The following is a 144,179-nucleotide window of genomic DNA, read 5'->3' as shown; positions in this document are numbered from 1 at the left end:
AAGTTAGGGAAATCCAATTGTCCCTTTCTTTAAGGGGCTCTGCATTCTACACATAAGGGCATCACCAGTGGCTGGCATTGAGCCTATGCAGGATAAGGATTCCCAGTGGACACTACACATTTTATGCCAGCATAGTTTTTTGTTAGTTTGAGAACTTTAACTTAGTTTGAGGAAGAACCCTTTGATTGAGAGACACTGAATTATTCATGTGATTAAACAGGAAATCTGTTAATCAGTTGGCTCAATTCTTCTCCCTTCCACCCAACATACTCACCATCCAAGTATTTTATAAAGTAAAACATACTTCTTTTTTACACCCTCTCTTTCTACAATATTATGAGGTATCACTTGTAAAACCTTCCTAATTCAATCCACTTCATTTCACAGGGATTCTTCTTTGTTTCACAGAGCCGAAGATCTGAAACAGCCCACAATCTCTTAATATTCAGGGTTTAGCAAAATCTAGTCCTAAGCCTTAAAAACTCAAGTGTAGAAATTCTCCTGTTTGTTTTATTATCTTAATTCAAGAAGGCCCCATTCTCTTAGCAAATAGGAAAAGGAAGAGAAAATTCTGGATTAAGGAGTGTAATTTTCCACAGGTGACAGTTAAACAGAACGTATGACCCAATTGTTTTGTACAGAGTAAATTTAACATAACTTCTCCACCCAAAAGCAATATCTAAGAAAGTTAATGATCTCCTCTGCAACATTTCATTGTGCTGTTCCACAGGGTTATTTGTTCCTCTAGACTAAAGTAATATTAGAGATAATATTGAAACATAACACGAATATGGAGGGGAAAAAATTGACGTTCAGTCATGGCATCATACATTGGAAGGGACCCTGGAGATTACTTAATCCAACCTTTTGTCCAGTTTCAGAATTAATTACTACAGCAACTATATGCATATCAAGACCAGGAGCATTTTCCTGATGAGATTAAATTGTAGATTGAGATATTGGACTAGCACAAATCTTCATTTGACTACAGAGTTTACAGAGTCAATTTGAGCCTATTACTCTCAGATCAGTTTCCCTCAGGGTGTTTTTATAGGACAAAATGAGGAGGAAAAACCCCATGTAAGTGAGCTAGAGTTGTCTGAGGAAAAGCAGGTCATACATGCAACAAAAATTGAATTCTGAAGAAGAGTTTGCTTATGAAAACATGGGGGAAATCATGCAATGTCAAAAGTGTTAGCCATCTGTGGATTCCAATGAAGATTCTTAATCTTATATCATGATACATCTGATGTAGAAAGTGGATTCTTCCTCAGACAAGGCAAGTGAATAAGTTGAATTTATAGCCACAAGAATGCTAAACAATTTTTAAAAACCCAGCCCAATATTCTAAAAATATAAGCCCAGCCAAACAAAAGCCCTAATTTATAGCATTCACTAATTTTTCAAGGTAAACCATATCACTTGGTCATCTTAATGAGGAATTAAATATTTAGTTTCTGGACCCTTAAGATGTATGGCTTACCTGGTGGATCATAGCTCTAGGACCTAAAATGAAGAGGCCTCTTTATGTGAATCAGACTTGTAGATTTAGGCTTATTAAGATGAGGAAGAACTGTAGATAAACTGGTAGTAAATAACATGAGACAGATAATTGGGATTGGGATGTGGTAGTGAAACCACAGCTTTCATTCAGATTTTCTACAAATGCTATTGAAGGAGAGATAAGTCGGTAACTAGGTATGCCGTATGTGTTTATAGCCAAAACTTCCTTAAAACTCTATTAAAGCAGGATAATGTTATGACTTAGATTGAATCACACAACATTTCTAATTAACCAGAATCTTAGTTAAAGACACATGTTATAAGCTAGTATCAGACATTTCTAAGTCACAACAGCAACCATAAGTGAACATGGATGGATTTACATAACCGAATTGCTTGTAACTTTTTGCTCACCACAAAGTAAAATAGTGAGTCACTTAGATCAGTGGTTCTTAACCTTTTTGAAAGAATCACCCCTTTGAGCCATTGAGGAAGTTATCATTGCCCCCCTCCCCCAACATAACCTCTCAATCACAACACAGGGAAATAATTCTTCAATTTATGCAAACACGTTTTTTGTTTTCTTTAAAATTGTCATCAGGACATATCGGTGCAAATAATTTATTTCCAGTATTTTTCCCATATCTCAACTGTGTGAAAAATTCTGATGCCACCCATCTCTTTACTCCCAAACTTCGAGATACATGTATTTCATTATTATCTTATTTATTCAAGACACTTAAATGCAATGACCACTGAAAACAAAATTCAATTGCAAGAAAATGAAATGCCCGAAAAAAACAGTAACATTTAATGATTTAATTACAAGTGAATTTTAAGACGCAAAAAGAAATATAAAACGGGCATAAGAACAAACCGCAATGCAGGAACTAAGAATTTCAAGATGAAAACTCTGAAACTAAATTAAGATTTGAGGAAAATATATATTCATGCACACTGTTAAAAAGACACAAAGAAATTTTTTATAGAAGGAAAGCAACAAAAATCAGAGTGACAAATTTAATGGGTAGAGTGATAGAGGCTGCTGTGCAACGCACATGAAGATGAGTGATGCGTATTCACATATGTACGGCATTCTGTACTGAAGCTAGCTGGAGGAACATTTTAAAACACAGTTCAATGCACTAATACCGAGCGATCTGATGTTTTTGTACGACAGTTCACTGTATGAAAAAAGTCTCAAAAGTGTCCCCAAAACTTCTCGCTCCATCGCCCCCATATCACCCCCACATGATATGTTCCTTCACCCCCACGTCACCCCTTTTCATTCCATCGCCCCCCTGAAAAATGAAATCGCCCCCTGGGGGGGTGATATCGCTCAGGTTAAAAACCACTGACTTAGATGACAGGTATGGTATAGAAATTTAATAATAAATAAAATAAAATTCTTGGACTGGAGAGGATAAATAAATTCTAGGATGGTTGACTAAATTGGGAAATTGAGAAAAACAATTCCAGAACAAAGAAATGGCAAAGCATGTTTATGTCAATATTAGAAAAGAATATGTATGCATGGAGATTGACTTGAAGGTAATTTTCCTTTTACTAAAAGAAACTCTTTCAGTAAAAGAGGTGGTTTTTTTTGCTGTTCCATCTCCACCAACTCTTGAGGAGAAACTTCTAAAGTGTATTGCTGAACAAACAAACCAATTTTCTCGACACCCCAGAACATTTCAAAACATGGGAATTTTGAAGATTATTACATGCATATTTGCAAAAGATTAGAACAAAAATCTTTTAATCCCAGAAGCTCTGTTGATAGACAACCTACCTAATCCCAGGAAGTTTCAGAGAGTATATAACCACTGCCACTACACCTCGGAACATCACTCAGAGAGATCAGAGCAAAAGCAGCATTGCAAAGAAAAAGGTAAGTCAGAATATTTTTGTTTTGAAGCTTCCTTGGCAGCTATTTGGCAAGCAGAATTACCGACATGAAAAGCTGCATAAATATCAGACGGTGAATTTTGATTGCTTCGAGATATTTTGAAATTAGTGGGGGGATATAGACATAGCGACACATGCTTAACTATATCACTGGAATCAATTTATTTACAGCTACTTTGCACCCCAGGTCTTAATATAGAGGACATAACCACTGCCGCTACATCTCAGAACATCACTCAGTGAGAAAAGAACAAGCCTCTATCACCCCACCCCCCCAAAATGCTTTGGTTTTGATCCTTTTTATTTGGCAAACAGACTTACTGAAATGGAGAGCTGCATAAATGTAATCTTGTCAATTTTGATTGCTTTGAGATACTTTGAGTTTAGTGGGGGATATAGAAGCAGCAATACACGCTCAACTATATCACTGAAAACAATTTATTCATAGCTGCTTTGCACCTCAGTTCTTTATATTGCACTGCTTTTTCTAATACAATGGTCACTTCTTATAACAAAACACATTACTCTTCTTAATGCAATCAAATAGTCAGGTATGCTTTTAGAAGAACTGGGTCTTTGCCAGTGGTGGGATTCAATTTTTTTGTACTACTGGTTCTGTGGGCGTGGCTTGGTGGGTGTGGCAGGGGAAGGATACAGTAAAATCTCCAGTCCGAGGTGGTATTTGCTGGTTCTCCAAACTATTCAAAATTTCCACTACCGGTTCCCCAGAACTGATCAGAACCTGCTGAATACCACCTCTGGTCTTTGCCCTTCCCTGTTTTATTTCTCTCTTTTCTTGTCTTTTGTTTCCTTGCCTTTTCTTATTGTGCTGTTACAGAGCAAGTCAAAATCAAATTCATTCATTTTCTACTAAAACAAATGTTTACAATTTATGGGGAGGAGGTATTCCTTGAAATTAAGAAGGGCAGATTAAGAAGGTCAGCCTCATCATTCTAGGATTATAGGATTGTAGTTTTTATTTACACTTCAACTGCTAAATTCTTTTTACCACAATGAATAAGGTATTTATATAAAACAGCAATACTTTTATATACTTCCAATGTTCGTAGTCAGATAAAGTGGCTGACTGGACAACCATTTATCTGAAATGGTATACAGTCTCCTGCTTGAGCAGAGGTTTGGATTAGAAGACCTCCAAAGTCCCTTCCAACTCTATGATTTTATGTTCAATGTTCTAAAGCTTGGGTACAAAGAAATAAGAGAATTAGTCTCTGAGCTTCCCATGGTCTTCTCTGTCTGTTGGAAATTCAGGGCGTTTTTTCCCCCATGAAACAAGAAGGTCCACAGCCTGAATGCAGCCACTGAGAGGATTCCTGCCAAAGGAATCTTCTGTTCTTGGCAGCCTTTTACAACATTGAAAGGGCTTGCTTTTATCTCAGTTAGGTTTAAATGATTCTTGGCTGGGAATGCAAAGAATTCCGAGCGCCGCATTAAAAAATGTTTGCTTTTATACACAGTTTGTGTTTGTTTAATTTGAACAAGGCTTGGGTCAGAACAAAATCTAATAGATTTTACAGATAGAATGGAGATCACCAAGATTTTAGTCTCAGCATTTTTCTAATACTAGGCTGTTGTTATTTTTTAATGGCATTCTATCATTCTTACATGTTGAATGTTAAAGGATTGTTACTTTATTTCTGGACACAGAATAGGAAATTGGCAGGTATAGTTCTGAAATATATTGCTTATCAGATTTGAATTAAATACATGCAGAGTACTTTTGTTTGTTTATTTAAGAATAACCATTATTTTATAAAAAATAGTTAATTTCTGTAAAACAAATTGTAATGAATATTACCTACCTTTCTGTAGCTTCTGTATCATGACTTTCTTCAGAAGGTTCACGAGGATCCAACTTTGAATTAGATTAGTTCTGTTTCTTTTCAGAAGACCAAATTTCTTTTTTTCTGAAGCACAGGAATTAATTAGCATTCAGGATATGAAAGCTTACACGTGTGTAATTCAGTTTTTGCAATGAGAGTTTTAAAAAATAACTGATTACTCTTACAGATTAATCCAACAAAATGAAGATTGTGATTGTTCTTGCCTGTCTTTTGGCCATCATTGTTCCTTTTGAGGTAAACATTAAGGATTGTGATTGCATGATAGAAATATCTTGGATTCATTTAATGCTTGAAAAAACAACAACCCCACACACTTTTGAGGGTCAGGGGGTCATGTGGTGCTTACAATTGGGCAAAGCATTCATGTTCTCAAGATTCTTGTCTGAAGGTTCAATGTGGGAAGTCAGCATTATTATTCCATACTGTGAAAGGAGGCTAGGATGGAGGAATCAGGGAGACAAAGAGAGAGAGAGAGAAGGAATGTTGAATCCATACAGCAAATTCATCACTTGCAAAGACTTGAACTAGATACTCCTTTTCACTAGCACGGAGCAGTTTTTCTTAATTTGGCAACTGTAAAATGTGTGGCATGGCTGGCTGGGGAATTCTGGAAATTGAAGTTCACAGATCTTACAGCTGCCAGTGCTGAGAAACATGGTCTACTGTGCAGGTTTCAAAGTATTTCTTGTTAAAAAAAATTCCAAAGGTGAATCGGGGGATAATATCCTTGAAAGCTTGGAAGGTGATGACCTATTGGGAAGATCAACTTCTATAATCCCATGACCACCCAACCCAATTGAAAATTGGGATCCAGATTTTTTTTTATATTGTCTTTTGGATAAAGGCAACCAATATGCTTACTTGATCAGTCTTGTGATGGGCTGCAATCTTTGCTGATGGCTGGCTTCATTTGGCTTGGGCAATCAGTTCCGTAAATAGTACTACTTTTGATTTGATCAAAAACGATTATCACAAAAAAATGATTTTAAAAAAATAATTATAATTACAACGTTAAATACCCTTTCATTGCAGCATTAAAATATAATTGCAACATGACAATATAATTGCATTAAATATCGGTTTCAATCTCATGTATTCCTCATTCTTTTCCTTCTCTTCCAGGCCGGCAGGATTGAAAGTGGAAGAAATGAACAAGGGCCAGCCCAAATGCCATTTTCAAATTTTGCCCCTATAAACTATGGTGTGAAGTTATTTGAGGAGTTCAAGGATGTTGTAAAAGATGCCATATCACACCGTAAATAAAACCTGTTTTGTTGACTGGTAAGAAATATTTCACCACAGAAAAGACTATACAGTGGGCTGTTCCTACTATCATTTCATGATATTGTATCCTTTTAGCCTGTCTATTCCCACAAGCATTTAGCTAAGATGGGATTCAGTCAAGGAATTAGCAGTATGAATGGTTCTGGGATCTTGGTCTGTGTGCTTGAGGGAGAGGGAGTGTTGGTGGTTGCTATTATGGGTTGCTGTGAGCCACCTAGAATCACTCTGTGACAAATAAATGCTCGTATAAATTCCACCCTTTACCAATAGAATTAAAGCTCAAAATCAGGGCTGGGGAACTATGGCCTTTTAATGACCTGGGGACCAACTCCCAGAATGCTAACTCAGGAATTCTGGGAATTGAAGTCCACAGGTAATGAAGGGGCCACAGTTCCCTACCCCTATTCTAAATGAAGCCATCTTGCCCAAGAAGCACCAAAGAAATGTTTATCGAAGCCAGCTTGGTTGGTCTGTAGAAGTGGGGAGCTCAAAATTGCAGAACCTGTTATTTTAACACACACACACACACACACACAGAGAGAGAGAGAGAGAGAGAGAGAGAGAGAGAGAGAGAGAGAGAACCCCCAGTAAAGATAAAGGCCTAGCTTAGAATCAAAGAGCAGAACAGTTCTTATGGAGTTGTTGTGACAATTAACTAATAAAGTAGGCAGACAACACTTAGTCTATTCATGAAGAGAGGATTTCTGGAATAATACCTAATAATAATAATCAGGTGAGTTTTTTTACTGTTTGTTTTTACATTTCTGTTGTAGGTCCGGCTGAACTACTCTTTACAAGATACCCGGAAGACATCCTTTCGCTTCTGGCATAGCCTGACAAATGATTCTGCTTTACATCGACTTTTTAAACGCATGCATGCTTTTCTTTAAATAAATTTGACAGAATAACATTTCTTCTTAAAAAATATTTGTTTGTATTTGTGTGCTTTCGCTGTGGTATTCATGAATAAAATGGAAAACATTTCCCAAAGATTGGCCTTCGGAGCATATTTTGTCTCATCAGTTTAAAGGGCTGAAATAAAGTGTGCAGGCTTAAAAACAAAAATAAAAGAAAAAGGAATTGAAAACATTACTCTTCAAAAAAAAAAAAAAAAAAAAAGGCCAGTTATCAAATACTAAAAGTTTTATCAAAAAGAATTGTTTGGGCACTTGATTCAGTACTTTTGAAAGCATTTTTTCCCTTTCAGATCCTAGTTGGTGATGAGATTTAATTGAAAAAAAATTGAGATGCTGAAGTGGGACTGAGAAAATCAAGACCCCACTTGACCACAGAGCTTACAGCTTGATATTTTGGCCAGTTACTTTCGGATCAGTTTCCTTCAGTGTTGTAGCAGGACAAAATGAGGAGAAAACTCATGAGCTAGAGTTGTCCAAGGAAAAGCAGGTCATACATGCGACAAAAATTCAATTCTGAAGCAGAACTCACCTTATGAAAACATGGGGGAAATTATGCAGTGTAAAACATCTTGGCCAATTGTGGATTCCATTGAAGATGCTGAAACGTGATGATGATGCATCTGATTCAGAGGTCATATTCTTTCTAGAATCATAGAATCATGAGGCTAGAAGGGACCTCAGAGTCTGAGTAGAGCTTTAAAGATATTTGGTGTGTGTAGATGTGAGAGGAAGAATTCCAATTTACTTGAAGTTGATTGGATAGGAATTAACACCAGGTTTAAAGCTGCTTGACTGTAATGGGATATTTGATCACAAAGTTCAAGACGAGAACTTTGCTTGTACATTACACCTTAATAGGACAGCAATAGTGTTTACCCCACAAGGGAGCCAAATACCATAATATTGCCTATAAATGCCTAAATTAAATGGAATTATAATTCATATTTTTGTGACATTCTTGGAATTATCAACATGATAGTCAGAAGAAACCAAGAAAAAAGACGTTCAAGTGAATCTGAACTCCTAAGAACGACTTTGTAACAATATTCAAGTAAAACATATCAAGCAAATCAGGGAATGGGATCAAACCTTGAACTAAAAATTGATATACCCTCAGTGGAGAAAAGTTACCATGTCAGCTAACTGGAGAAATTAAACAGATAAAAGATAGAGTGGATTTTTTTGGAGTATAAATCAGTGAAGAAAGACATTCAATATGAAGCTGATCTGGATGAGAGGACCCTGTTGGTATTAAAGAGAACAGAAGTTTAACTAAGATTTCCAGTACTTCCAGAAAAGTCTGCAGAAAGATTCGAGATTGACATTGAGAATGATTAAATCCATGGCTCAATTAATAGGTTGGGAAGAAGAGAAAATCAAAACAGTAATAGACAAAATATATAGAATAGATTTCTTATTTGTCACCACATGAAAAGTACTAATTTTTTTAGTTCAATTTGTAATAAGAAAAGCAAGAGAATGTTTTGGATCAGAAGTGTCAAACTCAAGGCTTGTGGGCTAGATCCGGCCCATGAGGTGCTTAAACGCACAGGGCCAGCCTGGAAATATCAAAGGACTGGCCCGTGGTGCCTCTGCCGGGCAAAACAAGCAGTGTGGAGGTCTCATGAGGTCCCCGCACCAGAGGTGGTATTCAGAGGTTCTGACCAGTTCTGGAGAACCAGTAGCGGGCATTTTGAGTAGTTCGGAGAACCGGCAGACACCACCTCTGACTGGAGATTTTACGGTATCCTTCCCCTGCTACACCCACCAAGCCATATCCACAGAACCGGTAGTAGAAACATTTGAATCTCACCACTGCCCTGCACAGCCCATTTTTGGCCTCCCAAGCCTCCTGCAGCACTCTGCCAGCCAAAAACTGGCCACCCAGGTGCTGCAGGATACGTTGTCCTGCCCCCGCCCCCCGGCCCACAGAGGAGAACTACAAGGCTGATCTGGCTCGCGAAGAAATCCAGTTTGACACCTCTCTTAGATGATCACTTTAAATCTACAGTGAAACTTGACAGTGGATAACCTTCCTGGAGGAAATCCCTGTCAGAATTTTGAGGCAGAAAAAAAGCTTATACCTTCTTAACTGGCATCCTGAAGAAGAGCAAAATTCCATTTCACTGGGAATAATATTGACTTACCTAGAACAAAGATTTAGACTGAATTCCACAGGAGAAGCCAAGGAATTGTCGATTGAATATAAACTAATTTTGTACCTAATGCAAGAAATGGATACCAATAAGGAGTTGGATATGACTCAACCTCAAATTTTGGAATACAGAAGAACAGGAAGAGGCTGAGGGGGTGACTGTACAGAAATTTGATACACTGCTTATAGATACAGAATAAATATATAACATGGAATATTATTAGGAGAAAAGACCCCATCCAAGCAAGTCCAAGCAAGTCTACCTTCCTCTGAGACTTTAAGGGGGTTGCAGAATCAGAGTTCTAATGTACAGGTGAAACTCAAAAAATTAGAATATCATGCAAAAGTTCATTTATTTCAGTAATGCAACTTAAAAGGTGAAACTAATATATGAGATAGACTCATTACATGCAAAGCAAGATAGTTCAAGCTGTGATGTGTCATAATTGAGATGATTATGGCTTACAGCTCATGAAAACCCCAAATCCACAATCTCAGAAAATTAGAATATTACATGCAATCAATAAAACAAGGATTGTACAGAGAACAATATCGGATCTCTGAAAGGTATAAGCATGCATATGTACTCAGTACTTGGTTTGGGCCCCTTTTGCAGCAATTCCTGCCTCAATGCGGCATGGCATGGAAGCTATCAGCCTGTGGCACTGCTGAGGTGTTATGGAAGACCAGGATGCTTCAATAGCGGCCTTCAGCTCTTCTGCATTGTTCAGTCTCACGTCTCTCATCTTTCTCTTGGCAATGCCCCATAGATTCTCTATGGGGTTCAGGTCAGGCGAGTTTTCTGGCCAATCAAGCACAGTAATCCCACGGTCTTTGAACCAGGTTTTGGTGCTTTTGGCAGTGTGGGCAGGTGGCAAGTCCTGCTGGAAAATGAAGTCAGCATCCTCATAAAGCTCATCTGCGGAAGGAAGCATGAAGTGCTCCAAAATCTCCTGGTAGACGGCTGCGTTGACCCTGGACTTAATGAAGCACAGTGGACCAACACCAGCAGATGACATGGCTCCCCAAATCAACACAGACTGTGGAAACTTCACACTGGACTTCAAGCATCTTGCAGTGTGTGCCTCTCCATTCTTTCTCCAGACTCTGGGTCCTTGGTTTCCAAATGAGATGCAAAAGTTGCTCTCATCAGAAGAGAAGCAACAGATCAGTTTTGTTTTTCTTTAGCCCAGGTAAGACGCTTCTGACGTTGTTTGTTGTTCAGGAGCGGCTTGAAAAGAGGAATACGACATTTGAAGCCCATGTCCAGGATCCATCTGTGTGTGGTGGCTCTTGATGCACTGACTCCAGCCTCAGTCCACTCCTTGTGAAAGTCCCCAACACTTTTGAATGGCCTTTTCATGACAATCATCTCCAGGTTGCGATCATCCCTGCTGCTTGTGCATCTTTTTCTTCCACACTTTTCCCTTCCACATAACTTTCTATTAATGTGCATTGATACAGCATTTTGGGAACATCCAACTTCTTTTGCAATTAACTTTTGAGGCTTTCCCTCCTTATGGAGGGTGTCAATGATGGTTTTCTGCACAAATGTCAGGTCAGCAGTCTTTCCCATGATTGTGATTCCTACTGAACCAGACTGAGAGACCATTTAAGGGCTCAGGAACCCTTTGCAGTTGTTATGGCTTAATTAGCTGATTAGAGTGGGATACTTTGAGCCTATAATATTGAACCTTTTCACAATATTCTAATTTTCTGAGATTGTGGATTTGGGGTTTTCATGAGCTGCAAGCCATAATCATCTCAATTATGACACATCACAGCTTGAACTATCTTGCTTTGCATGTAATGAGTCTATCTCATATATTAGGTTCACCTTTTAAGTTGCATCACTGAAATAAATGAACTTTTGCACGGTATTCTAATTTTTCGAGTTTCATCTGTATATATAAAACAGCAAAATAGCTATAATTTCTAAATATTGTTCTCATTTATCTTTAACCCTCTCCATGGTTCATGACATCAATTTTACTTTGAAAATGTTCATTCTGATTCATTCTATTATTCTCTGACTTTTGCACTGCTGTCCCTTTTTCCCCCCAGCACAGAAAGGATAGAGTACGGCTATGCCATTTTGCTCAGTAACATCTAACCCTGGCTGGTATGAATAAGTCCTAGCAACTTTGGGAGAATCAGATTATTTCTTTAAAATGACAAGAGGAGTGTCACACTGTGAGTTTCACCCTTTTTGTGTTTGCATCATCATAGCACGTATTCAAAAGGGGCAGATTTTATGTGGGATAGCACAATACTACTTTCATTTCTTACTTCCTTTTGATTTCCTCTGTAGACATCTGTGGATGCAATCTGTCTACTTCATTGATCATTTTATTTCTTAGATTTTTTTTATCCCATTATTACTTTATACGTAACTCAAAGTGGCAGACATACATAGTACTCCTCCATCTATTTTCCCCACAACAACAACTCTGAGAGATGGATGGAACTAAGAAGAGGGACTGCCACAAACTCAGTCAGACCGGTTTGATTCCTAAGGGTGATGGTGGGGGACTAGAACTTAGAATCTCCTGGATCCTAGGCCAACATACCAAACTGGCTCTTTTTGATGTTGCAATCAGATGACCTCTAGTGAGTAGGATCAGCCCAGCATGCTTCCTCTGCTCTGTCTCCTTAGCACTTTCTTTCCAGCCATTCTGCTTTAACCAGCAGTGTGGTCCACTGCCTTGCCTCCTGTGCTATGATCTCAGAAATCATAGTACAGAAATGATGTCTTGCTAAAAAAAATAAATCAGAAAATAAAATACAAGCTGAATAGTCAAGACCTTGTTGATGATCCAAACTCTGTCAAGGACCTTGGAATACTCATCTCTAATGATCTAAGTGCTAGAGCACACTGTAACTACATAGCCAAAAAGGCGTTAAGAGTTGTTAACCTAATCCTGCGTAGCTTTTTCTCTGGTAATATCACACTATTAACTAGAGCATACAAAACATTTGCTAGACAATACTTGAATACAGCTCATCAGTCTGGAACCCACATTACGTATCTGATATTAACACAGTTGAGAAAGTCCAGAAATATTTCACAAGAAGAGTTCTCCACTTCTCTACTCGTGGCAGAATACCTTATGCCACCAGACTTGATATTCTAGACCTAGAAAATCTAGAACTACGCCGTCTTTGGTCCGATCTAAGTATAGTATATAAAATCAAACATTGCATTGTCCTACCTGTCAATGAATACTTCAGCTTCAACCATAACAATACAAGAGCACACAATAGATACAAACTCAAGGTTAACCACACCAAACTCGATTGCAGGAAATATGACTTCAGCAACAGAGTGGTCAATGTCTGGAATACTCTACCTGACTCTGTGGTTTCTTCCCCAAACCCCAAAAACTTTAACCTTAGACTGTCTACTATTGACCTCGCCCCTTTCCTAAGAGGTTCTGTAGGGGGCGTGCATAAGCGCACCAACGTGCCTACCGTCCCTGTCCTATGGTTTCTTTTTATTTTTCTTATATGTATCCATTTCATGTATTCATAACTATGTTTACTCTTAAGCGATTGACAAATCAAGTTAAAATAAAAAATAAAATAAAGATCTGGATCAATATGAATAATAGCTGAACTGTGGTGGCAGTAGATTGAGCACCAGTTCTTTATTAGTTCATAGCACATATAAGTTCATCCCCATGATTGTCAGTCATTTTTTGAGCTGTGTTTGAAAATGGGTTTATGCCAGGCAAGCAGATGAGATGAAGAGTAACTGGGCGGTGTGGGGTGGTTTGGGGTGGGGAGAGTGTGGCCAGCCAGAATTATTGCTACCAGTTTGTCTGAACCTGTCAGAACCAGCTAGATCCCACCATTGGGTTTAGCACTCTTTTGGAAGAGCACTAAATGTATACCCAAAAGAATCCAGAGGAATAACTCTGGTTCTGCCCAAATATTTTCTGCTGGTGCATTCAAAGAGAACCCAACAATCAGCTGGTGCTAGACTTCTTTTAACATAGGCTTAGTGCAGAATAGATCCATTTGAGGATTGCATTAAGGCTTTCTCCAAAAGAAGCCAACTACAAACTGAATATATCACATACAACATTGCTGCCAATCCAGCATGAATTCTGACAATGGACTAGAATCTGCCTATCTTGCCATCTGTCAAAATGATCTTTCTTTCTAGCCCCATCTCCATCCCATGACAAGGAGACTGGATGGTGGATGTTTTCTTACACCTGATGACATTTGGCTGGAGATTAAAAAATTAAAATTGTGGGAAACTACTAATCTCTTTCCTTAACGTGTCCTGCACTCCACACAGAAGGACATCACCAGTGGCTGGCATTGAGCCTATGCAGGGTAAGGATTCCCAGTGGACACTAACACATTTTATGACTGTGTAGTTTTTTTGTTATTTCAAGAACTTTAACTTGGCTATGAAGTTATGAGGAAGAACCCTTTGATTGAGAAACTCTGAATGATTCTGAATGAAACACTGAATGAAACACTGAATGTGATTAAATAATAAACCTGTTAATCAGTTGGCTAAATTCTTCTCCCTTCCACCCAACATACTCACCATCCAGGTATTTCATAAAGAAAAATATACCTCTTTTTTATGTCCTTTCTTTCTGCAATATTACCAAGTGGCACGTCGTTTGTAAATCTTTCCTGGTTCCACCTGCTCTGTTTTATAGGATTTATTCTTTGCCTCAGGGAGCCACAGATATAAACAAACTTATGTTCTCTTCATATTAAGGGTTTGGCAAAATCTAATCCTAAACCCTAAAACCGCAAGTGTAGAAAAAAATCTCTTGTTTTGTTAGTTTTATCATCTTAATTCAAGAAGGCCCCATTCTCTTAGCAAATAGAAAAGGAAGTCCAAACCCTGGATTAAGGAGTATAATCTTCCTAATTCTCCACAGGTGGTGGCTAAACAAATTTCTGAGGCAATTGTATCAAGTACAGAGTACATTTGATGTTACTTCTCCACCCAAAAGGAATATCTAAGAAAAGTGATAATCTATAACAGTTCACTGCATTTTTGCTCAAACCAGTCTTTTATCTAAGCTAGAGTAACATTAGAGATAGTACCAAAGTACAATATGGAGGGGGGAAAATTGAGATTCAGTCATACAATTATAGATCGGAAAGAATCCTGGAGACCAATTAATCTAGCCTTTTGCTCTATTGAAGAATTTACTACAACAGCATTTACAGGTAATCCTTGATTTACAACCACAACTGAGATCAAAATTTCTGAGATTAAGTGAGCTTTACAACCTTTTTTGCCACAATTGTTAAGTGAATCACTGCAGTTGATAAATTAGTAATCCTGATTGTTAACTGAATCTGGCTTTCCCCATTGATTTGGCTTGTCAGAAGGTCACAAAAGGTGATCACATGACCTTGGGACACAACAACCCTCATAAATATGAACCAGCTGCCAAGCATCTGAACTTTGATCACATGAACATGGGGATGCCGCAAAGGTCGTAACTGTAAGAAATGGTCATAAGTCACATTTTTCAGTGCTGTTGTAACTTTGAATGGTCACTAAACAAACTTGTTATTCAAGGGCTACCTATAGTTTAATTTAGTTTACTTTATTGTCATTGCACCTCATACAACGAAATCAAACACCATCTTCAGTGCACATCATGACCATGAAAATAAACACAAACACACATCCTTCACCCTCCACACATTGAACTGGAAACTCCCGACACCACACCAACACTGCACTATACAGCAGAATTCAAAAGAGCTACTGCCCTGGGATAGAAGCTGTTTTTCAGCCTATTTGTCCTTGTTTTTATTATCCTGTACCGTCTGCCAGATGGTAATAGTTCAAAAAAAGGGTTCCCAGGATGAGATGGATTTTTGAGAACGTTTTGAGCTTTCTTAAGGCACGGGGAGCTGTAAAGCTCTTCCAAAGAGGGGAGAGGGCAACCAATGATCTTCTGGGCAATGACATTAACCCTCTGGAGTACTTTTCTATCTGCCACTGTGCAATTGGCAAACCATACAGAGGTGCAGTAAGTTAAGATACTTTCTATGGCGCAGAGGTAGAAGGTCACCAGCAGTTTTTCATTCAGTTGTTGTTTTCCGAATATATATGCTAGATCAACTGAATATTGAGATAACAACAGCACTTAGACTTATATACCTCTTTATAGTGCTTTACAGACTTCTCTAAGCAGTTTACAGAGTCAGCCTATTGCCCCCAACAATTTGGGTCCTCATTTTACCCACCTTGGAAGGATGGAAGGTTGAGTCAACCTTGAGCCTGGTGGGATTTGAACTGCCAAATTGTAGGCAGTTGGCTGCAGAAGTAGCTTGCAGTACTGCACTCTAACCACTGCACCACAGACGCTCCTAATGAGAGGCTGGACAAGGACTCAAATTTCCACTTGACAGTACAATACATCTTACAGAGTTCATTCGAGCCAGATGTGAATACAGTTTAGAATTTGGGCCAGTTACTCTCAGCTCAGTTTCTCTCACAATGTTGTTGTGAGACACAATGCAGGGGGAAAAACATGAAAGTGAGCTAGAGTTTTCTGAAGAAAAGCAGGTCATACATGTGGCAAAAATTGAATTCTGAAGCGTAGCTCACCTTATGATAACATGGGGGAATTTACGCAATGTTAAAAAATATTGGCCAATGGTGGATTTCATTGAAGATGCTGAAACTTAGAAGATAATACAACTGACTCAGAGGCCGGATTTTTCCTAGGATAAGGCAAGTGAATAGAGAGAATTTATTACCACAAACATGCTGAACAATCCAGAAAAACAGCCTGATATTCTAAAGAAATAAGCCAAGCCAGGGACAAGCCTTAATATACAGCATTCATTTGTTTTTAAAGATATGTCCATACCACTTGGTCAGCTTAATGAGGAATTAAACCTTCAGCACCTGGCCCCTCAAGATTTTTGTCTTACCTGTTGAGTCACAGTTCCAGGACCTTAACTGAATATACTTCTTTATGTGAATCAGAGTTGCAGATTAAGGCTTATTAAAATATAGCATAACTTTGGATAAACTGATAATAAGGAATATAAGATAGATCAGGTGTGTCAAACTCTAGGCCCACGGGGTGCTTAGATCTGGTCTACAGGGCTGCCCTGGAAACAGCAAAGGATTGGCCCATGGTGCCTCTGCCAGTGAAAATGGAGGTTGGGAGGGCCCTCCCATGCGGCCCTCCCAGGCTCCATTTTTGTCTGTGACAGACTCCTGCAGCCCTCTGCCAGTGAAAATTGAGTTCAGGAGAGCTGCATGCACCGAGCTCCGTTTTCACTGGCAGAGGGCTAGCAAAACAAACTAAAAGCAAAACAAAACAAAAGGAGAAATGTTTCCCCTTTTGCATTTGAGCATCCAAGAAGGGACAAGAAAGGAGAAAGGGAAAGACGAAAGAAAAAGAAGGAAAGATGGGAAGAGAGCAAGGAAGGAAACAGAAGGAAAAAGAGGAAGGAAGAAGAAAGGAGAAGGAAGAAGAAAAGGAAGGAAGGAGATTATAATGAGAGTGAGTGAGGGTCTGAGGGAAGTTCTGCCTTAGCACTTGGCCACCAGCAGCTTTGCTGTCCTTTCGCCACCCCCTTGCCTTTTCCTCCTGACTTCTCCTGGTGGTCTCCCATCTTATCACTGTGAATGCTTTAATTAACAAAGCCAGATCTCCTTGCATGGAGAGGGAGTGGGCCTCCCTCTGACGCACACACTTTGCCCTCCTGTATACACCATAAGCAACCTGGCCAAGGAAAGTGAGAGCAGCAGCCTTGAGGAGGTAAGCACAGTTGGGCCTCAGGAAAGCGGGGCTGGGCTGAACTGGGCTGTGCCCTGGGAGCTCGAGGAAATTCTAGGATTGTGTATTAAATTGGGAAAATGAGAAAAAAGCATTCCAGAACAAAGAAATAGAAAATCACTTCCATGTCAATACTAGAAAATAATATGTATTTATAGAGTCATTCATTTGACTTGAAGGTAATTTTCCACTTGCTAAAAGAAGCTCTTCAGGTGTCTTGCTGGTTCACCACTATCAACTCCTGAGAAGAAATTTCTAAAGTAACTTGCTCAACTTTACCACAAAACAATCTTCTGGAAGATTCAAAATATTTCAAAACATGGGAAATTTGAAGATTATTACATGCGTATTTGTAAAAGATTAGAACAAAAATCTTCTAATCCCAGAAACTGTGTTGATAGACAACCTACCTAATCCCAGAAAGTTTCAGAGAGTATATAACCACTGCCACTACATCTCGGAACATCACTCAGAGAGAGCAGAGCAAAAGCAGCATTGCAAAGAAAAAGGTAAGTCAGAATATTTTTGTTCTGATGCTTCCTCGGCAGCTATTTGGCAAGCAGAATTACCGACATGAAAAGCTGCATAAATATCAGGTGGTGAATTTTGATTGCTTCGAGATATTTTGAAATTAGTGGGGGATATAGACTGTTATATATTTGAATGTTTGAATGTTCCATTCTGATTGGTTCGACCGACAGCGGGAAAATTGAATAGCCATCATTGGTCGCGAGCCGTGAGCAGCCGCTATAAAAGAGGCTGCCGTGGCTCCGTTGTTAGTTCAGTTACCGAGAAGAAAATTAAAAGCAACTAAAGATTAACTGGTCTCGAGTCGTCTTTCCCACAACCTAACATAGACATAGCAACACATGCTTAACTATATCACTGGAATCAATTTATTTACAGCTACTTTGCACTCCAGGTCTTAATATCGAACTGCTTCTTTAATATTATGGTCAACTGTTATCCAAAACACAGAAACCTCACAGTACAGTATAGAGGGTGCTCTATTTATTTTTAAGCAAGTCCTAACAGAAAAACAGAGTTGGAAGGCCTCTTGGAGGTCTTCTAGTCCAATGCCCTGCTCAGGTAGGAAACTCTGTACCATTTCAGATAAATGGTTGTCCAATTTCTTCTTAAAAATATCCAGCATTGGAACACCCACAACTTCTAGAGGCAAGTTATTCTAGTGATTAATTATTCTAACAGTCAGAAAACTTCTCTTTAGTTCTAGGTTGCTTCTCTCCATGATTAGTTTCCATTCATTGCTTCTTGTCCTGACCTCAGGTGCTTTGGAGAATAGGTTGACCCCACTCTTATATGCGGCAGCCCTTAAATATTGGAATAACACTATCATATCACTACTAGTCCTTCTTTTCATTAAACTAGCCATACCCAATTCCTGCAACCGTTCTTTGCATGTTTTAGCCTCCAGTCCCCAACCATCTTTGTCGCTCTCTTTCTAGAGTCTCAACAGCTTTTCTCACCATTGAATTTCATTTTGTGAGATAGGGCCCAAGGGTTCAAGTCTGTCAAGAACCCTCTGTATCATGAGCCTATCTTTTGGAGTATTGGCTATTCCTGCCAGTTTGGTGTCATCTCCATATTTGATGAGTTCTCCTTCTATCCCCTTGTTGAAATCATTGATGAAGATATTGAAGAGTATGGAGGCAGAGCCTTAGGGTACCCCATCCATGTAGATGTAGTTTCAGGAAGGACAGCACATTGAGTGCAGTTGGTCAGCCAGTTACAAATTCAGCTGGTAGTGATGCTGTCTAACCCACATTTTTCTATCTTGTCAAGTAGTAGGTTGTGGTCTACTTTATCAAATGCTTTACTAAAGCCCGAGTATATTGTATCCACAGCATTTTGTCAGTTTGTTGAAGAATGCAGTAAGACTTGTCTGGCATGATCTGTTTTGACAAACCCATGTTGGCTTCCAGTTATGCACTTTGTTTGCTTCTAGATGTTTGCAGATTCGTTGCTTGATTGTCTTTTTCAGAATCTTTCTAGATCCTGATATCAGGCTGATAGGTCTGTAATTTCCTAGATCCATTTTCCCCTTTTTTGAAGATAGGAACTACACCAGCTCTTTTCCATTCATCTGGTAGTTCCCCATTGCTCTAGGTTCTTTGAAAGATATGGTTCAGTGGTTCTGAGAGCTTGTCTGTCAATTCCTTCAGAACTTTGGTGTAATCCATCTGGTCCTGGTGATTTGATATTATTGACGTCATTCATTTTAAAGTGACCAAACAGTTAGAAGAACAGGCCCTTTGCCCTTCCCTGTTCCACTTTTCTTCTCCTGATTTGATAGAGCAAGTCAAAATCAAATTTATCTTTCATGTATGGGAAAAATACATTCCTTCAAATTTACATTTCTAATTCAGGACCCATCATCCTAGGTTTATAGGACTGTAGTGTCTATTTATATTGTAACTGTTGTATTCTTCTTACCATGATGAATAATGGAGAACATGAAAGTATTCATATAAAATAGTAATACTTTTTTCTATTAATAGTTTCCTTCCAATGTTCATAATCAGATAATGCTTAGATCCATAGGAATTAGAGAATTAGTTACCAAGGCTCCTATGGTCTTCCCTGTCTGTTAAAAATTCAGGTTCCCCATAAAGCAAGAGTTTCCATAGCATGAATGCCACCTACTGAGAGGATTCTGCCCAAAAGCTTTGGAAGAGAGTAATATCAAAAGTGAAAAGGATTCACATTGTTCAAGACCATTAATGTCTCTAATGGCTCTGTCTCTTAAATATAAATCAGAAGATTCAGTTCAGACTCTGATACAGCCAATGGGAGGGATAAAGGTTTAGATTTGTTTTTAAGATAATTAGGAAGTTTTCAAGATAATGTTGAAAGCTTTTTTTATCATTGATATTCATTAGAAATCAATACATGATTTATCACTTTCTTAAACACAATTGGGTAGAGCATGGAATCTGGGAAGAAAAATTCCAGATGTCTATCTCATGGTAGGACAGAGTTCTAATAAACATTTGGAGGTGGACAATTTTTTCTTGAGCAGCATGAATTAACTGGGCATTTAGTTAACTAATTGTTAATAACTAATAACTATTTGATCTTACAGATTTATCCAACAAAATGAAGATTGTAATTGTTCTTGCCTGTCTTTTTGCCCTCGTTGTTCCTTTAGAGGTACACATTATTTCATTGTGATTGCATGATAGAAATATTTTTAGGTTTTATTTAATGCCTGAAAAAAAAAATGACAGTAAGAATTTGATGGTCAGGGGGAAACGTGGTTTATAAAATGGGTTGGGCAGAATAATTGTTTTCTTAAGATTCTTGTTTGAAGGTTCAGTAAGGGAAGTCAGGATTATTATTGTCTGGTTTGGCTCTGCAACCCAACAAGACAGACATAGACTTTAATGGATAATTAGAACTGCAGAAAAAACGGTGGCTACCAACCTGCCTTCCATTAAGGACCTGCATACTGCACGAGTCAAAAAGGGGGCTGTAAAAATATCTACAGACCCCTCACATCCCGGACATAAACTGTTTCAACTCCTTCCCTCAAAACGACGCTATAGAGCACTGCACACCAGAACAACTAGACACAAGAACATTTTCCCCCCCGCATGCCATCACTTGCTAAACAACTAATTCCCACAACACTGTCAACTTACAGTATTTACTAAGACTGTATTACTACTATTCCTCTACTACTAGATTATAATAACACTTCATAGTACCTACCTCTTCCCTCTTATGATTATAACTGTGTTGCTTGTATTTTTACATTATATATTGTTTTATTTATTTCCTAGTATGATTTGATAGCTTATTAGTAACCTATGACTATCACTAAGTGTTGTATCTTCTGATTCTTGATGAATGTAGTTTTTCCTTTATGTACACTGAGAGCATATGCACCAAAGACAAATTCCTTGTGTGTCCAATCACACTTGGCCAATAAAGTATTCTCTTCTCTTCTCTTCTCTTCTCTTCTCTTCTCTTCTCTTCTCTTCTCTTCTCTTCTCTTCTCTCCTCTCCTCTCCTCTCCTCTCCTATTCTATTCTATTCTGCAAAAGGAGGCTGGGATAGAGGAATCAGGAATCAGGGAGAGAAAGGGAAAGAGAAAGAAGTGGGTCCATATAGCAAGTTCATCACTTGCAGAAACTTGAACCAGATTCTCCTTCTCATTGGCAACTTTAAAAGGTGCAGCATGGCTGGCTGTGGAATTCTGGGAGTTGAAGACCACACATCTTACAATTGCTAATGCCGACAAACACCGGCATGCTTTAGAAGAGGCTTCAAACAAAGTATTTCCTGTTACAAATTTTTTTTCCCAAGGTGGATTTGGGATGATGTCCCTTGGAAGGCAAACTCCTCATTTTGCATATGGTCTTCCAGATGCTTGGCTGAAGGCAACCAAAAACATTTGGTTGCCTTTATGATGAGCTGCAATTCTAGAGGATTGATTTGGCTTGGGGAATCAATCCCACAAGTAGCGCAGCTGATGAGCTGATTGAGTCAAAAACAGTTATCACAAAAAATGAAATGGTTTAAATTAATTATAATCACAACATTAAATCCATGTATCCATTTTCATGGGATGTTTTCATCATTCTTCTCCTTCTCTTCCAGGCCAGCAGTGAAAGTGGAAGCAATGAACGACGGAGATATCCATCTTACCCAGCTCCATATTATGACCCTTATCACTATCAAAATGCAATCAATGCTCTCTTAAAGAATGCTAGACCAGCCAATAGAGGTCCTGCCGGGCCACCAGGAGCTCCAGGGGTCAGAGGACCAGTGGGGCCTGCAGGGCCTCTGGGGCCCCCGGGGCCTGCTGGATCCCCAGGTGGCCCAGGTCCTGCAGGTCCCCCAGGTCCTGCAGGTCCCCCAGGTCCTCCAGGAGGTCCAGGACCCGCAGGTCCCCCAGGACCCGCAGCTCCTCCAGGACCCCCAGGACCCCCAGGCCCTCCAGGACCCCCAGGACCCCCAGGACCCCCCGGTCCTCCTGGAGGTTAAACCTGTCCTGTTGACTGGTAAGTCCTTCTGAGATATTTCACCTTAAAAGGGAATATGCTGTGGGCTATTTCTACTACCATTCCAATATTATTCAGCCTTTTAGCCTTCAGGGACAGGAAAGCTGTTGCCTGAATCATTGGGCTAGGATGGAATGGTTCTGAGAGCTTGATATGCGTGTTGGGTGGGGGAAATGGCTTTTTAAAAAATTATTAATTGGTTGCTGTGATCCATCTGGGGTCATTATGTGAAAAATAGATAGTAATATAAGTTCTGACCTTTACCAAGAGAATTAAAGCTTTGGATGAAATCTCCTTGCCCAAATACCACCAAACAGCTCTTTATTGCTTACCCAGCTTGGTTATTCTCTAGCACAGGTGCTTAAACTTCTCCAGGTTACTAAATCTGATTTTTATCTTTCATTTAAGAAATCTTATAATGATGAGAACTCCAATGAAGAGGTCTAATGATAGAAAAATGGTGGAAAAGTGATAGAAAACTAAAGTTTGTGTCATCCTTTATACTATAGTTTTACTTTATAACAAGAAGGCCTAAATTGTGGGTAATATCCTATATACTGGGTAACATTATATAGCAGGGATCCCCAACCTATGGCCCACTACTGGGCTTTGAACTGTTTGGAACTGGGCTGTGGAAGTGGCGGGCAAATGTGTGCGCACATCCCCACTTGTGTGAGTAGCGAACATTCACTTAAGGCAGCTGCTCCATCCATTCCTCTGGTAACATTGTCACTTGCAACTTTCCTGCTTTTCCTGGAAAATGACAAAAGAGCTTCACCTATGGAATGATTGGTAATCTTGCACATGGACAACCAGGCTCATTTTGAGAAAAAGAGACATTGTGTTAAGTTGTGGAGGACAGTTACTTACGTATCACTTTTATTCCCTGTCGTATCTCAGTTAAACCAAAGGATTTTCAAACAGCCTGTGGAAATGAAGTGCACTGCAGAGTGGAACCACTTCTCATAATGCATTTTGGGCTCTTGTTCCCTTGGCCCCTCACCCAACAAATTTTGTAGCTGGAAGACATTCGTGTGAATGAGCTTCAAAGAATGAAAAAATCTTGGAGGACCATCAGTTGCACAATGGCAGACCAAAGTGATAACTCTGATTCTGGCATTGGGTCCAACTTGATCTTCCCTTGTTGGTGAATAGCGAAGATGCTACAGAGCCACTGATCACTGTTCCTATGGCTGGGACCAGAGTGGGCTATTTCCCTAATCCTTAGTCCAGGGATGGGATTCTACCAGTTCGCACCTATTCGCTAGAACCAGTTGTTAACATTCTAAGCAGTTTGGAGAACCGGTTGTTAGAAGAAATTACTGGCCTAATCCTGTAAGGAAGGCAGGAAGGAAACATTCTGGTGTTGTTTACAGAAACTGCCTCTCCATTAACCCTTATTACATTCTTGGCAGGACTAGACTTCCTGTCTAAGGAACTTCTCTGGAGTTTTTTTCCCTTCCTTTGCTGGTACTTTGCTTGTGTGGAGTGACCATTCAAAGTTACAATGGCACTGAAAAAAGTGTCTGATGACCATTTTTCACACTTACGACTGTTGCAGCATCCCCACAGTCATGAGAGGCCAGGCGAGATGCGTGCCTCAATGTGAGTGATATTGAGTTGGCCATACCCAGCCAATAACATTAACACCAAGCCACGCCCACCAACTAAGCCACACCCACAGAACTGGTTGTTAAAAATTTGAATCCCACTCCTGCCTTAGTCCCTTGAAGTTCTATATCAAAGAGGAAAATGGAGAAAAAGAAATTAAGCCTATGCAGGAGTTACCCCTTGAGCGAGAGTCTAGATCTGCCTTCCCCAACAACATGACTTTCTGGCATGGAGATCCCATGAGGGATGCATCTGAATGGGTTCTTGAGAAAGGCTGCTTAGAGCAAAGAACATAACAGTTATTCTGGAGCTGTTGAGAACTAACTTATGAAGTAGGCAGGCAACACTTATTCTAGTTGTAAAGAGGGGGAGTTCTGAAATAATACCTGAAAATCTGTTTTCTTCCTGTTTTGTAGATCTTGCTGAGGTGCTCTTTGAAAGATATCTAGAAGACACACATTTCCTTCTGACATAACTGAACAAATGACTCTGATTTAGACGGACCCTTTTAAAACTTTGTAGTGTTTTCCTTTAAATAAATTTGACCAACATTACATTTCTTCTTCTAGATTTTTGTTTATATTTTTGTGTGTGTGTGTGTGTGTGTGTGTGTGTGTGTGTGTGTGTGTAGGTAACTGTTCTTATGAGTGAGATGGGAAACATTGTCCAAAGGGCACATGTTTATCCCAAACATGTTTAAACTCAGTAATAAATAATTGACCCACTACTCTGCTGGAAGTTGGTTCCAAGCTTCCATTACTACTTCTGTGAAGTAGTACTTTCTAACATAACTTTTGAAGTTCCCTTGTTATACACCCGTGTTCTTGATTTTTGCTTAATTTTGAAATTACTGCCTTCTAGAACTCTATATACACCCTAACGTCACTACTATAGATGTTAAGCTCACTACCCTATACCTTCCAGCTTCTTTCCTAGCTCCTGTCTTGTGAAAATTAGAGGTTTATTAGTCCAGACTCCAGGGCAACTCCATCTGTTAGAAGAGACTGGTTAAACAGATCAGTTAATGATCCAGTGAACACACCTAGAAGTTCCCTCAGAATTCTGGGATGAATACTTATCCAGACCCTTTGCTTATTTGAGATTTAAGTGGGCTAGCTCACCTGCCAATCTCAGAAAAGAACTTACACTGCTAGGACTAGTATGAACCCTATCCTATTTTTGTTACTGTCATCTACTTCTTAGAAGACCGAGCAGAAGTATTTGTTTAGAAGACAACGTACAATTTAAGAATTGCAACAACCACAATGTAGGACAAACAGGCAGAAGACTGGCAGAACGCATTCATGAACATCAACAGGCAGTCAGAAGACATGATGAAAATTCTTTAATTTCACAACATATAGGCAGATTTAACCATAGTTTCAGTTGAGAAAATGTGACAATCCTAGACTACCCATAAACACATAGACATTAACAACATCTATAGAGATAATCAACCAGCCCCAAAGGGGGAAAAAAAGGACTCCAGCACCTGTCCGCCAGTTATCAGCACTCAAATCAGCATAGATTAATTTCAAGGTTAATTTCAGACCAATAATCAAGTCAACAATACCCCAATCAGGAAACTGCCAAAGAGCCATCAGTAAACAGCCCAACCAAATAATTTCTAAGGCTGCCCCCACCCACACAGGTAAATTGGTTCAAACCAATTAAAGATGTGTATATGGTTACAATGGAAAAGTCTAAAATGTGTTAAAAACCAAAATTTCCTTAAACCTCCATCAAGGTAGGATAACAATATGACTTAGACTGATTCACACAGCATTTCTAAATAATCAGAATCTTAGACACATGTCATAAATGAGTACCAAAAGCTTCTAAAACAACACCAACCATAACGGAACAAGGAAGGATTTCCACAACTTGAATTGCTAATACTGTATCTTTTGACTCACCACAAGCTAAAATTGTGAATCACTTAGGTGAAGGGTGTAGTGGTGAAATTTAATAATTAGTAAAATAAAATTCTGGCAGATGTCAAACTACCAGGAAGGTATTCCCATGATTTTTAATGGATAGGAGGGTATATGGTGGTGGGAAACACTTTGTCAGACATTCAAATATTCTTAAATTGATCTCAGTAGCAATTGGAGGGCCACCAGTGGTGGGATTCAAATTTTTTTACTACTGGTTCTGTGGGTGCAGCTTGGTGGGCATGGCATGGCTTTGTGGGAGTGGCAGGGGAAGGATACTGCAAAATCCTATTCCCTCCCCACCCCACTAACCTGCTTTCCAGCTCTATTCTCCTGTGCAGGGCAACAAAAGAAGACCCAGCCAATCAGCTGGAACTCAGGAGGTAGAGAATAGATGGGGGCAGAGCCAGTCAAAGGTGGTATTTGCCACTTCTCCAAACCATTCAAAATTTCCACTACCAGTTCTCCAGAACTGGTCAGAACCTGCTGAATATTACCTCTGGGGGCAGCACAGGGTTTTCTGAACTGATAAATATCAGGTTTACAGTGGGCTGCATCTTTGGCAACCAAGTTCCTCTTGTATTTTGTACTACCGTAGCTATACAGCTGCCAAGGCCAACTCAATAGCAATCTCATCTAGGACACACTGCAGTAATTCAATCTGTATGTGGGGACTTTCTGTTTGTTCCTCGTTGGAGTTGGAGCGGAATCTGCGATCGTGCACAGTTTCACCCAAGCTCACTTGCTGGAGGGTCCCGATCGGGACCAGAACCACCCTGGTGGAGTGGTGAAGAAGGAGGAAATCGCCCTGACAGAAAACTCCCTCCCAAAGGCAAGCTGCAGCGGTGGTCCTAAAATGGCCACCACAAAGACAAAGAACACTCCGGGAAACTAAGTTTTGTGCTGGAGCAGAAAAGTAGTGAGTAGAGTGTGAACCAGGCAAAGGACATTGCTTTTGAGGTACCCTGGTATTAAAATAAAGGGCTATCTTGGAGGGAAGTGTGTGGAAGGGGTGACCAGAGAAAGTGAGAAAGAAATTGGATCTTATAAAACTTGGATTGTATTAATTTGGAGGAGAAAATTTAAAGGTAAATACTTTAACACAACAAAGGTTTAGAAATTAAACTGGATAACTATTGAATTATGGGCACTTAAAGGGCATAATTAAATGCTGAAATTGAGTGTGCTGAAAAAAAAATAATAATAGCTAATGATTGAAATTAGCGAACTTAATAAAAGTATTATATTCAATAAAGAAAGTTAAAGGTAAAAAGACATAATAGCATCACCTGATGGTACAGGAAAACTTCAGTACATTTTAAAAAGTGTCTGGTCTTTTCAAGAGTTTGGATTTTGGAACTTAAAAGAAAATAAAAGAAACTTTATTATTGTTATATTACGATCCGAACAAAGACACAAGAGTATGGATTGTTGAAAATAAATTCAAAAGATATTGGGTGAAATAATATACTGGACTCTGAGATTGAATATATCTATTAAAGAAGAGGATTTTAACTATTAAGGAAGAGGAAAGAAAAGGGAAAAAAGGAGAAGATATAATGGAGAAACTATTTGTTGATATAAGATTGGACTTACAAGAGTCAAGATTGGATTTGCAAGATATAAGGGACATGATAAAAATTAAACTTGAAATGTGCAATTACATTTCTACAGAAATTAAAAATGGTGACTCAGCATACACAAGAACAAAATAAACCAGAGGGGGGGGAGTTCTATAAAGAAGAAGTCAACCTTGAAGGACAAAATGAACAACAATTATTTAAGTGGTGGGGGGGAAAGGAATTAGAATTAAAAATTTGTGGTCTGATGGGATGATAAAAGGGAGAATGGTTTGGAAAAAGCAGAAAAAGGAAGGGCAAAAGAAAAATCAAAAGACGGAGAGAGAAAAATTTAATAACAGGAATGAGAAATGGAGGGGAATAAGAATGGGGAAAAAGGGAATTAAGAGAAAGGACCAGAAAACAAAGAGGAATAGGAAACAAACAAGGATGAAAAGAAAGTACGTTGTCCAAAGAGTGAGAGATAATGGGTGGGAAAAAAAAGGATAAGGAAGGAGATTCTGTAAGGTAATATGTTGTGATGTATAAGAATATATTGAAAATAGTATTTTATAATGTATAGATGATTCATAAGGTGTGTGAGAAAATATAATGTGGAATCTGAGAAAAATATATACAATATATTTGTGTTATATATTAGATAGGGAGATTGATATTAAGGTAGAACCTGGAAATAAGGAGAAACTTTCTGACAGTGAGAACAATCAACGAATGGAACAGATTGCCCTTGGAAGTTGTGGGAGCACCATCACTGAGACTTTCAAGAAGAGATTGGACTGCCATTTGTCAGAAATGGTGTAGGGTCTCCCGCTTGGGCGGGTGGTTGGACTAGATGACCTACAAGGTCCCTTCCAACTCTGATCATCTGTTATCTGTTATCTGTTAGAATGAAGGTGGCTACCTCGAATTATTAACCAGAGGGGACAATTATATTTACAGATAAGGATTGATAAAATGAGAAATGTGACAGAAAAAAATAATATGAGAAATGACAACAGAAATGAGATGAGAATTTTAGATAACATTGTAAAATAAGATATGAGAATGTATTAATATAACATGAATTGGAATTGGATAAGATAAGCTTAATATTTAACAATAATAAGGATTATGCAATATGAAACTAAACAAATATAATGAACAGGTAACTATGGTCATGTTTGTATTGAGATGTGAAACCTGGAACCACACTGCTTGCCAAATGAGAATTTTTTATTTTAAAAAATAAAATAAAAGCAGGGAGAAAATTGAATAATGGAATTACTAGGCATGTTTAACTGATATGGTGGTAGGCATTTGGAGAGAGTTTTGAAAGGTTGAAAATAAGTATTGAAGGATTATGAATTAATGTGAAATATATGCATTGAGAGATATGATTGATATTATTAATTTTGCCTATACTAAAATGTATGTTATATTGATGCCACACTATTAATGTATTGTTGTGCATATGCAGATTGGAATTAAAAAAAATTGGGAAAAAATCTGTATGTGGCTTACATGACCAGGAAGAGTTCTAGGTAGTTACCCAGCTGCTGTTCTCCTTGCTTGGCTGTTCACATAAGCAACTGAGGCACAGATAGATAACCTTTCTGAATATAAATATACACTTTGGGGGTTGAAGAATGTATTAGAAAAGCTGTTAAAAATTATGATCAATCACAAGACCTCATCCAAATCCCAAAAAGGTTTCTTCCTACCCTGCAGAGGTGGTATTCAGCAGGTTCTGACCAATTCTGAAGAACAGGTAGCGGAAATTTTGATTAGTTCGGAGAACCAGCAAATATCACCTCTGACTGGCCCCACCCCCATTTATTCTCTGCCTCCTGAGTCCCCGCTGATCAGCTGGGCTTTGTTTTATTGCACAGGAGAACGGAGCTGGAAAGCAGGTTAGTGGGGTGGGGAGGGAATGGGGATTTTACAGTAGCCTTCCCCTGCCATGCCCACCAAACCATGCCCACTAAGTCAAGGCACACCCACCAAGCCATGCCAACAGAACCGGTAATAAAATTTTTTGAATCCAACCATTGCTTCCCTAGTTTTGTCTTATTTCTGAATAGGTGGATATGCTTTTGAGTAAAATAATGGGCTACTCAATAATTCAGAATAGAGCTGGAAGAGACCTCAGAAGCCTTCTAGTCTTTAAAAAAACAAAAAAGTTTTATTGTTTTTTTAAGACAGACATGAACAAACACAACATAAAAACATCAAACCATCTTCCATATATGTACATACAGTGTGTCGGTTGGTTTACAAATTGTTTTGTGCTTCCACTTGGTAGTCTTCAATTAGAATTACATTGTATATGTTCTCATATTGTCAATCAAATATTCCTAAATACATTAATATCATTGTTAATCAATCATTTGACTTTACTATTATTAATTCATGTTTTACAAAATAATCCATATTTTACTTAATTTACTTTATGACAGTTCATATTTCCATCTCAAATCTATCCTATAATCATTTTGTAGATATAATAAAAAAATACATCTTTATATATTCATTATGTTCTAAAAATCTACATATTTCATTACCATTTTTATTGTCTAACCATTGATAGAATAGATCCCAAATTTTATAAAATTGTTTATCTTCTTGTTCTCTGATTTCAAATGTCAATCTACTGATTTCAGCACATTCCATTATTTTCTTAATAACTTCCTCCTGTGTTGGTATTTTCTCATTTTTCCAGTTTTTAGCAGATACGATCCTAGCCGCTGTTAATACATTTACAATCAAATATTTCAATTCTTTACTATACATTTCAGGTAAAATTCCCAATAAAAATAGCTCTGGTTTCAAGTCTATATGCTTTTTTGTCATTTTTTTCCAACCACGTGTGGAATTTAGTCCAATATTTTTTGGCATCCGCACAAGTCCACCACATATGGTAATATGAGCCAGAGCGGCCTTCTAGTCTAACCCATTGCTCAAGCAGGAGACTCTACCATTTCAGATAGTCTCTTCTTAAAACCTCCAGTGATAAAGCACCCACAACTTCTGAAGGCAAGCTGTTCCATTGGTTAATTGTTTTCACTGTTAGAAAGTTTCTCCTTAATTCTAGGTTGCTTTTCTTCTTGATTAGTTTCCATCCATTGTTTCTTGTTCTGCCCTCAGGTGCTTTGGAAAATAGGTTGACTGCCCCCCTTCTTTGTGGCAGCCCCTCAAATACTTGAATATTGCTTTCACGTCACCCCTAACCCTTCTTTTCTCTAGACTAGCCATACCTAGTTCCTGCCTGAGTATTCTTTGTTTTAAGTCTCCAGGCCCTTAATCATCTTAGTTGCTCTTCTCTGCACTTTTTCAAATATCTTTTTTCCCCCAACATCTTTTTGTAAGGTGGTGACCAAAACTGAATGCAGTATTCCAGATGTGGTCTTACTAAGATTTTAAAAAGCGGAACTAATACTTCATGTGATTTTGATTCGATGCCTCTGTTTATACAACCAAGCTTTGTATTAGTTTTTTTGGCTGCTGCCACACACTGCTGGTTCATATTTAAGTGGTAGTCCACAGTTACTGTTTTTGAGCCAGGCTTCACCTAATCTGTACTTGTTCCTTTGGTTTTTCCTGCCTAAGCGTAAAACCTTGCTTTTATCCACATTACATTTTGTTTTGTTTGTCTATTGTTCAAGTCGGCTAAGATCTTTTTGGATCCCGAGCTTATCTTCTGGAGTGTTGGCTATTCCTGCCAGTTTAGTGGCATCTGCAAATTTGATGAATTCCCCTTCTATTCCCTCATCTAAGTCATTTATGAAGATATTGAAGAGTACTGGTACCTTGTGATACCCCACTGTTTCCTTCCTTCCATGTAAATATAGTACCATTAAGGACTACTCATTGAGTATGGTTTGTTAGCCAGTTACAAATGCATCGGGTGGTGATGCTGTCTATCCTACATTTTTCTATCTTACCAAAAAGTAGGTTGTGGTCTACTTTGTCAAATGTCATACTGAAATACTATATATTGTATACTATGTCCAGAGCATTTTGTTAGTCTGCTAATTTAATCACTTTGTCAAAGAATGAAATAAGATTGGTTTGGCACGATCTGTTTGGCATGATCTGTTGCACAACCCTCTTTCTTTCTTTCTTTCTTTCTTTCTTTCTTTCTTTCTTTCTTTCTTTCTTTCTTTCTTTCTTTCTTTCTTTCTTTCTTCCTTCCTTCCTTCCTTCCTTCCTTCCTTCCTTCCTTCCTTCCTTCCTTCCTTCCTTCTTTTCCTTCCTTCCTTCCTTCCTTCCTTCCTTCCTTCCTTCCTTCCTTCCTTCCTTCCTTCCTTAATTAATTAATTAAATCTATTGAGCATACATGAGCCCAGAAGCAGTCTTGGGAATCATAAAGTTTCAGAGGTGGGTGCTATTTTTGAAGCTTTTATGTGAAATCTTGAAGAAAAAAGATAAGAGAAAGTGGTTAAGAATGGGAAGAGGAAGATATATTTGAAAAGAAGCAAAGGCACCTAAATTCTGATTGCAATAGATAAGACCCATTTTCAATCAGGAACCGAGATGGCATTTGTTCCCTCATCTCTATTGCATCTCCCCTAATGGGGGCAATTACCCACTATTTCTGATTGACAAATAATAGAAGATATATAGATCATTGTTGTGGCGAACAAAAATTCTCAATTTTTCTCAGACTGAAACAGCTGTTCAGCCATGAATGCCACCTAAAGAAGCCTGGTTCCCCCCCCCACCCCCCAGGTATTTGTCAAACTGCTGGTAAATATAGTATTACTCCATTTCATTTTACAGAATGCGGCTTGGCATACTGTTTGGCCCTTGAGGCCAATTCACAACGTTCCATGAACTTCAGGTGCCAGCTAATTTGTATCTTATCCTTTTATGTGCCGAAGAAACGTTTTCTATCAAGGGGTGCAATTGGCGCTTCCATTTTGTCATTGACCTGATTTTCTTTCTCTCTTTTTTTAATCCCTATCAAGACATATCTTTAGAAGATGAGTGTCATCGTACCATTACTGCTTTCTTTATTTTTCACTGTGGGTGTTTCTCATTTCCCTGTGAGTATAATACCTGTACCATTTTCACAAGCTAATTTACTTGCTTTGATCTAAATGTTTGAATGTTTGCTGTAGAAATACTGGTTCACAAAACATTGCATCAAGTGTGGCGGTGATATGTAGATACAAAGAGAAAATCGCCTTGATGCCTGTATTCCAACCTACACATCTTTTTTTTAACCAATGTATGAATTTTGCTAAATATATGAATGACTTTTGATAGATTAGAAGGGATGCTGGATGAGCTGATCAATGGCAGCAACTGTGGCAAGCAGGAATTGAGACAGAATTATAAATCTTCATAGGTAATGAAGTTGGGCATTTCATTTCAATGGATCTCAGATGGAACCATCCATATATCCATTCTTGGTGATTTCAATCTACCTCATATTGACTGGACCCTAAATGATTGTACAACTGAAATCATACACACAACCTTCTACAATGCTATTACAAATCTGGGACTGGAACAACTAGTAATCAACAACACTAGACTAAACAACTGCCTCGATCTCATCTTCTGCAACAGTTTGAACCTAATTTACGGAATACAAACTAAAGAACCCTTTTCCAGTAGTGACCACAATATGATTGACTTTTGTCTCAACATACATCCGCACAAAAATCACCACAATGATGTAATCCCCTATTGTAACTTCAAAAAAGGCAACTATGATCTTATAGACAACGATCTCTCATCCCTTGATTGGCAATCTCTATTCACTGGATGCAATACCGTTGAAGACCATTATAACATATTTTTACTTGAAGTCAAAAGAGAGTCATCAAACTATATGTTCCAACAACAACTCCCAAAACAAAACAAAAATGCAGATTACCCATATCAATAAGGAAACTTCAATCCAAAAAGAGATCACTCTGGCGGAAAAACAAATCTGGTCACGCTGCCAATTTCAAAACCGATACAAAAATTTATGCCACCAGATAAAGACTGAATGCACCAATTATCACATTAAACAAGAGGAAAACCTTCTAAGCACCAATTCCACCCGAGCTTTTTACAATTTTGTAAACAACAAACTAAAAGACTCAAGGTCCATCCCTCCCTTGATAGGACCTGATGGTAAAGACTGCAATGACGACACCATTAAAGCCAACATCTTTAACACATTTTTCGGCTCAGTATTTGTAAACAGCAATGGATCATGCCCAGTATTTCCTAGCCGTACCACAGATAACAACAATGATCTAATACATATCGATTTCACAGAAGACAATGTCGAAAAATCACTCCGCAATCTAAAACCATCTCTATCTATTGGACCTGATGGAATATGTGCCTATTTCTTAAGAAAGCTATCCACTGCCATAGCCAAACCTCTAAGCATAATCTTTGAAAAATCTTTCAGGACCAGCTCCTTGCCTAACCTATGGTCACAAGCCACAGTCATCCCCATCTTCAAAAAGGGAGACCCAAGCCTAGTTGAAAATTACAGGCCAATCTCCTTATAGGCCAGTCACCTGTAAAGTCATGGAATCAATTATTAACCAATCCATCATCCTCCACTTAGAGACAAACAACCTACTCTCCAATAAACAATTTGGTTTCAGAAAAAAACTATCCTGTAATCTGCAACCCTTACACTGCAAAAACATATGGACGACACAACTCGACCAGGGCAAAGCAATTGACGCAATCTACATAGACTTCTGTAAAGCCTTTGATTCAGTGGTACACGACAAACTACTCCTAAAAATAAAATCCTATGGTATCTCTGGACAACTGAATAACTGGATAGAAGCATTCCTGTCAAACAGACAACAAATGGTCAAAATCGGGAGCGTTCTATCAAATCCAGTACCTGTCAATAGTGGTGTCCCCCAGGGCAGTGTTCTAGGACCAACTCTCTTCATACTCTACATAAACGACCTCTGTGATCATATTAAGAGCAATTGCGTTCTCTTCGCTGATGATGTAAAGCTGTTCAATACCACAGACAATACTGCTACCCTACAAAAAGATCTTGACTATGTATCTGAATGGTCAAACAAATGGCAACTTCAAATCTCAACAAATAAATGCTCTGTCTTACATATTGGCAAAAAAAATCAGAAAATAAAATACAAGCTGAATAGTCAAGATCTTGTTGATGACCCAAGCTCTGTAAAGTACCTTGGAATACTCACCTCTAATGATCTAAGTGCTAGAGCCCACTGCAACTACATAGCCAAAAAGGCATTAAGAGTTGTTAACCTAATCCTACGTAGTTTTTCTCTGGTAATATCACACTACTAACCAGAGCATACAAAACATTTGCTAGACCAATACTCGAATACAGTTCATCAGTCTGGAACCCTCATTACGTATCTGATATTAGCACAATTGAGAAAGTCCAGAAATATTTCACAAGAAGAGTTCTCCACTCTTCTACTCGTTGTAGAATACCTTATGCCACCAGACTTGAAATTCTAAAACTAGAAAACCTTGAATTACGCCGTCTTCGGTCTGACTTAAGCATGGTATATAAAATCATACATTGCAATGTCCTACCTGTCAATGAATACTTCAGCTTCAACCATAACAACACAAGAGCACACAATAGATACAAACTCAAAGTAAACCGCACCAAACTTGATTGCAGGAAATACGACTTCAGCAATAGAGTGGTCAATGTCTGGAATACTCTACCCGACTCTGTAGTCTCTTCCCCAAACCCCAAAAACTTTAACCTTAGACTGTCTACTATTGACCTCACCCCTTTCCTAAGAGGTCTGTAGGGGCGTGCATAAGCGCACCATCGTGCCTACCGTCCCTGTCCTATTGTTTCTCTTATTCTTTTATTTTTCTTATATGTACCCATTTCATGTATTCACAACTATGTATACACTTATACTTATTATCTTGTAAACAATTGGCAAATCAAATAAATAAAAAATAAAATAAATATATTCCCCAGTATATTGCTGGAAAGAGGTTGCCATTGCCCTTGTTAAATATTTTGAGGTGATTGAAATGTCCCTTTTCCCCTTAACATTGAAAAAAACTGATATGCTTATTGCAATACTAGGCTCTTAGCTAAACAGAGGTTTCTAAGTGCTCCTTGGAACAGATTTATGATCACATAATGTTGTAACATCACATGGTCATTCCAAGAAGTCTTTTTTAAAAAGTCTTTCCTTATAAAAAATCTGTCATTGTTGTAAATATAGCAGGTTCTTAAATTATTTAGCAAAAAAATAGTATCATCTTTGAAAACTTGGAGAAGAATGACCATAAGAGCTGCGGTGGACCATAAGAGCTGCGGTGGTGGTTAGAGTGCAGTATTGCAGGCTATTTCTGCTGACTTCCTGCTGCCTGCAATTTGGCTTTTCGAATCTCACCAGGCTCAAGGTTGACTCAGCCTTCCATCCTTCCGAGGTCAGTAAAATGTGGACCCAGATTGTTGAGGGCAATGGGTTGACTCTGTAAAAATCACTTAGAGAGGGCTGTAAAGCACTGTGAAGCAGTATATAAGTGCTATTGCTATTGCTATCCTAGATCCAATTTGGTGAATTTCTGTCAATTTTAAAATCAAATCAGTAATAAGTGCATCAGAAATCTGATTATGAAGATTTGCCCTGGTCTGCTAAACTTGTCTGTCAGTTTCATAAAGAATATGAAACATGATTTTGGCATGATTCAGAAACTTTGAAACTTGATGGAAAATGTGATATCAATGGTCCAAACAGTCTTCAGGATTCTAAAGTGGCATCTTCAGAATCTGTTCTAGTCAGATAAGTATTTTAATCTGTGGTTTATATGGAAAGGAAATGATACAGTGGATTTTTTTCTATTTTCACAGGATCCTCAAATTCCATATGAGAACTATGAAAATTATGCAGATGCATATCTGAACTGGATAAAATACTTATATTCCAACTTGATTGGCTCAGGTGAAACAAAGCCGTATTATTTTGTTCCATTCAAAACAAAACTAGATGCATTGTTGCTTTTGCAGTTTAACGCGGTCAACCAAAACTTTCTCTTCTTATCTTCCTCCTGCACATTCTTTTCCGGTCAAGTTCTTCTTTGAGGTGGCCATTTCTGACCACCGCTGCAACCGCCTTTGGGAAAGGGAGTAATGGCCAGCTGAGGAGGAGAGATGCGGCTCTCCTCAACCCTGCTGGCAGTCTTCCCCCTCTTCACCACCTCTACAGGGTGGCTTAGCCCTGAAACCAGCTGGCTCGGGGCGCTCCGGCGGCGAGCATGGATTGAAACCATGCACGATCGCGGTTTTGGTCTGTCGGCGAAGGAACTCAAACTGGAAGGGTTAATTCAGCTTGTGTAGGTTTTCAGCTCTTTGTTTTGTTTAACCACACCTCATTTTATCTCCAATACTGCAAACAGTATTAAAAGATAACTCAGGACATCCAAAGAAATTATGCCAACTGAACCTGAGTTTGAATGTAATTATACATTGTTCCTGTTATAATCTGCTTTATGGAAAAATAAGAAGTGCTGATATTGTGCTCGCTTCTCTTTCTGTTTTCTTTTTGCCACAATTCATTAAATCAAAGATATTTAGGATTCTTGAATGGCTATTTTCTTCCTGCCTATGATAAATGACTTATGTAATCACTGGGAGTACATAAATGTTTAAATTAAAATGAATTTGAAAAACACACTTTGAAATTTATATTTTCTTTAGAAGCCAGGCCAGGTTTATTATATGGGGATCATGAGAAAAACTTTCGTATTACCTATGAGTCTTTAAGTATGTATCAACTTTAATTAGAACATATGTGAGAGTATCTATTTGCAGGATTAACTATAACCCCATTTTCCCATCTTAGGATCCATGATTGTCACCAAGTAAAATATAAACATCTCATCTGATAACTATTACTTCCTTCAGAACACTCCTATCACAGATAATGTAACCTTTGGCAATCATGCTGTATGTTATAATTTGGAGACACTGAGGACTGCAAACAAGGAGGTTAGGGGCCTCATCAATTCTATAGGTGAAACTCGAAAAATTAGAATATCGTGCAAAAGTTCATTTATTTCAGTAATGCAACTTAAAAGGTGAACCTAATATATGAGATAGACTCATTACATGCAAAGCAAGATAGTTCAAACCGTGATTTGTCACAATTGAGATGATTATGGCTTATAGCTCATGAAAACTCCAAATCCATAATCTCAGAAAATTAGTGTCAGTGTGTGCTCCCTTCAAAATCCAAGAAAGAAATACTCAGACTCCATGGGTTAGAGCAAAGTTATCCTTTTACTGGAAATCAAAGTGGAAGCTACAGATTTAATTCCGAATCTGAGAAATTGGCGCGCAGATCACATATACAAAGGAATGGAATTGTTCCCACCCTCCAAAGTCCAAATGATTCTTCCAATTAAAAGTTATGAATATGATCATGTGGCCATCTTCAGGTGGTGATGAGGTCTCTGTCCGTTGACCTTGACATATTTTGATGAAACTTCGCAGCTGCACAAAAGGGGATAGAAGCTAGCCAAGAAATGGAAAGTTAAAGACAAGAATTCATATACCCCCCTCCCCTTGCTACCCACAGCAAAGGAATGCAAAACACCTCCAGTTCTCTTCCCCTCCAAGTTGCCCCCTCCTCCCGTTGCTAATGACAGCCAAAAGAAATAGTATAGCATGGCAGCAGAGAAGATGCAATAGTTAGGATGCAAAAGGTATAAGTTATGGAAGATATCTTGAGGCTGACAATTAGAATATTACATGCAATCAATAAAACAAGGATTGTACAGAGAACAATATCGGAACTCTGAAAAGTAGAAGCATGCATATGTATTCAGTACTTGGTTTGGGCCCCTTTTGCAGCAATTACTGCCTCAGTGCAGCATGGCATGGAAGCTATCAGCCTGTGGCACTGCTGAGGTGTTATGGAAGACCAGGATGCTTCAATAACGGCCTTCAGCTCTTCTGCATTGTTTGGTCTCATGTCTCTCATCTTTCTCTTGGCAATGCCCCATAGATTCTCTATGGGGTTCAGGTCAGGCGAGTTTTCTGGCCAATCAAGCACAGTAATCCCATGGTCTTTGAACCAGGTTTTGATGGTTTTGGCAGTGTGGGCAGGTGCCAAGTCCTGCTGGAAAAGGAAGTCAGCATCCCCATAAAGCTCATCTACAGAAGGAAGCATGAAGTGCTCCAAAATCTCCTGGTAGACGGCTGCGTTAACCCTAGACTTAATGAAGCACAGTGGACCAACACCAGCAGATGACATGGCTCCCCAAATCAACACAGACTGTGGAAACTTCACACTGGACTTCAAGCATCTTGCAGTGTGTTCCTCTCCATTCTTCCTCCAGACTCTGGGTCCTTGGTTTCCAAATGAGATGCAAAAGTTTCTCTCATCAAAAAAGAGGACTTTGGACCACTGAGCAACAGACCAGTTCTGTTTTTCTTTAGCCCAGGTAAGACGCCTCTGACGTTGTTTGGTGTTCAGGAGCGGCTTGACAAGAGGAATACAACATTTGAAGCCCATGTTCAGGATCCGTCTGTGTGTGGTGGCTCTTGATGCACTGACTCCAGCCTCAGTCCACTCCTTGTGAAAGTCCCCAACACTTTTGAATGGCCTTTTCCTGACAATCCTCTCCAGGCTGCAGTCATCCCTGCTTCTGTGCACCTTTTTCTTCCACACTTTTCCCTTCCACAGAACTTTCTATTAATGTGCTTTGATACAGCACTTTGGGAACATCCAACTTCTTTTGCAATTACTTTTTGAGGCTTTCCCTCCTTATGGAGGGTGTCAATGATGGTTTTCTGCACAACTGTCAGTTCAGCAGTCTTTCCCATGATTGTGATTCCTACTGAACCAGACTGAGAGACCATTTAAAGGCTCAGGAACCCTTTGCAGTTGTTATGGCTTAATTAGCTGATTAGAGTGGGACACTTTGAGCCTAGAATATTGAATCTTTTCACAATATTCTAATTTTCTGAGATTGTGGATTTGGGGTTTTCATGAGCTGTACGCCATAATCATTACAATTATGGCAAATCACGGCTTGAACTATCTTGCTTTGCATGTAATGAGTCTATCTCATATATTAGATTCACCTTTTAAGTTGCATTACTGAAATAAATGAACTTTTGTGTGATATTCTAATTTTTCGAGTTTCACCTGTAGAATTAGAGGTTCGCACCAAAGTTTTAGTGCTTCCTCCACCTTCCAGACACAAAGTGTGAAACTTGCACAACGTTTAGATGGGTGGACTTCAACCTCCAAAATTCCCCAGCCACACATCTTAAGGCCACCAAGTTTGAGAAACAATCTTTCAGAGGATTAAAACCATTAGAAATTAGTTGGAAAATGTAGAGAGAATTAAAACTCAATGTTCAATTATAAAATTAAGTACTTCATATTGTAAGTCCAAAAAAGTGTGAGTTATGAGGCAAAAGGACATATTTCAAGCTCAGATCTTCTTGTTACCAATTACCAATTAATTGTTACAATTAACTAATTAAGAATTTGAGGAACTATTTCTTGAAGTTTTGCCGCTACCTTTAGTTTTTCCAGAAACTTTGTCTTTCATTCTGTTGCCCCAGTGATTCCAGTTTCTCCTCCTGTGGCCTCGGTGGGTTTTTAATCCCTCAGGTTTAGCCCTCAAACATCTTCTTCTTGCTGCCACAGAACATGAGCTTTTGTGAGATTTCAAAATGTGGTTTCATGAAAGGCCAGTGTGATTTTTTAAAAAAGCAACCACTGCCAATATCTCCTCTCTAGGCCAGGGGCAAGTGGGTGGAGCAGAAATGGTTTGGAATAGCACTTCTAGAACTTTCCAAGTTGGAGCCTCTATTTCTCAGTATCCCTGGTAGGAAGTGACAATGTTTGCATGAAAAGGAAGTCCTCAAGGATCTTAAGATAAAGGACAATAGTGGGGCCATGCGGGTGACAATTGCCCTAAGTTGCTTAGGAACATTCCTGCCAGGATACTTGTGGATTCTCACATCCATGGACCATGTGAATCCAATCATTATTATTACTTTTAATGCAGTGTAAAAGTGTGAACTCAACACTTCCACAAGGGTTCTGCAAATAGAGCAGCAGAGAAGAAGATAGTTTTTTTTTGCAGCACTCCCTTTGGCCCAGGCTGAGAAGTTAGTTAAGATTGAGAGAAAACCATCTCGTGCTTAAATTTGATGGGTGGAATTCATTCCAATCCAATCTAGAGAAAGGAAGAAATAAGAAATAAGACCAAGTATATAGCATACTCTGCCACACATCAGAAACATTTCGGAAGCAGTAGAACGCAGCTCTTGAGATCTGCAAGTAGGCATTGCACTTCGCCTAGAGGCTATCCTAAGAGGACAAATCAAGCATTGCAAATATCACTTGGAGGTGGGAGTTCTTCCAATGTAATCTACCGAACAGAGGTGGCATCCAGCAGGTTCTGACCAGTTCTAGAGAACCGGTAGTGGAAATTTTGAGTAGTTCGGAGAACTGGCAAATACCACCTTTGACTGGCTTTGCCCCCATCTATTCCCTGCCTCCCGAGTCCCAGCTGATTGTCTGGGTCTTCTTTTGTTGCCATGAACAGGAGAACGGAGCTGGAAAACAGGTTCGTGGGATGGGGAGGGAATGGGGTTTTGCAGTAACCTTCCCCCAGGAGTGGAGAGGGAATGGGGATTTTGCACTGTCCTTCCCCTGCCATGCCCACCATGCCATGCCCACCATGCCACACCCACCAAGCCATACCCACAGAACTGGTAGTAAAAAAATTTGAATCCCACCGCTGCTACCAGATCCCCTGAATGGATTGCCCTTGTGACTATGTAGAATAGACAGGGAGGAAGTTAACCACCAGACTGAAAGTGAGCAGCCGGATAAGGAGACCCGAACTTATTCACACATTCAATTTCACAGGTACTAAGATTGTTGGCCGAGCAGGTACAATGATATCCAGGAAAATGATTGAAGCCTGAGAAACAAGCCCTTGCCAGTCAACAGGAGTGCTGATTTTACACCAGCTTATCAGGTACTTAGAAACCAAGAACTTGGCAGCACAAGGAAACAACAGCCAATGACTTTAATAGCCAGCCATCAACACCCCAATCAAGAAAAAAAAAGCCACACACAATCAGCCACCACATAAATATTACACATAGAATAGCCCAAAGCACACATTTTGGTAGATAGAAGTTCCCTGAAGATGGGCTCCAGCACAAGTCCGAAAGCTTGGAAGACTAAGCTTCTGGTCCCGGTGATCGACCCAGATTGGATCCTTCAATCTAATCTAGTTGTAATTTATTCACCCTATGTTGAAAAGGTGGATAGAAATCTTCATAATCTCTATGGTAGTATATAGCTATTTGATAGAAAAAATATTTTATAATTTCACATTTATAGTAGTAACAAGTTGAGGAAACATTACTGTAAGAGAGAGATAGAAGATTCTGAAGCCACATTATAAAGTAAAATATAAGCAAGACTTTGTTGGAGTAACTGAGTCAAAAAGAGGGCTATGAAAATATTTATAGACCCCTCACATCCCGGAGATAAACTGTTTCAGCTCCTTCCCTCAAAACGACACTATAGAGCACTGCACAGCAGAACAACTAGACACAAGAACAGTTTTTTCCCTAATGCCATAACTCTGCTAAACAAATAATTCCCTCAATACTGTCCAACTATTTACAAAGTCTGCATTACTATTAATCTTCTCATCACTCCGTATCACCCATTCCCTCCCACTTGTGACTGTATGACTGTAACCTTGTCACTTGTATCCTTACGGTTTATATTGACTGTTTCCTGGTATGATTTGATTGCTTATTGTACCCTATGACTATCATTAAGTGTTGTACCATATGATTCTTGACTTTTGATGAATGTATCTTTTCTTTTATGTATACTGAGAGCATTTGCACCAAGACAAATCCCTTGTGTGTCCAATCACACTTGGCCAGTAAAGAATTCTATTCTATTCTAACTGCACTTCCTTAACATTACCATCAGAGGGAGAAATAACACAAGCTACTGAATGATCTTAGTTTAAAAAGGGTTTTAAAAAAACAAAACCTACTGTAGTTTTTCTTTTATTAAAAAAAAAAATCAGACATTTTCTTACTTCCCAACAGAATTCTTCGAGAATAATAAATGTAAGGGTATAAGATGAAATCAGGAAAAAAATCCTCTTCCAAACAACTATAAGAAAGGTAAATATTATATATAGTCTGAGCTGCAGTGGGACTAGCAATAGTTATGCTTTTAGCTTGTGCCTGTATATTGAGTTAAAATCAGAATCACCAAAGAGAAATAAATTATATTATCTTTTGTACCAAATCATAATGCTGATGACAAGATTACTCGTTTTTAAGCAGTCTCACAATTTAACTATGTAAGTTTATGTGTGTAAAGTGTGTGTGTGTGTGTATTCATATGCTTTCTTTACGGCTAACAAATCTGCTGCAGTCTGGATTAATTGCAGATTTCAAATAGTTGTTAAAGGCAACACTATGTAAAATACAGGTAGTCCTTGACTTACAACAGCTCATTTAGTGACCGTTCAAAGTTAGAACCGCACTGAAAAAAGTGACTTATGACCATTTTTCACACTTATGACACTTCAGCACCCCCATAGTCACATGATCAAATTCAGATGCTTGGCAACTGACTCATGTTTATGACAGTTGCAGTGTCCCGAGGTTATGTGATAAACGTCTGGCAAGTTAAAAAAAAGAAAAAGAAGAAGCTACATTCACTTAACCACCATGTTGCTAACTTAAAAACTGCAGTGACTCATTTAACAACGGTGGCAAGAAAAGCTGTGAAATGGGACAAAACTCACTTTACAATGTCTCACCCAGCCACAGACATTTTGGGCTCAATTGTGGTTGTAAGTCGAGGACTACATGCATGTTGAAATAGTCTGTCTGGGTGGTAATGAATGCATGAGCTCCTGTAACTCACCTCCTACACCAGGTAAGCTCATGATGCAAAACTGAAGCTGGGCAAAAGTCATTCTAACTCATTCAAGGAGAAGCTGTGAGTCCAGAAGTACCTGCAAATAACACTAGTGTTGATGGAGAATACCAAATACCATCCTCAGCTTGTTCTCTTTCATCTAGACCAGGGCTGTTAAACTCGCGGCTCACGGGCTGGATGCATCACCCACTGGCCACGCCCACTGCCCGGTTTAGCGAAGGGGGAAAAAGTCCCGATACATCATGTGACGCCGCTGTGAGGTCGTAAGTTTGACACCCCTGATCTAGACCGTTGCAGCCTTCCAGCATTGGGATAGGATGTTGATATCTTAGAAGATTAATACAAAGTTGGCATCATCAATCTAGTGATGATATCACAGCCAAAACTGTCAGTTGAATTCTCCCACTGATACAGATGCTAAAGAGCAGAGGAAAGAGAGAGAAAGTCAACCTCAGTGGGACTCCAAATTGCAAAGACTATCAAGCTGATCTCTCATTGGTACCATAGACTAAAACTACCGCATGAGGAAGGAATGGAACCACAGTGCCTTCAATCTCTAACCTTTCTGAACAACCCAATGTCTTCTATGCAATAAGGTTTTACTCGGGTACATTTGGCTTCCTAATCAGTGGTGGGATTCAATTTTTTTTTACCACTGGTTCTGTGAGTGTGGCTTGGTGGATGTGGCAGGGGAAGGCTACTGCAAAATCTCCATTCCCTCCCTACTCCCCCTAACCTGCTTTCCAGCTCCATTCTCTTTTGCAGGGCAACAAAAGAAGACCCAGCCGATCAGCTGGGACTCAGGAGGCAGAGAATAGATGGGAGCAGGGCCAACCAGAGGTGGTATTTGCTGGTTCTCTGAACTACTCAAAATTTCCACTACCGGTTCTCCAGAACTGGTCAGAACCTGCTGAATACCCCCTCTGCTCCTAATCCTGCAAAGAGCTGGGCATGCCTGGTGTTCTGACATCTTCTTTTTCCAAAGGGTGCTGGAAATTTGAACTATATTTTAATTGCATTATAACTTGAGCAGCAGCTACTGAGTGGCTAGTAATCTAAAGGAGTAAACAGATTGGCAATTTTATGAAATAATGAATAGGAACCAAGCTGAGGTTCAGACTGAAATTTTACACCAATTTACGTTCCTATATTTGAATTTTCAGTTGTGTGTATATATGTAAGTATGTACATATATACGTACATCTAAAGGGGGAAAGATTTTTTTTCCTATTCATGATTTTTTTGCATGTATTGGTTAGTTTGTCCTTGTATTGGTTAGCTTTGTCCTAGTATTTTTTTCTTTTATTTGTTTGCATTTTCTTATATTTTAAAGGTGTGAATAAAATAAAAAAAAACCATTGAAAAACAATTAAGCTGTGGAAGGCTCACAACACCCATCTTTTACAGAAAGTAATACACCATTTCTCTACAAATCCATCTCATGCAGGGGACTTTGTTTCCTGAAATAAAACACGATAATCCAGTATATTCTAAGCACCTTCCAAAACTCAACATAAATATTACATAGTCCATGTTTCTTAATCAATAACTTGTTGTCCAGTTGGGAAGACCTGGCCTGAGGATTGATAAGGATTCTGAACACAGTGAAAATGGCAGATAATCAGCTTTGTGGTTATGCATAGCTCTCAACGTCCTTTTTTAAAAAAAATAAAAAATAAAACATGTTTGGAGAAAGAGATTCATTGGTTCTGCACAAACATCTCTTCTTAAAATATATAATACGTTCCCCACTCATATTCTCTAAGAAACAACCCTTCCTGCATTCCATGTAGTAGAACTGTCAATAGCTCACATACAGCTAAGCCACAAGTCATAAACCTATTTCCTGAAATAACAACTACAGCAGCAACATCTCTCTTGCTTGGCAACATTCAAAGACTGGGTAGGCTAGAGCAAAATAGCTGTGATAGAAGAAGTAAAATGGATGAGGTCTGAGAAAAAGATATACATTCATTTTTAATCAATGGATGAATGTGAATATTCTACCTTTGGCAGTGGTCAGTTAGATACTTCTTAGAAATCCATAAGAATCATAAAAGTTTTAATAGACAGGAGAAAATATATAATATATTATTTGCTCATTATCTAATTTTGAAATCTAAACCAATCTAAAACTGTTCCAAGTTCATAAACATTCGCACATATATTTGACTGTTTCCTGCTATGATTTGATTGCTTATTGTACCCTATGACTATCATTAAGTGTTGTACCATATGATTCTTGACTCTTGACAAATATATCTTTTCTTTTATGTATACTGAGAGCATTTGCAGCAAGACAAATTCCTTGTGGGTCCAATCGCATTGGGCCAATAAAAGAATTCTAATACATACACAAATACATACATATGTACACACATATACACACACACATGCATACATACATACACACACTGACCACATTTTGAATCCATTTAAAAAAATAGAAAGCACAATTTAAAAGAGAAACGGATTAATACTATTAATACACTATTTATAAGTGTATTCTAAATTCTTAGATACAAATCATCTTAGCTGATTTGTTTTCATTCATCAGTTTCTTGGTTTGAAGAAAAAAATTGGTGGAAAATTAAGAAAGAAGTCTAAAGGCTAAAACTACTACTTGAGAATATAGCTAACTTGTATTCTTGAGGGAAATTGCTTACTCTTGTCCTACATAGATAGCATATGAAATCCCCCTTTTCACAAAAGTCATTTGAATAGTGCCTATAGAGCATTGTACAAAAAAAATAGATGCATAAACTAATGTAGCATTTCTACAGAGATTCTTAGTCATCCAGGTCATGGTTGTCCCAAAAGTGCCTTTTCAAAAGGCAACTGGATTTTGATTTTCCTTGAAGACGTTTTACTTCTCATCCAAGAAGCTTGTTCAGTTCTGTCTGAATGGTGGAGGATGGGAGGAGTTATATGCAATCATCTGGTCATTAGCCCTCTTTCTGAGAATTGTTGAAGCCATTTGGAGGTTTACCTGTGTCCAGACTCCACAAGCTCACCTGAATAGTGCAAATGGGTATGGAACCTTCTTACAACACAGTCATTTCAGCAGTTCAAAAAAGATTCCACACCCATTTGCACTATTCAAGTGACCCTGAGGGCACAGATAAACCTCCAAGTGGCCTCAACGACTCTCAGAAAGAATATTAGGGACCAGATGACTGCAAGGAATATAACCCCTTCATTCTCTACCATTCAGTCAGAACTGAAGGAGCTTTTTGGATGAGAAGCAAAACGTCCTCAAGGAAAAGTAAAATCAGCCATTTTGAAAAAGCATCTTTGGGACTAAAGGAAAATTCTATCTCACTTGCCCATCCTACTGTCAGGTTTCCAAGTGATGAAATCCATTTAAAAAGAAAAGTACATAGTCCATCTTTCAAAAAGATTTCTTTTATTTAGGAAAGCAACAAATTGGCAAAATCCATAGTAATTCTGGATCTGACCCAACCTGGAATTACCCTACAATATTAGAAGTTAGAAACAACCCCCAAAAGTCACATTCTCCAATAGAAGCAATTCAACATTGCTTGATGTCATAAATCTCCACCTCAAGGGGCCCAAGCACAGATAGCTCATTTTCCCATGGGAAGAAGAATCATCTAGCCTAAACAACTCTCTCTATCTCCTCTCCCCCCCCCCTTAGGAATGTCTCAAGACCAAAACCCTTTCCCCCATGACTGCCACAGAGAAAATAAGAAAAATAATATATACTAAGACAAACTAAAATGGCTACACTTATGTCAATTTCGGGCTTGACATCATGTGTGGTAGCTTAATCTACTGTGAGACTGAACATACTCTTTACCTAGATACAACACTTCCAAATCCCAGCTATTGAACAGCAGAATCACCTTAAGTGGAACAGAGGGTAAAATGAATTGGAAAAACTATGGATGGATATTGCCACAACATTATGCCATTCTTCTGGAGCAACCTGGCAAGAGGACAAGACTGTTATAGCCCCAAACAGTTCTAAACATTTTTTTCCTATTTGGGAGGGTAACATCTTCTTTTTTTCTCAATAAATGGTCTGTTCTCCTTAGGGCAATGGAAGGTTTCTTGATTTCAGACAGACTAATTTTTGATGACTGAGTCCTGCGTCAAGATGGATGTGGAGTTATTTTTGTAGTCATTAGACATACAGGAAAGGAAGCTCTTAACTGGCAAAACAGTACCAAAACTATTTTCAGAGATCAGTAGGGGATTAGGAGTACCTTGTGAATCAGATGTGTTGATTGGTTTTTGCCATTATATATAGTTACGCTAAGTCTGTTATGAATCGTGCTTTTGCTTACTATACAAATCTACAGAGTAATTCATTTATTGCATGCAGTTCTTAATGTAGAAGAGAAATATTTGTTTCTCTGTGCTCTACAGAACAGGTGGAGAAGTGAAATTATACACCATTAGTTGGAGCTGTCATTTTCCACTCTGTTATCACAAAAAAATTAACCCTGCTTTCTATGTTGCTGATGCTGCATTCATCTCTGTTACAATGTTGTTTTATAGTCTCAAAGACAATTTAGCTCTGCATAACCATTAATTTTAATGGGATGGCCACTTACCCAATTATCAGATTAGGTGTGGGATTGATACAAGAAAGAACTTGTAAAAACAGTCCTTTTGGAGCATGGATGGGGAGGTTCACTAAGATTAAGAAAGATGGAGCAGTAAAGGTGAGAAGGCAAGAAGAAGAAAAAATGAATAGCCTGGCCAAGACTCAATACTAAACTAGAAATCAGGTTTATTAGAAACCAACATACATGTTTGATTTCTCTGTTGCTACTGTTTTGTCCATCTTGCCAATGGATTGGAGAGCATATGTTGTTTTCAGTTACAAAAAGTATGGATGATGGTATCATAGCAATAGCACTTAGACTTATATGCTGCTTTACAGTGCTTTACAGCCCTCTCTAAGCAGTTTACAGAGTGAGCATATTGCCCCCAACAATTGAGATCCTCATTTTACCCACCTTGGAAGGATGGAAAGCTGAGCCAACCTTGAGCCTGGTGAGATTCAAACTGCCAAATTGCAGCAGCCGGAAGTCAGCAGAAGTAGCCTGCAATACTGCACTCTAACCAGTGTACCACCATGGCTCCTAGGGTCTAACCTGCTTTTCTCACCAGCCAGCTGATAAGTGGGGCAAAATATCTTTGGTTTCTATCAATGGAAGTAAGGAAAAAGCTTCACCAATTCATCTTTCCTGCCAATATTTACCCTCCTTTCCCCAACCTAATCAACTCATTAGCAAAAGAAAGTAGAAATCCTGAACAGAGGTGAGACAAGCTTAAAGTAAGTGAGATGTTTTCTTTTCATTCCCAGAGATTGTGATCAAAACTGTCAGTTTCCCACAGTGGGAAACCGGAAATGTATGAACAGGTTACTGAAGGGGAAGCTTCCTTGCTTCATTGCCCTACCACCACCCACCCACCAGTCTAGGTTTGCTGGAGAAGGTGAAGAACAGAAAAAATGTGGATGACTGTCACGCATATGATTCTCTTGTCCATGCCTGTCTTGTGACACAGACATATAGATAGCATACACAGCCTCTTCTCCAGCAAATAATGAAACAACTGGGCCAAAATATTTAGTCATTCCTTAGCTAAATAAACCAAATAGCCTGGGATCCTATTTACAAGCCAGAGATTTAAATAGAATTTAGTCCAAGTAAAGCAACAAAAGTTACTATTAAAAGACTGCAAGAAGGGCCAAAATAATAGTAGGATATAAAATGCTCCAGTAAAATGTTTATTGTGTTATTATAAAAACAACGTAATAATCACTATAGAACATTATATATAGGCCTGGTAAAAAGACCACACTTGAAGAATTAATGCAATTTCTTATCCAGCTAAAAATCCATGCTGTAGCTTCCTTGATGTAGAATAATCATCTATATTCGCTCCAAGAGCATAGTCAGGCAGCTGTGTTCACATACTATCTTCCTCCCCCATTATCAGGGGTAGATTCCCCTGGCTTCTCTCACTCTGAGTATTACTTGATGACAGGGAAAACATCCACCAGTCACTTACTTTAAAGTGATGGAGTCTATAAATAAACTGCCTGGGATAAACCATTTGGGCTAAGTTGCTCCATTAGTAATAGCACTTATATTTATATATCACTTCACAGTACTTTACAGCCTTGTCTAAGTGGTTTACAGAGTCAGCATATTGTCCCCCAACAATCTTGATCCTCATTTTACTGACCTTGGAAGGATGGAAGTCTGAGTCAACCTTGAGCTGCTCAGAGTCGAACTTCTGGCACTGAGCAGTGGGCTGCATTCTAACCACTGCACCGGTGGGGGGATTCAATTTTTTTTTTTTACTACCGGTTCTGTGGGCGTGGCTTGGTGTGCCTGGCAGGGGAAGGATACTGCAAAATCTTCAGTCAGAGGCAGTATTTGCAGGTTCTCCGAACTACTCAAAATTTCTGCTACCAGTTCTCCAGAACTGGTCAGAACCTGCTGAATACCACCTCTGCACTGCACGCCACCAATCACCTGGATTTCTTATTGAATATGAATTTAACACTCTTTTGAAAAGTGCTAAACTTATATTAAATGCAAAACTGACTGACTGATAGGTAACAGCAGGATAGGAGGGGTTGCAAGGAGCTGTTTCTTTGTTTACCCATACCTTTTCTTCACATCTGCAGCCTGTTAGCCTAGCAGGCATGAAGTAGGCATAAAGTCAACATGTTAGTCTAGCAGGCATGAAGTAAGGTAAAGCAAGAATAACCACCAATATTCAAGCTGTTATTTATTTGTTTAGTAGTATATGGCATATCATACATATCATACATACATATCATACAAAATATACATTAACTTTGTATCTAGATTAGTAGAACACAATAAAATATAAATGTTCAAATACCAATGTCTAGGGTGTCTAACCATTAACCAGATACTGAACCATATATGCCCATTTGGTCATGATGTGATCTACAATTTGACATGGTGCCATGCAGCAAGCTATATTTTTAGGTCTCCACTCTAAACAGAGTTCTACATAAGAGGTCGTTTCCCATTGCTTATGGTGAATTAGACCCGCACCAACTCTGAGGGTATATTGGAAAGTCATTAAGACCTGGTGATTCCCAAAGGTGGTTTTTCAAAAGGCAACAACTTTGTTTTTCCTTGAAGAAGTTTCATTTCTCATCCAAGATGCTTCTTCAGTTCTCCAGTCAGAGAACTGAAGAACTCCAAACATCTTTAAAAAGGTTACTAAGAACTGACCAGCACATTAGAAGAATCTGTCAATCATTATGTGGCCAGCTGCTTCTATAATCATGTGACATATCACAACTTTTTTCCCCTTCGCTAAACCTTTGGATGATAGCAGACCCCAGAATAAAAGAGACATGAACCAAAGTTTTAGAGAGGATGATTTCAAAATGTACCAGAACTATTTGTAATCCTGCTGAGCTGTTTTGTAGAATGTGATTTTGCAAAGTATGTAGTTTTGAAAACCATGAGAAATAGGGAACAGAAAGTAGGAGATGGATAGAGGTTTGAAATGTACACGGATATATGTGGAGGCTGTCTGTCAGTAAGAAAGAACAGATAAGTAAGTTGTGAAATGCGTGCAGAAAAGTATAAAAAGAATGTCTTGGGATGTGTTCAGGGCCACTGCCATGGCTCCTTCTTGTCAGACTCAGTCATGTTGGTGGACCTCATTGCAATGAGTTGTTGTTTGTAAGTATTATCTTACTGAAATGTTATTATGTTATGATGGCTTTTCATGTTCCAAATTGTTCATGAAATAAACCTCTGATCTCAAAGAAGGATTTATTGCTTGTGGTTTGTCTGTGTTCCTCTTTTATTGAGTTTATTTTATTGAATTTTATTTTATTGTTATTTTATTTTATTATTATTATATTATTTTATTGAGTTTATTGAGACACCCGTGCTTCGCTATGAAACTATGTGGTTGGGCTTAGTTTTGGGGGAGGAAAATAAGGGGGGGAAATTCTGCCTCTGCCTACCAGCATTCATCGGTATTCATCTGGCTAGCATCTTGTCAGTGTGTGAGGCTGTTTGGAAATTGAAACAGTATTTGCTGTGTGAACAAGAAGGAGACAGCAAGGAGCCGGGATGTGGCTTAGCTCAACTGTTCTGTACTAAAGCTGCTTGTGTGCTGTGAAACTAAAACTGAAACTCCACTCCTCTGCTTGTGTTTTGCATTTGGAACAGATTTCTTTTCAGGTGGGGAGGGGGAGTAGAACTCCTTAGCATCAGAGGGTGTTAATAATAATAATATAAGAAATACTAATAATCTGATGGTCATTTCGAAAAATCCCTTCTTAGTGAACACCTAGAAGCCAAGGGGAACATACACGCCAAATTTCAAGTTTTTAGGCTTTACGGTTCTGGATAGTTTGTGATGATGCATGAGTGGTATTTTGCTTTTATATACACTGCTCAAAAAAAATAAAGGGAACACTTAAACAACACAATGTAACTCCAAGTCAATCACACTTCTGTGAAATCAAACTGTCCACTTAAGTAGCAACACTGATTGACAATCAATTTCAGAAGCTGTTGTGCAAATGGAATAGACAACAGGTAGAAAACATAGGCAGTTAGCAAGACATCCCCAATAAAGGAGTGGTTCTGCAGGTGGTGACCACAGGCCACTTCTCAGTTCCTATGCTTTCTGGCTGATGGTTTGGTCACTTTTGAATGCTGGTGGTGCTTTCACTCTAATGGTAGCATGAGATAGAGTCTACAACCCGCACAAGTGGCTCAGGTAGTGCAGCTCATCCAGGATGGCACATCAATGCGGCAAGAAGGTTTGCTGTGTCTGTTAGCGTAGTGTCCAGAGCATGGAGGCGCTACCAGGAGACAGGCCAGTACATCAGGAGACGTGGAGGAGGCCGTAGGAGGGCAACAACCCAGAATCAGGACCGCTACCTCTGCCTTTGTGCAAGGAGGGACAGGAGGAGAACTGCCAGAGCCCTGCAAAATGACCTCCAGCGGGTCACAAAAGTGCATGTGGCTTCTCAAACGGTCAGAAACAGACTCCATGAGGGTGGTATGAGGGCCCGACGTCCACAGGTGGGGGTTGTGTTTACAGCCCAACACCGTGCAGGACATTTGGCATTTGCCAAAGAACACCAAGATTGGCAAATTCGCCACTGGTGCCCTGTGCTCTTCACAGATGAAAGCAGGTTCACACAGAGCACATGTGACAGACATGATAGGGTCTGGAGATGCCGTGGAGAATGTTCTGCTGCCTGCAATATCCTCCAGCATGACCATTTTGGCAGTGGGTCAGTAATGGTGTGGGGTGGCATTTCTTTAGTGGGCTGCAGAGCCTTCCATGTGCTCGCCAGAGGTAGCCTGACTGCCATTAGGTACCGAGATGAGATCCTCAGACCCCTTGTGAGACCATATGCTTGTGCGTTGGCCCTGGGTTCCTCCTAATGCACAACAATGCTAGACCTCATGTGGCTGGAGTGTGTCAACAGTTCCTGCAAGATGAAGGCATTGATGCTATGGACTGGCCCGCCCGTTCCCCAGACCTGAATCCAATTGAGCACATCTGGGATATCATGTCTCGCTCCATCCACCAATGCCACGTTGCACCACAGACTGTCCAGGAGTTGGGGGATGCTTTAGTCCAGGTGTGGGAGGAGATCCCTCAGGAGACCATCCGCCACCTCATCAGGAGCATGCCCAGGTGTTGTAGGGAGGTCATACAGGCACGTGGAGGCCACACACACTACTGAGCTTCATTTTGACTTGTTTTAAGGACATTACATCAAAATTGGATCAGCCTGTAGTGTTTTTTTTCCACTTTAATTTTAAGTATAACTCCAAATCCAGACCTCCATGGGTTGCTAAATTTGATTTCCATTGATAATTTTTGTGTGATTTTGTTGTCAGCACGTTCAATTATGTAATGAACAAAGTATTTAATAAGAATATTTCATTCATTCAGATCTAGGATGTCTTATTTTTGTGTTCCCTTTATTTTTTTGAGCAGTGTATGTACATGCAGTACAGGGGAAATCACACATTGGAGTATCTAAACAGTTAGCAGATGCCCATTTTTAAGTTGTTACCTTCTGTTCCTTTCTGACCTTGTCTGAGATCCTGGTATGTACAAGATGCTTTTAGACTACAAATCATGCTATTGTTCATCTATTCTGACCCTGAAAAAAGTGGGCCCAATTTTGTTTAGCCCATTCAATATATTATTCCATTCCTTCCCAGAAAGAAAAAAAAAAAAACCTCCATGACCACATTTGCGACATAATGATACTTACTGATAATAAGATGTTGGGTACTGAGTGATACACAAATTATCACCTGTGGGTTTTGCTCTGATGATTACCCATCTGAATAGGAGTTTAAATTCATTCGAGGGGGACAGATACCATTCAGAAGGGTTACAGCTACTGAGGGAAGAGCTTTAATGAAACTCTAGGCATCAAACTGTTGTTCTGTTTACATCTGCAAAAGAATTGTGGGGTAAGAGATGCTTGTAATGTCAAGGTTGATAATTGTGAATAATGATGCTTATAAGATACTAGAGGGAAAAAAAAACAAATTTCTGATTCCTTCATACAGGTACCAACTTGAAATATGAAGATTATAATTTTGCTTCTTTCTCTTTTGGGGCTGACATTCTCCACACCAGTAAGTTATCTTTAAATTTTTTTCATGTGTTTCTTTTGGTGGTGTGCCTTCTTAGCAAGCTGAAAGTGTGTTTTGTATTTCATAAAGCATAGAGCCAGGTTTCACCCTGCCTGATGCCAAACAAACCTCTTCTTTGTAAATCTAAGCTTGTGCAAGCACCAAATCCCTCCCCATCTTTCAAAATTGGAATTTTAATTGTGTAAAATAATTTGGTTCTTTATCTGATTAGCTAGCAAAATCTCATGTATTGATAACTGTAATTTCAAACATTTCTAAATGGAATTTCAGTTTTCTGAAGGCTATTCTGGAATATTTCTCTTCTCCACACATCCTAGGGAGATAAGTACAGATGTCTTTGTTTTACATTGTTGTAGGAAGGAGCACTGGGAGCAAGGCATGTGCTGAATTTTAAGCTTTTTCAAGATTTTGTGCTTTCTTAATGATGTTTGGAGGAGGAAGTTTGCCATTGTTTCTCTTTTAGTTTGTTTTTCAAATAGCTTGTCTGCAGGCAATATATATATGCCTTCTGGGCAGCCTGGAACAATCTTAACCACTGGCTTAAAATGTATAAAATCATCCCACACCTTCTTTTTGAAGGAGAGATGAGGAAATCACACTCTTATAGTCAACTACATCCCTTAGATTTCACATGTGAAAGGTCTGGTGCATTGGGAAATAGCTAAACAATGACAATACTCCATGTCTGTGCATGGGCTTATGTACATGTTCAGAGATAGAAAGTAATAAGATATTCTGCTTGCTGAATTGAAAATGAGAATACTATTTCAGTGTTCTAGGACTATACTTCTTCTTGCGTTTCTATTTTCCTGAAATAAAGTTAGAGGGGGGAAAAAGAGGAATAAAGAGAAGTTGAGAGGAAAAAAAGAGACTGAATCAGAGCCTCCCTGGAGACAAGTCTAAGAAATTGGGGAAAAATATTGGAAGGGTTGAGTTAAACTTATTTAACATCCTTTAAGGAAGGTTTTGTGTGTGTGTATACACACACACACACACACACACATCAAACAAAATACATGTGAAGCTGAACTATAAACAAGGGAGAGAGATACAGTAAAATAGAAAGAAGGTAAAAAGAAAAGAGAAAAGGAGAGACGCAGAGAGGGAGAGAAAATGGTTAGTGATAAAAGAAACCAATAGCAGACAATGTCGATATGCTGAGGAAACATCAAACATTTGAGTCCATATAAGATACCAGGAGTTGAGCAAAACTCAGTTGAACTCCCAGGTGACTTGACTTTCTTTATTCTCTATATATCAGTTTCCCCCAATTTTCTTTTCTCAAAGAAAAAAGTTAAAAGCTTTGTAGGATCACTTTAAGTTGGCCTCCAAGATGCCTCCCATCTCTGTGGCTATGTAACAAGGCAACAAGGAACAAAGTTGGGTCTCAGCAGCTGCTCTGATTAAATAGCAAAAGCTTATATAATGCTTTTATATAAATATATTTTATATATTTAGACATATATGGCTTCACAGTGCTTTATAACCCTCTCTAAGCAATTTACAGAGTCAGCCTATTGCCCCCAACAATCTGGGTCCTCATTTTACCCACCTTGGAAGGATGGAAGGTTGAGTCAACCTTGAGCCTGGTGAGATTCAAATTGCCAAAATCCAGGCAGCCAGCAGTCAGCAGAAGTAGCCTGCAATACTACAATCTAACCACTGCACCACCATGGCTCATCTAATGTTAACTATCAATGATGTTAAATGTTAAATGAAGCAAATGGATGAAAGGACAATTGGAAATGGCCTAGGGAAAGGACATTGATTTGGAAATTAACTTACCTCATACCTCACAGCAATTTACATCTTAGTACCTTTCCTGAGCAATATTGTAGGAAAATAATTTGAAAATTGGTGGGAGCAAATAATTGGCTATGACTATTGGATGTCTTTCAAACTGGTGATTGTCAGTGTAGGAAATCCCAGGAGAATTTCTCAGTACTATATTAAAATGTTTTGGTGATGTGTTGGTAATTTAACAGTTGATGACCCTGTATGATTCTGTTTTACTACTGTTCTTTTAAAGAACCATCAGAAAAGGAGTGGACACTAATTGAGAAATGAATCATATGTTATGTTAATGTTTCTCTGGCAACCAATACAATCTTAATATTGGCTGTGCGTAAATAACTCCCCAGAATATTTATCTGTATAAGGAAGTGCCTGGTAAACAATGTATATCATATATATTTTTTGCACTCAAAGAATGCAAGTAAGGTTTGACTTCTCTGCTTGATTTCATAAGAGTGGTTAATGGAAGGCTTATTTTTCTAGCTCCCTAGCCTTGGACATATCTGTGAGAATGGCGTCGAATTGTTCCTCATAGATGATATAGACCATGCTATACTGAAGTGTTAGGAGGATTCTTTGTAAGAGGCTACTGCAGCAAATCTTAGCCTGAATAATGACTTAGGTGGAAACTAAATTGCTTAAGATTAAGACATATTGGTATGCTTCATTTAGAATTTATGTTCTTTCTCCTCAGATCAACCACATTGGTGGGATTCTGGCTACAAGCAGCAGCAAAGAAGTAAATAACATGGGGGTGACAGTGGGGGAGGCTGTAGGCCTGTTTGTTGCCAAAGCAGTGTGTATTTGCATGTTCATCCATCACATGTTCTGAATTGTTTAATTATCTAGAAAATGTTGACATTATTATGATGTGTAGGTTCCTCTACTTTGGTCTGAACTGCTACCAGTAGTTTCCTTCACCTTGTCTCTTGTTATTGGCCAAACAACAGTCTCTAATGGAGACTCTCATCAGACCTGGTACCTTTTCTCTCAGATCAGAATTAAATCCATGCTCTGAAGGAAACAAGAGAATGATCCAATGTTACAAGATGAATTGGTAAAACCCTGCCAAAGATTTTCCCCACTGCTCCTTTGTGATTCTCTGCTTCCCTTGTCTTTGCAGTACACCATCTAAAGCAGATGAATCAGGAATGGAGGCAGCTGTATTAGTGCCATGGAGAAGGCAGAGCAGCAATAGCATAGCAATGAGACTTATATACCGCCTCACAGTGCTTTACAGCCCTAAGCAGTTTACAGAGTCAGCATATTGCCCCCAACAATTTGGGTTCTCATATTACCCACCTCGGAAGGATGGAAGGCTCAGTCAACCTTGAGCTTGGTGAGATTCGAACTGCCAAATTGCAGGCAGCTGGTAGTCTGGAGAAGTAGCCTGCAGTACTGCATTCTAACCCCCTGCGCCACCATGGCTCTTGAGTAGCCACAAAAAGGCCAAAACTAGTCCAGGACAATTTGGTGCCTAGGGCAGAATATTTCCATAGAATTTTTATCAACTTTCTCACAAATTACCCAAACATGTCATCCATTCAGAAGTTCAGGGTAATCTTGAAGTACATTAGAAGGGAGTATGTATCAGTGCAGGAAGACATTTATTTCAATGGAACTTACACCACATGAATATAAGTGCCTCATGGACCAGATCCTTCTATCTCCCACCAATTCACCAATTCATATAAAATCATGTCACTACTCACTGGTCCAATTTATTTTATGATAGAGCTGTCTCCAGATATGGCATTAGTTTCCATTATTTCCACCCTTCCCTTTCTAAGAATTCCTCTGTTCTATCCATGGAAGGAAAAGAGGAAAAAAGGTTTAAAAATAAATAATTGTGACTGCAACCTTGTAAATCAGCCTTCTCTAAGGTGGCAATCTCCAGATGTTGTGAACGGCAATTTTCCAAGCATGCAGTTAAATCAGTATTGCAATGAGCATTTTGGTTGGGAAGGTTTTGGAATTAGAGGCCCACACAGGTGGAGCATGTCATATTGGGAAAGACGGATGTACGGTGCTGTCTTTGGCATGTTTACTCAAAAGTAAATCTTTATATGTTCAATGAAGTAATTTTAGACTTCCAGCATTAATCCCATAGCTGTTCCTGGAATGTAAGCAGCTGGCTAGCAAAACTGCAGCCAGAATAAGCATATGCAGAACTTCAGGATTTTTTTTTTTCACTTCCTGGGGAAAATTTTTTAATTTATTTGTTTTAATTATTGTTGAAAATTCTGTATAATCAAAGGTACTGATCAAAACTATAGTCCTTTAAGAATCTATTTTAATCATGCTGTTTGTATTCTATTGTATTTATAATTCAATGAAGAATGTTCTAAAGTGAGAAGGTTAAAAAAATATATATTCCACTACTATTCTGCGAACATAATAGATAATTTTCCATCAAAAGGAGCTGTTTTCCAAGCTTAAGTATATACGTGCATAGTAAACAGCTCCAGCACAAGAAAATCTGCAAATAATTATATATCTTAGCAGGCAGCTAACTTACAGCAGTCTGATTATGATGAAATATTAAATCATTGTATGAAAAACTATCTGTGATTCATTTGCCAGATATTACGCCTGTTGCACAGATATATAGCCATCGGTAACACTCCACAGCAAGCTCAGGTATGGCCGTTTTTATTTCTCTTAATGGAAAAACATTGGTTAAAAAAGGTCACATTTTAGCTGTCTTGTGCTGCAATTGTTCTGATATACAGGGCTATAAAATAACAACAATTCTATTTATGATATGAAGCCAAATAACACATTCTGAATAAATAAAATAAGTAAATGCAATAAAAAAACCAAACAATGGGATAAAAACAACACAACAAATAAAAATGAGATAAAATTGGCAAGTAGCTACTGATTAATCTTCTTGCTGGCTTGAAGAAAATAAACTTATTATATGTTTGTTAGGTAATAACTTTTTAAAAAAAACCCAAAACTAATGGCAATCAATTTAGCCTAGAATAGGATGTTCAATCTTGGCAACTTTAAAACTTGTAGACTTCAACTTCCAGAATTCCTCAGCCAGCATGCTTTACTTCTAGAGACTCTTACAACTGAAAACCTTGTTGACTATTGAAAGTCTTATGTACAAAGATACTAAGAGTCTTAGACTAAGAGGGAGAGAATGAAAATACTCTTCGAAATCATGTTAGCAAAGGCAGTTGCTATGATGTATAATACTAATAAAAATTGGAAAATGGATCAGGACTTTGAGATGGAAGTATGCTTTTTATTCTCTGAGAGGACTCTTGTTCTAAAATGTAAATAATCACAAAATCTTAGCCTGATCCTTTCAATTAATTTAAATTAAATTTCAGTATCTAATTGAGTGTGGTATTGGTAGTTAAGACCTTGGATTAAGTTCAGGAAGATAAAAGTTCTAGTCCAGTTTTAGCCATGGAGTTTCCATCAGTAATTTTGGGACTTTCGCCAACTTTCCTGACAAGGTTATTGATGAGGGGATAAAATAAACGAGAAAAGGAAGTGCAACATATGTTGCTTTGGGTTCTGAAGACAAAATATAAATTTAACAAATAAAAGTATTCACCTTATTCCTTTCTAAATTGTAGTCCCGGCAAAGAGCTGTACTGCCTCCAGCAAAGCTGGTTCCAGATCTAAACTTACCAGTAAATCAGCCTCCAAATGTGGTAAGCTAAAAAACAAAATTAATATACCATCATTTTGTTCATTGACACTATCTTTTGAATAGCACTGAAAGGGAAAACCAAAACTCAGCATCCACCTGCTGCTATCTGGGCTCTGTCCAACTAAAATCCTCTTCTTAGTTAGAAGTGGGTTGAAATCTAGGAATTCAGAACTCCATTGACCATTGATGATGAATCTTTGGGGTTTGGCATGACAAAAATTCTCAAAATGCCTAATTTGATTTTGTTGGTGTGTCACATAGATCCTGCCAAATAAAAGAGAAACTTTTTTTTAAATTTCCCCAATCTAGGCTACCCTGCATTTGGCGGCAGTGTAGAGTCTGGAACTTATGTAGAGGCCTAGGTCTCATCTTCAGCCCTAGCACCACCACTGCCACTGGAAATTGTCCCTGTGGCTCAGGGACAATCCTTGCCCAGGATTAGCCATGCACTGCTTACCGCTCCAGGTTGTGTTCTTTTGCTGTTGACAGGCCCTTGTGGCCTACCCTAGGCTTCTCTGGGTCACACGAGGCCTTTGTTCTCGAAGGGCCTTGGAGAATGATCTTCCACAGCCTCTGCAAAAACACAGGCTGTTTTCATGTAGTTTTCAGAGATTCCAGAGGCTATATGAGAGCACACCACGTTCTCATACAGGCTCCAAAGTCCACAGCATCTAAAAATTGTGTGAGAACAGGCGATGCTTTCAAGAATAATTGTTGTATTAGTGAACGCAGGCGTGTCACCTAAAAGGTGGCATGTCACATTTGACACATGTGTTGTAGGTTGGCCACTGCCATTGATGTTTGGTTTGAAATAGAGAATGAAAAAAGATTAGCAGGAACAACTAGAGTATAGAAGGTTAGTTCTCTTCACTATTGCTATGTTTGAATGCATAGAGAGATTCAGAGAAGTTTTGTTAAATTGACAGCAGAAAAATGAACTGGACTAAAATACTGTTTACAAAACTGATCAAGTGTATCAGTTCTCTCCCTCTCTGCTATACAAAGGGGGGGCTACGAATATAAAAATGGTAATATAAAAATCAGTGTCAATTTTATTCGCCACCACAAGACTATGGTTGTCACACCAAATCAGAAGATGGTAGTTATAATTTAGTGGAGAATTTTCTAAAGTCAAAGGGTTTAAAAAATTTCTATCACTATTCTGCAAATATTATAGATAATTTTCTATTAAAAGATGCTGTCCTCCAAGCTAAAATGTATACATGTATGGTAAACAGCTCAAGCACAAATAATTATATATCTTAGTAGGCAGCTAATGTCTAGCCGTCTGATTATGATGAAGGGTTAAAATTATTTTGTGAAAAACTACCTGTGATTTATTACTCTGCAGATATGCTTTCTGTCCCTGAACATTAAAGTGCAAAGTGTGAAGAACTGTTGCTCTAATCCGGGTCTAGCAATTATTATTTTATGCCTTCTGGCTCAGGGTGCTAGAAGCGATTCCAATTGAATTGAATAGCCACGTACAGAATTGCATTAAAACTTTTGCAAGAGTCAGTTTTAAAAACCCATCCATTCTTTGTATTACAGAACTTTCCTGTCCTCAGCCTACCACAGAATCAGGTGTTCCCGATAGATATGAATTATGTAAGTTATTTTCTGCACTAAGCAAGTACAGTATTGTATATGCTTTGTTTTATCGATCAGATGACTGGCAGATCTGGGCTGCAAACATCCCAACAAGTGGATGACAGCAAAAGATAAATTTGAGCTGCTAATGGCCATATAGACTTTTGGAACCCAGATTTTATAGCCCTACATATAGGGCTTTCTTGGCAATGGTTCAGTCATTTTCATTTCTCCATGAGAATGTTACTTTCCCGTGCTATAGACTTGTTATATCAAGTTTGCCTGAATGGTACAGGCAGGTGGTTAGTGGAAGGGGAAAGGAAAGATTGCTGAGCATTCTGCGTTCGGTATCTGTTTTTAAAAAATCAGAATGTTTTTCTATCTTGTCAATGTTAGCAAAATTCTCCAAACTTAAATGAGAGGGGCCAGTTCTAAATTCACCCAGCTTCATGCAGCCACCTACTAGAGAAATTCATTTTGGAACCTTGCAGGATGCTGCTGTTTTCTTACCGCTTCTGCAAATCAAAGAACTAAAACCCTCTTGGCAAGAAAATCGGGATAGGATCACTTCTTGAAGAAAAAGAAGAACGCCACAAGCAGAGAAGAGTCTTTAGCAATATCTAACAGTAGATGCTCTGAGAAGTACTTAGCCAGCAATTGTGACTGCAGTACATGGCAATTACTACAAAATGATGGAGAATCTCTTCAGTATTTAAGAGAGCTCTGACAGTACGGATTGTGTAACCCACAGAGGTTTTTTTAAATAGGATCCTTCTTATAGGCACCATCCAGCATGTAATGGATTTTCAATAAAGAGGAGACGTTTGAATAAGGGAACTATTTTCCCCACTGTCATTTTTGGAAATCCAAGTAATATTGGGTTTCCACTCAGTGGAATGCAGGATTCTGTTTTGTATCTGCTCTGCTTCCCATGGACAATTGAAAGGATTATTATTTGCAAAAGTTTGAGATCAAGCTGCCTATAAACATTCTGTCTGTCTGTCTGTCTATCTGCCTATCATCTATATCATGTTTAAGAACTGCCCATTTCTGGGGGATATACTGTACAATAAAATATTAAAAGCATAACAATGGTAAATAATATTCAAAAGAGGCAAGAAACATTTTAATGTTTCTTCTCACATTAAGGCTCTTGCCTTCTTGGAGTCAAAACAGGAGCCCCCACACTCCTTTTTTAACACTTTTGAAGACAAAAGGATGCCTTTGTGATTATGCCCTATTTGTAAACTACATCTCGGATGGCATTCATGATGAATAGTTATGCAGTACTCTTCCTGTTCTATTGGTTTAGAATCTGTAAATTTCTTTTGTTTCATAATAATTTTAATAATTTTAAATTTAATAATGTAATATAATAATGATTATAATGCTCCTAAAAGGCCTGAAGTACCAGGTTGGGGGCAGATCTTCCAGGAAAAAAAAAATCTACTGACGTGGTTGCTAAGAGACAACACTGACTTGATGGCATGTAATCAGTCAATGAATAAGGGAGAAATCAATCAATAAATCCTGTAAACATAGATGGGGGGGATTCTGATATAAGAAAGGCGATAATAAAGATACAAGAAGGACACTGGAAGTGATACATTTCCACAGGAATTGGAAAAAGTAGATAAAAGAACAGCCATGATGGTAGAATACATAACTGGAATCATTCATCAGATTTCGGTGGATTAAAATAATTCCCTTGCAAGAGCAAAAGATGGACATTTTACAATGAACCAGCCAACTAAGAAAATATAAATGAATTCAGAGAGGCAGGCTTTTCTAGTTTCTCATTTAGTATCCAACTAAATCAGTACTAATAGCATTAAATGGCTCTTAAACAGCACTTTCATGCAAGTAGCATTTTTTTTCCAGCTGTACAACAGTCCCCATCTCCAACCACCAGGATTTATTGTCAGGGATGGTTAGAATGTGAATCCAGATGTGTAACATCTGGAAGGTCACAGGGTTCTTACCCTGTTTTGTTGGTAGAATATGAAGTTTTCAGACATTGCAGAACAACCAATCCTTAACTTCGGTGCCAAAATCCCGGTGCTTTGCCTGACAGTTGAAACATCAGTGATGTGTGAGTGGGAAACACTACATTTCTTGCTCAGGATCATGGTGGTAAAACTGTTGTCCTTCTCTTGTGCTATATTTGACATTAGAAAGAAACAAAAATATTATTTATGTTGAAGATTTTAATCATGTCACCCAACGCAAAGGGAATTGCTTTCTTTCTTTCTGTGATTTCTTTCTAATCATGTTCTAATCCACTTTCCATGCAGCTTTCTTCTCTCCTAGGAATATTATCCACATTGCCTATAGTTGGTGGGGGAATGACTGTACCACAGCAGCTACCTCCAGGGCAAGCAGTGAGTATTTTATAACTCCTCTAAAAATCCAGGTTGGCTAATATCCTTGTCTGTTTCCACTGTTCACCTTTCTCCATTTTGAAACCTAACTAAGTCAGCAATCATAGGAAGCAAATACTTTCCAGACGTAGACATTGGATAGTAAACATAAATAACTTTCTTAATTTCCTTAAATCAGTGTCTGTGATCATCTGTGTCTATATGCGGTGTATATTCACACCCTATTACTTTGCATGTCCCAAAGGTGGTTTTTCAAGATGCAACTGGACTTTCTTGGTTTTTCTTTGAAGACGTTTCACTTGTCACCCAAGAAGCTTCTTCAGCTCTGACAGAATAGCCATTCCATTCCCCACTATCCTGTCGGAGCTGAAGAAGCTTCTTGGATGAGAAGCGAAATATCTTCAAAGAAAAAACAGAAAGTGCCGTTGCCTCTTGAAAAAGCACCTTTGGGACTACCATGACCTGGATGACTGAGAATCTGCATAATGGTTTAATATTAAATGCAATACATTTTTTTTCAGAGAGTTAATAACTTACAGAAAGGCAAATAATGGTTGTAGGAGAGAAAAGCTAAAGGAAGAGAATAGGCAGTCTGTGATTTTCCAAAACAATTTGTCTAGTTTCCATCTGCTCCAGATATCAAAGGAATCAAAGGGTTATTTGGAGTGGTAGTTTAAATATTGAGAAGGTTGCACCTATGTAGCCTTCATTGCAATCTGATTTCCTATGGCTCATTTTCCCCCAATGTTGGCTGAAGCTGGTAGGAATTGGAGTCAAACTGATTGGAGAAAGTTGAGGTGCAAGAGAATGAGCATTATACTACCATTACGGGGGGTGGGGGGGTGGGGGGGAGGAAGTCCAAGCAGAATTGTCATACTGGCTACATTGATTTTGTTAACTTAAATATGTTTGTGGAAAGAGTAACTTAAAGTGAATCTAAAGAAAGGCTGACTAGTGATCCAAAGGATTACAAGGTTAGACTAGAAGCATGTTTTACAAATACTGAATAGCTGAATAACTAAAAGACAAACTACCCCAAAAGCCAATTCCTCCTTCAGTCTTACTGCAGTTAACTAAAGGTGTGACATACACACAGTTATTACTACTTGTCTTGCAGATGCTGCCAATTATAGTTACACAGATGGGACCACAGGTAAGAAGTGAGACAGAAAGTCTGCTTGAGAATTTCAGGCTCTTTTTTGTTGTTGTTGCATAATGAATAGTTTTGCTTTTTTGAAGTAGATGTCTGGCTTGTTTTTGCTGGAACAACAGTGCTTATTCAATCATTTATTGGAAATGTCCATAGCCTGAAGTGGATATGAATAAATTGTGAAATCATTTAATTTAACCCTTTTCCAATGGAGGAAAAATGGTCCAGTTGTGATCCTTATGACTGGCTATCCAGACATTCTTTGCCATGCCCAATATCTCAATTCCTAGCATCTGCAAGTGGGTCTAGAAAAGCAACCAGCTTTTCTCTGAAACATCTGGAGCAACCAGCTTTTTTTATCTTAATGGGACCGAATGAAATGGAACAGTGGCCTGGCTTAGTACGAAACAACTTTCTCCCACATTCCTACCATGTGTGAAACGCACATGGAAAGACAATGCAATGGACTTCTTTTCTTCAGCATCATATCTGACAGGGTATCTTTTTCCAGGGTGGTCAGGACTTTTAAAAAATGAGGAACTGGAGCATCATTTATGGTGTTGCTAACAGGCTTGACTGAAGTCCATTTCAGACCTTGATTTCACAAGAAATGGATTTATCTATCCTTCACTAATCCACTTCAAAGCAGTATTGAACTAAACATATTTGTGCTCTTTGGACTAATCTCATGAAATCACTGTGGTGACAACTATTTAGCATTAACAAAACCAATTCTTAATTTTTAAAAATAAATAAATAAGAGGATTTAGGTTCTTTTAGGAAAGGTATTTGGACTCAAGGGCCACAGAGCACTTCCAGAGGGTCCTTCAATTATGCAAATAATTTCCCATTTTGTGGGATGTCTGGCTTTAAGGGGTTTAATGGAAAAAGTGTTTTAGAAGTTTTGCTTTTGCTTAAGAGTTCTGGTGGTGCAATGGTAAGACTGCAGTATTGCAAGCTAATTCTGCTGGCTGCCAAGGGTTCAATGCTCACCAGGTCAAGGTGGACTCACACTTCTATCCTTCTGAGGTTGATAAAATGAAGTCCCAGATTGTTGAGGGCAATAGGCTGACTCTGCAAACTGCTTAGAGAGGATTGTAAAGCACCGTGAAGCATTGTTTAGGTCTTAGTGCTATTGCTATTGCTTTCTTAGAACAATCAGAATAAAGCAAAATCCAACAAAAGGGCCAAAAACCTTAGATGTTCTGTAGCATGTGGCTGTGGGAGGGTTGTGTGTAGCCCCAGATTGCTCTCCCACATATAACATCCATGGGGAAGGATGTGGAAAAGTACAGAGGTGGTCTTGGAGAAGGAAATATGAGCTTGTGGAATAGATAGCAAGGAGTGAGGAAATCAATCAAGGTTGCCCTGTCTTGATTATGTTTAGTATTAAAATGGAGAGAAACAAACTCTTAGGCTTTCAATATCCTGTTAATATACCATATGATACTAAAATTGTGCATTCTTGTAGAGTCTGATTCCAGACCTAGCCTATCACAAAGATCTTATTGAAGGTGTGTGTGTGTGAAAAGATCTACAGGATGGTGGGCCTGGTTTCATTATTAAAGGTGTGGAGCTTTGATTGCTATTCCATGCCCATAATCCTGTAGATTTTGGAACACCTATTTTGGACACCCCTGTATCTGCTGTAATAAGACTATGCATCATCATCATCATCATCATCATCGTCATCATCATCAGCAGCAGCAGCAGCAGCACCAGCAGCAGCAGCATTTTTATAAACTTTTTAGAAATCATTGTTCCATGCCCTTAATGTTTATTTATTCCATTCTGCTCCCTCAAACCCGCATTTTCTGATTGGTATTCTAGGGTGCAGTGCTCAGCTCTGAGGAAATGGTAAATAATTTACTAACATATTTCTATTTTCATGGGATCATTCAGAATCATCACCAGCCCAATTCCAAACCATCCAGACTGTGTGATAGATTTACAGTTTCTATGCCTTCTTCACAGGGTCAGACAAAATGCCAATAGGGGACCAAGGACCTCACCAATTCACGTTGGTGAGGCGAGGATATTTCATTTGGGTTCTTATCAAAACATTAGGCCTTCCTTCCTTCCTTCCTTCCTTCCTTCCTTCCTTCCTTCCTTCCTTCCTTCCTTCCTTCCCTCTTTCCTTTCCTTTTCTTCTCTTCCCTTCCCTTCCTTTCCCTTCCCTTCCTTCTTTCCTCCCTCTCCCTCCCTCCTTCCTTCTTCCTTCCTTCCTTCCCTTCCTTCTTTCTTTCCTCCCTCCCTCCCTCCCTCCCTCCTTCCTTCTTTCCTCGTCTGCTTTAGAGTTTATACTACAGTTTGAAGAGACAAAACAGGAAGACAAAAGATAGTACAGATTTGTATACAATTTTACAGAAGCTAATTTAGATATATGGGTGTAAATCTAGAAATAGTTGCTAAAACTTTGGCTGGTCATTTAAAAATAGTATACACGAACAAGGCTTGTTCTATACCTTTCAGGGTCTTGCTTTGTCCTTGAATGGTTCTCTTGAGAATTTGCATTTAGACTGGGAAGCCCTTTAAGTGGAGAATGTTTTCAATAGGATTGTTATCCTTTAACACAGGGCTCTCCAGCCTTGGCAACTTTAAGACTTGTGGACTTCAACTCTCAGAATTCCTCAGCCAGCTTTGCTGGCTGAGGAATTCTTGGAATTGAAGTCCACAAGTCTTAAAGTTATAGGGTGGGAGACCCCTGCTTTAACAAGTAGGGCTCAGGAATTCCTTGCATTTTTTAAATGGAGGAGTAATACTACTCTACATTCTCTGTCTTTTCATCCTTTTCTCCTCCGTCTTTCTCTATAATGTCCAAAGTACTCCATGAGATCTTTTAACTTCTTGATACATATTCTCTTTTTGCCTTGGCAGTCACCTTCACAGTTTTTCACTGGACTTCTCATTCCTGGCATGCAAGGCGCTATGTTCCCTTCAGGCCAAGCTGAACCCCCTCCTGAAGCTCAAGATGGATTTCTTCCAGTGGTCCAGGCCAATCCTGAAGGCACAGCAGCAGGCATCCAGAAGGTCTTCCCCACAGCCACTGATGGACTGAATGAGATTCCAGGGGAGTTGTACCCAACTCCCTCTGGCTTCAGACAGCCAGACACCGGGACAAGTGGCCTGTTTGTTGAACCAACTGCGGACATCAATATGGAACCAAGTGAGCTTCGGGAACCACCCACCTCTCTCGTAAAATTCGATATGAGTAATACGCAGAGCCCTCACAATCTCTCTCAACAACTTGTGAGAGGAGACAGACACATACCAATAAACACTGTGTCTAGTAAGCCCCTGAATTTGCCCTGACAGCAGCTTTTCAATTCGGGCTAGAAGTGGCGAGGAGCCCTTTTTATTTTGGGTTTAAGAAATAAAAGCATGATTTCTTCAAAAGATGTGGGCATTTCCAGATCAGACATTCAAAACAACTACAGCAGAATCTAATTCCAGTGTCAGATCTTAATAATCTGGAATTTTTTTATTTTATAAGAAAAAAAATAAAGCTTCATATTTATTCCTTAGCAACATATGTGGCCAGTTTAGTACTCTACATAACCATGGCTATAAACTAGTTTTCTCCAAACTCGCACCTTTTAGATAATATATACTAAGTGCCTGAACCTGCATGGTTTTTAAAAAGATTAAGTAGCACTCTATGCACAAAGGCAGAACTCTCTGCTCCAGACATGTGTGAAAGAGGAAGTGGAGTAATTTTTAAAAAATGAATAGCAAATAGCCCATGCTGCCCAACCCTTTTCCAGATCATATTGAGTATTAGAGTTCATATTAACATTTCAACATGTTTCTTCTTTGTGCCTTCCCACTACTGTTTTACTTTTACCTGACTCTTTTTTTGGTCTTTTTTTTTTTTGGTCTTCCATGCAAATTCCAAAGTAGGACAATTTCAATGTCAATGAGAGTGATTATATTCCCCTTCCCCTTAGCTGAGCTATATGATTATTTTTCCAACTGGATATATAACCTGGAACAAAACTTTATGTACCATAATGTCTTATTAAAAAAGAAAGAAAAGATTGCCATGTGAATGAATTCTATTAAGCCCATTCAAATAATTAGAGGGTGTTAATTAACCACTTAATTATATTCCATGGTTTGATCTGATGGGGGCATACCATGCCATCAATTTTCTGTTTTTTCCCCCTTGAGAATCTAATTGTGCCATGCTATATATTTTGCATTTTTGCTGACAATGCATTATGAACATTATATCAATAAACGTATTTTCCAATGCAATTACAATGTCTTTGAAATTTCTCTTTGAGTCCCATTTATGGCTACAATCATTATACTTTTCCCCTGAACTATTTATCTGATGATAGTACAGGACAGACAGTTGGCACCAAGGTCACTGTATGTATGTATGTATGTATGTATGTATGTATGTATGTATGTATGTATGTATGTATGTATTCGTTTACTTATTTATTCTGTTTATGGTTGCCCACCTAAATCAATGACTCTGGGTGGCTTAGAGTTCAAAAATATATTACATTTAAAGCTCTAAAACATTTTAAAAAAACAACACACAATAAAAACATCCACAATAAATCTACACAGTAGCTGAGATACATAATCAGTTAGCAATAAAGCTAGGAAACAGGGCCCTTGACATATTCAGCATCCCAGGTTGGGGGAACATAACCAGGTTTTGTTACAATATAATGATATTACATTATTACAATATAACAATACAACATGGCCACAGTTTTGTTACAACTTCTAACATGAAATTTGTGCCAATATCTGTGACAATGTCCACTGACCATTTTATCATAGCAAACATATCTGCTTGAGACACAGTCCGAATTTGAGCCACACCACTCACAGCCACAGGATGGCATAATATAAGTCAAGGCAGCACTTGGCCTGGGTAATTTCAAATAGCATTTAGACTTATATACCGTTTCCCACAGCCCTCTCTAAGCAGTTTACAGAGTCAGCATATTGCCCCCAACTCTTTGGGTTCTCATTTTACTGACCTCAGAAGGATGGAAGGTTGAGTCAACCTTGAGCCAGTGAAAATTGAACTGCTGGGCAGTCAGCAGAATTAGCCTGCAGTACTGCGTTCTAACCACTGTGCTATCACAGCTGATGATGGATTGGTCCATGATATTCTCTGTATGCTGACCTTGATCACAGAATTTCACATAGGCAATTACATCCTACGTTCTTCTCAGTAGAATCTTTGAATCAGTCTCCCTTTGATACTGCAGTTTCATTTGGGTAGTCCTAAATCAAACTCAGCTTCCTCAAGTAAAATTGGGTGGGTGCCATAAGCAATCTATAAGGCTTACATTTCTTCTTCCTTCTCCTTTCTCCCTCCCCTTCTCTCTCAATAGAAGGGCATCTTTCACAATGTTCTGGAATTCTTGGGCTCTTATAAGGTGAAAAGTCACTCTCTGCTAATATTAAGACTGTGGCTAGATTTACCTCACCATCATGTGCATCATGGAAGGCTTCCATCATAGCAACAACATCACAACTGTTCTTCCTATCAGCCTTAGCCCCTGGGTTTGTTCTGAGGAGGGGAGATCTCAATAAGGGGTTTCTTTCCTTTCCTGGAGTTATTTAGTAAATTGTCTACTCAGGACAAGCTCTTGCAGGGAATGGATTGAAGATATTAATCCTCTGAAGGGTTATCTGTTTCTGGATCATGTGAGCATTGTTTTAATGAGAAATTTCCCTTTACAATAATGCAGGCTTAGAAATAAACACATGAGAATAAGGTTATTTGGGAAAGATCTAAATAACCACTTGAATAACCACTCTGAATTTCAAATAAAACCAGCAAAATCACCTTAATTTTATTTGCAAGTTATGGGCTTCATCAGGTTCTTGAACCTAAGTTTATATATTCTAAATATTTGTTTAGATGTTATTACACAGTAGTCTTCTTTTGTCAAAGCAGAAAACCTGCTTCTTAGAGAAGATAATCTATTGTCTTGTCCAATTAAAGAGTACATTTTTCCCCTGATGTTGAAGACTTTGCTGGTTTTCTAGTGCATCTTATTTTGTGCATGGTTTAGTTTCTATAAGCTTTTTGTTTGGCCATAATTCAGCCATGTATAAAGGCTGTTCACCTAAGTATGTAATCATTACATTCTCATTTAAGACAAGCAGCTACCTTGTAGCATAAACTTTCTTAGAAGTATTGGATAGAGGGGTCCCAAGTATGCAGATCATATAAAGAATAATGGATGCCGATTGCCATCTTTGTTATACATTTCCCCATATAATACTATAAATCTGAACCACTAGTATCCATCAGGCCACATAAATTAGACCATGAATTTTGAAAGAGACACATACTTAATTCTTTTTCATTTTAACAGATAAGAGATAATGTGGGTATGCAGATGCCAGGATATTTGAATGGAAGTGTGTTATTCCTGGAGCTGCCCTAAGATGATGGGGATGTTGTAGTTGGTTCTGAAGGTGGAATCAGGTAGAATGTTACTTGGAAGAGTTATAAATTAATATTAAAGAGAAGACAATTTGTCCAGACTCCAGCTCAGGAGCACCTAGCTAACTTATTTTGAAGGGTGTCACTAAATTAAAGGAACAAGAGTCAGAAAAATATGGCGGCATTATTCCCGACCGACTAACCACTTCTACCAATCATCATTATCATTATAGGAAGGCTGAAACTTGCTTGTTAGGTGGATGTTTAAAGCATAAAGGACATGTTCCAATTGTTTGTTTGCTCACCCAACTGCCTTCCATTGTTGGGACTAGGAATGGAATGTATTATTCTCATGGCAGTAACTAAGCACATATGCATGTCAGTATTTCATTCTAGTAAGGATAGGTAGCTCTTGCTCTCAAGGTTACAGTCTACACTGATGCAGCACAGAAAGGAAACAGGAAGGAAAAAGAAAGCGAGCTTCAGCCTTCCTATTGTTGTGGTTCGCTGGCAATCTGTGCAGATGGCAGTGGAACCAGACAGTGGGGAACAACGAAGACCAGTCCGGGAGTCGGACGAGGGTCCTGCATCAGATGCAGAGAAGGGGCCAGGAGTGGGGTGCTGACTCCAGAGTCTGGCGGCAGCGAGGCAGAGGAACAAGGGGAGCCTGTTCCCAGTGTGCGTGTGTGCAGAGCTGCTAGAAGGCAAGAGCAGCTAAGACAAAAGGGCGACTTGGGAATAAGGCTTGGAAGTGATTGCCCCTCCCCTAAGGTATAAAGGAAGGGCAAAGGTAGAGAAAGCTTTGCAGGAAGCAAAGTCATTCATTCTGTTCAGATTAAACCTTGAAGCTCTGTGTGGACTTTGTACTTTGTTTGGGTTTTTTTGTTTGTTTGTTTTTTAATTTGGCACTTTAGTTGTTGGCAGCAATACAAAGAAGAGAAATGTGGGTGCTTAGGGAGCCTCTGTGGCACAGTGGTTAGAGTGCAGTACTGCAAGCTATTTCTGTTGCAGCCAGTTGCCTACAATTTGGCAGTTCAAATCCCATCAGGCTCAAGATTGACTCAGCCTTCCATCCTTCCAAGGTGGGTAAAATGAGGACCCAGATTGTTGGGGGCAATAGGCTGACGCTGTAAAACCTCTTAGAGAGGGCTGTAAAGCACTATAAAGCGGTATATAAGTCTAAGTGCTATTGCTATTATCTCAAGGCACATAACTCCCAGTGTTGAAATAAAACAAGAGTTATTTGGACTAAGCGTGTGCTTAATTATGTTCTCAGGAAGCCTTGGTAAGAACACCTATAATGATTTGTGGCACCAACGTGCCTACTGTCCCTGTCCTATTGTTTCTTGTTATTTTTCTTATATGTATCCATTTAATGTATTCATAACTATGTTTATACTTATAATCGCTTGACAAAACAATCAAACAAACAAACAAATAAATAAAGTGGATTGTTTAGATCAGGGATCCCCAAGCCCTGGGCCACAGACCAGTACCAGTCTGTGGCCTGTTAGGCCTGTTAGGAACCAGGCCACACAGTTGGAAATGAGCAGCAGGTGAACGAGCAAAGCTTAATCTGTATTTGCAGGTACTCTGCAGTTGCATCAACACCTCAGCTCCACTTCAGATAATCAGGCATTAGATTGTCATAGGAGTACAAACTTACTGTAAATTGTGGGCGTGAGGGATCTAGATTGTGGCCTTTTCCCTCCCCCTCCCCCATCCATGGAAAAATTGTCTTCCACTAAACTGGTTCCTGGTGCCAAAAAGTTTGGAGATCACTGTCTAAAGTCCAAATATTCTACCACATCCATAACCTGTTTTTCTGCTTCTCTTCTTCACAGGGAGGGAACCAGTAGACACAGTGAGGAGGCAGTAAAATCCTCAATCCAGTTGGTTTCATTTATGAGGGAGCTAGTACCATAGCTGCTCACTGGTATGCTTCTTTCTGACAAGCAATTCTGTGCTGTAATCATCCAGTCTGCCATCTCACCATCTGTCTCCTCCTGCATTCCATTTATTCTCCTCTGATTTCCCCCAATCTCACATTTATTCTACGAGTCACATTAACCCAGCTTTTAGCCATATGTTTCCAAAGGGACAATATAGTGTTTAGGTGAAGGAGAACAGCATAATTTAATAACAGACAACTTCTCATGGAAGCAGAAAATTCCCAAGCAACCAGGATAATTGCCAGGATTACCCCCCTCATTTTTGACTGATCCTTTAATTCTTTTCATTATTCTTTCCTAAACTCATTTTATGTGTGGAACCTATGAAATACTGGCAGATTATCGCGATTTATAAACTGCCTGCTTTGGAAATGTTTCCTGGCATTCAAATGCAAGTGATTCTAAGGTCTTTGTAATGCTAAATATGATTTCCAATTTGCTCCAATACTCCCATCTGGTCTGTCTGAGAATCATTTACATGTGTTGGGTACCCATGAGATATCTCCTGGGTAAGTGCTAATATTCTAACTTGTTAATAGCAGCTCTTCATCTTTAGAATCTTTGCTGTTTATAATTAATACTTGCTTCACCATGTCCCTTGGCTAATCAATATTGATTAGAAAAATCAAAGTGCAGCTGAATCTAGTATGATCTTTATTTATTTATTTTTAATTAAATTGCTCCTCTTTAGGAACTTGCTAACATGCTGTATCTAGCATGTCGAATTACAAGGAAATATGCAAATGAACTAATTTAGCGGTTAAATTATTTCCATTTCAAAGCCAAAATGAATGTTTCTGTGAATCCTATGTTGGTTGAGGATGAGACGTCTTACATAGTAATAGTAATGAGCATTTTAACTGCTAGCTGGAATTGTCTGATGATCCACTCATGCTTTTAACTAAGATTTGCCAATGGAAAGTTATGCATAGTGGGTATAAAGTGGACAAGGAGAAACTGTTTTCCCTTCCTCAAAATGTTAAATCAGATGTTACTCAATATAACTGAATATTGGAAGAATCAGAACAAATAAAAGGATTTTTTTACATGATGCATAATTCAATTTTGGAATCTGAAAATAATGTATTATTAGCAATAAAAGACAATTTTGTTGAGTATCTAATGTAAAATACTTTATTTGAATGTTAGAGGTTCAGAAAGTATCCAAGTATTTGTGACTATTCATTCCTTCATAAATAGATTAGAGAATTTGCTCATTTAGTTCTTCTCCCTCTCCTCCAAGGTCCATTTATTTGCCTGTTATTATGAATCCCTCATTGGTCATTTCAAAGTGGGCTGCCAAATAAGTGGAAGCTCAAATGAGAATCTGAATGAATGAATTCTATGGATTTGACATCATTGAATGACTGTCCACCAGGAAGAACTTTACAAATTCTTCCTTGGAGCTGTCTTGTAGGGGAGGTGGGCGGCACAATTTCATTTTAATAAAATAAATAAATTTACAAATATTAAAACATTTGAATGAAGCTGATACCTGGTCAGGATTCTGAGAGTTTTCCACGAACATGGCAAATGTGGAGGAACAACATATTAATGTGGAGTTGCTTACCATGAGATATTGGTTTCATCCAGATAATATAATCTGACTATTTGTGACTTTTGGAGTGACTGCTAAGATGAAAACATGAAAGGCCTCTGTTTTAGGCCAATTACTGTGATTTGGTAACATACAACAAAGTTGTATACTTAGGTTGGACACGATGAATGAATGTATTTAAATTGATTTATTACTCATCTACTATTTACTGTGAATGTTTTAATGATTTCTATGGTTGTGAACCATCAGGAATCTGTCTGAATTACACAGGTAGTCCTCAACTTACAACCACAATTGAGCACAAAATTTATGTTGCCAAGCAGAACAGTTAAGGCAGTTTTGTCCCATTTTACGACCTTTCTCGTCACAGTTGTTAAGTGAACCGCTGACATTTTACATTAGTTACACAGTTGTTAAGTGAATCTGGCTTCCCCATTGACTTTGCTTGCTGGAAGATCGCAAATATGAGTTTATGAGTTTATGTTAACTCATAAAACATTTTGTATACACGTTTTATAGTTGAGAGGGATCATGTGACTCTGGGACACAGTATAACCATCATAAATTTGAATCGCCAAGCATCTGAATTTTGATCACACGACCACAGGGATGCTGCAACAGTCATAAGGGTGAAAAAATGGTCATAAGTCATTTTTTTCGGTGCTGTTGCAACTTTAGGGGGGTCACTAAACAAACCATTGTAAGTTGAGGGCTATCTGTAATGGTGTATAAAGAAGAAGATATAAGACAAGGAAAGTACTAATAATTAAATAGTATGTTTGTGTGTTAGCGTGGCAAATGTCATATTCTGTTCCTAGTTTCCATTGAATTGAGGCCTCACAGGAATAAACTACACCTAGGATCATCAGAGGTGTGCATTGGCATCAGCTTTCCATCACTTTCCATTTCCACCTTGCCACTTTCCATCGAAATTTAGCTGGTGGGAACAGAGTTTCTTCCAAACTGAGTGAGAGAGCACTGGGGGCTGAAGCTTTTTTCTGAAAATCAATTGGAATACGTTTTATGCTTTCATCTCTCAGCCAGCATCTCACTTTATTTCTAGGGATTTTTCACCTGAAGCCAGACAGCCGCAAATGCCACAAGTCATTCAGAATTTTCCATTGTCTAGCCAGTCCTTTGCCTGACTTGCTGTGCTATATAGACAAACTGATAGTTTTCTAACCACCATAGATCATCCTTGTTTGTAACTGCAAGCTGTGCAACATCCATTACAAGCAATTTCACCTTGTGCTCCCTGTCTGCTCCCGTTTTAATTACAGTTGGTTGGATGAAATATTGCCCAAGCTGCAGAAATCTTTAGCTCATCATTCTGATCTGAGACACTACTTCAGTTTATATAGAATGTAGCCTTCTAAAAGCTACCCAGAGATTAAGACAAGCAGACGTTCTGTTCTAATTCAGATGTTCACACGGGTTCAGCAGTTTCTATAACTTCCATAATGACTTTAAGAGCCATTCAGATGGCAGAGAAACACAACCCAAAGCTTGTGATGGCCCATTTCCAGTGTGTGGAAGGCTGGCTTCTTTTGATAATTTTCAAAAAAATATCAAGTTGCCAGGACACTCTCAGCCAATTTGTTGTTGATTTCCTATAGAGTTGACACTTCCCTAGTCAAATAGTTTAGGATAAATCGTTTGTAGCTCATTTTGCATTCAAGATTAACTAGAAGCAAATTGATCAGATGTCGCTAGACTCTTCCCTCACCATTGCTTCTTCTTCAGTCACATAACTGGAGCCATAATAGGGATATTGTGCTCAACCAAGTATTTCAGCAGTATGTTTCCCACAGATGGGTGAGCTGCTATGGGAAACCACCCATTTATGAGGGCCTCGGGATGAAGTTGGGGAAGATAAAAACCAAATTTATTGATTTGTATCTCATCTGTTTTTATTTTTACAAAAAACCCAAGGCAGCAAACATATCCAACACACCTTCCTCCTCCTATTTTCCCCACAACAATAACCCTATGAGGTGTGGGTGGGTGGGTGGGAGAGAGATTGGACTAAGGTCAACCAGCTCTCTTTCACAGCTAAGGTAGGACTAGAACTCATAGGCTTCCAGTTTTTAGCCTCATGCCTTAACCACTAGACCAAACTTGCTCTCCACTAGAACAAACTAACCAGGTGGCACTAAAGATCACCAGAGTGAAACTTTGGAAGAAACTTTGGAATTCCTCCATGATCTTAAAGCTCTAAAGGTCTTAGCTTTTTTTAAGTGTATTTCTTAGAGCCTTTATAGTTTTTATCATCATAAATCTTTGTAAGTTACCCAAATAATTGTCACAATGTGATTGTCACAACTTCTACAAGCCCTTACTCATTTATGAGCACCATAATAGTTGGGTTGATAGGAAAATCTGAAGATTATGAGACTCACCATCCCAGATCTTCTAGATTTCAGTTTTCAAGTTTATTTGGCACTTTTGAGGTGTTCTTTGAGAATCTGGCTATAAGACAAAGTAATTGATACATTAACTCTTCAATAAAAATATGAAATATAAAAGCCAACCCAATCAAACCACATTGTAGGACAAAAATCTGATTGTTTGGTTGTCTCTGCTCATATATAGTGCAAAAGTTTAGGAAAAAAAAACAGTGCTGTAAAAGGAGCTTTATTTATTGCAATAGAATTATGTATCAGTCACAGTACTTATTGAAATCAAAATTATCTTTAAAAATTTCAAGCCATCAAAAGATTACATAGTAAGGCAGGTTCCTTTTAAAGTTTTAGTCATTTTTCTGCATGTATTTTTCAAACTTACTTGCCAAAAATATTCCTCTTTCATTTGGAGTACTATATTCTAGGAAAGAAAAAAATACATGCAGAAAAATGAATTTTTGAGGTACTTATCATCAGTAGTAATTTTTGAGGACTTATCATCTTACATCTTGACTTTAAAAGTATTTTGGTAAGAGTTTCAGATAAATAACATTTATACTTCTACAACTTATCTTTGGGCAGGAGGAATTAGAATGATCTTGGAATTTGTTCTTTGGAAGAACTGGATTGGAAATAGAGAGATATGGGAGCAATTTATCATATGCACATCACAGGGTTGAAGAATGATAACGATTAAAATGCGAGGACTCCCCAATATATACTGTGTTGACCCCTTAATGGAAAGGCAAGATATAAGTGCAGCAAAAAATTAATTATCAAACATAAGGTAAAAATTTTTTTTGAGGATTTTAGAAACAAAGTCATAATTGACTGTCTGGCTAGCACCACCTTTTAACAAATTTTTATCATAGCTTGCCTCTTTTAAATTTTATATACTGTTTTTATGTATTTAATATTTTATTGTACACTGCCCAGAGTCCCTCTATGAGGGAGATGGATGGTTTTAAAATAAATGAAATATATAAATAAAATAAATAAATAAAAATAAATAATACTGGGGCTATTTCACATAGCATAGTCAACACTGACTTATTGCTACATCAGGTGACAAACCATGATTGAGAAATAAGTGTCTTGATCATGGTATCTCTTTTGTCAGATAAGTATAGAAAAAAGTACAACCGCTAATTATTATAGTTAACTCTATTGTATCACTGGATATTGTTCAAATATGCCTTGATTTTGATATCTTGATATTCAAATCCACATTTCTCTTTGCATTATACAACCATCTATTACTTGCTCCAAATCATTCAAGCTCTTAGCCAACAGTGGAATATTCCCTGCACACAAGAGTACACAAATATTCACATCCCCAACACTTCTCTAATACCACTCCAAACTTTTACATTTATTCACAAAAACATCAAACAATAAAGTGAATATCACACATTTTTGTCTTATACCCTGCTCAGTGTTTAACCATTTGCTAGACATTTCATTTATTGTCACTCATGTTTTATTTCCATTGTACATTATTCTTGATGTGATGGAATGTGGTGAAGAGGTAGATTGCCAGGAGGGTGCATTCTTAGAGGCATAAGAGACATCTTCTCAGTCCAGAAATTGTGATTCCAGTGTGAAAGAAAAAGGATGAAGACAACACCACCCTATTTGTTCACAAAATATATTGTAGGTGCAGATAATAGAGTCTTCAGTCTGGTAAGATTTTGTCTATAGGAATCAAACAAAACGAAGTCAGCTTGGAAGAATTGCCACATGCCATTCTTAGTTTGGGGCATGACACTTACCATATATATTCAGCAACTAAACGTCACCATTTCTTGCTTTCTTTAATTACATTCTTTGCAATTATCCTTTCCTTTTTAGAAATACAATGCAGCCACCATTCAATTAATTAAGGCTGCCAGGCCAACCCCACCCCGCAACAGCCTCTCCATCTAGATCCCAACAGCTTTGAGATAAAATCTTGACTATATTGCTTGATTGACCCAGGCTCAAGAAGTACAACTTGGTAACATCAGCCTACCGATGGACCTGAAACGGTGTTGTCAGACGATCTCATGCAGCAGCTTCATTTAGATGTTAAATAGAAAAACCACAGAGACTGACCATGGAAAAAGAGGAACCGCTGCAGCACTGGGCCCACTGCTCCTAATCCTTGAAGTCAGTCCAGAAAGATACTATAATCATATAGTATAGTACTATAATTTATATAGTATCTATAGATACTATAGTATCCACTATCCAGCACTGTTGAGGTACAAAGATAGCTGTATCGTGTCCATCTCAGCTCCACCAAGACCATCTACAAGTACAATCAATGCAGTATCTTTGTTACAACCAGGCATGAAAGCAGACCAGAAAGGATATAAGGCTTCTTTCAGGACTCTCTGAAACCTGACCACCAGATTAGAGAATGATAAGAAATTGTTTAACATTGCTATAACAATTGATAGCTGAGGAGGGGGGGGGTACACCATTGCTTCTTTCAGAGCCACAGGACAACCCCTCATTCATATTTCTCCTGGCACAAGCTCTGTTACTGAACCATGACACGACAGGAAGTTATTTTACTGGCTAATTCTTCTGGAGATACTGGGCATGTGAAATTCTAGCCTTTTAGGGATTTATTTAAAATGTACCACCACTGTCAGCAGGTAGAGGACTATCTTGAGACATGGTGTCATAAACAGACTATCTCACCCTGTTGTTTTGTTGCACATTCTACTCTGATGCTCATGTTTTATCTGCTAGAAAATAGTTTCTCTAAATACAGGCCTAAGAATCCAATTATAAATAATAAGATGTTTCAGGTTTTGTGAGCACAGAAAGGATGGGTGGGATGAAGTGAGAAGCATGTAATTCCCTTGACCTCTTTCTTGATTTGATTGGCTAACCAGTCTTTTCAATCAGGTTTATATTCTAGAGTCAGAGAAAGAAGCTCTCGTGCCTGTGAAAGCTTTATTTTGTGAAGATTTCTTGAATTGCTCAACAAGTACTGGGAGGAAATTTCCAGACGCTTTGAAGGTAAAATTTATTTCAATATTCTGCATTGGTCAAACTTGGTTTTACGATGATCATATCTTGTCACAGATGGGGTTCTACCTCTTTAAAACCTCTCAGAAACAAGGATATTTCCTTTCTTCTCCTCACTGCAGTAATTGGAAACATGGCACTTCCAGGATTTTATTCTGCACAAGTTAAAAATGTACAGAAACAACCCAGGGATCTATGACAAAGCTGCAGTTAATATGATAATCTTTTAAAAGTTCCAAATAACTCTATTGTTTGCTGCAAAGATTATCATGATTACTGAAATGTGATCCATAAGAAAACTTGCTAGCATTAAAACTGAAGCCCAACAGTATATCAAAGAATTGACAATATTTTTTGGTTCTGCTGTTGGTGAATTTGGGGGTAATTTGGCTTTGTCTGGAAGCCCTCCAAATTGTGAAACATGGCAATTTTGCATGGGAGACTTTCGTTTGGTTAGATTAATCCATTCATATGAAAAACCTTGCACTCATCTGGATCATTGCAACACAACCATGGTATAGGCCTAATTGTTGTTATTATTGCTTCTTAAATTTGCAGCTTGTGAAACTCAAAACATTTTCCCCCTTTTTGCTGCTAGCCTAACAATATCTGATAGACGCTGCTACAAAGCAGGAAAAAAATCCTAGGATGAATATCACATGATTAGGTTGATTTTATCCAAAATATCATTCCTGCATCTTGAAGTCAATTACCTGTGTTAAAATGCCAGAAAAATGAACTAGAATTATTTTTTATAGCATAACTATGGTACAGAGGCAATAAGCTCAGCAGAAGCTGAGACAGTTGTCTGTTGGTGGGGGAAAGAAAGGAGAAATCTCCATGCTTGCTAATAGTAACTGAAAGGAAGTGACTATCAATTATGGAAGGAATTGTGCTGTCACCAAGATAAGCCTTGTGGCAGAAAACCAGGAGTCCATTTAGAAAAGGGACCACCAGTTTCAATAAAGATGCCACATCTCATTTTGTAGTTAAGTCATACACATTATCATTTAAAGAGCTTTTTCTTCCTACGCTGGTGGTAGGATTCAAACTTTTTTACTACCAGTTCTGTGGGTGTGGCTTGGCAGGCATGGCAGGAGAAGGATGCTGTAAAATCTCCATTCCCTCCCCACTCCTGGGGGAAGGATACTGCAAAATCCATATTCCCTTCCCACCCCACTAACCTGCTTTCCAGCTCCTTTCTCCAGTGCAGGGCAACAAAAGAACACCCAGTCGATCAGCTGGGACGCGGGAGGCAGAGAATAGATGGGGGTGGGGCCAGTCAGAGGTGGTATTTGTCGGTTTTCCGAACTACTCAAAATTTCTGCTACCAGTTCTCCAGAACTGGTCAGAACCTGCTGAATACCACCTCTGTCCTACATCAACTCGTTTAATGCCAAATCCTCCTGCCTTCATTAAGCTCCAGAACCATACTTGAAACCATCTTAAAGATATCCTGTATTCCTGTATCATCGTTAAACTAGTGCTTTCCTCCTTACTCCAATACAGATTTTGCTTCAGATAAAATCTGTCAATGATTCTGTTGATGATTCAGTCAGATGATTTTTGTGTGGTTGGATTAGCTCATCATGTACTTTAGCCTAGTGCTGATACAGTAGTCCCAGGCAATTCTGGTCTCAATCGTGGTCGTAAGTCGAGGACTACCTGTAATCCATATGTTGTGATATGTCCTACATCTATTGCCCTACAAAAAGGATATTACCGTATTTGCCGGCGTATAAGACGACCCGGCGTATAAGACGACCCCCACCACCACCGGAAACGCCCTCCAGAAATCCCCGGGCTGCAGCGGCAGGGCAGAGTGCCAGGGTCCGTGGGAAGAGCGGGAAGGCTGCAGCCTCGGGCGGAGCGAGGCGAGCGGGATGAAGCGGAAGCGACGCAGGGGATCCAGGAAGCTGAGGCGCCTTCGCTGCGTCCAACAAGCATCCGAAAGCCGGCAGTGGATATACCGCGTATAAGACGACCCCCCACTTGGAGGCATGTTTTTCGGGGCAAAAAGTCGTCTTATACGCCGGCAAATATGGTATATTATACAATATTAGTACATTAACTTCTGGGCAATACTGCATAAGATAAGGATAGCCTAATTTGCCAGCACTGTGGTTGTGGAGGGCAGTGATTGCCTGCAGAGCAGCCAATGTTATGCTGGTCTAGTTTTCTACCATCTTAAGGACTGGTGGATAACATTTGGTACTCAGCTTTGAGGAAGAAATCATTAAGAAGGGTTAGGGTTAGGGTTAGGGTTAGGGTTAGGGTTAGGGTTAGGGTTAGGGTTAGGGTTAGGGTTAGGGTTAGGGTTAAGGTTAGGGTTAGGGTTAGGGTTGGGGTTAGGGTTAGGGTTATCCGATTTCTGACTCCCTGGTTTTCCACATATGTTTTCATTACTGTATTTTTATATATCTAACTTATCTGTATTTTGTCTTGTTATATATTTACGTTATGTTATTGATAAGGTCTTATGACTATTCAATTAAATAAACAATACAATACATTAAGAAGGCCATTTTGGACTAGTGGTTAAGGCACCGGGCTAGAGACCTGAGTTCAAGTGCTATCTTTGCCATGAAAGCCAACTGGGTGACTTTAGGCCAGTCACTTTCTCTCTCAGCCCAAGTCAGGGTTAAGCAGTGGTGGGATTCAAATTTTTTACTACCAGTTCTGTGGGCGTGGCTTGTGGGCATGGCTTCCCACTCCGGGGGAAGGATACTGTAAAATCCCCATTCCCTCCCCACTCCTGGGGGAAGGTTACTGCAAAATCCCCATTCCCTCCCCATCTCACTAATCTGCTTTCCAGCTCTGTTCTCCTGTGCAGGGCAACAAAAGAAGACCTACCCAATCAGCTGGAACTCGGGAGGCAGAGAATAGATGGGGGTGGGCCAGTCAGAGGTGGTAATTGCCGGTTCTCCTAACTACTCAATGTTTTTGCTACTGGTTCTCCAGAACTGGTCAGAACCTGCTGCATACCACCTCTGGGATTAAGGACGGCATACAAATAAATAAAAATTAAGTTCAAAGGTGCACCCTAAGAAATAGCTTTGTACAATACAGATCCATGGCTGTGATTACACCAAGGTCAACTGGTAGCTGTGTGGTCGCATAGCCCTGCGTGATTTGATTTCCCTTCTCTGCCAGCTCCTATCACTTTCTGGCAGTGAGTCAAGGAGACCTTGGAAGCCTCTCCCCAAAGGCCTGGTGTGTTTGCATCAGTGTTGGAAGGAAGCATGCCCAAAGCAGGCCTGTCCTGGTTTAATTGTTTTTTTCCCCTTAAGGTCATGCCAACCATTTTATAACCAAGTTGAGATGACAACAAAAGACAAATCTTCCTCTGTAGAGGGCCTGCACTAAATACTAAATACTTGTCCTCCACTAAATACCTAAAACATTTTTGATGAACATCGGAAATGCACTAACTGAGCTACCCTGAACTTGCCATTCACATTAATTCTTAATGTGATAGAATTATTAATGCAGTTAAGAATTTTAATGTGGAAGAATAGTTGATGGGACAAATTTGTCTTCCATCTTTCTGTCAAACTAGCAGTAAGGATGGGAAAAATAATAATAGGATGTTTGTATATTGGTGATTTTACTGTTTCATTAAATATTGTCCTTTTTTTTTTTTTTTTTACTCCTTCCAGGATTTCATCACCCTCTACTGTTCCTTCTAGTCCCCTTTTATGGGCCACATCCCAATTATGAAACAATGGACATTTGTGTTATGCCTTTTAGGAGCATGTTCTGCTTTGCCGGTAATTCTTACAACTTTATCTCAAACTGTTACTTATAGCCAATAAAGTTAAAATGAACCCGTTTCTTAATAAAAACAGAAATAATGAATATTATGTGGTCACCTGTTTTGTGTTAGATTGTGTTTCTCAGCCTAGACAACTTTAAAAATTCCCTAGTCAGGATGCTGGTTGGGGAATTCTGAGAGTTAAAGTCAACATATCTTAAAATTGCCATGATTGAAAAATACTGTGCTAGATCTTTTTTTTTTTTAATCAAATCTAGTAATCTCCAGACATAGTTCCTAAATCCCAGCTTTGGGTTCTTTTTCATATCAAAATTACAGTATATTACCATGGTTCTATACGGCAGTGGTTTCTGCTCCTTTGTGCTTCTAGCATTAATTATGGTTTCTGTATTTCCTGTAATGAGGACTTTTGAACAACCATTGTACTTTAGAATAGTTTCCTTGAAATTTTCATCAATTGTTTTCAATAGGTAAACAAGTCCTCATTTTCTAAATCTGCCTTACCTTTCTAATTGTTTTAATTAAAGATCCACTAAGAAGGCTGAAGAAACTCTGATCTAAAATATTTCATCCCAGTCATGGAAACCTGAAGTCCTATACTTTAAAAATCCAGAGTTCATCTTGATGTTCAGTAATTTAAACCGAGCCAGTGGGTTGGTTGCCAGTTTTCCCTCTTTGGGCCCCATAAATTACTCTAGATTGCTGAAATATGACAGCAATTTCCTCTAATAACAGAGGAGGAGGAAGAATAACAAAGAAGAAATCATATTCAATGTCATACCTCAATCCTCCAATGAAATCATCATGTCACCACCCCAGCCCACCCCAGCAGTTCTCAGTAATATTATTCATATTCTTTGAAACAGTGTCACCTCTGGTCACATAAATTATTCTTAATCTTGCATATCTATAGATACTGCCTCATCATGCTGGGATTCCTGGAATGGGTAGTATAAGCCTTGAGGTATGTATTTGTGTGTTTATGGGTCTCTATCTGTGTCTGTGTATGCATGTGTTGTGAATCAATAAAAGTGAATAACCTAAATGCAAATTAGGGGTTGAAAACCTGCACACTTGATTGGTCCTTATACAACAACTTGGGATTGGGCCAGAACCAGTCCCTGATTGGTCACTTTTGGGACTGTCCTTATTGGTCAGTAGTTGGAACCTGTTGTACATTTTCATTGGTTAATAAGGCAGCAGCTAACCCTATAAAAGGGTTACTGCTGCCCATAGCATTGCTCTGTTCCATTCTGATTCCTGTATTATTAAAGAGTTGAAGTCACTGGTCAGATGTCTGGTCTCCTTATTCTCCAAACATAACAGCATGTATGTATATAAGTATGTGTGTAATCTCCAAAGATTTACACACACACACTCAAAACGTGTTTCTAAATTATTTTGTTTAAATGTTTCTATACCATTGACTAAGAATGAGTTAGTATAGTGCTTCAGGCACCTGGTTCCAAACCAAGAAGCTGCAAGTTCTAATCCTTTCTGGGTGACCTTGCACCCGTCCCTCTCTTTTAGCCCAAGGAGGCATGCAAGAGTAAACCCAGGGGTAGGCTGCCGGGGGCTCACAGGGGTTCAGGAGAGCCCCTAGCTAAGATTCTGTGCAGTTCAGAGAACCCCCAAATCCCACTCCTGGCTGGCCCTGCCCAACTTGCCCCTCCCCTCCACGTGGCCCATTTTGGATGCAGGTAAGTGCAGGGCTCACGTGGAGGCTCGGGGAGGGTGAAAAACGGGCCTCCTGGAAGTTCAGGAAGGCCAGAAATGAGCCCATTTCCGGCTTGCGGAGAGCCTTCAGAGCCTGGGGAAGGTGTTTTTGTCCTCCCAGAGGCTCAAGCAAAGCCTCTGGAGCTCGGGGAGGCCAAAAACAACCCCCCGCCATGGTTCAGGAAGCCACTAGGCCACACCTACAATGGCCATGCCCACCCAGCAACTGGGCAGAGAACCCTTTGCTAAAATTTTTGAAGCCCACCCCTGGGTAAACCCCTTCTGAAAATGTTGTCTAGAACAGTTGCCCCCAACTCTTGGGGTACCAGCGACCGGTTCCATGAAGAGAGGTTTTTCCATGGACTGGAGGAGTGGAAGGAAGGGAGGGAGGGAAGGCCACCAGTGAAATGAAAAAAAAAAAAAAAGAACAGATTTAGAGGATAAAGGGCAGGCAACCCGGCACCCAGCAGCCCAGGACCAAAAAGCTGTGGAGGGCAAACAGCCAATGATCAAGGAGAAGAGATATTTGCCTGCAGTGAAATGAAACATGACAGGCAAACTAGGCAGAGCTATTTTTGCTCAGGCATGGTGGAAAATATTACTTTCAATGCCTAGTAGTGTAGTGGAGAATGTCTTCACAGTTGGTTGGGGGCAGTTGAGGACAATGCCACAAATTCTTGCCCTAGAGAAATGGTTAAGGGGCCTTTATTTGCACTAGGACAATTTAGTTGTACATGTCCACCTTTGTTTTCTCAGAAGTAAACAATTTGGCAGTAATTTTCACATAGAAGGACAGATTGCATATGAACAACTCTGCTCCCTCAACACCCACCTTTTGAGTTAGTTTTTGTCCAACAGCTGAAAGAGTTTTTCCTTCCTCTTTTATACATGTAAAGGTAGGGGCACCCATACAAATGAGTTGGCATTAGATTCAGGACAGACAAAAGAAAATGCTTCTTCACACAGTCCATAATTAACCCCCTGTGACTGCAAAGAACTAAGATGCCTTGTAAAAAGGAGATGGGATGAATGTAATAGAATTTGTGTAGATGGGATTGTGATCAAACACGGCTGTTTCAGAGGCAATACAATTCTGAATACAAGCTGCATTAGCTGGAGGGTGAGTGGAGGCTATTGTTTTTAACTACTTTTTGTGAGCGCCTTGAAAAGACGTGTAAACATCACAAAATAGAAAATACTGATTACAATAACATTGAAGATTTTAAATATTGCTTTACAGGGAATGAGACAGCTGGGTGGACCAAGTATACCAAAGGTACTCCCACAGGTAATCACAGTTATGCCACATATCCTCTTTTCAGAAAAATATATTAATGGTTTTGAGAATAAGCTGGTGGTGCTGTTGCAGACTTTTTCTATTTATTGACTTACATCCAAAGCAAGGAACCTTTGACTTTAGAAAGAATTGGAATTGATTAACTGTACTGAAATGATCACTGATTAGGGAATGAGGACCAAACCTCACAAAATCTTTAAAAAGATTATGGGTAAACTTAGTCTTAACCAAGTTTACAATCAAACCAAATATTTATTTTGTTTATTGAGAAGCATGAAATTGTTTCAATGTACAATTATTTTAATCAGGTTCAATAAGACATACTTCTTTAATAAACAAGTTACAGATTAGGTTCTCAAGAAATCCTACCATGTTCCCTATGACTTAATCCCAAGTAAATCTTTATGGGAGTTCAGTGACTAATAAATTTAAAATAATAACAATAAAGTGTGGATAAGTCCGAATTATCCTATTGTTTTCTTAGATATTCAGCTCAGTTTAATACTCTGTGTTCAATAGAAAGTACTTCTGGACTCAATGACTCTTACTGTCCAGCAACTGTGTGCTGTAGTTTGATTTTAATCATAATCTAACTCTGTCACGCTTCATTTATTTATATAGTAATCCTGAAGACACTCTGGAAATTTATGTTATTGTGTCAAATATCCTGTAGTGATCTTCTAGGGTGTTTGTTAAACTGACTATATAATATTGATTGAAAGGGTTCCAAGCTGAATTCATTTGTTTCCTTATTGAGGCTTGTGTGTTGTCAAAAGGCAGAATGATTAATAAATAGGTATGTAGTGCCTCTTCCTTCTCTTTGGCCCTTTTTATCTAGCTAAATTTATGGATCTATTATCAAAGAAAGGAATTTGGTATCCATATATACATAAAGGAATCAAGTGGAAAACCCATTACAGCAACTATCTATTATTATGAATTAATTCTGATTGGTAATATTGGCTTGAATTTAACTCCTGTTCAAACTTGTTAGCCTCTGAATTATAGCTTCAGAATAAATGTATTTAATCGCACCATTTTTAGTATGGCCAGACATACAGCTACGCTGATCCATTTAATTCAATGTGGATGCACAATTTCCTACCATCACATTCATCATTTTACTTGATACGGCAAAGACCTCAACATGAAACCCAACAGGTAAGCAATTTAAGATATTATATCCCAGAAACATTACAGTATTAAAACAGAACTCTTCTTTTTTTGCTTTCTAGATATTTTTCCCTGGACTGTTTTTTTTTTTTTTCTGAATATTCTTGGATTCCAACTTTAAGAATTCCATATCGCCCATTATGGTCCTCCATGGAACTATAATTCCCTGGATCTTCCATGAAGATTCTCAGTCAATCTAAGTCATGGTTGTCCCAAAGGTGCTTTTTTCAAAAGGCAACTGGACTTTGTTTTTCCATGAAGATGTTTTGCTTCACACCCAGTTTCAATTGAAGAAGTTTCTTGGATGAGAAGCAATACATGTTCAAGGAAACACAAAGTCCAGTTGCCTTTGGAAAAAGCATCTTTGGAAATTTCCTGGATTTTCAGCAGCATGACCTCTTTCTTATCTTCTGCATGCAATAGGTGACATCAGTCTCAGTCCAGTCCCCCCAGAATGGATGTATGCCATGGCTAATCACAAAACTTCCATTTACTAAAATGCTAAGAGGCATTGAATCTACTCCTTTTCCCAAATGCTTTCTATCACTCCTATCAGTATATCTTTATCCTGGGGTTGTGGTTCACCTTTACACGAAGCATAGAATTGCAGTTCCCTTCTTATTTAATGTCTAGAAAAAGCTTTGAAATCATACTTAACAGGAGCCATTTTTCAAAATTGTGTATGGAGGGTCTCATTCATCCAGGTCAGGGTTGTCCCAAAGGTGCTTTTATTTTAAAGGCAACTTTCTGATTTTTCTTTAAGACATTTTGCTTCTCATCCAAGAAGCTTCGCTTCTTCAGTTCTGGAAGTTTCTTAGATGTGAAGCACAATGTCTTAAAGAAAAATTAGGAAGTCTAGTTGCCTTTAAAATAAAAGCATCTTTGGGACATTCTTCAAAATTGATGATGTTGACATTTTTCTCTGCAACATGGTGGCTTCCTGTATTAAAAGAATCAATAAAAATATTAGGTGGGACATGGCACTTATTAGGAAACTTTGACGGCCCTGAGAATTGAGAATTCTAATCTGGGAGGCAAACAAATTACTGTATGGAATTTTATAAGCCCAAAATTCATTTGTCAGTTCCATTGTTCATGCAGCCTTTCAGTGTGCCTGAAATGACTCATTCGTGATTTTAACTTTCCTCTTCTGGTTATTCATCTTTTATCACTCCATAGTATGAATACACAATGCCAGTGCACCCTCCTCCATTGCCATCTCAAACACCCACTCTACTCCAACAACCTGGGATACAAGACCAACCTCATTACCATTATACCCATTTCCTTCCTACAAGGCAAGTCCAAATACAACATTATGATATCCAGCCACCATTTCATCCAAAACAGTTGTCTCTATCAGAAGGAAATCAGCCAGACGTTCAGCAGCAGTTATCATTGGACAGACATGCTCAACAGGTCAGTTTGATAAGCAATTGCGATACTTCTAATATGAGTGGGAATTGTCTGCATCTCCAGTGCAGATAGCCCTCGACTTATGACTGCCCATAATTATGGTTGTAAGTCATTGTATAATTCATAAGGCATTACGTAACTAGATCCAAAATTTTGGCATTTTTTGTGGCAGCTGTGAAGCGAATTCATTTTACCCAGTGAGTGGATTTTTTGCTGGAAAATAAATAAATAAATACCAGAAGCTGGCAAAAAAAGTTGAAAATCACAGTCACTTGACCGTAGGACACTAGAAATGGTCTTAAAGGTGATCCAGTTGTCAAGTGCCAAAATGCAATGATGTGCCAATGGAGGGGGGAGGCCATCACCACTTCAAAATTGGATCATAAATAGCTTTTGGGGTGTCTGTTATAAGTTTGATTGGTAACTAAGCAATTAGTTGTAAGTCAAGGACTATCTGTGATCAAATCATTAAGCACTAATCTTTGGCATGGAGGTTATAAAGAATATGAAGGCACAAGATTAATTAAGGCTGAAAGAATAATTTAATTCTGATTGTTCTCACTTTTTTCATGTTACATAGTTTGCAAGGGGGGGGGACAGTCTAAAATGTGTATATATTTTAACGCATGTTTCTTGTTTTAATTTTCCTTTTCCTTTTAACCACATATAATTTTTTTTTTACAAAGAGCCTTTCCTGGTATAATACATTTTGGATTTTTAATTTAATCAATATGTGCCTTTTCCAGAAGACTTTTCGTTAATAAACTTTTTAAAAGAAATGTTGACTGCATTACAGTAAATTAGACACATTTGCAATCAAAGGCAAAGAAAATAGTTGGAAGATGGTATTTACTAAGTAAATTGACTGATGTAGATTCTTTGAATGTAATCTTGCAACAATTCAAATCTACATTATGAACAAATTCCTTCTTAAATAAATGTGGTTCATTTATATATCCGTTTCTGAATTGCTCTGTAAGATACAAATAAACATTTCTTCTAGATTTTAAGCCTCTTCCAAGAATTTAAACACTTATAATACAACACACAATTATATTTAGATTGAAAGCTTTGCTTAGTTTATTCTTTATTTTCTACATGTTGTCAAGTTAATGATATCAAATGTTTTCTTTAATTAACTATAGTTACCAGCTATACAAGACTATTCAGGGACATTGAGCCAAGTAAGTATATTTTAACTATGAGAATTATAACAGAGGCAAACATCTTGACCAAAACAACTACTTAGAAACAGACACAGGAACACACACACACACACACACACACACACACACACATTCAGTGTGCCATATGACGAGTTCTTTAGAATTTTTTTTCTGTGTTAAGGCAGTATGTATTGTAATCCCTCATATATTTTTTTCCATTTAACTTTTTCTTTCTTTTTGTAAAGATCTACCCTGGCTTATTTGGAACCCAACAAAACACAGGCGAACAACCACAGCAACGATCTGTAAGTTGGTTCCCCAACTAAAATCTTATTGTTAATACAGTTGAATTTCCATCATTGGAATTTCATTTCCATCATTAACACACAAATGTAGACATACTTATTTGCAAATTATCTTTTGTCTCAAACATTTCAGTTCTCCGAAATGCAAACATATTTAACAAAGCAACTTTTCCCCAAATATGATTCTTCCCTAGAAAGAACTTGATCCATGAGTTTATTAAATAATTAAGAGTTCCAACATAATCCTGATCAGTGGTGGGATTCAATTTTTTTTACTACCAGTTCTGTGGGTGTGGCTTGGTGGGCGTGGTGTGGCTTGGTGGGCATGGCTAGGTAGGCATGACAGGGGAAGGATACTGTAAAATCTCCATTCCCACCCCACTCCAGGGGGAGGTTACTACCCAGAAGGATACTCCAATTCCCTCCCCACCCCACTAACCTGCTTTCCAGCTCCGTTCTCCTGTGCAGGGCAATCAAAGAAGACCCAGCCGATCAGCTGGGGCTCGGGAGGCAGAGAATAGATGGGGGCGCGACCAGTCAGAGGTGATATTTGCCGGTTCTCCAAACTACTCAAAATTTCCACTACCAGTTCTCCAGAACTGGTCAGAACCTGCTGAATACCACCTCTAAGTTTCCTGGTTCTTATACATTCCTGAAAAAAAATGGCATAATCTTAATAAAGAGAGCCAGTTGGTCAAGTGGTTAAGTCACGAGGCTAGAAACAGGGAGACCATGAATTTCAGTCCCACTTAGTCATTAAAATCGGCTGGGTGACCTTGGTCCAGTCTTTCTCCACCCAACCCACCTCACAGGGTTGTTTTATGGGGACAATCGGTGGAGGGGAGGCATATTAGATATGTTAGCTGCCTTGAATTATTTATAAAAATAATAAAGGCAGAATATAAATGAAAATAAATAGTGAGGTACTTCCTTAAGAATGTTTATGATACCTGTTAAAGCCAGGATGTGGATAAAGATGAATTATTGTTCTGGCTAAAAAGGTATTTTCCTTTCTATTTTTATATAGATTAAAACAAAACAAGCATCTTAAAATCAGTTTAATTCTTTCTTGTCTTTTTTATCTAGATTTATCCCAATTTGCAATACATGTCTTATGTAACAAATAAAGGAGTAAGTACTTAACATTAATCTACCCCAAATGAAAACCTTCAGACTTATCACATTTGGGATAAATAATTGTATTTCTGTGTATTCTGTATAAAATACCACGTGGAAATAGTGGAACCAGTTGATTACAAAAACAGTTCATTAACAGAGGTTTTTGGAATTTCAACATTGTCTTTTTTATTATTGTTCACAATTTTTAATACTTTTATATTTTTACATAATATACTCGTTATTATTGTTTTTTCTGTTAACCACTTTGTTATTGATATAGTTTATAGATGACAAGCTAACTTGTAAGTAGATGTAGTAGTTTAATGGTTTAAAATACTTTTAGCCTGTTTTGCAAGGGGTGACAAACCAACATAGCTGTATTATACTAATTAGCATTCAAGTAGGGAGGATGTTATGTGTGTATGAGTTAGGGTTTTTTTAGGACACTTTTTTGTTAATGTCTTTTTTTTTAAAAAAAAAAATATTTTGGTATTTTGTAGTTTAATCTTCTTTGAATAAAGTAAAAAATTTGAATTAAAAAAATAAAGGAAATAGTGGGAACCAGCAGCATCACAACTGAACTTTGAACACCCAGAATTAGATTTTAGGAATAGATTAATCTCCATTGAAAAAGTGCAATAAATCACATTCCCCATAGGGATGGAAAGGATTATATGAATCTTAAACTTGGCCCACCTCTGTAGTTTCCTTCCCATCTGTTAATCTGCTGTGTGTTCCCATTTATTATTTTGTAGGTCACACTAAAAGTGAGCAAAAAATAAAAAGAAGTGACTTAGTCATAGATCACACTTTCCTCAACTTAGACACAGACTAACATTTATTTACAATAATAATGTTACTATACATCGTTTACAGATGTGTGTTAAGAGAGTTGTCTATGTGCATCCTGAGATACGGAATACTACATGTGCATTTAAATTCCCATAATTTTCTCGCCAACATATCCATTGTTCAGAATTCTGGAAATTAATTCATACATTTAGAAGTTGGTCAGGTTGGGGAAAACTGTAATACATGATCTATACTGTATATTAATATATAAACAAGTTTAAATCCAGATGTTTGAATGGCAAAGGTAATGATTATTATTCAAGTTATTGTGGCCACTGAAAGGCTCACATTTCAGATTTTTAATTTACAGCTTTTAAAATGGAGAACAGTTGAACTTACCACAATACCTGCAGTTTTTTTTCTTCTTCAACAGATAACATAATATTTCAAAAGAAAAGAAAAATGCGTTTAGGAGCATTGATCTTGTTGTTGTTGGTAATACAGGAATGCGCACTATTACATGCAACAAAACAATAGCACCTGAAAAATTAGGACTCTGTTGATATTAGACTGTCATGTTTCATTCCTGATATGTGGTTTGCTTATATACATGTTATTATTTATATAGGCTCCTACCAGATTAGGAATAGTAAGCTCAGAAGAAATGCAGGTAAGTTGTGGACATCATACTCATTTACATATGGGTTAAGAAGGGATAAAAATCGACTTTCTCTTTAAAGATAACCAGTCATACAACCCAAGTTTGAGAAATGGATGTGCAGATCAAGCTTCAAGGGTTTTACCTTAGTAATATAAACGTGAAGTATAATGGAGGGAGGGGAAGATATTATGGCCAAGGATAAATATATAAGTGGGAATAATTCTGAAAAGCAAAGATATAGTCTTTTGCTCCAAAGGGGTGGGAACTTTATACACGCACTTGGAGACCCTTAAGAATGGCCTCTGTCCAGGGGTGGGATTCAATTTTTTTAACAACTGGTTCTGTGGGCATGGCTTAGTTGGTGGGCGTGGCTTGGTGGCATGTTAACTCAATATCACTCACATCGAGGCATGCATCTCCTCTCCTGGCCTCTCACGACTGTGGGGATGCTGCAAGTTGTCAGTGTGAAAAATGGTCAAAAGACACTTTTTGCAGTGCCATTGTAACTTTGAATGGTCACTCCACACAAGCAAAGTACCAGCAAAGGAAGGGGAAAAAAATTCCAGAGAAATTCCTGAGACAGGAAGTCTAGTCCTGCTAAGAATGTAATAAAGGTTAACGGAGAGGCAGTTTCTGTAAGCAACACCAGAATGTTTCCTTCCTGCCTTCCTTACAGGATTAGGCCAGTAATTTCTTCTAACAACCGGTTCTCCAAACTGCTTAGAATGTTAACAACCGGTTCTAGCGAATAGGTGCGAAACTGGTAGAATCCCACCCCTGCCTCTGTCCTTCACCTTCCAAAGATTCTCTGAGGGAAAAAATGGCCCGCATTATTATAAATATGAAATATTTCCATGGACAGCATTGATAAGAAAGCTTGTATAAGACAAGCATTTCCTTGGCATATGTAAGATCAAGTACTGATAAATTTTATTACATTAAACCAATTTCTGAAGAATTTAGCACATGCTCATTTCTTCTAATGAAATTGATGGAATCCAAAGTATTTGTTGCCTTGGGATGGATGGTTGGATGGATGGATGGATAGATGGATGGATGGATATAATAGTCCAGAAGTTTAGAGTTGATTTCTAAGGAAGTGATTTGCAACCTATGAAATTTTTGCAATTCACCTACAAATAAAGCAATAATAAATAAAAGTGATATAAACATAGTTAACATAAAAAGGTCCAGAATGTATTTGTATGCAATTTATCTACCCTCTCAATCCTCATGAACTCTAGGCAGTTTATAGATATTAAAATAGCAATAAAATTATATTTTAAAACTTCAAAACAAAATTATAATGGTTAATATTGAATAAAGAATATACATGTCCATAACACACGCACAGACACACAGACACACACACACAGAGAGAGAGAGAGAGAGAGGGAGGGAGGAGGGAGGGAGGGGGGAGAGAGAGAGAGAGAGAGTAAGTACATAGAATCAGTCTCCAAAAACTTTTTGATAAAAAAAACTCCATCCTTTTATCATCATGAGGATGGGAACTATAGTTGCTTGAGGGAGAAAGTATTCCATAGTAGAGGAAATGACACCGAGAACCTCTAACATTTAAAACTTGTAAGACTCTTGGAGTCACCTTATATAGGAGATGGGTGACATAAAAATATAAACAAACACTGGGATCCTCCTGATAGCTCTTGGAACGTGGGAATGGTTTAGTAGGCGTTCCGTAGCCCAGTGATTCTCAATCTTTGAAAAGTTCCATGAGTAGGCTTCAATTGTCTTCCCCCATTCAAATCCTGAAAGTTTCCAGGCACTGTCAGAGGACTTCTCCTGCATTTTCCATTGGGTTCAGGATGGAGCTGTAGCACTAGATATTGACTATACCTCATTCTGAGCAGATGAATGATTTCTCCCAGCAGTTTCAAGTAGATGTTTCATAGAATAGGGAGAACACTCGCCTCTGAAGCACTCTGTAAATGGGTATCTGACTTCTCCCCTCTCTGTTGTTTATATTCACTACTATATGTTTTTGCCTGATAAAAAGACCCTCAAAGTTTACTGGCGCTGAGCAGCATGATACCTAATGTGGGAATAAGGATTGCACAATTAAGTTTACTTATTCACAGAAACAGCAGGGCTGCATTCATTCATGCAGTTACTTCTCAAGAATTGATTTGATAGGTCTTGGCTGAGCTCCAAATGAATCCAGATTCTGATATTGATTTTTGCTCTCCTTTTTTTTTTTTTTTTGCTCTTTTGACACTTCCACAATTCTTATTCTCAAAATTCTCAATGATCTACTACCATTTTCCTGGTGCTACTACTACTACTACTACTACTAGTAGTAGTAGTAGTAGTAGTGTTCAGTTTCCCCCAAAAAAACCAGCTCTTATCTGATTGATGGCCCAACTTCAAATTCCATCTCAGCCTAGCTATGTCATCTGTCATTTATCCTCTAAGGTTTCAGTGTTAACACAGTATTTATTTTCTGGAACCTTTCCCACTGCATAAAAACAGTTTAGATTTTCATTCCTCAAGTTTGCATTTAGGACAGCTTGCTAAGCCCCAAAGCCAACACTTTCCACTCCCATTACCATCACTCTCCCTATGATTGTCATCTGGATCTTCAGAGGGTTCCTGGCCATTCATGTACCGTCATTGTTTTTTCCAGGATGGAGGATTTGGTGCACCAGCCTATCGAGCAGCAGGCCCCCATGGCTTTCCCATGGATGGCAGATTTGGAAATATGCCACTGAACAGTGGCCAACCAGGAGATTACACAGTCGAAGATGATCAACTGGGCATTACAGAACAGCCTGAAGTTCCCAAAGGAGTTAAACTAGGGCCCAACCCTCCAAACAGAGGGAACAATGTTATCCCTGTAGATATCAACCCAAGGGATGCCTTGCCCAATGCCAATAACAATCTGTTAAACCCTGCTGGACAAAGTAAAGGGCAACCAAATGCACCTCAAGCCACTGCCTTGCCTCCAGCAACTCCTGATAGCTTCATTCCTTTAGAGGAAACTAGCACTGCCATGCGTTTGGATCCTACCATGTTTCCTGACTCCTTTTACTCAACCAGTGCCGGAAATGAGGCTGGTCAGCCACAAGTCAGTCAAAGCAGCTGGCATATGCAAGAGCCTTGAGAATCCTTGAAGAACATGTGCTTGCTTGTGTTCTCTTTAGATATTTCTTGGGCTTGAGATGATCTCTTATTCAATGAGAGCCAAAACCTCCAATGGATGAATCAATGGATGTACTGTAGCTTGTTGCAGGGATACCATAAGCTTTACTTCGGTTTTTTAATATTTCATCTTTAAGAAAGTTTTGGAAGCACCAGGTGATCAATAGTTAAAAACTAATTTTTTTCCCTGTCTGCTTAAGTGATCCATTGCCTGTTTAAGCTCTCTAGCTTTTTTCTGCTTTAGGTCCTTGCCTGACTCATATTTTTATTACAAATTATTTATGAACCCTTTGGCTTTAGATTCCGTTCAAGACTTATAAGCAGGTACACTGATCTGGAGGTTGGCTCTCTTAATTCTAATTAGATGGCTCACAGTATTGCATTCTGTTGCTTAGGCAGCATGAAATAAACTTTAATTTAACCACATTATTGATTCTTGTGGCTTCCTTTTTTTTAAAAAAAAATGACATGAAAGAAGAGTATGCAAAATCTGTTTCCAAACTAATCGGAAGCTGTTTCTTTCTTATTTCCCTTTTCAATAACCTCCATCCTGTACCTCCTTCATGAAATATGTACGTTCAAGTAAAATATATACATTTTTTAAATCTGGGGCATTCATTTGATAGCTAAGTTATGATTCTTTGGAAATTGAACCAGCGACCAACAATGCAACAAAGCAAAAATTGCTTACTCTTAGAAAGGAGGGTTGTAGGTGTGGGAATGGCAACTGGATTTTGTTTTACCTTGAAGACATTTGACTTCTCATCCAGTTCAGTTCAGTTCAGTTCTGAATAGAAAAAGCGTCTTGGATGAGAAGTGAAACATCTTCAAGACAAAACGAAGTCCAGGTGCCTTTTGAAAAAGCATTTTTGGGACAACCATGACCTGGATGACTGAGAGTCTCTATAGGTATTTAGATGTGGGAAGATGTAGCCTCGTAAGCCTTCTGGTTGCAGCTATGAAATCTGTATCTTTACAGGCAGTTTTCATTTAGTAGATGCCTCGTTTAGCAACCGCCAAAGTTACAACAACGAAGAAAAATGAACTTTGTATGATCGATCCTCGCATTTATGACCTTCACAAGCCTGCAAAGCAACAGAGATTGTCAGCACAGCTGCAGTTTTTCTTGGCAACCGCTTTGCTTAATGATCAAGTTTTTTAGTCCCAATTGTGGTCACTAAATGAGGACCATCTGTACTTCAATCCCAGTAATAGAATCCCTAAAAATAGAATAGATACATCATACTATTAATGAGAAAATAGATGGGTATGTGGTGGGGCAGAACCAAAAGGAGGGATGTTCACGGTATGCTACACAACATTCAAACTATGGTAGGAAGAAAGTACATTAGACCTGAAACTGGCAGATTTATTTTCTACCCAGACAGCTCCTATCTTCTGCACTGCTGATACAAACATAGCATCACTTTGGAACGAGTAACTCCTTACAATGTATTTTTAAAAAAATATGTTTGAATTGCTCTACTCATTTTTTTTTACTTGAAAAACTGAGACACCAAAGTGCAACAAAGTGACCTCTTGACACATCCCCAGCCTTCCTACCCTCTGGACAGATGAACTCTGCCCTTCATACCTAGTTTCATAAGTGGAATGTAAAGACTGATATTACAAAGCTACAAAGCTGCTGCCTTTCTCGGAAGTTAGCATCAGTGCTATCTCAACATCTCTTATGTCTTCTATTTCCAATAACGTCTGGGCAAATGCCTTTGCAAAGCTTACAGGGGAAGACATAAAAATGACAGCCGTTCCTCATTTTGCATCTGATATTGAGCTCCAAGCAGTGGCGCGATTCAACCAGTGTAAGAACTGGTTCGGTGAGCATTTAAAACAGCCCATTTTCATTTCTAATACTTACCTTCTACTGCAAGCCCCTGTGAATAACAGCTGAGGTGCGTCCAATCAGATGTGCTCTAAAAAAACCAAAATAAAACACAGGAAAGAAGGGTGGGTGGATGGGGCCAAATGCTCACCGGAAGTACCGGTTTGCCCGAACTGGTCCAAACTGGTAGAATCCCACCTCTGGCTCTGAGCCATACATCACATTAGTCCTATTATCTCAAACATGGGTTATCATAAAGAAAATAGTAGATATAGGTCGTGGTCTGAAGCATTCCTTTGATCTAGAGTGGGGCATTGTGCCAATTTTCTGTTGAAAAGTCAGCTTCTCCTGGTGGCTTTTGGCCTCTGAAGATATATTTGCTCTAAGTGATCATTTTATCCCCTAACTAGTTGTAGTCTTCCAGATTGGGGAAGGACAATTTGCCATGATTCATGAATATAATTTGCATGATTCTCCTTTTTACTTCTGTATCCAAAAAGAAATTATTTCTATGTTATTTTGGAACAGGAAAAAGAAATAACAATGATACCAAATACCAAGGATATGTTGTTGAATTCATGAACAGGCAGAGAAGCAGAAGAGTTGAATGTAGAACGGCTATCCAAAACCAAGACTTTGTCATTTCAGTATGAGAAACAGAAATAATCTTTTTTGGACTAGCAGGACCAGAATGGAAGGAAGCCAGTTTCTACCCCTATTTTAGGGGAACTGAATGATGGAACAAACTAGCAAAGAAAGAAGGTGTTCTAATCTCAGATCCCTGGAGGAATCAATTCTTAATTAAAGGAACTATGTTGATCCCTGAAGCATGTACTCTGAACTACCCTATGCCTCAAATATTTGTGTAAATAGAAGGAAAGGATTATTTTGCCATCTACAGAAGGATCCTTTTCCACATTCATAGTGGCTCCCATACAGACATCCCATATATTCTACATGGGAGCCACTTTGAAAGTGGAAAAGGAACACAGATGCTTCCTTCAGGTTTTTCCTTTGTTTGGCTCAAAAACATCTGGGATGGAAGTTGCTCCTAAGATGGTCCAAGCACACAAGTTCCAGGTCTTGTTTGCTACTAATGTATGTTTCTGAGTCCCAAACTATGGTTATTTTTTAAAAATTTTTATTAATTTCTTATCTCTCCTTTATTATTTTTATAAATAACTCAAAGTGTCAGCCTTCCAGAAAAATCAAACTCCAACACCAAAACTCCGTGGCAGACATATTCTCAAAGTTCCATTTTATTAGAGTAGTCATACTGGCACATCTGGGAAAACCTGAATCTGAGAGTTCCGGGATTTCCCCACAATAATTCAAAACACAAATCCATTCCCTGCACCCATCACATGGTCCATCCCATCCGTCCCAACTGGAAACATCTCCCAACCACTCCTCATCCAGACATGGAAGAATGCTATTATGTCTAACTACATACTCTCTACAAAATCCCCCTTCCCAATTTCCCAGGCACAGGAATGTGGCTGCATGGAAGCTTCTGGTGCTAATATGGCTTCCAAAGCTAACACAAAGCAGTAAGCATACACTATGCTTATGTCAGCTTTGGAAGCCATATTGACACCAGATACTTCCACACTGTCACATTCTTGAGCCTGGGAAAATTGGAGGAGAGAATTTCTTGAAGTGTATGCTTAAGAAGAATACATAATAGCATTCTTCTTCTAAGTCAAGGTCATGTTATTGTGCACCTGGGTGAGGGAAAGTCTCAAGTTGGGACGAATGGTGATTGGGACATGTGATGCGATGATGGGTGCAGGGGGTGGATTTGTAATTTTTACTTATAGCAAGGAAGCCTGGAACTTTCAGATTCTCCAGATGTGCCATATACTATCCAAATCACTATTCAAATAAAACAGAACTTTTGAGAAGATGTTTGTCTTGGAGTTAATTGTTGGAGTGGAGATTTTCTATCCCAAATCTCTAAATAGCTACCAGCACCCCAAAAGAGGGCTGTCAGGGGTGCTGACCCCTAGCACCAACCTAAAACTTGGGCAGTGCAAAGACTCAGCGAAGATGGAGGAGAAGGAGGGAATCACAGAAGAAGCAGTGGGAACGGATACCGGAGGACTGATTGAGACCTGGTGCCCTCCTTCTGAAGAATTTGTGCAAGCCATTGAAGCTGCAGGAGAAAGACGAAGGCTAGGCACTTGGCCCAAAGAAAAGGATTCTGGGAGAAGCTGCCAGACTGAGCTGAATCCAGAGATGGGACCGGAGGAGGAGCTGCCTGAACACCTTTCCTACTCTAGCCCAAAGAGTTCGGGCCATGAGCCAGAATGGAGAGGCGTGGAGCCTGCTGAATGTGACAACAACCAAGATTGGAACCTGTTGCCCCCATCCCATAGCCAATCATTAGCAGAGCTTCCAGAACACTTTGAGTGACTTAAAGTGGGGTGTTATGTCCCACAGTCACAACCTCTCCAGCCGAACTGGAACTTAATTCAACCCATGATCACTTTTCCTGGTCTAGGACCTGACAGTGGAACCAGCATGGCATCGGCAACATTCCTCTCGGCTGGAGGTGGCTGAAGAATCAGTTCAGCATGGCAGGGGCAAGCGGCAAGGAGAGACAGCAAACACACCCAACATTTGGGATGTTAGAACCTCAAATTCCTCCCCCTCATCAGCCAGCGGTGAGGCTACCCACTGCAGAGGGCATTCCCCCAAGCTGGGAATTCTATCCTGGTCAGGGGTGGGTCCAATGCCAGTGGATGCCAGCACTAGGTGCACCATCTGGTTCGGGACCACTGTTAGGGATAACATTGTTTACCCTAACTGGTTTGGGTAAAAATAATAAATATGGTATCATGGTTTGTTAGTTAAAGTGTGTGTAACTTTAACAGCAAGACTGTAATTAAGGGTGTGGTTGTAAAAGCACTATATAAGAAGCGAGGCAATTGCAGCTCTCTCTCTCTGGCTTGAAGATCCCTAATTACTGGATGGATTGATGACTGCGTTCTTGCTGGAACGGGGAGAGAAAAAGGAGTGTTGATATTCTCAACGGAGAGAAGATAAAGATTGGACTGATTTATTGTAAGTGAACTGACATTGGCTATTCAACACGGACTTTGCAAATAGAGTATCCCCGACAAGACTTGACTGAAATTGATATAAGACTAATGGACCGTTTATTTGACTATGCTATAATTCTTAAATGGAATAAACTATATTTTTGATAGCACAAGCGTATCTGTATTTTTACTGCGTGTTAACTAGAAAACTTATCTCACACATTTACCTGTCTTCCTATCTGACTTCACTGCACGTTCTGTTTAGTTTGTTTTCCTTAACACCCGTTGGGGAATCCAGGCTTAACAACCACCATGGGGCCAATTTGCAGCAACAATCCCGGCACAGCAATGGGGGTCAGTTCCAGCAGAAGACTGCAGCCGCACACCCCTTTCCCAACATGGCAATGAGTTCAGCAGATGGCCCCTAGTTCAGCTGCCCCTCGGAGTACCCCTGCAGGGACCCCTCCTGCTGCCTGCAGCAGCACATCAAATTCCAGCTCAGCCACCCCTCAGAGTACCCCTGAAGAGCCCCTCCTGTCACCTGCTGCAGCACAGCAAATTCCAGCTCAGCTGGTGGTTGCCATGGAGATTCCCCCAGTCAGGCGAGAACCACCAAGGTTTAGAGCAACTTTTGATGGAAAGCCTGAGAAACTTGCTTACTTCCTCAGCCAAATCTGGGCACATATAGATCAATTTGGAAACCAATATGGAACAGACCGTGACCTAGTTTCCGCAATTACAGATGCAGAATTTCCTCTATGATTGCCAATTGGAGTGCAACACCTTTAAGTCTTATTGTTATTATCATATGAAATTTCATTAAACATTAAATTTATGCATTCTAAAATTATAACATTCAAATTTCTAATATCTATTTTATATCATGTAAATCTCATCAATCAGACTCTGCTTGGAACTTCCCCTTAAAAATCTAAAAAATAAATCTAAAAAACATAGCAAAAACAATACATACATACATACATACACATACACATACACATACACATACACACACACACACACACACACACACACACACACATATATATATTAGTGAACAAAATAGTTATTCAAATTCATTCTAGTACTGGTATGAGCCTTGTAAATCTTTCACGTTTCTTTTCAATATTTATCAATCTTTGAGAATAGTTGAAATGTTTCCCTCCCTTCTTCATTATTACTTAACTGTTAATAAGCATACCATTGGATAATCATACAGTTTTATCTTATAAGTTATTTACTATTAATAAGCAAAATAATTATTCAAATTCATTCTAGTAACTGGTATAAATTTCCTTATAAATCTTTCACATTTCTTTTCAACATTTTATCAATCTTTAGAAACAATTGCAATGTTTCCCTCTCTTCTTTATTATTGCATTAATTATAAATAAACATACCATTACATAACAATACAGTTTTATCTCATAGATTATTTACTTATTTCATTTCTAACTCATTGCAATATTCTACTGTCACAGCACTATCTTTTGTACCTTTGCAGAGTCCTCACTTTTAACTTAATTTAGCCATTGTCTCTGTATTTTCTAGCTGAGCAAATACCTTTAATCCTGGTACGTTCCCCCTTTTTCTTTATTTCCTGCTTTTGTCCCTCATGAGTTCTTTCCCTTTCTATCTCCCCACCACCACCTTTTTCTCATCCCTTTTTTATACCCTTCTCTCTCTAATTTTCTCTTCTGTGGTTTTCTTTTCTGTTTCTCCTTGCTGTTATACTTCCTTTTCAAACTATTTTTCTTTTTGGCTGTTCCCTTTAATCTCAAACTTTTAACTCTTTCCCCCCCTTTTCCCCTTATTACTACACTTTGCATTATTTGATAATTGAAAATGGCTTCTTCTTTGTCCCACCCTTCTTCTTGCTCTTGAAGCTTTTCCTTTTGCTTTTCATAGTTCAGGATCTCCATTTCAAAAAATTCAAATACAAAGCCAAAGGATCTTCCTCCCCTTTCTGCATCTTCTTTCTGTTTTTTAAGACTCATCTTCAATTCCTCCAGGAGTGATGCCATTTTAAACACTTTTGAACAACTACCTGATTGTCTTTAAGTAAAAACAGAAGAAGAAAGAAAAGACCAATGCCAAAAAACACCTTTTTTATATCACCAAATGATCCCAGACTGTTCCTTCTTGTTTCTTTCCTTTACTTTTCCTTTCCGTGGGTTACTGTATCTTTTAATAAGATTTCAGTTACAATGTATCCTCGGGAGTCTTTTCAAAGTTTCACTATTAATCCTCTTTATTTTTCCAGGTGGCACTCCATTTTTCCATTATTCCAAGTTCCACCCTTTTGCCTCCAGTCTTCTCCTTTTTAGGGCTTTAAAATGACAAAAATATATATATATATATTTATTCTCCTTTTGACACTTAAATTTCAGCTTAAAGTTGCCTATTAGTGTCAAGGTAAATTAGTACAAATTTCTTTCCATATCATTTGTAATTGTCAATATAAAGGTTAAAAGGGGGGGGGGGTAACCTCCTTTTCTCTCTCCTTCACCGCTTAAAAGTCTTCTTTCAGAAGTATCCCTCTAAGTACTTTTAGATTCAGGGTACCTTGCTTAGATGTTCTCTGTTGTTTAGCCCAGTCTGTCCTGCTTTCCTCTTTGTCTTCCTCCTGCACAATCTTATCCAGTCGGGTTCTTCTTTGAGGTGGCCATTTCTGACCACTGCTGCAACCACCTTTGGGAAAGGGAGTTTAGACCAGCCAAGGAGGAGAAATGCAGGTCCCCTCCACTCGGCTAGCAGTCTCTCCCCTCTTCACCACCTCTATGGGGTGGCTTCATCCCCAAATCCAAAGGATCAGGGCGCTCCAGCGGAGAGCACAGATTAAAACCATGCACAATCACGGATTTCGGTCTGTCACTGAAGAAACCCAAACCGGAAGTCACCTACAAATATTCCCTTCTATCGATAACCTGTACTTTCAAGTTTCCCAAAGGTGCACTTATCACCACCACAACTGAATCCATCCACATGCTTCTGATCATGTTCTTCCTCTTTTTCCTTCTACCTTTCACCGAATCAGAACCATTTACAGAGAGCTGGGCCTTTCCATAAGTGTGTCCGAAAAAGGATAATTTGAGCCTGGATATTTTTCCCGTGAATCTGGGTTGATCTCTTCAATGATCCATCAGTTTGGGGTTTTTTGGCTGTCGAGGACCTTAGATGAAGGTTATACTGAACTTCTGGAGGGTACTCAAGTTGGGGATTTATTTATTTGGACAGTTTATAAGGCTATCTTAAAGCAATGACTCTAGGCAATGAATGGTAGTAAATTATGTCACTGGTGGGACCAACATTTTCAACCCAGCATACCATGGCATTTCAGGAAGGTGGGATAAAATAATCTCAGTTTTAGAATGAAATCTATAATCAAGATAGATTTCAATTAGTAGAATGATCATAGGTCATTTCATTCCAAGGATTGCCCTGTTTCAAGAAGTGCTCCCAGGATTCTATTTGCAGCTAAGTGGCCCCTTGAAGTAGCAGTTTGTAGAGCAAGGCCCAGATGGTCTTTCAAAATTCTCCACCTAATCTGTGGGCAGAGAAATTAGCTGGTTGATTTATTGGAAATTTCCTAAGGGAAGGAGAGGTTTTCCAAACACATTCTGAAGGACAGGCTCTTCTTTATTAACACTATTACTGAAAACAAACAAATCATGAAATTTCCCTCATGTTGTTCTTCATCTGGCATTCAGTTGAACTCCCAAGGCATTCACTCACTGAAAAATTGACTGTGCAATGAACATTCACTGTTTATACAGCAATCCCCTTGTATCTCTCATTATTAAGTCAATGCAAGAATACTACAACCCATTAGAATATCTCCAAAACTCTCTTTTTTGACAGAATTTCTAAAACAAATTCTCTTTCAGCAGATTAAATGAGGATGTGTAGGAATAAAAATCTGATGAATTTCTCCATCTGATATTAATGATTATATTATTTTAGTTTATCTTAGTGAAACAGCATATATTTTGTACTGAGATAAGAACACTCTAAGAATAGCCAGATGGGGCATGTGTATTTGTGTGTGTGTGTGTGTGTGTGTCTGTGTGCTGCATGTGTGAAAATATCATCAGCATAATTAAAAATAAATATTGAAAATTTGCATACTCACAAAGACTCATAAAATCCAACAAACAATATCAACAAAGATATATTTATGAAATATTTTCATCAAAAAACACAATGGCAAATATATTACCTTACTGGCATTTCCCACATTTTTCAGTAACATTTTGAGACTTTGTGTTTGTTCTTCCTTTCTCTTACATTGTCATCCAGTTTTCATGCCTAAGATAGGGCTAAAACCCATTTTATCTTGATTTCTAGCCTTGTTCTTAACCATTGGACCATATACAGTTTATACTGTATAATTACTTATGGAAAATAATGCTTTTAAAGTTTCAGAAAGAATATTTCTATCTAATCACTGTGAATTATCCCCAAATAATTCCTTATTGTTTTGTCTCAATTACTATGAAAAAGAAACCATTTCCCCTTTCCGTTCTTAATGTATCTTCAGTGAAGAATTACTATTCAAAATATATAACTGAACAATCACCAGCTAATTGATTTAAAGATGTGAAAACCTCAAACTCTAATTATTTGATTTATAAGAATGAAAACCTATGATCCCTAGCTTATATTTTCAAAACTTCTGCTTTCTTTTCCAATTTTTCTATAGTGTGACTCCCTATTTTTTTCCCCTCAAAAATGGGTAAGCTTTTGCCTTGCCACAAAATAAAATTTTCCATGAGGTATATAAATTTGATTAATAAATAAATAAAACCCCTATCTGCATATCTACCATATCAGTTCTCTTATTATTTAAAAAAATACACCCATCAACTTCTATATATTTTAATTAACTGACAAATTGAGGGATATCTAACAATGAATTACAATAATGCAACTACCAACTACTCAAACTGTTTTCCTTCAGTGACACTATTAGTAGTGCATAGTCAGAAACTGTAACTGGATTAATACCATATTTGTCAACTAAATTAGCCAGTAATCCAGCTTTCTATTTAAGATTAAGTTCTTAGAAAAGCCACCTGTTGTGATATTCTTGGCTCAGCATTATAGAACCTTTAGACGACAAAGAATGCTTGTTTTGTGGAATAACTTGCATAGATATAAGAACAGAAAGCTTCCAATAGGACTGAACCCCTGTGTAACTTTGGTTCTATACTATATTCATTCTGTTTCATGTAGCTATTAACACACAGCAGAGGCAAGCCACAATATATAAATAAGCAACCTGGTGTCATATTAATGTTTTGGATTGCAATTGCAATTCCCTTACACATTGACTAATGGGGTCTATGGACTATTGGATTGGGATCTATGGAAATTGTAAGGCCTGGAAGCCATCACATTGTCAATGTCTGTTTCATCTGAACCTACAAGAGCAAATCAAAAATATATGGAAATGTCATGGAGAGCCCCCACACCTCAATGTTCAAAGTATAGATGCCTTTGCTCCTAGTAGCAACATAGACATGGAAATATTGCTTTCTTGGCAACAATACAGAAGCACTTGTCATTGGCCCCTTTGACATTCAACAGGATTGTATTACTTGATTTGGTCATTGTCATGGCCAGCCAAAACAATTCATTTTTCTACAATTGATTTCTGTACTGATGATGTAGAGTGCTTAAGAGTGTGCTACTTAATAATAACAATTTAGTCAACTCGTGTGCTGCCCAATCTTAGTAGACTGCAAAGAAGTCTTTGGCTTGGGGAGCAAAGAGCAAACATATATTTCTAGCAAAGCTTCTTGCCTCTTGTTGTTTCCCTGCTCGTGCACTAAGCCAGTGATCCCTCAAATCAAGGATTCTCCAATCATGGTAAAACCACTGACCACACCTCTAGAGTTCTCACCTAACAGAAGCAATGGAAATTCTACCTAAAAATTTCTATTCTTCCCAAGCAGTAGACGACCTGGGGCAGTGATGGCTAACCTTTCCGTCCTCGCGTGCCAAAAGTGTGTGTGCATGTGTGGCAGCACCCATAAGGCAATGCACGCGGGGGCTCCCACATCCCCTGTGCATGTACGCATGTGCACACTGTGCATCTCTGCGGATGTGTGTGCGACCCCCAAAACGCACTGCACATTTCTGTGCGTGTGCGCGTGTCTCCTGTGCAGTGCGTGGTAGCTGCCTGACAATCAGCTGGCGGATGGTGCATGCACCTGCTCTGGGGTGACGGCTCACATGCCGGCGGAGATGGCTCTGTGTGCCGCTTCCAGCATAAGTGCCATAGGTTCACCATCACAGACCTAGGGAAAGATTACTAAGCCCCGGCCTCTTCCATATCCCACAACGTCTTCCTATTTCAGAGGGATATCAAGGTAATAAGGAAGCTTGTCCATCACAAGCTTGTCTTCACACTGAAGGACCCGACCTTTCTCCGGAATGGAAATCTGAAACTCCTGAACTAATCATTTGGGAATCTGCATATCTACTTCCATGCTATTTTTCTCTTCCATGAGAAAACAGCCCCTACAATCAAAAATGTGCTGTGAATTGTGTTTTCGCCCCAAACACTGACCCTTCCATTAAATGCCAGACATCACATGGTAGTGAATGTCCAGACCAGAACCTTGCCCCCAAAATGTGCAATGATGTTTAACTTTCTGATCCTTGCTATAAATATATGTTGCAAGAAGGGAAACAAAGAAAACGTGAGTAGAATTCAGACAGGGCAAAAGCGGTGCCAAACCCCCAGAGCCTAAAGGAATAATCATGAAATACGATGTTTACACTCATTCTGCTGATGATTCCCGTATTTGCTTTTCATCTTTCATTACAGTTCAGCAACCTTTCTATTTCGCTTTGTTCTTAGATGGATAATTTTATACCTAGGCTTAACAAGCTGAAGGGAGTTGTTACCAGAAGATGCGGTCTACATAAAGAGTTCAACGCATTCAAGGCTAGAGGATTTGTTGTTTATGTAAGGGTGTTTGGTTTTTACACAAGTAGGCAGAGCGAAATGATATACCAGTGCTGTAATATCTATCCATTGCAGACGCTACAATTATCACTTACAGCTTTCTTCTTTAAGATCAGTGCAAGGGGGCAACTGATGGGATAGCATGTGAAACTAGCTGATTTTAGGAATCCCTTGTGGTTGGGCTGAAAGGGATTTGCTTTCCTTGATGGTACATTTTGCCATATTTATGGTAGTGGATATTCCCTTGACGTTGTGCAATTATATTTTGGGTGTCTGGCTTTGACTCCCAGTGGTAGCTTTAGTTCATGCCCAATATTTGACAGTTAATATTTGATCATAGTTAGCAGTTAATGATTAATGCATCCTGTAATTTTTTTTCTAATGGGTCTCCCACTTTAGTATTTTTGCAGTAGAGCCTGCTACTACTTCTTACTACCACCATCAAACAATAAAAGTAATCCCAGTCTAGCTATGCCGTAAAATGCAAATAATTCATCATATGCATTTTAGGATGATGGACCATAAGGCCTCTAACTTGCAAAATCCTATATTATAATACATCTGTTAGTCATTAAACCTGATTTCTTAAAGCATTAGATAATTCACAGTACAATATCAAACTCTCTCAACACAGTACTCCCCAGAATATTGGACTAAAACTCCAATAATTCTCAGCCAGCATGGCTAATAGTTGCAATATTATATCCATAGCTTTTACTTTTAGGGAAAATTTCCAGGCAAACTTGCCTATCTAGAAATCTTTGCTGTTTTCAAGCATTTGGAGGGAGGGGTGTGGCAATTCCCATTTCATATATGCAATTCCCATTTCACTGCTAGGACTATTAACTCTTTAATAACATTTTTGTTGAACAACTTACATATTTTAGATTCTTGATCAACTCAGTCCCTATAAATCTAGTCCTTCATTTACAAATAGGGGGTGGAATTTGCATTGTAAGCAAGATGGTTTTAAGTGAGTCATACCCAATTTTACAACCTTTTTTTGCCATTAAGCAGACCATTGCAGCTGTTAAGTGAATCACACAGTCATTACATGAATCCAGCTTCCTCCATTGACCATTTGTTGGAAGCCAACTGGGGAGGTCAGAAATGGCAACCACATTTCCTGGGACATTTGCAACCATCATAAATACATGCCAGTTGCCAAGTACCCAAATTTTGATTGTCTGACTATGGAGATGTTGCAATGGTATAAATTTGAGGTCATAAGCCCCTTTTTCAGTGCTGTTCTAACTTAAAACAAATGGTTGTAACTTGAGTAATACCTCTGCTAGTGTTTGTCAACCTTAGCAACTTTAAGATGCATGGATTTTAACTCCTAGAATTCCCCAGTCAGCAAGGAACAGAAAGGCTGGGTGGGGAATTCTTGGAGTTGAAGTCCATACATCTTAAAGGTTGCCATTGCCATTTGCAGAGCAAAATAGAGAGGCAAACTTTCTTTTAGACAATGCACTTATTTGTTTGTGAATGGAGATTGTTCTGTTAGACCTGGATATTTTCCCTGAATATAAATAAGGCAGATTAAGTGAAACGGGTGAATATGGGATATGGCAGAAGAAACTATGAACAGGTTGTCTTGGTACGAAGTATATTTTTCCTATTTTCCTATTGAGATCAATGACATACTGGGAAATTTTGACTGTTGCAAACAACTCTTCTGGCATAGAAAAAGTCCTTTTGCATAATCTCTTCTCTGAGCTACTCCAAGGAGTATCTGGATTCAGCAGGAAGTTCTCTAAAATACATTGGAATTATGATGTTAGAGTGAGACAGAGTGGGCTAGTTATATTATTTGTGATGGTTTCTTTTCTATGAGCTTAAGTGTCCAGTTCTTTTCCCCATTTGTCTGTCTGATGGCTTTAAACTTTTCTGAAAACTTAAACATAGTTATGATTGGCCCATAATAAGGTAATCTCCTGGAATCTATGGTAACAATAGTAAATAAAGTGTATTTTCTAAGGCATTTTAATCACTTATGTTTATATGTTAATATGGGAAAGTTTCAAATACTCTGTGTGCTGTTTTAATCACTATTGTCATCCTATGTTTTAATTATTTAGCAAATTTAACTCTGGGTAGCAAACAACAATGAAATAATTACCTAATACTTTAGGTATTTGTTCTAAATTGTTGGATGCTGTCTTGAGAAAACCTGAGTTTGGAAAGTGGTGTACAAATTTTATAAAGAATAAAAGAACAAATGCAACTTTTATTTAATAATTTATTTAGCAAATGTATACAGCTACCCAACTTATAAAATATGACTCTGGGTATCTTACAGATATAGTAACAGTTAATATAATATAATAATTTAAGAAACATCAAACATCAGTATATGAAATAATAATAAATATTTTGGTAGCTTCTGTCTACTTTTTTCCCTACTAGAGTGAAATGTATTGAGATCTGTACTATTAATTGTAGTTTGACCTTGGTGTAAATAAATACATGACGGTTAATCCCTTTTCAAATAAACTGTCAGAGAACATACATACATACATACATATATATATCCAGCAGCTTCCTCTTCTAAAGGGAATAAAAATATAAAGAAAAAAGAAAAAGGACAAACAACAGAAAAAGAAATAGAAATAGAAGAAAAAGGGGGAAAGATTATAAGGAAGAATTTGTTTGCAATCTTCTTAACAGTTATTGTATATATTTATATTTTATTGTCTCTAAGGTTACATTAGTTTATTTCTTTCTTTCTATACGCTACTCTTTCCAATCTTCATACCCATAAATCACAAGTTCATTTTTCTCTTTTTTCAGCAAAAAGTCCATAAGAGGTTTCTGGGCAGTAATAAATGTAGTATGGTATTTCTCCAATCAAACAAGTTAATTTTGCCCTCTCTGCTAATTTTGTCATCTTTTTCAACCCTTCCTTCAATTGTGGGTATTTCAAAGTCTTTCCATTTTCGTGCATATAGTACTTTTGCAGCAGTATCATATATAAAAATAATATCCCAGGATTTCTAATTGACTCTCCATTAATCCCAACCCAAAAGGAAAAAATTGTTTTAAATTTATCTTTAAAATTTGTTGTCATTCTCTGTATTCGAACCCAATTTTTTTTTTTTTGCTTTTTTACAATTAGGCATGATAGGCATCATTAATTTGTTCATTCATTCATTCATTCATTCAATTCAATTCATTCATTCAAATGTTCCCTATTCTATTGCCTTTCAGATATGTTAGAATTCTTACAATTCCCAGACCAGGATGGAACTGTGTCTAGAATTGTAGTCTAAACACCCATAAGGTATCCTATTAAGAAAGGATGTTATTTGATTGTAAATGTATTAACAGCGGCGAGAATTGTATTTGCTAAAAATTGGAAGAGTGAGAAAATACCATTAGAGGAAGAAATCATTAAGAAAATATTGGAATGTGCTGAAATGAGTAGATTGACATTTGAAATTAGAGAACAAGAAGATAAACAATTTTATGAAGTTTGGGATCTTTTTTATCAATGGTTAGATAATACAATATAATAATAGAATAGCTAGAAATTTAGGAAATAATGAATATACATTTTTTTTTGGTCTTGATAACACTTTTAGAATATTTTATTAAGATAGACTTGGTATGATTTTATGATCTGTTATAAAATAAAGTAACTAAATTACAGTTATCTCGCTTAAGTATGAATTAGTAAAATTATAGTCAAATGATTGTTTAATAATGATATTAGGATATATAATTGTTGATTGATAATATGAGTTATTATGTAACATAATTATTATGATGACTATGAAATGGATGCACAAAAAGGAGTGGTAAACCAACCGATACAATGTCTGTAAATATATGAAGAATGATGATGTTTTTTATGTTATGTTTTATGTTTTTTGTGTTTTTGTTTGTCGTTAAAATCAATAAAAACTTTTAATTAAAAAAAGAAAAAGAAAAGAAAGGATGTTATACATTTAGTGTATCTTATTGGAGTGATTTTTCCATCAAGATACTAGGGCCTGTATAAATACAGTTCTCAAAGTCTGTTTCTCCAGTACAGCTGGTAAATCCTCATTTGATACTTATAACACTATTTTTTAAAAAAAAGTAAAAAATAAAAACACCTGGCTGGATGAGACTGACATAGATGTATATAGGAAGGATTGCAGTGTAAGCTCCCTCTCCCAACTCTTATTAAACATAATAAGAGAGCTTTTCTCAGCTCTTATAATAACATATCCAAAATCTTACATGGACTGTATCAGCTGAGAGGCTAGAGTTCATAATGACGTCAAATGTCTTATAAGCCTTGATTGGTTCTAAGATTCTAAAACAACAGTTAAAGCCTGTCCTGCCATTGACTTTAGAATGGAGAGCCAATTCTTTGATTTTTCATTCTTATCTGTGTTTTTTTCCTCAACTCCTCTGAGGATCCCAAAGCTATTTCCCCACATTTAAGAGGTAATTATATTGTTATATTATATTACATTTGTAGTATATTACAATTATTCTATAGTTTATTTTTAACTTAACATTTACTCTTCTCATGGGTGTAAATATTAATCAAGAAGAATATTCATTAACTGATTTTCTATCTTGCAAATATATGTCTTTGCAATCCCATGTTTTGGGATTTTTTGCATTCCAGTTAAAAATTTAAAGCGTAATCAAAATTGGATTTTTTAAAACTTTGTAGGAAAATATGGGCATTTATTTTACAACAAAAAAGACTAAATGTGTTTAACTTTGGTATGATTACACATTAAATGTTTATTACCTTCAAGTAGGTAACTGGTAAACCAGTGATCTATGCAAACTCTACGTTGCAGATCCTACCAAATTTGTTACAAATATTAAAATTATAATGCTGGCTGTATAGCTTTCCTGTTTCTTTTGTTACTACAGAACAAAAATGATTGGTCATCTGATGTCTTTTGCTAATTCCTACTACATATTCCCAGGTCATCCTAATGTCAATTCTGTAAGATATAGATTGCAAGAAAACTAGACATTAGCTTTATTAAACTAAGCAAGATTGATTTTGGTTTTACTTGATGAGATTTTCCTATTTGTACTAAGATTTGCATTTTAATGCTGATTTTTAAAATTTAACCCTTCTTGCAAGTTTTAGACAGTAGAAAATTGCAATAAGAAGGCAGATAAGGTGATATATAAGTGTGTGTGTATTTGTGTGTATTTTTCTTTATGAACTTCAATAATAGCAAAGTCCACTTTTGTTATTGAAAGTTGTAGGTAAAAACAACTTCCCCTAGATTCTTAGATGTAAAGTTATCTGCCCATAAAGAATCTATGGGTTTAATAGTGATCATCTCTATAGAAGCTATTTTGATTTCAGAAATCATGAATAAATAAAACATTACAAAAATTACAAACTGAAGATCTATAACTGAAACACCAGGAAGAAATCTTTGCTTTAAAAGAGGATTGTTAGACTTTTCAGATGAACTAATAAGTGTGGGTCATTGATGTGGCAATACCAAGGGATAGCAGAAAAGAAGACAATGAATCAGAGAAGATCAGGATCAAGAAGATAATTGATCAAGAAGATCAAGATCTGAAAACTGAAGTTAAAAATTATGGCACAAACCAGTCATGGTGGTTCCAGTGATCATAAGCAAAATGGGCACCACACCAGAAAATTTTGAATGGCACTTGGAAATTCTGTCCATTGAGAAAATCCTCAATTGTCAATTACAAAAGGCCAACTGCTTGGATCTGCATATATTAGGCTGATACATTTTGACACCCTAGGTTTTTGGGAAGAACTTGATGTGTATAAAAAAACAAAATCTGCTAAAGTATTGGAAGCTGTGATTTTACATTGTTGTAATTAATAATATGGCAGAGAGGTAAAGTGTTGCTGTGACCTTCTTGGGCATCCTTTTTAATTAAAGTGGAAGATGGACCATAAGGCAAAGGCTTTACTTTTAATTTGCTTTTCCTTTAAAACTTGCAACTATGAAAGTTCTGTGGGTTCAGGGAGAGACTATTCAATGGTGAGGAGTTCAAGATAAAGATTGACTCAAGTTGATCTCACCTTATGGTGAATGTGTGACAGTTCGATGTGGTTCTCTTGGAAACAACAGGGAAGTGTTGCAGGGATGTTTTCTGGGTATTCCAGTCTAACAAACAATCTTTGGGTTTCCTAGTAATGTCCTAAGTATTAGACAATCCAACCCTGCTTAACTTGACTCTGCCAAGGTCAGCTAGATGCTGCCACCATCCAATAGATATTGGGAACAGAAATACCTATGAACATGGCACAGTTGAAATTACAGGGACTTTCATGTATACCGTACATGGTTACAATTACACTGTAAATGACCAACATAACATAACTAATTTGTTCCACTTATTTGGACATTGGATAAGGCATGTTTCAAATTCCAGTGTAAAATGCATAATATCTATACTGAGTTTGGAGATCTGGATATGTATACAGCCTGGTCAATGGCTTTGTTAATTGTTGTTGGCATACCTTAGCTATATATCTCAGTGTTGTACTATATGAGGTTTTTTAAAATAATATTTCTATTCTGTGTGTATATGTGTTGTAATTGTTTTTGTATAATTTTAATTATTGTGAGCTGCCTAGAGTCATGTATTTGAGATAGACAGCTATATAAACTGAGATAATGAATGAATCCATAAAATCAATAAAGCTTTATTGCCTTGAATATCCCAACTAAAAATACAACCATTTCTTGCAGGTGCTACCTAGACCTAGAGAGAGACCTTCTTGCATAATATAATGTAGTAGCCTCTTGGTAAAAGTGGAAACATTTGCTAAACAGAATCACTAGCAGGTATGCCCATATCTTTTCATGGCTAGCCCTTCTAAATTGCAGGTTTCTTGGCTATGTCTATAACACCTAGGCCATATGGCTTCTTTTTTCCCCCCTATTCCCTTTTTATATAGAGTTTATATAACATCTGATCTTGGTTTGCTCAACTTTGAGATATCCATCCATCCAGTCACTGAATCATAAATATAGGTTCCCAAACCTAGTAACTACCAGAACTCCTGAAGTTCAACAAAACTGGATTGAACCAAACTGGATCAGAATGATGCATTCTATACCATGGGATGGTAAACTTTTTCTCTAAGGGGCAAGATCTCTTACTCCCTCTCCAAGGGAGCTGGCAGCAGGCAAGTCTAGGAATGTGGCAGCCATTGGAGAGTACTGGACACTAGTAAGGAAATCTCTGATAGGTTGCCACATCCACTCAAGTTATGCTTTCCCTGATCTTTGGCCAGCACCTTTGTCTACTATCTGCCCCTCCGTTCATAGCTTGTGAGCCACATAAAACAGGTGGGTTTCTCCCATGGAGTGTAGTTTGCTAACCCTTGGTTTATACCTCCATGCTCATTTTCCAGCTGAATGGAATTTTATTTTTTAATATTAGAAAAAGCTTATTTTCTGGCGTCATAACTAAGTACTCACTGTGATAGACATTCAATATCTGGCTGGACACTGTGGAAAATAGGATGAAAAACCCATCCTGGAACTACCTTTTTCTTTTTTCTATTTGTCCATGACAGACTAGAAATCCTAGGAAAGCGAATATACGGTATTAAGGTGGATGCACAGAAAGTTGGAAGTTGGAATAAAGTATACAATTCCAGTTTTCTTGTTACATGCATGTACTGAGCTTCTTGTAAAGGTTAGGGTTAAAAACACAACGGGTAGCAACATAATATAGTTGTTCAGAGCAACTATCATTATAGTACAGTTCTTATTACTTTTGTTTGGAACTCTTCCATGAGATATAACTCGGTCAAATGCAGAGACATATTGGAAGTAAAATATTTCTTGGTCAAATGCAAACTGAATCTTATGCAGAGGTCCCATATACATTAGGTACACACCCATTCTTTCTGCAATGTTTATGTTTCACTCTTTTTAATTCCTTCCAAACCAACAGAAAGTTGGAAAGGTTTCTTTGCTAGCGGAACAGCCTTCTAAAAAATGAATCTGACCAAATGTGGTATGCAGAAGAAGCCAATAAAAGGAAGATAACATTGAATCAGGCCACAGCAGATAGAGGAGAAAAGAAACTCTCCTAGTTTTCCTCCACCCCTCATTCTTAAGCACCTGTCTCCTCCCTTCTGGTCACATGACCCAGAGTGTAGCTACTATTAAGGGGTTGGAAAGAAGCCATAATCTTTGTGCTTTCCCTGGCATTGTTTTTAAAAAGCTACCTGATTAAATCTTTACATAGAAGATAAAACACTTTGAAGCAATAGCACATCCATACTTTCTATTTGACCCATTGCCACTATGGGGCACTCTCTGCTTCCTGAATGCAGGAATGAATACATGGATGTCCTCTCACTTTGAGACAATTTCAAATTCATACTCCAGCTGTGTTTTCCAGATTTGATTCAGATTTGCTGCTTTCTTACCTGAGCCTCTTCTTTTGTCTCTTTGAGTCAGTGTTGACATCTGGCGACTGCCTGCACTGGTCCCTGCAGTTCTCTTGGCAAGACTCATGAAGGGTTTGCATTTGCCTTGTCTTCTTTTTATGACTGAGGGGGACTAACCCCAGGTCACCCAGCTGCCTTTGTGGCTATGGCGGTAATCAAGTCTCCCTGTTTCCAGCCTTGTGCCTTAAATACTACACCAATAAGCTCTCCTTAAGCCCTTTAGAGTGGATGATTTCCAACTCTTTCATTCTGATATTAGCCCCCAATCTGATTGGCTTCAGTGTCTTGTTTCATTTCCTCCAGGGACTGATTGTTGCCTTTGGACAGCTATTGGTCAGCAGTTGATTTTTCTTTTCTTTATCTTTTTTCTTTTCTAAAAATAGATAATTTTGTGGTTGATATAATAATGTCTGTTAAATTAATGAACTAGCCACAGCCATAGACACTCATTCTCCATTTAATCCTTACATCTCCTACTTTTTTTGTTTCTATCCAGTCTGGATGATGTATGCTTTTTTGCTTCCTCGACACCCCTGTCCATAGCGCTGTATAGTTTCCTTTCTCTTCCTGTAAAAGTATTCAAGAGAAGACTTTTGTGCATTCTGGGAACACTGCGCTTTGCTTCTATAGAAATGAAATATCAGTTCTTCCTTGCTACAAAGTTTCTTTTAACCTACCATGAAAATAGGAAGAAAAGAACAACCTGGGCCCTATATCTTTGACATTGTTATATCACAGGAACACAGGGGGAAAGAGAGAGAGAAAAAAAGAAATGTCTGTTTTGGTGTCAAAGTGATAAATATGGAAAGGGGATGGGGATCAGTGGTGGTATGCTACCAGTTCGGCCTGGTTCGGCTGAACTGGTAGTAAAAAAAGCCTCCAGCGATCAGCTGAGAGGAGGAAAGAAAGTCTCAGAGATCACCTGAGGGGAAAAAGAAGAGAAAAGCGCAGGAACAGCCCTCCCACCCACCTCTCAGCTGATTGGCGCTGCAGGCCTCAGCCGGTGTGTGGAAAGCTGCGCGCCTGCGTTAGGAATGTGTGCATTATGTGCGCATGCATGCGCAAGCGATCACTGAACTAGTAGTGGAACAGGAAGGATCCCACTGCTGATGGGGATGAACACATCCATGCGTGCAAACATCTAGAAAGCAAAGGAAAGGCTCTGAGACTACTGAACAATCAACAATTTGAAGGTTTTTGTTAGGAGGTAAGTCACCTAACAGGTATTTGGGTTAGAAATATATAAACCAGGATAGACATATTAAAACTATATCTTTAAGAAAATGCAAAACTGTAGTTGGGTGTGGTTTCTCAAACGGCCATAAGATGGAGCCAGAAACCTGAATTGTATTAGTCTTAGTCTCAGAAGAGAGTGTGTCTGAGTGAGTATCTCTGTTTCCTTCTGTTGGAAAGTATCGCCGTTCCTCCATTTTTCCTAATTGACTGATATTACTGGATTTAATGTAAGTCTGTTACTGAACTGTTTTTTGACACTGGACTTTGATATTTGGATTATCCCTGGATTGAAAAACTGACTGATTTACCTGTGAATGATTTTGGATTGCTTGTTTGCACTTTGCTTAATGTTTCTGGAAGTAAAAACCTACATTTACTGTACAGTGTATCTGTGTGCTATATGTGTATTATTCAAACACTACTCTCAAATATGTCTCCCTGTATGCACTCATTCTCCTAACGGGGAATTACCTCAACAGTTTTGAAGTTGATCTAAGAAACAGCTTGAGATGGTATAGGATACTCTCCAAGTTAACACCTTTGTCTGTTAGTTACAGTTCAAGCATTGTGTTGGCAGAAATTACATCAGAGGAAACTTTGGGGTTTTCTTACTGTGGTTAGTTTAGTTTTTCACAATCAATACATACCTTATTTAAAGGCATGGTTCCCTATTTCACTAAGTCAACTGTGGTTGCTTTGCAATGGTGAGAAGAATTAACATTTTTTTTCCAGTAATCATTTCAAGCCCATTGACATCTCTCATGATAACATGAGAGATACTCTTTCCTGATTTGAGCTGTAAAAACCACTGTGCTAAAATAAGTGTGTAATGGACTGTTTGTTGTGTTTATCTCTACTTAGTGGAGAAGTTGAAGGATGAAGTTAATCCTCCTATATCTATGCCTTGTAGGCTTATCTTATGCTGGTCCGGTGAGTATTTCAGAACCAGACACTTTATTGCATTTCATTTTTTTTAATTCCCTGCTTGTGAAACTCAGTCATACATCTATTTCTTCCTTCTCTCTAGCTGCGCAAACCACGCAGGGCAGGATATGGAAGCAAAAGTGAAGAAGTACGTACATTTTTCACCTTTTTTTTTTTTTTACTGAAAAAGAGGCCTTGGATTTATTAATTCAAGCAAAAATTATCCTAATCCCACAGGTTAACTTTTCTCCCATCACTCAATCCATTTGTGGATGCTCAGAGTCACTATCTAGTTTGAAGATCATAAAGTATGCAAAGTCAGAATGGAAGGACACTGTTAGAGCAGGGATCCCCAACCTTTTGACGCCGCGGCCCGGTTCCGACATCAGCTGGGCGCCGCGGACCGGTACCGGCGTCAACTGGGCGCCGCCATCTTTTATGACGAAAAATCACTTCCGGTGGCGTCACGAGCGCTGTTTCATCATAAAAGATGGCGGCACCAGCTTCTGGTGAGCTTTTTCGGGTAGAAATGGCTTTCTACCGGAAAAGCTCACGAGCTGCTGGCGCCGCCATCTTTTATGACGAAACAGCGCTTCCGATGACTTTCTACCGGAAAAGCTCACCAGAAGCGCTTTTTACCAAAAAAAGATGGCGGCGCCCAGCAACCAGCGGCCCGGTAAGGGTTGTTCCGCGGCCCGGTACCGGTCCGCGGACCGGCGGTTGGGGACCCCTGTGTTAGAGGACAAAGGTGAAGGACATACATTGCCTTGAGAGGACCGTGGGTCAATATCTAACACAGATAAAATTATGGTGAGGAAATTCTTAGAAAACAAAGCCCATTTAGATGTGTGAATAGTCTAGCTGACGGTAAATGAACTCATCTTTTTAAATACCTAAAAGTAAAAATAAAACTTTCATATATATATTTTCAAAGCATCCTTTTCCTTTAAGAGGAAAAATCTGGAAGAATTGGGATTTTTTCTGGGTCCAGATGGTTATGTTTAAGGCTATGATATCACTTTTTTTGAACATTGAACCAACTGGACTATTCTGAAGTAGGAGTTGCAGGCTTGAATGGCTGAAGTAGGAGTTGCAGGCTTGAATGACTATTCTGAAGTAGGAGTTGCAGGCTTTATTTCCAGCATTGAGAGTGATGGTCCAGAAGTTTTGGTTTCTCAAAATTGGAAACTTTAACATGGGTGGACTTCAACTTTCAGAATTCCTTAACTAGCCATGTTTTAATAAAATGGTAAGAGCCATGGTGGCACAGTGGAAGGCGGTTATTGCCAGGCTCATTCTGCTGCCTGCAAGCAGTTCAATCCTGACTGACTCAAGGTTTGAGTCAACCTTGAGTTCATCCTTCCGAGGTCAGTGAAATGAGGATCCAGATTGTTGGGAGCAATATGCTGACTCTGAAAACCACTTAGAGAGAACTGTAAAGCATTGTGAAGCAATATATAAGTCTAAATCAGGGCTGTCAAAACTCCTGGCCCACGTATCACATGCTGGCCATGCCCATGTCCAGTTTAGGGAACGGGGGAAAAAGTCCTGATATGTCATGTGATGCTGCCCACGATGACATGAGTTTGACACCCCTGGTCTAAATGCTATTGTTATTGCTAAAATGCTGGTAGTTCAGCCTAATGAACAATATTCTTATTTACCCAAAAGACACAAGATAATAAATGTATTTGCTTACAGATGATGCAGTTTGGTCCATATGGTTATATAAATCCACCACAAGTAAGTCTTTCTTCTTCTTCTTGGAAGAATAGTACTATTACACACAATGAAATGTACAATAAATGAAATGAATCTTGAAATTTAAATGTATTACTTTTGAAAAGTTACTGTAACAATTGGAGAGAAATCTGTCACTACTAAGAAGCTTCCAGCTCACTCAGTGTGAAGATAGGAAGGAGATGATATTGCTTTCATCAGATTTTATTTACTTTTAACTTTATTTTATACTAGGATATGCCAGTTCTTAGTATCCTCTGAAGCAAGGGATATAAACAAAAGCAGTTGAAAACAACATTTCAGCTTTAAAAGGAGTATAATAAAGGGCAGATTATAAAGCAGCTTTTTTGAAGCATGACAGACATAAAAGATGATCTGACATAACATTCTACTTGCACTAGCGTAAATTCTCCTTAGAGCCAACCTCAGTTGGTCATGCCCCTGTAGTTTTTATTGCAATAATATGAAAGTGATTTGCCTTTGCCTTCCATATCAACCTTCCTGCCCACATACAACCTTGAAGTTTCTTCATCTCCCATCCAGGTACTAATCAAAAGGGCTGTGCAATGCTTTGGATTTAATTCAGAAGATACACCAGAAAGAACAGGAATAACCAAACACCTACCGAACCTTATTAAAGAAATGTTCCAGAAAATGTTTTTTGACTTACATTGCACAAATCCTACTAACCAACTGTGATCCTAATTAGGTTTTCACGATAAGCCAAAATCAGCTGCTGCAAATGAAACAGGGAATGTTGTGCATTGGGAGGATGTGTCTCCTAAAAATGGTTAGAAAGTCATTTTTGCACTATGGGCAGCAAAATGTGAGGATGACACTCTAAACAAAATAATCTAAACATAAGGTCAAACTTCTAGAAAAAAATGCAGGTTAAATGTCCTCCAGTAATATCACTGCATCAGTATCCATCAGGGACTTGCTGCTGAATAATATACATCTGATCACTTAGATATTACCTGTGTCCACTGCCCTAATTCTGATTCTAACCTGGTAATACGTTTATTACTGTACATCCAGTACAAACCATACAAACATGCAGGCTTCAATCAAAATTCTTCTCCTGGTCTGGATTATTGAATGATAGCCCAATGACACTGCAAAGTTGAAAGGTCTCTTGAGTCTTAAAACTACATAATGGTCTTAAAACTATATAATATATCTGTCAGTTGGAAGTACAGTACTTCAACTGCTGTCACCTTGCTAATTGCGGGCTAATTCATGTTAAAATTTTGCAGATATTTTTATATCTTTGAATGCTAACATTATCAGGACAGGAGGATCCTACTTAGAGTTCCTACTGAAAATACCCATTAAAATTTCATTATGTGGGATTCTGTACAACCCATCCAGTAGTGGGATCCTACCTTAGTCACGATCAGTTCGGTGGGTGATTGTGCATGTGTGCAAGTGCATGCACCTCTAATGAGCACACCAGTGGTGGAATTCAAATTTTTTTACTACTGGTTCTGTGGGCGTGGCTTGGTGGGCGTGGCAGGGGAAGGATACTGTAAAAGCTCCAGACAGAAGTGGTGTTTGCTGGTTCTCCAAACTATTCAAAATTTCCGCTACCGGTTCTCCAGAACTGGTCAGAACCTGCTGAATACCACCTCTGGCGCACACCCCGAACAAGCCAATTAGCTGAGAGGATGAAGAAACAAAGAGCTAGGAGCGACCCTCCCACCCTCTCATGTGCTTTTTGGTCTTTTATCCTCTCAGCTGATCAGCTGATCAGAGGCTTTTGTTCCTCCTCTCAGCTGAACGGAGGCTTTTTTCTTTTTACTACTGGTTCAAGTGAACCGGTCTGAACCGGTAGCATACCACCATTGAACCCATCTCTTCCAAAAAAATATGCTTCCATTCTAAATAGAAGGGAAGTGTCTTCTACCAGGGAAAATGTTAGATTTCTTCCAGGCTATGTAATGCTTTTCTAATTGTATCCATCTATACCTGTCTAAATCTTGCAACATTCACTGAAAATTTCATGTAATAGAAATATTAATCAGTGATGTTATTTCCATAGAATTGATCACCCATGTTCTCTTTTTTTAATGCTTGTTCTCTTTCTTTTACTTGCTAGCCACAAGGGTTTTCAGGTGGCTTAGAAAATGGATTAATTTCTAGTTTTATTTTATTTGCTAGTCACCTAGGATTTTCTCAATTAGGTAGATTAGAAATTGGATTAAACATTATAAACAATAAAACAATGTTAATGGCATCATTTTCTAAAATTATTTTAGAAAATGTGTTTAAGATATAATTCAAATATTCTCACTTTGTGTTTTATCCCCTTCATGAAGCCTTTGCATAGAAGAATCTTGTGATACTATCTAAATTCTTGGATAGTTGTTGTTAAAGAGTGCATTTACAGATGATCCATATTTTTGTCCCTAAACCTTCCAAGGCATATCAAAACTGTTCTCTGATTATATTCAGTTATGTTGGCCTTTAAATGCAGAAAACTTGCTTACAATGAATAGAATGGAATGGAATGGAATGGAATGGAAAAGAATAGAATAGAATAGAATAGAATAGAATAGAATAGAATAGAATAGAATAGAATAGAATAGAATAGAATAGAATAGAATTCTTTATTGGCCAAGTGTGGTTGGACACATAAGGAATTTATCTTGTTGCAGATGCTCTCTGTATACATAAAAGAAAAGATACATTCGTCAAGAGTCAAGAATCATAAACACTTAAAGATAGTCATAGGGTACAATAAGCAATCAAATCATATTAGGAAACAGTCAATATAAACCTTTAGGATACAAGCAACAAAGTTGCTTGTATCCTAAAGATTTATATTGACTGTTGCTTGTATCCTTACAGTCACAAGTGGGAGGGGATGGGTGATAAGGAGTGATGAGAAGGTTAATAGTAATAGTAGTGCAGACTTTGTAAATAGTTGAACAGAGTTGAGGGAATTATTTGTTTAGCAGAGTGATGGCTTTCGGGAAAAAACTGTCCCTGTGTCTAGTTGTTCTGGTGTGCAGTGCTCTATAGCGTCATTTTGAGGGAATGAATTGAGACAGTTTATGTCTGGGATGTGAGGAGTCTGTAAATATTTTCACAGCCCTCTCTCATGAGCCCACCAATACTCCCTCCATCTAAACAATGAGAAGAAATCAAAATGGCATTCAGCCACTACTCTGTCTCCTAAAGCTAGCATGGCTCCTGTAATAACAGAAATCTCCTTATCCCCACTTCATCCATAAAGAAAACAAATCAACTGCAGCTCCTTTTTATATTCCAGGAAACCTGAGGGTTACTCCACAATTCATCGCAAATTGTTATGGTGACAACATCGTATGCTGACATTTTTGTAACCAGCAGTTTACTCAATAGTTTCAGCCATGTTTATATGTTATTGAAACAGGGGAGTAGACACTGCCAAAATAAGTGGAAACTGATATGCAAGGGGGTCCCAAAGCCAGTCCATATCATGCAAGAGTAGAAGCTGAGAAACAACTCCAAAGTGGATCAAACCAGTCAAAATAACAGAATATACAAAGTTGGAAGGAACTTTGGAGGTCTTCTAGTCCAAACCTCTGGTCAAGTAGAAAATCCTATATCATTTCAACAAATTGTTGTCCAATCTCTTTTTAAAAACCTACAGTGTTGTAGCACACACAATCTCTGGAGGCAAGTTGTTCCATGAATTAATTGTTCTAACTGTCAGGAAATTTCTCCTTAGTTCAAAGTTGCTTCTCTGCTTGATTAGTTTTCACCCATTGCTTCTTGTCCTGCCTTCAGGTGCTTTGGAGAATAGCTTGACTCCCTCTTCTTTGTGGCAGCCCCTGAGATATTCATGTCACCCCTAGTTCTTCTTTTCATCAAACTAGACATACCCAGTTCCAGCAATGGTTCTTGGGTACTCCTCCAGTACCCATCATCTTTGTTGCTCTTTTCTGTAGTCTTTCCAGAATCTCTACATCTTTTTTACATTGTGTTGACCAAAACTGGATGCAATATTCCATATATGGTTTTACCAAGGCATTATAAAGTGGTATTAATACTTCATGTCATCTTGATTCTATCCCTTTATTCATGCAGCCTAGGATTGAATTGGCTTTTTTGACAGCTGCAGCACACTGCTGGATCATAGAAGCTGCTATGTAGGAGCCCTAAATTTCTGTACATTTTTGCCATCTAAAACCTCTTAGTCTTGCAAAAAATCAACTATAATGGAAGAGCAACAAAGTACAACATTAAACATTTGATTCCCATGTGCTGAAACTCTACACTAATTTTTTTTTTAAAAAAAACTTTTATTTCAGATTGCTGGTTCCTTTTATGGCTACCATTCAAATTACCCACAGATGTTCTCCCAGTGGCCTATATTGCCTCTGCAGAGATTTTTCCTCTGGCCACAATCAGCCTCATCAACCCATCAAGCTTCTAGGGTTCCCCAACAGAAGCCTCAACAAATTCCAGGAACTAAGCAGCCCAACGAAAGGCCACAGTTACCACCACAACAGCAACCAAGATATCAGCAGCCACAACCTCTGCCAAAACAGCCACAAAAGACCAACCCATCTCAGACTTACCCACAAGTGCCATTTCAGCATCCTAAGGAGGGAAAACAGCAACAGCAACAGCCCCAGGTAAATGAGTAGATTTGAAATTATTATAAGATCTGTAGTGGTGCAGTGGTTAGAATGCAGTATTGCAGGCTAAATCTGCATTCCACTGCCAGGAGTTCATTTCTCACCAGCTCAAGGTTGACTCAGCTTTCGATCCTTCCATCGTTCAGAGGTTGGTAAAATGAGGACCCAGATTGTTGGGGACAATATGCTGACTCTGTAAACCATTTAGAGAGGGCCAGGAAGCTCTAGGGAGTGGTATATAAGTCTAAGTGTTATTGCTAATTGTAGAATCCTGAAGACATCAAATAAAAACAAGAATTATTCTTCTTGAGAAATAAACCTTCCAAATTGGAGTAGAGGATTTGAAGAAAGAGATTAGGAGAGGAGAAAATGTTTACTGTGTTCATTAGTTGAGTCAGTTGGTTCACAATTGCATCAGGTTATTTGATTTAGGCTTAATTTAGTTTGCTAATTTTTCAGCCATGGTTTGTCAACTAAGTTTATGTTCAATTTTGTGTACAAACCCAGCTGATACTGATCAAAACATAATCAACATATTTCTGTGTACCATGTAATACACAAATACAGAGTGTGATAAGAGCTTGTCCTAGATGTTTCTCAAGGTATAATATTTACTCAAGAGAATACTGCTCAAATGGACTCCACAAAAGCTTATGTCAAATAAATTTATTAGCCTGTAAGATGCACCAAATCTCTTGGCTGGCTTAGCTGCACTTGACTAACATAATACACGTCACATTTATTTATGATCAAAAATCAAACACAAATTTGTAAAACATCATTAAGTTGCTCTACAGAAGGCATTGTGTTGGATTAATATATGTACCACTCTGGGAACTTATTTCAATCTTGGAGCTGACTGGCACTATTTATTTTCTAAACATTTACTGTGGTTATTTAATTAGTTTTCTGGGAGACTCCATTGGAATATGTACAGGCAGTAGTTGCATAAAAATAAAATAACGTGCACTGAAAGGAAGTTTGCACAGACAGAACAAAATAACAGAGTTGGAAGGGATCTTGGAGGTCTTTTACTCCAACCCACTCCTCAAGCAGGAGATACAAGTTCAAATTCATGGCTGACCAGACTCTTTTTGAAAGCGTCTAGTGATGGAGCACCCATAACTTCTGAAGGCAAGCCATTCCACTGGTTTATTGTTCTAACGGTGAGGAAATTTCTCCTTAGTTAAAGGTGGCTTCTCTCTTTGGTTAGTTTCCATTGCTTGTCTTGCCTTCTGATGCCTTGGAAAATAGGATGACACCATCTTCTTTGTGGCAGCCCCTCAAATATTGGAACACTGCTATTATGTCACCTTTAGTCCTTCTTTTCACTAGACTAGTCATACCCAATTCCTGAAACCATTCTCCATATGTTTTAGCCTCTAGTTTCCTATACATCTTCGTTGTTTTTTTCTGCAGATTCTCAATATATTTTTTATATTGTGACCAAAACTGGATGCAATATTCCAAGTATGGTCTTACCAAGGCTTGTTCATTTAATAAAAATCATGGTTACCTAGGATCTAGTTCCATTTGGATTTACAGGTTATAACCTAATAGTGTTGTCACTGTACCATTTGTGTGTTCAGCTTCAAGTCCTCATGTTGGAAATCACACACATTGCAATCCTTTGGTGTCTTCTCAGGAGTGAAATTCCATCAGCTTAAATGGCACTTATTGCCTGGAAGCAAATATTAAATAGCTTGGGTGCCTCTATTCAGAGAAGTATTTCCCCCATTGCCCATATTATTTAGAATTAAGCTACCAGAACAGAAATATTTTGTAGTCCTTTCAGTAACCCAAGACTGCCTCAAAAGATTATTGTGCTGCATTCATCGCATAGTGACACTGCAATTATTTTTATGCTGTAAATACATAACAACTGGTTCCTTTCCTTTTGCAGGGTTTTCCTCCATATTCGCAACCACCTTGGCATTTTCCACAGGTGAGTCAATTATTCTTAATGTAGAAGCCTGTTCTGGAAATATTATCTATTATGACATGCTCATGCATTCTCCTGCAAAATTACAACTAAACCCAGAATAATTCTTACAAAACACTAAATCATTACCGTGGCCTTAATCAACTTTAAGTCTTCAGATGTATGGATTTCAAGTCCAAAATACTTATCTGGCAGGGTATTCTGGGAATTAAAGACCATATATTTGGAAAGTGTCCAATGAGTTACAGTTATGAATTGAATAACCATTAGATTGTATTTTCCTTTAGTCTTGAAGCCCACGAAGTGAGTTTTAGTCACATCTGCCTCACAAGATTGCTATGAAGATAAAAAGGAGGAGATAAACTCTGTGTGTGCCTTGACTAAATGCACCTTTTGTAGAGCTCTTTGACATTATACACTTATACTTATTATCTTGTAAACAATTGGCAAATCAAATAAATAAAATAAATAAAATAAATAAATAAATTAAAATACATTTGAGATGGATGAAATTTTTCTTTTCGTTTGCCTCTAATGCTTTTTAGGAGAGGATAGCAATTAAATTGTTATATTTGGGGGAGGACTGTTTGTGTTAAAAATCAGCAGGATTTAAGATGAGTTTACAGGAGCATGGCTAACCATTGTTCAAGGAACCAGTGTTCTTTATTTCTTTATTTATGACATAATACAATCCTAGAGACATCACCTTAAAGCAAAGTGTACATGCAAAGAACTGGGGAAAAAATGCAACACTGATTATCCATTGATGATTTAAAAGAGCACAACTAAACATCTTTCAAGGAACCAGTATGCTCTGTGTATTTACTGATGATGTAATCCTGGGGACATCACCCTAAGGCAGGAGTCTCCAAAACTGGCTGACTGAGGAATTCTGGGAATTCAAGTTTTAAAGTTGCCAAATTTGGAGACCCTCGCCTTAAGGCAAGATATCAATGAAACATGGTTACCATTTAATTATCATGACAACTTCAAAGCCATCTGACCATTGTTTTTACTCTAGATTTTTGGTCCAAGAGGCTTCCAACCAAAACACTATGGACAGGGGCGGGATTCAAAATTTTTAACAACCGGTTTTGTGGGCATGGCTTAGGTGGTAGGTGTGGCTTGGTGGTCATGTGACTGGGTGGGCATGGCTTGGTGGTCATGTTATTGGCTGGGTGTGGCCAACTTAATATCACTCACATCTCCTCGCCTGGCCTCTCATGACTGTGGGGATGCTGCAACAGTCGTAAGTGTGAATAATGGTCATAAGTCACTTTTTTCAGTGCCATTGTAACTTTGAATGGTCACTCCACACAAGCAAAGTACCAGCAAAGGAGGGGGAAAAAACCTCAGAGAAGTTCCTGAGACAGGAAGTCTAGTCCTGCCAAGAATGTAATAAGAGTTATTGGAGAGACAGTTTCTGTAAGCAACAACAGAATGTTTCCTTCCTGCCTTCCTTACAGGATTAGGCCAGTAATTTCTTCTAACAACCGGTTCTCCGAACTGCTTAGAATGTTAACAACCTATTCTAGTGAATAGGTGCGAACTGATAGAATCCCACCCCTGACTATGGGTCTTATCAGGGAGAGAGATATTCTGTTTTGAGACTTATTGTTTCTTTTGATAAAGGGTTAAACCAATTCTTTTAGCAACCAAACCAACTCTTCAATATCCCTTTTTGTCATGCCACTAAGTTGTAGTGGCTTGGTTTCCTACTGAAATTAAGTAGCAAATAACAATTTGGTGTCTAATTGTTACTAATTATAGTAGATATGGTCCTGGAAGTATTTTAAATGTTTATTATTTTTTCCTGTTGCCTGCCTACCATAACTGTATAACCTCACCTCACAATGTCAGTACTAATCTAATCAGAGTAACTAAGGTACCACACCACTTGTAGCTCAAACATTCCGTTACGTTGGTCTGGGCAACCAGATATTTTTAGTCCCAAAATAATAAAGCCAAAATCATGAACAGGAGTAAACAGTCCTGAGATTATATGAAGTCCCTCTCTGATAAAATATGTGGTCCCTGCAACTCTTTCTAATATTTCATTGGCAAGCTAATCAATATGATCTGTTACATAAATAGCTTACTTGTATATCACTACTATTAGAAAGTGCCAGTCAATCAGATTTCTCTTAACCAATCATGTGAACCTTTCATTATTACTGTGATTGTCAATGCTCTGTTTTTAGAGGCAAAATTGCATACGAAGAATATTCTGTAGAACATTTCTTAAATAAGCTGAAAAACGACTAAACCTTATACCACATATTTCTAATTTTATAATAAATAAATAAATAGATAGATAGATAAATTCTGCCGTTCTATGCTAAGTGAGTACTGAAACGTTAAGTGTACATCTTACTTACTATGAAAAACTTTAAAAATGGTGAAGAACCCTTTTACTTCTGAATTTTGTATTCTGTTTTTAAGATGTTTATTGAGTTTTTAAATTAACATATTCTCTTAATGTGCAAGTAAAAACAAACTAATGAAAAACAAACTCTTAACAATCCTAAAAAGCTAATAGAAATTCTCATAGTAAATGTGTCCTTAGTTAAATTTTCCATTTAAAAAATGTCAAACAATTGAGTGAAATAAAGGGAATGCTTCAGTACTTAAAGCTGTGTAATGCAACTGAAGAAAGATTTCAACTAAATACTTCAGCAAAAGAATAAACATAATAAAATATACTTTATTACTCCACTGATGTTTTTCTAACTTTGGTTTATAGTCGTATCTTCAAACATGAACCATCCAGCCATCATTGTGATATAAACTCTGTTGTCATTGTGGTTATATCATACAATGATGACCTAGAAGGCACTATGAATGAGTAAAGATCCTGCCAATAGATTTTTAAAATCTTTTCAGTTTCCCAAGTGCTGCTATTTACCAACTGTTGAAAAGAGGGATCAGGATAAAAAAAGAGATGAGAGGAGAATGTAATGTCTGAAATCCTGACAAAATGCATCTCAGTCTATAATATTTTCTTCAAAGTGTGCAGATCAATAGTTATCCCAGCTATCTCCTAGAACAAATTCATATGTAGTTCAAATAGTCCCACCCACTATCATCTCCAGGGAACCTAGAACAGCTATGGGTAGCACCCCTATGTACACCCACATTATCCCCTATAAAATAATTATCCTCCCAATGTTGGCTTATGCTCAGGCCACAAAACATAGAAAGACAAAGAGAGGTTTGAATATACATGTGTATATATTTTTTTTTTTTAAAAAAATGCAGTTACAAGGGAGAATAAGGTGATCAGGAAAATTAGGGAAAAAGTAATGACTAAAATATTGATTATTTTTTTAATCTCACATTTATTATTTATATAAATAATTCAAGGTGCTGAACAAACGTAATACTCGTTCTTCCTCCTATTTACTCCACAACAAGAACCCTCCAAGGTGTATTAGGTTAAAAGTGAAGGGGACCGCCCAGTAGTGGGATTCAAAATTTTTTACTACTGGTTCTGTGGGTGTGGCAGGGGAAGGATACTGAAAAATCCCCATTCTCTCCCCACCCCACTAACCTGCTTTCCAGCTCTGTTCTCCTGTGCAGGGCAACAAAAGAAGACCCAGCCAATCAGCTGGGACTCAAGAGGCAGAGAATAGATGGGGGCAGTCAGAGGTAGTATTTGCCGGTTCTCCGAACTCCTCAAAATTTCCGCTACCGGTTTTCCAGAACTGGTCAGAACCTGCTGAATACCACCTCTGGACTGGCCCCAAATCACCCAGCTGGCTTTCATGCCTATGGAGAGACTAGAACTCGTGGAACCCCTGATTTCTAGCCTGGTGCCTTAACCACTAGACCAAATTGGCTCTTGATAGATCTTAAATAAGTATACTTGACTGATAAACATAGAGTTATTACTGTCTAGGAAGATTCTCAGTCATCCAGGTTATGGTTTTTTCGGGGGTGCTTTTTCCAGAGGCAACTGGATTTTCTTTCAGCTCTGAGGGCTGAAGAAGCTTCTGTGATGAGAAGCAAAACATCTTTGCCTCTTGATAAAGCACCCTTGGGATTGAGTTATTATTCCATTAGCTATTTAATGCTTCCATCCTGTATTTCCCCAATCCTTCCTGACTTATTTATTAATTTTCTTAGCATATGCCATTTGGACAGCCACCTGTCAGCAACGAAGAAGGGGTAAGTATAACAATTAAATGCACTAATCTATATATGAGCTACGAGTAAAGCAAAATCGAGGCATAGTTTGAGAAGAACTACCATGATTTTCAAAGAGACCTTGATTATACCACAGTTGCACATATCACCATATTTAATGTTTGCTAGTTCTAAGGCTTAAGTTTGCTCCGCATTGAATCATATTTCTTTTATCATAATTATGCCTTGGAGGTAAGATCTCTTTAGAATCTTTGGCTTTTTAGGGCAATCGGAAACACCTGATTAAGATATGATTATTTTCTCCTTTGCATTTTTAGACTCCATATTTTGGATATGGCTACCCTGGGTTAGGAAATCGGCCTCCTTATTATTCTGAAGAGATGTTTGAACAAGACTTTGAGAAACCCAAAGAAAAAGAACCCCCTAAAGAGAACCCAGCAACAAACTCAACAGTTTCAGACACAAATTCAACCATTCCAGCCAGCCATGGAGAGAATGCTACTCTTTCAGGAATCAGCACGACAAATAATGAGGCCAATTTTCCAGGTCTTTCCAAAAAAATTGTTAGTGGAAACGGAATCCCAACACTTTCTCCTACTGGTCATATGTCAGGACAAAATGAAGCAGCCCAGAATGGCTTTGATCAATCAAATTATAGACCTAAGTCTACAAATACCAATGTTTTTCACAACTTTTTTTCAGGTAGTCAACAACCCAGGGGACGTGGTACATATATTTATAAACCCAACCCAGATATAAGTAATTCAAGACATAACACTTTAGTTTCTAGAGGAAATCCATCGATGCAAGCTGAAAACCCCGAAGACCCTTGGGTTTATAGAGACAATTCAGTTCACGGAGCTAATCTGCAGAAAATTAACAGTAATCACCCAACTGCAAAAAATAGGCCAAACTCATATGGGGAACAAGAGAATTTTCATTATCCTGGAAATAATCCATCAAGCTGGAGAGCTCATCCTAGCTCTGATCCAGGATCTCAGTGGAATAAGAATCCAGCATATGGAGGTAATAAACAACCTAGTTCTCCATCAGAAAGCCATTCTCTGAACAAAGCGGAAGAAAACACTGATAGGTATCACCCTTCTAGAAAACAACAGTCAAATGGTCAATCCCATCGCGACATATTTTTGGATACAAGGGGAACTCCATTTGAAAAAGAAGCCCATAAGAATGATTGGAACGAACGGTCCTTTATTCATCCAGATCATCAGAGAGAACAATTTCCATCTTTACAAAACCGAATGTGGAACCAGAAAGATTTAGAGATAGTTAAAGAAATTCCTCCAGGATATAATTCAGCGTACTCCCCAGGTTCTGTTCATCAGAGGGAACATGCTACTTATTCTGATAAGAATTCTTACAGGCAGCAAGCTCCTTCCTTTTATCCCAAATTTTGGGATGACAAAGAGAATTTCCCTACAATAGAGCATCCAGGCCAAAGAGAAAGGCCATCTTATTCGCCCCTTTTGCCTTCAGATCAAATGCACAGGAGCGAATATCATGGAAGCATTCAGCAGGAAAATGAATTATATTCCAGGCAAAATATACAGCCCCATGAAAAACATTTGGCTGATCCTGATATTCAATACCAAAATCCCCCCTATAATCCAAGTGAGCACCATATAAATCCCAAATATTATGCAGAACAACCAGCCAATGAAAGAGGCAATTTGCCATATGAGGAAATTAACAGATGGATTCCAGAACATTCTCCAGTTCATGGTTCAGAACATTATGAAAATGTTCCATATCATATAAGCAATACACATGGTCACACAGAGAAGAATCTGCCATACTCTCCACCACAAACTAGTAATATTTTCCAAGGAAGATCACCTTATGATGAAAGAGATACATGGGCCACCAAAGTGGCTGACCCATCTGCTCTCAAAGAAACGTCATCCTACTTTAATACGTACTCCTCAAACATCAGAAAAAATCCAACATATACTGAAGATACATGGCGAGCTGTACATATTAGTGCACCCATTTCAAGTAATAATGGTCCTGGAAGGAGAAATTATCCTAATGCAGGTGTATATCCAAGAGAACACGAAACCATCACCTCTCACCCTACTATCAATTATTTTTGCTGTGCAGGTGAGTCCCCAGGGGGAAATGAAAATATACTGGCACCTTTGAGACTTGCACCTCAATTCAATCTGGTTTCATGGGAACAAAAAAGTAGTCCAACTTATCCAGAAGGTAGTCATGCCTTGTATGCCAGACGTCCTGCATACCTAGCTGGTATCCAGTCTAATCATTGGAACAATTCTTTAAAGTCTAATCAAAGAGAAAATCCAGGTGACTTTGGGGAAGAAGTAGCAGATCTAGAGATGAGTCTTCCATGCTCCAATTCTCTATTAGGCCAAACAAGCGATCATGATACTGTCTATGAAACTGGATTATTTCCTTCCAAGGGTATACTTTGCTCTAAAAATAGTATCAGAGGGGATGGCCATAGTGTTCTTGCTCATATTGTGGAGGTAAATCAGCCCAAGAGAGAGTTTGAAAGGGCAACTTTAAGGTTTCCACAACCACAAAGCATAAGAAATGAAGCTGTCAGTGATATTGATAGGAAGGCTCACCGTGCAACACAAGGGTTTGGGTGGACACCATGCTTTGGAAGTTGGTTAAAACAGCATATATCTAGTACTGGAGACCCATTAGTGGATCAGCCTTCTGATGTCTTTTATTTAGAGAATTCAATGCATGCTGGAAAACCTATCATGCTGCCTGAACCCCAGCCAATGTCTAGCACCGTCCCATCTCAAGATGCAGGAGAAGATCAATTAAAACTCACTTCTCCAGAAGAACAGATGGGACAACCAAATGAAAGGACAACAGATTGTTTACTCTTCCAAGATGAATGATATATTAAAAAGAACCTTCTTTTCAGAATCTGCAAAAGCAGAATATATCACAAATGGAAAACTAAATAAATATGTCTGCAGCACTATGTCTATATCTCACCTTAGGTTCAAAGGCAGATGTTTGAGTGCAGATGTAGGTAAATGTAATGAAGACATCTATGCTGTTCCAAAATAGATTTGACATTTATCAGCTGAAATCTATAGATCATGTTTCTCCAATCAGGGGCTATCCAGATTTATCTGATTTGCATGTCTAAAAGCAATAACGGCTGGGATTATTGCAATTGTAGCTCATCAATTTAAGACAATCTTAAACCAAACCTAAGACAGTCTTGAGGAAATTGGGTTGGGATAGGGAGTAGTAGAGAGTTAATCCAATCAAACCCAAAGAGACAACTTTCTATCTGAATATTTTATTTTTAAAGTGTTATTCTGGTTGCTTTTTTTCCCTTTTGTCTCTCTTCCCACAAATGGATAAAGTCTATCCATAACATTTTGCCCCTGCTCATCCTTCTGTCAATGTCCTGTATGTGTTTTGTGGTATTTTTCCTTTACAATTATCACAAATGAAAAACTAAATAAATATGTCTGCAGCACTACGTCTGTATCTCACCTTAAGTTCAAAGGTAATTGTTTGATTAATGGCTAATTTTATATGTAAATATATGTATGCATGCAGAAACTGCCTATCTGTGTTCAGATGAATATATCTGCTAATATTACAAGCCAAATATTATGCAAGGACCAAGTTTTCCCATGCGCTTTTGGCCTCAGTTTGTCCAGAAAGAAAAATGTTGTCATCAAACACAGCACGTCAATAACATTTTGTACTCTTCTTTGCTGGGGCACAAATGACTAGGTTAAAATAAATGCACTTTCACTCCTTTTCTGAAGCTCTTTGACATTAAAATGCACTCATTATGGGCAGAATTTTTCCTTTCATGTGCCTGTGCTGATTTTTAGCAGAAGATGGCAATTAAATTGTCACCCTTTTTTGTTTTTAGTTTTCTGTTCAGAACCAGTAGAATTTAAGATGAGTTTACAGGAACACGTCTAACCATCTTCCAAGGAACCAGTATTTCCTATTTTGTTATTGATGATGTAATATAATCCAAAAAACATCACCTTTAAAGCACAGAATCAGAAAAAATGCAACACTGATTGTCCATTGATGATCCCTCCTATCATTAAGAAGACAAACTCATGGCCCGCGGGCTGTGTCATGCGCTGGCCCTGCCCAGTTTAATGAAGGGGAAAAAAGTCCTGATATGTAACGCCACCTTGATGACACGAGTTTGACACCCCTGATTTAAAGCACACATGATATTTTCTTCCTGAATTCTGTTCCTTTTCACACACATGTAAGATGGCTGAAATCCGGCACATAGATTATGTCAATAGCATAAGCCTAAGGATGACAGAGACACACCATTCTGTTTCCTGGAGTCTCTAAGACCTGTTTGAGCTCAGCAACCACTTTGACACTTATTCATCAGAAATGCCTTTCATCCTTTTGCAGATTGATGTATATGTTTATTGCTTTTTTTTTCCTATTCCCACCCACATTTCTCCCCCCACAAAGGTTAGAGAATGTATTGTATCGAACTAAGTTAAGAGCGCATGCAATCATGCATAGGAAAACACTATACTGTTCTGAATACATATGATAAAGGGCAGGCTTATATCAATATTTCCTTTTGGGCAACAGGAGGGGAGAAGTGTCTGAATAGAGAATGAAATGTAACCTTTATTATTCTTTCCAACACCCCCCCCCCCAAAAAAAAAACATTAGAAAGAAATTACATAAAGAGGATTGGAAGTTTAATCGATCATCAACAAGACTACTCTGAAGACTGAACAGAATGGGAACAAATTTAGTGTTGGAAAAATAGTACCTCCATAATCAAAGTCAAAAATGAATCAAATCAAGTGGGGGATTGCTGAGAAAGAAACTCCCAATTTCCCCCATTTATCTCTATGGGAAAGGCAGTTAAATGGGAGCTCAGAATGTTTTTGAGTGCTCCATTCTGAACCCCAAACTTTCCTTCCTCTCAATTCCACGACTCTGAGCGGGGGTCTAGAATAACACACCATGGCCAACATGCCACAACAAACTCACCACGACCAACTCACCACAGGACAACTCAATGTGGGACAATTCAGCTCCATATTAATGGTTTCATCAAAGTACGAAAACATGGTCAGTTTGAATTACAGTATTGTGACTCTTGCATTTTATTTTTTTGGATTCACTTTAGTTTACCCTGTTTCTCCAACAATACGGCCTCCCCCAATAGGAGGTCCCAGCATGTTTTATAGGCATGAAATGAAATTAAGCCCCTCCCCCCAAATTAAGGCCTATATTAAAACATGCGAAATGGGGGGGAATGGTGGGGGGGCTTGCCATTAGGAAGTACTTTTGTTGCACACCCGGATATGGTGCTGCCTGCGTTGACCCCGATACGAAGTGCCCCACCAACGCTGAGGTCAACATCCAAGCCATCACCGCCCGCCCGCCCGAAGATGCAAGGGGGGGGAATTAAGTCACCCCCGAACAGACGGCCCAGCCATTTTTTCGGGGCTCAAAAAAAAAAAAAGACCCGGCCTTATTATATGAGAAACACGGTGTTATTATTGGCCACAGTTACATTGAAATTTATTTAACTTGTTTGAACTTTTGTACTTGTTGAATTGTCCTGTGGTGAGTCATCCCACAGCAAGTTGTCCATAGCGATTTGGCCATGGTCCATTGTCCCAGTCTGCTGAGGCAGGGTCTATGCTGCCTTCTCTTTGCTTCCCAGTGCACCTTATGTACAGCTGGATGAGACACAAAGGAAGAGAAGAAATACAGGTGCAGAGGTGCCATGTGTTACTTTATATATCACAGAAGAAAATACCCTTTTACCACAGCTGGAAAAGAGGTTCAGAAGAATTCCAGAAACTATGGGTGGCATGCTTTCCCTCTCTTGGCATCTTGTACAGAGATTGTAAAAGACAAGTAACTCTATTCTTATGAAATAGGATTACCTGAAAAGCTCCTGCCAAAGGTAGGCTTTGACAATAGCATCTCAACAGCATCTCTGAGTAAAAGTTTATCCCCAAATCTGTATTCTAAATCTGGGGTGGAACCTATGGCACTCCAGACATCTCTGGACGTTTCCATCATCTCTCACCATTAAGGAGTTTTGCCTCAGATTGATGGGAATTGAAATCTAGGATGCTGAAGATCTAGTAGTTCCCCTCTTCTGCACGAAATATAATCCATTACATTTTATGGGCATTTAATGCTATATCTTGACCAGTTATTGAATGATGCATATTTAATAAGAATATTGCATGAAGTACTGATCTTCTATTATCATATTTGGCACATTCCTGTGTTAAAGCCTTATCAGAAAGACCACAGATGAGCAGAATGTATATCAACTATTTTGATGACCACTAGATGGCAATAAGGAGCACAGTAATCGCCATCTAGTGGTAGTCTGATTGTTTGCAGCCCAATTATAATATGGCTAGCAGTACAGGTAGTCCTTGACTTACGACCACATTTGAGTCCAAAATTTCAGTTGCTAGCTGAGACAGTTGTTAAGTGAACTTTGCCCCATTTTATGATCTTTCTTGCTACAGCTGTTAAGTGAACCACTGCAGTTGTTAAGTTAGTAACACGGTTGTTAGGTGAATCTAGCTTCTCCGCTGGCTTTGCTTGTCAGAAGATCGCAAAAGGGGATCACACAATCCCAGGACACTCAACCATGATAAATATGAACCAGTTAATTTTGATCTCCTGACCAAGAGGATGCTGCAATGCTTGAAAGTGTGAAAAATGGTCATGTTTTTTTCAATGCCTTTGTCGTGGTTACTAAATGAACTGTTATAAGTCAAGGGCTGCCTGTATTGCACCAAATAAACATATGGTTTTGATAAAATAAAAAAGGGGATTCTTAATTGAAAAATTAATCAAGGGGGAAAGGAGTTAAGGGCTGTCTAATCAAATAAAAAAAAACTCTTAACATCATCCTAAGGTTACTTAGAAGAAAGTCACCCTAAGTTGAACAATATTGAATTTCAAGTTATCGAACACATCTGGCATATCAACCCAAAGTATGCATAGTCTTTTTTTTTTTTTGGAAGCAAGATTTGAAAGACAAATGCCAGCTTCTTGGATTGAGCTCAGATGCTAACTTCCAGGCAACAGACAGTTCTGTCCTGGCCAGCATGCCCTGGAGATCAGGTTCTCCATCCTGTACCAGCTGATGCTTCTGATCATTTTTCAAAGTCTGCCCTCTACTTTCTTCATCTTTACAAAAAGGATCTCAGTTACGTCTGCTAAATTTCTGTACGTTTGTTAAAGCCAATGTGAGGGTTCCAATTCTACATGAGAAAAAAAAAAAAAGCTATTCCTAGCATCAGAGACTTCAGCAAATATTGCCTTACTAAAAATGTTATTTAGACTCATAAAAACGCTAGATTAATAGTCTGAGAAATAAGAGCTGAGCTTTTAGCTCCTCCGCAAAAACATAGCCTGGGCTAGAAGTCAATTCCAACATTCCTTCCCACGACAAGGATCATTTGCAGTATTTGACCTCTGGGTTATCAGGAAATGTAAGTGCCAATCCACATAAATGTTAGAGCATCCAAGCATCACAGAGGAAATAAAACCCAGGGCAACATTGTGTGCAGAATGAGGACTGAAGATATGCAAGGAGGGCTTGGTTGACTCAGTTCTCCGTGTCTCTAATTGCATTTTATAGGAGATGCTAAACAGGCTATAAAATCATTCCCCCGCGGGATTGCTTAAATCTTTCTCTTTATAATGAGGGTCATTTCACTGGTTATTGTAAGATATTGGCACATGAGTGGTTCTCACTGGTTGGCATCAAAATAAAGAGCCATTAGTTAGTCTCAAACGGGTAGATGGCTTTAAAACATATGCCCTCAGGATGCAATTATTGGCCATAATTGCTTAAGACAAAGCCAACTGGATCAGATTAAGGGAGAAATGTGGAGCTCTCAAAATGTTTGGAACTGTGGCGGCCATAACCATCTCTGATTAGTGGCCAATCTAGTTAGGGATTATGGGGATTACTAATCTGAAATGCCAGGAAACAGCAGGTCTATTTGACACTCTGGGATGATAACATTTAGCACATTTCATCTACCAATCCTAACATCTTTGAAGATCACAAATTTGGAGCCATCTATAACAGTGATGGCTAACCTTTTCGGCACAAGTGCCCAAAGGGCACACACACAAACACACATCTCCCACGCATATGCATGCCTCCTGTGCATGTGTGTGTGTCTCCCACGCATGCACCCTGCCCCGTGCATGTGGATACATCCCCTGCGCATGCGCCCCGCCCCATGTATGCACAGCAGAGACCCGAAGATCAGCTGGCCAGTGGGAGGCATGCATGCATGCGCGGTGGAGCTGAGCTGGAGCAATGGCTCATGTGCCCACAGAGAGGGCTCTGTGTGGCACCTGTGGCACATGTGCCATAGGTTCACCATCACAAATCTATAGCAGGTACTTGAATTCTGATGATGGCGAATAGGAATTTCACAAACAGAACAGGTGAAGACTATCTGGTTCCATTTAATTGCTGCAGATGAGAGCTGTGAAGAGACTTATTTTTTTTATAAACAGTTTTCGAACTCCTTAATCAGTGGTGGGATTCAAACATTTTTACTACCGGTTCTGTAGTGGTGGGCATGGCAGGGAATGGCAGGGAAAGGACACTGTAAAATCTCCAGTCAGAGGTGGTATTCGCCGGTTCTCCGAACTACTTAAAATTTCCGCTACCGCTTCTCCAGAACTGGTCAGAACCTGCTAAATACCACCTCTGACCTTGATCAGAGCCTGGTGGGCTTGGTGGGCATGGCAGGGAAAGGACACTGTAAAATCTCCAGTCAGAGGTGGTATTCGCCGGTTCTCCGAACTACTTAAAATTTCCGCTACCGCTTCTCCAGAACTGGTCAGAACCTGCTAAATACCACCTCTGACCTTGATCAGAGCCTCTAAACGGATATCTCACTTATCTGAATAATATTTTGCAAACCACAGTGATAATCAACAAACATTTCTCTTATTTTGTTTTGTGCACTTCTGAAAAAAAATTGCCTAGCGGACAGTGGATGCTTGTCAAAATGACCAGCAATCTACACCTTACTTGCCCTTAACCAATTAGCTAATGATCATTGAAAACTGAAGCAGAATATTTCATTAAAAAGGTCAGCATTGCCACTTTTTTAGAGGGATGCTTGGAGGGTGGAGAAAAGGAGCTTCCTAACATCTCCTAACATCAAATTAGCAGTGGTATCAGGATCTGTAGATTAAAAAAAATAAATTAAAAATCAAGGAAGTTTACACAATGTTTACATTATATCAACAAAGCTCCAAGGATTTCCTTCCTCCTTCCTCCTGTAGAAAGTTAGCACCCACCCCTCTCCTAGAAAAATGAAATATTTTAGGAAATATTAAAAAGGCAGAATATTATACTTCCCTAAAAAAGGAATGGAGAAACATGCTCTTGGAGATGTAAAGCAGCACTGACCTTTCTTAATAGCCTTCAGCAGATGTCACCATTTAACAGATAAAAAACTTATTGAAAGAAGCCAAGTATCTAGGTAGCTCTATTCATAGGCAGAGCAATACTGCAGCCAGAAATCCATTCAAGGCAAGATATTTTGAAATTCCCTGCAGCAAGATCTGAATGAAGGTAGGATTAGCCTTCAGCCACACTAGGAAATGTCCAACACCCTTTCAGTTGCACCACTCCCAGCAAACTTCAACCAAACTTAGCTCAGACAAACACCTAGGATTTGCATTTCCTCTTTTGCCTATAGAGCCCATTATGACCCCTACATAACCCCTACATGGCCCCATGGAAGTCTGACAACAGCCAATAGAATACATGTTCTTGCACAGGAACAGGAAGCTCAAGTGCAAAGCCCAAGGGAAGGTATAAAAAACCCCACTCTCATCTCCATGTGGTCAGCTGCCCAGAACCCATGTGGTTCTGCTTCATCATTAAACCTTCTTTCTCCCAGCTGGCTGGACCGATTTTCTTCCCCCTCTTGCTGGTCCGTATGCCCCCCCCCCCGGGTGTGTTGAAAAGCTTTTTTTTTTGTCCCCTCTTTTTTCAGCGCCCCCCCCCCCCCTCCCTCTCCCCCCCCCCCCCCCCCCCCCCCCCCCCCCTCTCTTAACTAACATATGTATGAAGCCACTGACTGAGGTCATTTGGGTGTGGAACTGAACCAGATGGATATGCCATGGAAGTGATGTCTTCAAAAGTCAGCCTCTTTTAATTCATTCTACTTCCTATTGAGGGAATGGGGCATAATCTTCTCCGTACATTACACTTCTGTGCTGTAATCTTTTGTCCCAAACATCTGCAAAATGGATAATCACCAAATGTGTAGAATCTCAGCCTTAAAACGTAAGATGAAAGTTATTTTGAGTCTAATGGCAGCTAATGGATTTCACCTTTTTTCAGTCATTATCCTTTTCTGGAAGAGAAATATTTGAATTCAAGATTACTCTCCTTCAGACATTTTAAAAACTTTCTGAAAGCATTGTGTTACACTTATTGCATTTTTGTTCCATTCTTCCATAAGGTAGACCAGTAAGAAAGTTCTAGAATATGTCTGCAACACACAAAGTATTGGGTTTCAGTAGTTTTCTATCTCTGACATTTTCTTCTACTGTACAGTTTGCAATTTGCTGCAATATTTTACAACTGAGTTTAGTTAGATTCATACAGTTCATCCATACAGTTAGCTGGATTCGAACAATGCAGGCTTATCATATGCAGTTGTTATTTATACCATATGCCTGTGATTCATATTATTTTTCCTGCAATTCATAATTAGTTAAAGACATTCTTTTTTTAAATGGGGGAATTTAGTAAATAAATGTCAGTTTCAACTTATGTTTACACAAGAAGCAAAGGAGTCACTTAAAATCAGATTTAGAGAAGATTTTTTTTTGGGAGGGGGAAACCAGAATATGCTTGACTATATTTTGTGCAAAAGAATGTACCCAAATAACAAATGCATCGTCTGAGATGCGCTCTAATGAGAAAAAATAGCATTTCTGTAACATTACCTTTGAGACCTCAAGTGTATTAACATTCAGTTTTTTTCATATTTTAAATGAATATGAAAAGCCAAGGCAGGCTGCCTGCCTTAAGTGCCCATTAAATGCTAAAATTAAACAGATGAATTGCTTCTACCCTTTAGGAACTATTAAAGGAACAAACAATCAAGAAATATACCATAGACTAGCACTTGGTAGACGACTATGAAGGCCTTGGAAAAGGTAAGAGCAAATGCTATAATGCATCTATGCCTATAAAGATCAGATTCAGGCAAGGCATGGTATTTCCTATAGCACTCTATGGAAACCAAGTTGAAATTTGAATATTCTTTATTGGCCAAGTGTGATTGAACACACAAGGAATTTGTCTCCAGTGCATAAGCTCTTGGTGTACATACAAATAACAAAGTGATATGATCATAAGGTCAACAGTAGAAGGTAAAAGGAAAGATGACAAGGATAATAGTAATAGTCATACTATGTGGTTAGATATCCTTAAGCATAAGACAGTGCTGTGGGAATTAGGTGTCTAGCCGTGGTGGCACAGTGGTTAGAGTGCAGTACTGGAGGCTACTTCTGCTGACTGCTCATTGCCAGCAGTTCAAGTCCCATCAACTCAAGGTTGACTCAGCCTTCTATCCTTCCAAGGTCAGTAAAAGGAGGACCCAGATTGTTGGGGGCAATATGTTGACTCTGTAAATTGCTTTGAGAGGGCTGTAAAAGCACCATGAAGCAGTATATAAGTCTAAGTGTTATTAGCAGAGTGACAGCATTGGGGGCGGGGGGGAAGGAACTGTCTTTGAAACTAGTTGTTTTGGCATGCAATGTTCTATAATGGCATTCTGAGGGGAGGAGTTGAAACAGTTTATGTCCAGGATGTGAGGGGTCTGTAGATATTTTCTCAGCCCTCTTTCTGGTCTTTGCAGTATACAGATCCTCAATGGAAAGCAGACTGGTTGAATGGAAGAAGCCGGATAAGAAGAATACTAAATACTTTTGACCTTTGTGTTGGACAATCCTGAGAATAGGAGAACTGACACCTTAGGATTTCAAGTCAGGTATGTATGTATGTATGTATGTATGTATGTATGTATGTATGTATGTATGTATTTAATTTATTTGCCACCCATCTCATAGGAAATGAGTCTGGGCAGCTTCAAACATTAAAATCCTAACCCATAACTATCTTGAAATATCTTTAAAATATATGTAATAAAAACAGAATTAGAATAAAAAATAGAATAAAAATAGAAATCATATGCCTTTAAGAAATCCACTCCTCTCTGTTTTTTATTATGTTTACTAACCACCGTTCTACAAGTTAACAAACTAATGAATCAGTTTCTCCTTCAAGTTAAATAAAAGACAAACCTACAATTCTAATTAAATCATCAAGGTAATGAAACTATGGAATTTGACCAAGAATGTTATAGCAAATGTTAGCCACATTCAAGGAAATGGAACTATGCTGGTTCGATGAATATAAAATAAATTGCAACTGTCTGAGATGTAACCAGATAGGAAGTGATGCCATTGACCTTGCATCCTTATAGAAGATGCAAGATTAAAAA

The 144,179-nt window shown here is 38.5% G+C and overlaps 4 protein-coding genes and 1 long non-coding RNA gene across 10 annotated transcripts; all 5 read left to right on the top strand.

The window, feature by feature from the left end:
• The first annotated feature begins 3,327 nt into the window (after positions 1 to 3,327).
• On the top strand, positions 3,328 to 7,550 carry LOC148132420 (uncharacterized). The gene is made up of 4 exons (XR_015747982.1): positions 3,328 to 3,394; positions 5,443 to 5,510; positions 6,399 to 6,557; positions 7,334 to 7,550. It is a non-coding gene; the product is annotated as an uncharacterized LOC148132420 (long non-coding RNA).
• Positions 7,551 to 17,843: 10,293 nt separating this feature from the next.
• LOC148132419 (uncharacterized) lies at positions 17,844 to 24,614 on the top strand. The gene is made up of 4 exons (XM_087957487.1): positions 17,844 to 17,931; positions 20,526 to 20,593; positions 22,046 to 22,449; positions 24,477 to 24,614. Exons 2-3 carry the CDS (start codon positions 20,540 to 20,542, stop codon positions 22,430 to 22,432), a joined length of 441 nt encoding a protein of 146 aa, XP_087813613.1. The 5' UTR covers positions 17,844 to 17,931; positions 20,526 to 20,539; the 3' UTR covers positions 22,433 to 22,449; positions 24,477 to 24,614.
• A 29,270-nt stretch (positions 24,615 to 53,884) lies between these two features.
• Positions 53,885 to 69,033, top strand: AMTN (amelotin). Of its 3 annotated transcripts, XM_026672852.2 has the most exons (10): positions 53,885 to 54,002; positions 54,102 to 54,170; positions 56,677 to 56,721; positions 58,566 to 58,622; positions 59,579 to 59,656; positions 61,207 to 61,263; positions 63,540 to 63,626; positions 64,744 to 64,779; positions 66,607 to 66,633; positions 67,654 to 69,033. In XM_026672852.2, exons 2-10 carry the CDS (start codon positions 54,117 to 54,119, stop codon positions 68,086 to 68,088), a joined length of 876 nt encoding a protein of 291 aa, XP_026528637.1. In that variant the 5' UTR covers positions 53,885 to 54,002; positions 54,102 to 54,116; the 3' UTR covers positions 68,089 to 69,033. The 3 variants fall into 3 exon arrangements, with proteins under 3 accessions (XP_026528637.1, XP_087813609.1, XP_087813608.1); XM_087957483.1 differs by lacking the exon at positions 56,677 to 56,721; XM_087957482.1 differs by lacking the exon at positions 66,607 to 66,633.
• Positions 69,034 to 80,007: 10,974 nt separating this feature from the next.
• Positions 80,008 to 97,138, top strand: AMBN (ameloblastin). Of its 2 annotated transcripts, XM_026672851.2 has the most exons (11): positions 80,011 to 80,127; positions 83,796 to 83,906; positions 84,825 to 84,875; positions 86,868 to 86,915; positions 87,969 to 88,085; positions 89,277 to 89,516; positions 90,659 to 90,697; positions 90,925 to 90,984; positions 92,071 to 92,115; positions 93,524 to 93,565; positions 96,198 to 97,138. In XM_026672851.2, the coding sequence occupies exons 2-11, from the start codon at positions 83,835 to 83,837 to the stop codon at positions 96,672 to 96,674; spliced, it is 1,191 nt and encodes a 396-aa protein (XP_026528636.1). In that variant the 5' UTR covers positions 80,011 to 80,127; positions 83,796 to 83,834; the 3' UTR covers positions 96,675 to 97,138. The 2 variants fall into 2 exon arrangements, with proteins under 2 accessions (XP_087813607.1, XP_026528636.1); XM_087957481.1 differs by lacking the exon at positions 90,659 to 90,697 and having other exon boundaries at positions 80,008 to 80,127.
• A 15,752-nt stretch (positions 97,139 to 112,890) lies between these two features.
• On the top strand, positions 112,891 to 135,259 carry ENAM (enamelin). 3 transcript variants are annotated; one of them, XM_087957479.1, is made up of 9 exons: positions 112,920 to 113,009; positions 118,785 to 118,849; positions 119,095 to 119,163; positions 119,261 to 119,305; positions 120,859 to 120,900; positions 125,196 to 125,522; positions 127,429 to 127,470; positions 131,593 to 131,634; positions 131,931 to 135,259. In XM_087957479.1, exons 3-9 carry the CDS (start codon positions 119,110 to 119,112, stop codon positions 134,505 to 134,507), a joined length of 3,129 nt encoding a protein of 1,042 aa, XP_087813605.1. In that variant the 5' UTR covers positions 112,920 to 113,009; positions 118,785 to 118,849; positions 119,095 to 119,109; the 3' UTR covers positions 134,508 to 135,259. The 3 variants fall into 3 exon arrangements, with proteins under 3 accessions (XP_026528656.2, XP_087813606.1, XP_087813605.1); XM_026672871.2 differs by lacking the exon at positions 118,785 to 118,849 and having other exon boundaries at positions 112,891 to 113,009; XM_087957480.1 differs by lacking the exons at positions 118,785 to 118,849; positions 131,593 to 131,634 and having other exon boundaries at positions 112,891 to 113,009.
• The last annotated feature ends 8,920 nt before the right edge of the window (positions 135,260 to 144,179 follow it).

Source organism: Notechis scutatus, chromosome 2 (genome assembly GCF_049901735.1).
Source record: "Notechis scutatus isolate UNSWTSFEM ecotype Mainland chromosome 2, rNotScu1.2, whole genome shotgun sequence".
Classification (NCBI taxonomy): domain Eukaryota; kingdom Metazoa; phylum Chordata; class Lepidosauria; order Squamata; family Elapidae; genus Notechis; species Notechis scutatus.
This window is presented reverse-complemented; position numbering and strand designations above follow the sequence as displayed.

Coding starts and splice junctions, on each gene's coding strand:
- AMTN (XM_026672852.2), top strand. CDS start 54,117: ATGAAGATTATAATTTTGCTTCTTTCTCTTTTGGGGCTGACATTCTCC. Junction 58,623..59,578: donor ACACTCCACAGCAAGCTCAG/GTATGGCCGTTT, acceptor TCTAAATTGTAG/TCCCGGCAAAGAGCTGTACT. Junction 63,627..64,743: donor AGCTACCTCCAGGGCAAGCA/GTGAGTATTTTA, acceptor CTTGTCTTGCAG/ATGCTGCCAATTATAGTTAC.
- AMBN (XM_026672851.2), top strand. CDS start 83,835: ATGGGCCACATCCCAATTATGAAACAATGGACATTTGTGTTATGCCTT. Junction 83,907..84,824: donor GAGCATGTTCTGCTTTGCCG/GTAATTCTTACA, acceptor GCATATCTATAG/ATACTGCCTCATCATGCTGG. Junction 84,876..86,867: donor TGGGTAGTATAAGCCTTGAG/GTATGTATTTGT, acceptor ATTGCTTTACAG/GGAATGAGACAGCTGGGTGG.
- ENAM (XM_026672871.2), top strand. CDS start 119,110: ATGAAGTTAATCCTCCTATATCTATGCCTTGTAGGCTTATCTTATGCT. Junction 120,901..125,195: donor GTTATATAAATCCACCACAA/GTAAGTCTTTCT, acceptor CTTTTATTTCAG/ATTGCTGGTTCCTTTTATGG. Junction 125,523..127,428: donor AGCAACAGCAACAGCCCCAG/GTAAATGAGTAG, acceptor TTCCTTTTGCAG/GGTTTTCCTCCATATTCGCA.
- LOC148132419 (XM_087957487.1), top strand. CDS start 20,540: ATGAAGATTGTAATTGTTCTTGCCTGTCTTTTTGCCCTCGTTGTTCCT. Junction 20,594..22,045: donor CCCTCGTTGTTCCTTTAGAG/GTACACATTATT, acceptor CTTCTCTTCCAG/GCCAGCAGTGAAAGTGGAAG.